At 46.7% G+C, this 144,179-nt stretch overlaps 1 protein-coding gene across 7 annotated transcripts; it reads right to left on the reverse strand.

The window, feature by feature from the left end:
* Window positions 1-6,774: 6,774 nt before the first annotated feature.
* LOC119160886 (cytochrome P450 3A4) lies at window positions 6,775-95,779 on the reverse strand. 7 transcript variants are annotated; one of them, XM_075880549.1, is made up of 6 exons: window positions 95,691-95,779; window positions 95,485-95,623; window positions 78,264-78,478; window positions 61,053-61,242; window positions 39,337-39,548; window positions 6,775-28,369 (listed from the first exon to the last, which is right to left on the reverse strand). In XM_075880549.1, the coding sequence occupies exons 3-6, from the start codon at window positions 78,441-78,443 to the stop codon at window positions 27,410-27,412; spliced, it is 1,542 nt and encodes a 513-aa protein (XP_075736664.1). In that variant the 5' UTR covers window positions 78,444-78,478; window positions 95,485-95,623; window positions 95,691-95,779; the 3' UTR covers window positions 6,775-27,409. The 7 variants fall into 7 exon arrangements, with proteins under 7 accessions (XP_075736664.1, XP_075736666.1, XP_037269053.1 ...); XM_075880551.1 differs by lacking the exon at window positions 61,053-61,242; XM_037413156.2 differs by lacking the exon at window positions 95,691-95,779 and having other exon boundaries at window positions 95,485-95,668.
* Window positions 95,780-144,179: the final 48,400 nt, after the last annotated feature.

Consider the following 144,179-nt stretch of genomic DNA (forward strand, 5'->3'; position numbering starts at 1 on the left):
GTCGAGGGAGTTGAATCCCGACCTTCGCTCTCGCCATGACGGTTGTTGTCGGTGGCAGACCGGCAAGACGACTGCTCCGGCGATTTCCGCACAGCTGCGGCTCCGTGGTACGTCGACGTGCCGTACCCAGCACCTCAACTACTCTGTTACGTCTATAAGAGGGGTATATTAGGAGCCGACGTAACGGTCGACTGGACTGTATACAGCAGTGAACGCGCACCAGCGAGCTCCTGCCACCAACCGAACGTCCCCTTCTTCTGTCACCACCGTGCTCCCCGCTACACAGGCACACATACCTAAATAATATATGCGGTAACATTATATATATATATATATATATATATATATATATATATATATATATATATATATATATATATATATATATATATATATATATATATATATATATATATATATATGTGTGTGTGTGTGTGTGTGATGTGTGTGTGTGTGTATGTGTTGACTGGTTTATTGTGTACATATACAAGTTAAATTTCTCAAAACAAGATGCACCACTGCCTGCCTACTCTTTCGACAGTTAATAATGGAACTACACTTATATTACAACACATCGTCATAAGTTTGCTGGCTTCCAATGGCGTTACGCCAACAGAATATTTAGAAAGCAGCACAATGTGAGCTTTTGAGACGGATTGAGAAGTGGTTACAATGAATTTACGCAGATTACCAGACGGGCTATATATATACAATTGACACTTTTTAATATGTTTCTGTGTTGTTTTCAATATGTTAAATATGTATAAGCCTTTCAGAAAGCCATAACTATTATCTTCCTCAAAACTGGCATCATAAAACTGAGTCGTCTCCGATATAAATGTGTTAAAAACATTTCTTATACTCGGGTTTCTCGTGAATCAAGCGAGTGCATGCAGGCTCATATGAAAAACACTGTGCTCTGGATATTGCAAAGACTACCGAAAAAACGAGCGTATTATTTAATCGCGGTTTTGATACTTTTCCTTTCTTTGTAGTTCACCACTAGGCACTTATAATGTAACGCAGCTCAAAGCTCTGCTTGAGTGAGAAGCTAGGTGGATAGATGCGAATTCCGATTGACACTTTTTATGGGTCGGCAGGCTCTTTAAACGATGAATGTATCGGCACAATTTCGGCATGCCTGCATATTCACTTATGCACCATGCCGCGTAGCAGGTACGTCCGCTGATAAAGGCTCAGGAACGCGTTAAACGCGTTAAAACGGGCAATTACACGCATTCACAGGCTACGGTGCGTAGACTCCCAATGCAGACGCCGCTGAGATCTTCAGTGTCATGGGACAACAGCGCCGCCGCTATTGTCACCCACCGGAGAATCAGCCGAGGTGCGGCGCGGCCACCTCGTTCATTCCACTGCCCCCTTTAGGTAAACTGTAGCCGTGCGCCGGGCAGCGAGTTTACCAAAGTGAGCCAACGGGCACGCCGGCGCCTCCCTCTCCCTGCCGCTCGTTGCGCATGCGCGAGCCGCCGTAGCGTTCCCACAATAGGTGACTGGTAATATGGGCAATCGCAGGGAACTGTGGGATACGATGGCTTCCAGTGCGACGCACCAGGTGGGTTAGCAGTGGCACGCGTGCATTTTTGTACCGCTCCATTGAAAAAAGCATCTATCCGTGCAATGTCAGTGCTTTAGCAGTTGTTTTTTTTGTTTCTGCTAATCGTGACTGCGACAATGACAAGCTACGAAAGCCATGAACACTAAGCAAACTTTTTTACCGCACTAAAATGATCTGCAATGATCTTGTGCTACTCGGGATATGCTGTCAGTTTGGCTAGCAGGTCACTCGTTACAGAAGACAGTTTTCAATGTATGATACGTTACTGCAGACAAAAACCACAATTTTCAAGATATCAGGGGATGTTGATGACTGTAGCAGTGTGCTAAGAGTTTGTTTCGGGATCGCTGCTTCGGCCGACATCGTCGGTCGGTCGGCATGAAGCGCAGCGCTTGTTAAGCGCGTTGAGATATCTTTTTTTTTCTAGCCTTCAGTGCACCATAAGAAGCATTTCTTAGTCGAAGCCAGACGCCTGTTGGAACGGCGATCTTGATCAAGCTGCGAAGCACGGCAGCACATAAACAATACAGTCAGACATAGACAGTGCCAAATAATCAAAATACTGCGCTTGTTTAACGCAGTTCTTCCTTTGTGTGCCATCCTGGCGCACAATTTAACCAAGATAAACGCAAACGGACTTGTCCAGCGCTTCGTGTAAACTTACTTTTGAGTGAAGCTTTGCATTTTTTGTCATATACTATATGGGTGCAATGGCCTGTGCTCATCTCTTATGGCAGATAGATTTCGCTCGTGCGTTCCCATAATATATTGGCTAGGTGCGCCTGCGTGACTATTTGTTTCGCCATATAATATTCGGAGCAAGTTCACGCGTAAGCTTTTTATTAGTGCGGAATACACACGTATATTAGTGATAAAATGGTCTTCGCACACTCTGACGTCAACGTTCGGTACCCAAAATCTACCTGGCGCTGTGGCTCTCTTTACAGCCGCAGCCCACCTCATTTTTCTTTCTTCGTTTCATGGGAATCAATACATGCATTTGCCTTTCACGCTCAAGTTGGAAAAGCCAACGGCTGAACAACCGCCCATGGTTTATCGGCACAAAGATAAACGGGTGATCGCACGCGGGAATGCCGAATATTATGAGGCTTGAGGGGAAGCGGTTGACCGTCGCCTGCTCTTCTCGAACCGGAAGCCGGCAGCAGACGACGCATCCCCCTATTCCTCGCTCTCTTACTGGTCACCAGTTGAGAGAAGGAGTCTTCTACTCTTCCCTACTTCCAGCTTCACAAAATGTGACGTAACGGCATCTTCTCAGTTTATGCCTTCCTCCATGCATTGTTACAACTACAGTAGACCAGAATGTGATCTAGTGGCGTGATCGGCCGGGTTATGGCATCAGCTTTCATGCGGGTGCTGCCAGGTGGCACCGCTACTACTTTAATGCCAGATTCGGCTGCATCGTCAGGCAATCGCAGGCTCCAGCAAAGCTGCAGCTATGGCTACTTGGAACGCGTGTTTGCTATCTGGCCCAAACAGGCGTATAGTGACAAAATTAGTTCGTAGGCAACCTGAACACAGCGTTTACATGGGAGATCGAAACAGTGACGCCTTCAGAGCGCCCCGTAACGGCTTCGGCAACCCGGGGCAAAATAGTGACAATCTGTTCTCCGCTTCAACTTGTCACAAGCTACATGTAGGTTGGTGCAAAATATCTCCCAAAAAAAAAAAAACTCCACCATGGTCCTTGTGCAGCAGAGTGCAATGGCGCACGTGCAGTAGAGTAACTCGTTACAATGGCAAATGCAATAATCCGGCCTGCAAGAGACGCTCATCAGCTTCACTCTCTTACACGGCTCATAAGAGCGCGGTATACGCGTCCCGCAAGAGCACTGGTTGAGAAGCACGCACACAGACTTGGGGAATACAACAAGCGCGTCTCGTGTACACTATAGGATCTTCCTCTGGCCGTTGCTGGCCCTATTGTCTATATCGATTGAGCTAAAAATTATTTCGAACATTTGCGAATGACAACAAAGCAACAGCATTATTTTCCCGTTTATGTTATTGGCCTTAACGTGTACTTCAAAACGCGTGCATAGGATAAAAATGACACCGAATAACACGATAATAGACGTAACACAATACTAGAAGCGAAAAAAGCAGCATATTTACTTTTTCATGTTTTGTTGGGCTAATACAATCTATTAGGATAGCCCGTATCTACCCGTATCTATGCCTTCCACGCGTCTTGGTCAGTCGTAAATTCAAATATATACACTCGCGGCCCACATTCACGGTTTCCACAGAAATGTGAACTCAACACTTCCTTCGCAGCTGCTCGCAATCTGGTCACTAACAAACGCACAGGACCACAACCACAAGAAGCACACATCTCAACTCCGAAGAGCTCGAAGGTACACAGAGAACGACGCAACATTCGTTGTTTCTCGTCGAAGCGCAGTAATGTTGCATGGACTGCAACGCCGATGCGAACAGCCGCCGAATGCCGGCGTCGGTTGCTTCGGATACGACCACAGCGCACAACACAACTATCGTCGTCAGCTCGCTGACATATGCGGTAGAGCTTGAAGGCCTTGACGAAGTTTCTTCAGTTGGCGGTGACTCAACGCGTCAAACTCGCACTGATTGACACACACTAACACGCACTGATTGACTCCCGCGCTGCCCGCGTTATCCAGATTGATTGATTGATATTTGGGGTTTAACGTCCCAAAACCACTATATGATTATGAGAGACGCCGTAGTGGAGGGCTCCGAAAATTTCGGCCGCCTGGGGTTCTTTAACATACACCCACATCTGAGCATACGGGCCTACAACATTTCCGCCTCCATAGGAAATTCAGCCGTCAGAGCCGGGATTCGATCCCGCTACCTGCGGGTCAGCAGCCGAGTACCTTAGCCACTAGACCACCGCGGCGGGGCCCGCGTTATCCAGAGAAGACGCCGCCGGCGCTCGCTCGCCTGCACACATGACAAAAAAAAAAGCGCAGAGGTGCCACGAGAAGTCCTGCCGGCCGTAAGCGTCGTTTTGAGCCACCGAGACAGCACCTGTGGTCTGCCGGTTGCGCCCCTAGAACATATTCTAGTTCACTATAGTTGCAACAAAGGCGGGAGTTTGATTATTAGATTTGCTTTCACGTGCATGGAGATGAGAGCGTCTGAACCACCCCCACCTTCATCCTCACGTCTTCATATGGCTCAAAGTCTGGCTGTCAAGTTATTCTTGAGGAAATGCCCTCTGTAACCGCAGAAGCCACAGAAAACGATTCAGCCTTCGAGACGCTTAAGAAGCATTGTACCGGCAATCGGTTACTTCCTTTGTCTTTTTTTTTAGCTTTAACACTGTATGCCACACAGCTGACAGTTACCGTTTGGCTATTCTGCCCATCCACATCGCCATCTACTGATCATAGCACTTCCAGCTGTGTGCTTTCTGGTTTGACGAGTCTTTCTGCACACTCTTTCTGCTTAGTGAAGGATACTGCATACGCCCTAAGCCGAGAAAAACCTTTATCCACGAGCAAGTCAGCCTGGTTTTCGGCCACGCTTGAGATGCCTGTCATTTCCGACTAGCGCTGGACGCTGCATTCACCAGCTGCCGCCGTGATAGCTCAGTGGTTAGTGCATCGAACGCGTTAATTCACCAGCTAGCTCAGCCGCACCTTCGAAGTTTATTGTGCCTGGTCTATCTTGAATCTCTTCATTTACTGCTGCCTGACCACCGGCACGTTTCGCCAGGACAATCCGAAGCTCAAGCTTCAATCGCTCCATTTCCCTTTCATGGGCCACAGATAGACAGAGTGAGAGATAGAGAGGAAAGGCAGGGAGCTTTAGCAACCTTGGCTCGATTGGCTATACCCTACACTGGGGTGGAGGAAAGAGGAAATAATAAAAAAAGAGAGAGAGAAAAAGAAAAGTAACAAACAGATGAATAAATAGACAACTTTACACTACAAAGCATGGTCTCACGCTGCTCTTTCACAAGTGCTCATGAAGTCTGGTGGTCCTTAAAAAACACGAGAGATTTCGTGGCGTTCCGCATCTGTGAAACAGTCGCCCAATGTCCCAGGATCTTTTTTTTTTCTCCGAGCTTGGCTTCCATAACTCATCGTTCAGACCAGCATGCTGGGCAGTGGCATAGAATGTGACCGCCAGGCGTAAAGATGAAGCTGCATTTCATGTGATTGAGCACATGAGCTGCAGCTTCCTCTTTATGCCTGACAGGCTCTTTCCCTTACACCTGGCCTGTACGAGCTCCCACAAATCGCAAAGCCTCTCCTCGTTGACACAGGAATTCTTAATCGCCTGTATCAAATGTGGCTTCCCATGTATCATCACTGTGACAATGCTCAGTTCTTCTCACATAATTCCTATATTCGGTTTCCTCAACCTGTTCAAATCTACAATCACCCAGTGCAGACTTCCATTGCTGAAGCCGCTGTACAGGTAGCTCTAATAAACACTAGTCTTTATGAAGCAGCATCCAATCTACCACTTTGTATAAACATCACCATCTATCCAAAACACCTGGTAGAATATATACGGAAAGCGAGCACTCACCAGCATAGGTACAAGGAAAGAACACCACAGAATCCAACCAAGTCGCACCGCTGCTAAGCAGTTAATGAAACTTAGGAGCGGGGCACAAGTGGCAACCCAGGTGCCGGGGAAGCAAGACCCTTTGTGAGGCTTCTCTATTGAAAAAGCTACACCGTAGGAATGGTGGATTCTATCATCTACCATTTTGGTGGATTATGGTGCTGGATATATTGGTGGCACATGGATGACGGAGTGCCGACATTGCTGGAGTGCGAAACGGCGTAAGAACCACTGTGACGAGCTGCCACTAAAAATGAAAAGAATAATTGTATTGAAAATAATGCAGAAAGCACCCACAAAAACGTGATCACTTTTCGAACGTGTAACTTTAGGATTTTCAGCTGAACATGCTAACCACCACGCTAAGCCGACTTGTTGGTAGTTTGTTGTTAAGTCGGAAGTGTACTTAGGATTTGACCATTCAGGTTTAGTTTTGTCTGTTGCTTACTTCAGATAGACAGAATCTGCACCTGCTACTAAAACTGGTACATTCGTCAAACACAAAGAACTGCTGCCTAGAACGTTGCCACAGCGACAATGGCGACAGCGTTTTTTTTTCACAATTAACAACCCCAAGAAAAAAAAGCCGTGGACTGAAGACCAGGTACAGTTGCTGTCAAGTTTTCATTTCATTTATTTCATTTTTCATTTATTGCATCCTTAAAGGCCCGAGGGCATTACATAAGGGGGGGCAAAGAATACGCTGTGAGAGTGTATAATTCAAGTTGAACAAATTATTATAAACAGTACAGTTCTAATACGGTAGTTTGGTCAAAAATGACAACAAAAATGAATCAAATAACACACAAAGGAAACGCTTTGGCTGGGAATTAGAGTACAAACAAGTAGGCACAAGCAAATTATACATACAGTACGCTGGTAGAATATATTTACAGCCACGGGTTAATGGGTGGAATCAAAGTGGGATTCCAATTTTGCGCGGAGTGATGTGCGGTCAGGTGTGGCACCAATGGTGTCGGGAAGGCGATTCCAAAGTGTTATTGCTTGGGGGAAAAAGGAGTCGTTCATTGCGGATGTACGGCTGTTGATTCGTGCAATGGGGTTTGAATGGTTAATGCGGGAAGAAGTTCTGTTTGGGGGCCGTAAAAGTTCGTGTCTTGATTGGGGTCGAAAAAGAAACTGTGGAGGAGGCATAGGCGCGAGATGAGGCGGCGCGACGCGAGTGATGGCAGTTCAATTAATTGTTTTAGGGCGGTGACGCTGATTTCTCTGGAGTACTGTGAGGTTATAAAGCGGGCAGCGCGGTTTTGAACTGCTTCTAGTTCGCTAACGAGGTATGCCTGGGATGGATTCCAAATGGACGATGCGTATTCGAGCTTTGACCGTACGTATGTTAAGTATGCTAGTTTTTTAACGTCAGGAGATGCTGATTTGAGGTTACGGCGCAGAAAACCAAGCGTACGCAGAGCGTCTGAGCAGATGGAGTGCACGTGCGGTGCAAATGAAAGAGATGGGTACATGTGCACTCCGAGATACTTGTATGACGAAGCCGAATCGAGAGGAAGCGAATTGATAAAGTAGGTATGATGAACAGTGGTGCGTTTACGGGAAAATGACATCGATTTGCATTTGGTTAGATTTAACGGCATTGATGAGTCTTGGCACCATAGCGCAACTGTGTCGAGGTCTTGCTGTAGTTTAGTACTGTTTTCAAAGTTGTGAATGGGGGAGTATATGACACAGTCATCTGCAATTAGTCGAAGTTTTGTTTGAATGTTTGTTGGCAGGTCGTTTATGAATATTAAAAATAGAAGAGGTGATAAGCCCGCACCCTGAGGGACGCCTGATGATACGTGAGTTTTAGAGGAGTTATGATTATTAGCCGAGGTGAATTGTTTACGGTTGGACAGGAAGTGTTTAACCCAGGAGACAATATTCTGTGCAATGCCAAGGGAATTAATTTTGCTAAGTAATAAGTTGTGTGGTACGCGATCAAAAGCTTTGGAAAAGTCTAGGAATATGGCATCAATCTGCAGGTTATCATCCATGCTTTATTATCCGTTTCCCGCTCGTACTAATGAGCGACATCTTCTCAAGCTTTATGACGCTTCTAGGCTCATTTGATAGACAGGCCCGCACAAGTGATTAAGTATTGCGATGTTTTTCGTGCAACGTACAGCGCAGTCATGCCCGCGCAGTGCGGTAGCTTTATCGTTAGCAACAACTGCATAACAGCTTCGTCAAAACGAATGCACCACGCAGGAAACATTATGCTAACATACTGGTTCAGTAAGCATACGATTGGACAAGTCTGTGTTCTCGCATACAAGTTAGAGAAGTGACCAACGGTTGTCGATGACGGGAGATGTACGCTGCTGGAAGTGCTGGTACCACGTCGCATCGATGTTTTTCGCTTCTTCTGCGGACACTATACCCTACAAAAAATCCTCTATTTAGTTTAAATGATGCCATGGATGTGCTGTATTGTGGTTTTGACTCATTGAAATCGTGTATTCTGCCACCCACGGAAGCACCTATAACACTTGTCCGGGCTCGGTCCAAATTTATCGCATCCTGTTTTCTCGCGTAATCGCTGCCATGCGATCGTTCTATCCTTATCTTTATCCTTATTCTATCATTATCTATCCTTCTCTATTCTTATCCTTATCGGTCAGAAATTCTATCCTTATCGGTCAGAAAACAGAACGTTTTGACGATAGCATACAGAATTAGTTCAGTCTTGCAGCCTGCATCCTGGCTTGACACAGATATGCACGAGTTACGAGCACTTCGTGGGAATAATTTTCTCCGCACAAAAACATCGATAAAGAAGCAGCGTCAGCCATCAGCAAAAGCACGGAGGACCAAGAAAAGAAGGAAGTTTCCGAGGCTGGTTTTCCGGTGAACGCACAATGGTGCCAGAAACCGGCTGGTGCGGGCGAAACCATACGTTTATACAGAAGCAGTGACATAAAAGATTGAAGGATATTGCACCAACAAACTGCAGCATGACGTTTTAGCAGCGCGCACACACTTACTCACATAGGTGTGTGCACGGGAATGCAGGGGGAAGGGGCTGGAGGAGGCGTGCAAATCCAGTCTTATGCATTGGCACCATAGGGAGGAAGTGCAAAGTCAGCTCCATACATTGAAATGATGCAGAGGGGAGCGCTGTGACAAACCTTTGCAGCCTCCCGAAAAGGGGCCCTTGCGCACGCTTATATGTACCTCACCCCCCCTCACACACACACACACACATTCAAAGCTTGTCAGATGGAAGCCTCGTCAATACGCACATAGGCGCAGAGATCAGGGCTAATGCACACTGAACATACAAGTACCAATTCTCTACGTGCGCCATCGCTGCTAAAGAAGGAATAGATGCAGTGCGACAGCAAATCTTGCCTAAAGTGTCTGCCACAAAGCCACTTCTTTCTGTTTGCCCATTTTCAAAACCCAGTGGCACTTTCGCACAGCCATCGGACGTCACACACTGCCGATACCAAGGAGCATTTGAACAACACTGCGGAGCTCAGGATACGCAGCCGACACAGCTACTGACATAGCGACGAAACGGACATGAGCGGCTGTCTGCATAAATATCTGAGGTAAAAACAACGGTTGTCTACTGGCGAATTGCGTACATCACTTCGCCTATTGGCGTACACAACGTGCCGAGTCGCTGGCACCCACTCCGCTTCAGGCCACGCACAGATGCGGCGAGAAGGCTGTTGCGTTAACGTGAAGGTGCGAGCTTTCTGTAAACCGGTCCTCGCAGTGGACGGAGGCGCGTTAGTGTTTCCGCCTTATGAAAACGTTTTATGTGGTTATAACAGCTCTACGCTTGCTGTCTCGGTACCTGCGATCCGCAACGCTCAACTCTGAAACAGTGAGCTGCGTTCGTTTGTGCAAAGAGGCGCTCGCTGAACATGGTCCTATGCAATGATTGAGGCGGCGGCACCCGGCACCTCGGCGCGCTCAGGTGGTCGCCGGCTAAGTAAAAACGTGCAGTAGGCCGAAAGCGGCGCTGCGCCACACACGTAGTCCTTTAAATGTGAAGCATTTCTTAGCGAACTTCGGCGACTTTCAGCTTATCTATCTATCTATCTATCTATCTATCTATCTATCTATCTATCTATCTATCTATCTATCTATCTATCTATCTATCTATCTATCTATCTATCTATCTATCTATCTATCTATCTATCTATCTATCTATCTATCTATCTGTCTGTCTGTCTGTCTGTCTGTCTGTCTATCTATCTATCTATCTATCTATCTATCTATCTATCTATCTATCTATCTATCTATCTATCTATCTATCTGTCTAGTTGCCTACGACTCTTAACTCTCCTGACCGTTTCGTTAATGATATTGATACCAAATTTTGTATGGCATAACGCAAGTGTATGGCGACATAATTGGCTAGTCATAACATGATAAATATATCATGAGTGTCACGAATGTCTTGGTTTACATTTCATGGTTTGCTGCTCTTGCGGTGGTTTCGTTGACATGGCATGTTAAAAAATTGGTATGGGATGACATGACTCAGTAAAACTTGTAGCTGGACAAGTTGGTTCTTTATTCTGAAAAACCTGGTGTGCACAAATGCAAATTAACGACAACAGGAAAGAATAGATAGTGACAAGCGCTTGTCCTGTCTATTCTTTTCTGTTGTCCTTCGTCTGCATTTGCACATACCAGGTTACCCAGAATGATGACAACACTGCATGGTGAACGCAAGAGACAGTCCCTAACGTGGAAATCATGACATGCATGTCACATAAGTCATGAGTCATGACTGCACGACACGCTCATGGTGCGCTCGCAGCTGCTTCGCTAGCTTCACATATACAAAATTTGGTATTACGGGATGTGATTTGATGACAAAGGTGTATGACTGGTGCAAACATGATAATCATGAAATGTGTATCATGTAAGAGCATGTCTCCATTCGATACTGATGATGCGCTTGCGGCCATTTCGCTAGCTTCACACATACGAAATTTGGTGTTAAGTGACGTCAATGAATGATGAAGGTATATGACTGCTGCAAACATAATAATCATGCCATGCGTATGATGTAAGAACATGACAACATACAACGCTCATGATGCGGTCACGGCCGTTTTCCTAGCTCAACATATGCAAAACTTGGTATTCCGAGACCCGAACGCATGACAAAGGTAAATGAGACAGCCAAACATGATAATCAGCACATGCGTGTCATGGGAAACATGACTACTTGCTACGATCATAGCACGCTTACGGGCGTTTCGCTAGCTCCACATATACCAAATTTTGTATCACGTGATACAAATAGATGATCAAGGTAAGTGACACGTCCTAACATCATAATCATGACAAAGAAATCATGTACGGCATATTTTACGTCCGCTTCAAAACGTTGTGCCAATTTTAGAGTGACCTATCAACCTTCCTGATTCGTGCTTCGCATATCACTGATTCCCACTGTCCGTGGGATCTGCCAATTTTTTATCAGCGATGTCGTACTGGTGCGCTTTTTGATAATCACCACATCACCTTCGTTCTTTGTCTATGATTACCTGAGAAGGCACTGCTGAAATTGCTCAGAAGTCAGAATAATTGATCAGCCAATTTCGGGCTGTTGCAGCAACGCAATTGACGATTTTCAGAAATCTGCAAAGCGTCTTTCTTGCAAGGTTGTTATCTAACTAAAAGAAAACAAAAACACTCATGCCCATACTGCTTTTCTTGCTCATTGTAGCACTCCTATTTTAGCGAAGGCACGCGAGCGCGACCAAACGGCTTTTTCCCGATTAATTATTATGGGCTTGTCCCACCTAGAACGAACCCTCAGAACACATGGTGGGCGAAACACCTATCGTTCGTAAACAAGGGAGAGAGGCTACAACACAATGAGTGAGAAAAGCATTCTGGGAACGAGACCCTTTGTTTGGAAAACAACTTTGCCGGAAAGCCAGCTTGGAGATTCGCGCAAATGGTTAATTGCACTCCAATGCAGCAGCGCAAGTGTACAAGATGGCGACCATCAAGTAATATCCGCTCATGATACGTTCTGTTACTTTCGGTTCTAAACCCACTTTGTGGCACAGCAATGACTCTTCCTTTTCCCTTTTCAATGTCACTTTCGCAAACCACATTTATGAAACACGAGCTTTATGGGTTTACCCTAATTTATTTCTTGTCCAGGATAATGAGTGTGCACTTACTGTGCAAATGTGTAGTCATAAACTGGTGTTTTTTTTTTTTTGCATTTCCTCTGAAGAAAAGTTGACTTTTTGTCCCCGTGAGAAACTCGAAAACAAGGTTGCTGTTGGTGACTACTTTGAGCCCTAATAGCAGACCTAAATAGCGACTTTTTACACCGTATGGCAGCGAAAATTTCAGGTAGGTGCCATGGCTAGTTTGTGTGTACTTTCAACCTATATTTTGGCGCGTTCATCAGTCATATTGCCTATTATTTGTTGACAAAAAGTCGAGCAAGCCTGAATAATAGCGTTGTTATTTTCTAGCCTCAAGTGTGACAGCCGATGCATGCGCATGGCCTTCATCTGCCAGTCATCTCGCCAGTAAGGTGTTCATTGAAGCACTTCAATGTAACGCGTGGCGGCCCTGGAAAACCGGAATCACGAAGCTTTTTTTTCGCCTAGTGAGTCTGACAGAAGCGCTTGCGAGGATCAGCCCCACATTTTAAACAATTTATAAATTTAAAACAGAATTTAAAGGAGAGAAGTTATGCATCATAACTTGCGAATTAAACGTGAAATTTAGGTTTGCCCTTGGGCTAAGATATTACTGAGGAAGTTGCACGCGTGGCTAACTTGGTGTTCACGGTACCCGCCATCGAGCTTGCGCTACGAGCGACTCTGTAATGCTGGTGCACAGCAAGCTGTCTTCGTGTTAACTTGACAAAAGCAGATATCCGCCGTAAAACAAAGCCGGACCGCTCATTTTCATGCGCCGGTATGCTTGAAGCTGGACTGGTACTTTTGTTGGACGCAAAAAATGCTCGAGGCTCGTGTACTTATACTTAGGTGCACGTTAAAGAACCTCAAGGAGGCGGTCCTACTCTGGCGAACTGTGCTCCGCATTTTAAGAATTGTTTGCGGACACAATGTGCTCGCTGCGCTTGACAAATAAATTTTAATTGCAATAATTCAGAAAGCTTATGATCCCCGCTTTCCCATGAGACCTAGTGTTATTGCCTGGTCGGAAGCATTACCTGAAAGCAATGAAATTAGTGTGAGCAACAAAAGGTATATTTGTTGTACAAGGCTGCGTTGTACTGCCCGTACGGTGAAACTGTTCGACATAACAAGGCGAGATTCACCGTGCCTTCAAAAAAGCGCTAATGAAGGTTTATATAAAGAGATATTAGCCATAAAATAATTATTAATTGTTTACTTTATAAAGAAAATGGGCGAAATAATAAAAGTTTGCGTGTAGATATCTTTTTTTAAGGCAGAACCATAATAATTAATGGGCCTTCAGACTACATTACACTAAGCTACTATGCGAAGCCTATTTGTGCCGTGACTAAAAGTTGATGAATTATTATTATGTGAATGTGTCAGTTTATGGCTGCACTTTCTCAAGCATTACCGACAAAGCGAGAAAACTATACAAGCTGATACTCTGAACTCCTATATAACGAATTGACAGGCTCCTTTCTAGGATTCTATGAAGAGAAATTTCTTTTATGTTTATAAGGGGACTTATAAGGTAGCAGTGAATTTACATAATTTTTCTGCTGCCCTGTTTTGTAGAAACTGGCATTTCCTTTATTTTAGATGCTAAATACCAACGACTACTGCATATTAGTAGGTGCATATTGTGTCTTGTATCTATTTGTGGTTACTAACTTGACAGCCCAGTTTTTCAAGCAAAATATTTTCAATAAATTATAAATCTTGCAGGCGTTTTTTTGGTTGTAGCGCTATTTATGAAATAAAAAAAATTCAGCAAATCCCACGTACCTAAGAATTGAGGTTATGCGAACCATGTGGAGGGAAGGTTACCATGTTGCATTTTTTTATCAATTGACACGTCATGAAATGAGGCCAAATATATGTAAAATTGCTGCACGCACAGGCATATGTTGAAGATTTCCAGATGTTTATATAACCATTTCTTTGTACTTGCGCAACGATGTCAACTGAAACATGCGTATTAGCAACACCAGAAGCTAATATTGATACATAACAGCCGCTAAACACGGCTGCAAGAAAGAGAAGGACGAAGTGAGTTTCGTTCGATGCTGGACTGGCGCCTTCTTGCTCATCAAGTTCTGTTCGTTCTAAATAGATTATTTAGGAAGTTACTCATAACATTATTGGTGGAGGTGGATGACCCCCTTACCTCGATGGAGACGCGCTGCGGTCGCACCATCGGCGACCTTTCGACTGCTTCGACTGCTGGTACTTCCTCTACGCCACCCTCATCAGTCCAAGCCACCACCTACGTCACAGTCCCACACCTTCGGGATCCCGGCACTTTCTCCGGTGATGACACGATCGATCTTGACACTTGGCTGAACCGGTACGAGCGCGCCAGTGCTACTCATCGCTGGGATCCCACGCTCATGCTCGCCAACGTGCTTTTCTACCTGGATGGCACTTCCCGAACATGGTTTGAAAGCCACGAAGCCTACATAACGAGCGGGGATCTCTTCAAAGAAAAGATACGCGACTTGTTTTGCGATTTATCTGGCCGTCAGCTCGCTGCGAAGGAGACTCTTGCCACACGGGCCCAGTCTTCTACCGAATCCTACGTCTCCTACATTCTTGACGTCTTGGCCCTTTGTTCGAAGGACGACCAGTGCATCTCGGAAAACGAAAAGGTTAACAACGTCTTAAAAGGCATTGCCGATGATGTTTCGACCAGCTGGTTTTTAACAGCGTCTCGAGCATCGACACCATCCTTAAAGAATGCCGACGTCTCGAACAAGCTAAAGCCCGCCGCGTAGCCCAAAGCATCGTGCGCCTTCCGAACACAGCGGCCACTTCTTCGTGTGAAGATGCCTTCCACCAGGCCCCTCGATGTGACAACCTCAACGCATCATTCGTCGAGAGGTCGAGGCAGCACAACCGGTAGCCACGCCATTACCGACGCCTACGCCTTCCTCGACCACGATCTCTTTGATACAAGCCATCGTTCGTCAAGAGCTGCCGAATGTGGCCTACATCCTGTTCCTGCCGTATACTCTGCTGGGCCTTCTTATCGTCCCCCTTCTGCTTCTCGCATACAACGCAATCCGTCCGAATGGCGTACCCTCGATGACAGTCCCATATGTTTTAACTGTCGACGCGTTGGTCACATCACACGTCACTGCCGCAGCCACTGGGCTCCACTGTCCCATTATGCACCTCAGTATCACGCCACTTCTGTCGGCCAGTCGTCCTCATCACTTTCTCCATCAACATTGACCACATTTTCCGCTCCTGCAGCATATCTGAGCAGACCTCGCTACGACCGGTCACCGTCCCCTGCTCTTCGTCAGTCCCGGTCGCCCCAACAACGCCGTGCTGCCTCCCCCGACCTATTCGCAGTACCTTTAACCGGAAAACTAGGCCGTGCAGCTTCTGGAGGTGGCGCTGCGTTGAAGACCTTCGTAAGAAATCCTCGATTAACGTTAACGACAAACCGGAACCTTTTGGACGTTATTGTCGACAATGTTCGTGTGAGTGCATTGATAGATACTGGTGCGCATGTGTCCATTATGAGCGCTAACCTTCGCCGCCGACTTAAAAAAGTTGTCACGCCCGCCCTCAACAGAGCTGTACGAGTCACCGATAGAGAAACTGCCGCAATTCTTGGCATGTGCTTAGGGCGAGTGTCTATTGGGGAGAGAAGCACTGTTGTTCTTTTCGCCGTTATCGAACATTGCCCTCATGAACTCATTCTTCGTATGGATTCTGTAGCCACGCACTCTGCCCTCATATATTGTTCAGCTGGCTCTTTCCATCTCAATTTACCTCTCTTTTCCGGCCCGTCCAGCCCACCACAAACCAGCCTCTGCTGCATTGATTTCACGCGCCTTCCGCCTAACTCTGTCACACATGTCGACTTATCCTCCACGCTGCCAATACCTTATAGTGATTACATGGTGGCCCCGATTCCTGCCGTGATGCTTACGCATGGAGTTGCTGTGCCGTATATGATTCTGACAATTACGAGAAACCACACCTTTCTTCCACTGGTGAACTTCTCACTCAGCGCCAATATTCTACCGCACGGTATCTCCCTGGCCAAAATTAGCGCTCTCCAAGATGACCATGTCGAGCCCTTCAGAGTTGACGATTGCTGCAGCTCAGTCAGTGGTTCCACTCCATCACGTTCTTGGTGCGCCGACATCGAGCGACTGATGTCATCGGACCTCACATCTGAGCACGCTGCAGCGCTTTGCCACGTTCTTGAGAGCTATTTTAGCATTTTTGACTTTGCCAGCGACTCTTTAGGCCAAATGACCATTGTCACTCATCGCATAAATACTGGCCGTGCAACTCCTATTCACCGACGCCCCTACCGTGTCTCTGCATCGGAGCGTGCAATATTACAATATGAAGTCGGCAAAATGCTTGCGAAAAACATTATCGAGCCTTCATGCAGCCCCTGGGCTTCTCTAGTCATTCTTGTTAAAAAGAAGGATGGAACATGGCGCTTTTGCGTCGATTACCGTCACCTCAATAAAATTACAAAAAAGACGTTTATCATTTACCTCGCATCGACGACGCCCTCGACTGCCTGTATGGTGCTACTTATTTTTCAACTATTGACCTTCAGTCAGGATACTGGCAGATAGCCGTCGACGAGATGGACCGCGAGAAGACCGCATTCATCACTCCTGATGGCCTTTATCAGTTCAAGGTGATGCCATTTGGTCTCTGCAATGCGCCAGCCACGTTTTAAAGAATGATGGACTCATTGCTCTAAAGGTTGAAATGTTCCACCTGCTTGTGTTACCTTGATGATGTTATTGTTTTTTCGCTCACATTCGACTCGCATCTTGATCGTTTTCAGCTATTCTGCACGTTTTTCGTCGAGCCGGACTCCATCTTAATGCCTCCAAATGCCACTTCACTCGTCGTCAAATTTCCGTGCTTGGTCACTTTGTTGATGCCCAAGGCGTGCGTCCAGACCGAGAGAAAATTCACGCAGTCACGAACTTTCCCGTTCCAAGGACCACAAAGGATGTCGGCAGTTTTGTGGGGTTGTGCTCATATTTCAGAAGCTTTGTTAAGAACTTTGCGACTATTGCACGCCCCCTCGCAAACCTCTTGAAGAAAAACACCTCGTTTATCTGCGGCCATGACCAAGCGCCATCGTTTTCCCGACTTACGACACTGTTTACAACGCCACCAATTTTGGCTCACTTTGATCCATTAGCCCCAACCGAGGTTCACACGGACGCCAGTGGACACGGCATAGGAGCTGTGCTATTGCAGCAACAAGGGGGACACGACCGTGTTATAGCCTATGCAATCCGACTGCTATCTCCAGCCGAGCACAACTATTCCATCACGGAGCGCGAGTGCCTCAACCTTGTATGGGCAGTCGCCAAGTTTCGTTCATACCTGTACGGGCGCTCATTCCGTGTTGTCACGGATCATCACGCGCTCTGCTGGCTAGCCTCTTTGAAGGACCCCACAGGACGTCTCGCTCGGTGGGCCGTACGCCTTCAAGAATACAGGTTCTGTGTAACGTATAAAACAGGGTGATTACATCAAGATGCGGATTGTTTATCCCGCTACCCTGTTGACGAAGGAATCGATACTGATGCTATCACGGACGTTTTTTCCGTGTCGCAGCTGATGAACATTGGCGAAGAGCAACGTCGGGATGCTTCTTTACGAGCTTCCAGTCATCCCAGCGCACCGGCGTTCCACTGTCCTGCATCAACTTCATGACGCTCCCATGACGGGCCATTTGGGCATTTCTCGCACATACGATCGGGTACGACGTCGGTTTTTTGGCCTGGACTATCCCGCTCTGTTCGACGCTATGTCGCCGCTTGTGAGCCCTGTCAGCGTCGCAAAACGCCTTCTGCCCTCCAGGCCGGCTACCTTCAGCCGATCGACGTTCCCACTGAACCTTTCTTTCGAGTTGGCCTTGACCTGTTGGGCCCTTTTCCACTCTCCACAGTCAGAAATAAATGGATTACTGTTGCTACAGACTACGCGACGCTGTACAAACTGGAGTCAACGCCTGACAACCCGTCCCTACGAATATTTTTGGTGAAAGAAGGGATTCTATATCGCCCTAACCTTGATTCCTTCGGATCAGACTTGCTTCTTGTCATCCCAGCGTACCTGCGTTCCACTGTCGTACATCAACTTCATGACGCTCCTATGACCGGCCATTTGGGCGTTTCTCGAACATACAGTCGGGTACGACGTCGGTTTTTTTGGCCTGGACTTGCCCGCTCTGTTCGACTCTATGTCGCCGCTTGTGAGCCCTGTCAGCGTCGCAAAACGCCGTCTGCCCTCCCGGCCGGCTACCTTCAGCCGATCGACGTTCCCACTGAACCTTTCTTTCGAGTTGGTCTCAATCTGTTGGGCTCTTTTTCACTCTCCACAGCCTGGAATAAATAGATTGCTGTTGCCACAGACTACGCGACGCGGTACGCAATCACACGAGCACTCCCGACCAGTTGCGCTACCGACGTTGCGGACTTTCTGTTGTACGACATAATATTAGTGCACGGTGCTCCCCGCCAACTTCTCACCAACCGTGGCCGCACGTTCTTATGAGCTGTCGTTAGTGAATTCCTGAGGTCTTGCTATACCAAGCATAAATTAACTACTTCGTACCACCCCCAGTCAAATGGGTATGCTTGCCAAATACGTGGCGCCATACCACCAGGATTGGGACATTCATTTGCCGTATGTGACTCTCGCCTACAATTCTTCTCGTCACAACACTGCCGGCTATTCGCCCTTCTATCTCCTATATGACCGGGACCCAACTCCACCCTAAGACACTTTGCTACCTGCGCCCACTGAATATGCCGGGGAAGCCATTGCCCGCTCCGACCACGCGCGCCAAGTCACCCGTAACCGTCTACAGGCTTCGCAGGCGCACCAACAACAGCTCTACATTTCTCACCATAGGGACGTGCGCTTTTCCCTGGGTTCTCTCGTGCTCCTCTGGTCACCTACTCGGCGTGTGGGACTGTCTAAAAAACTGTTGTCTCCCTACACTGTACTATTCCTTATCGTTCGCCAAGTGACAGAAGTCACGTACGAGATTGTTGCAACCGATCCAACAAAGTCATCGTCAGCTCCGAGCGACACCACTCGCGTGGCTCGGCTAAAGCCCTATTACCCCCCTTCGACATCATATGCGTAGACTTAGCACCGGGACGGTGCTTCTACCGCCGGGTGTTATGATACATAACAGCCGCTAAAGACGGCTGCATGAAAGAGAAGGACGAAGTGAGTTTCGTTTGATGCTGGACTGGCGCCATCTTGCTCATCGAGTTCTGTGCGTTGTAAATAGAGTATTTAAGAAGTTACTCGTAACAATATGAAGCGCTGATGCTCGCGTAGATGCTGGCCCTAGACACTGATACATAAATCAACTTCAGCGCATGGCAACTAACCACAATTGACGCTAACCCAACCTGAAGGCTGTATGAAAGGAGTACATATGTAATGTTTATAAAATTGGGTAGGCAGCACTGCAACTACTATTGACGTTTCACGAAGATTATCATCTATCTGAAAAGTAGTTCCGAGACCTGGCGTAGCTCTGTGGTAAAATGCTTCATTTCCACGCAGAATGCTTGCGTTCGATTCCAGCTGGAACCCTCACATTTATTCTTTGCATTCGTCAGCTGGACGCTACCGATGTCGGGTACTTCTTAACGCTTGCGCGTTCAAATTGGCCACATGTGTTCTCGTCATTCATGGGTAGATAATAAGTCTCAATCACGTGTGGCTCATACCCGCATACCAGAGGCACATACCCGTCCATGTATATGTGCCACGGTCTGGTGGGAATTGTTTGACGACGTACGCGATGGGATTTAGACATTATTCATATCGTGACCAGTGCGTCATATTAGTCAAGCCGTTTTACCCCCTTATGCTAATTTTAGTTCACGCAAAGTTAAGGGGGTCACCATGAGAGCACCCAAACGTAAGCGGCTAGACAGACAGACAGACAGACAGACAGACAGATAGATAGATAGATAGATAGATAGATAGATAGATAGATAGATAGATAGATAGATAGATAGATAGATACGGTCAAAGTCGCCGAAGTTCGCTAAGAAATGCTTCCACATTTAAAAGTCAAGTTGTTTTATGCGAGTTCAGACGTTCGCCAAACGTGGCGCAACTAGACATAAGGAGAGTTGCTACAGCAGGCATCGATTATTTCTCCAGGCTTCATTGGTTGCCTCACTAGGTAAATCCAGTGGCCGTGCGTAACGATAACAACCACCAACCGTAAAAGGAGGAGGGCTTAGTTATATATCTTTTCCACTCGAACCACGTCAGCATGCGGGGCGGTCTCGTCAAGCGGGAAATGGTTAGAATATTGCTACATGCATGTTGACATTTTGTGGGACGATGCGCGTGTGTGCCTGACGACGAGGACAAAGAGTGGTCTCCGCTCGGTGTCGGGTAAACCGGTCACGCCGCTGCTGCTGGTTAGAAATATATTTCATCCACAGCCTCGTCGATACGGCGTCTCTTCTCCTCCGTAACAATATGTATATAGGTACGCCGGAGCATTGCGCGTTCATCGTGTGTCCACAGAACCAGCGTTCCCCAGCACGTATTTACAATATAGTAATGTGCATCTCTTCGTAGCTCAGCAGCTCTTGTTTCGCGCGCTTCTTTGAGTGTTTTCGTGCCTGAGAGGTTTGAAATTGTGTAAGGAGGGACGCTGACATGCCGTGAAATTCATATGTATGTAGCGCCGCTTCCAATGGGACGCAATGGTCAACGCTCTCAAAGCCTGCAATAGACCTCTCCCTGTTTGTAAACAGTGTGAAGTCACTGCGGGCACATCGCCCACCATACCCTCTATTAGAGCAAGTGCTGGTTGGCAAGAAAGTTCCGCCGGCCGCATCTTTCTGCATAGCAGAGCTGTGTGTCCACATTCCTTTGACGAGAATTTTGACATTGCTATGTTGTAAAGTCGCAACTTTTGAAAGAATAGGGTCGCGAAATAGTCACTGCTCATAGTCTGAAAATTTGCTTGTCGTAGATGGATGGATGGCGAAATTTTATTTGGAGTACTCAGAGGCGCGACTAGCACGCAGTGGGCTTTACCCACGTAGATAGCAGCAATAAAAAAGTATGATCTTTTTCGAAAACGAAGCTTTCAAATGTACATGGTGACTGGCACTTTGAGAAATATTCGCATGGCATAGATGTAAACTTATTCAATTTCCATCGTTGCATGTGCAACGCAGGTTTAAACAAGGTACAACATTGGCGGCAGCATCGCTTTGAGCTGCTGTGCGGAACTTCACGGATACCATTCTCACTCATTGTGCAAAAGTCTGATCGGTTATGAATGAAAAGAAAAAAAACACTTCTTACCATGCGTTAGGCTGAGGTTAACATATTCTCGTGAAAATTAAAGTGAATTTCTGCCACTGCATTTCTCAATAACCCAGTGAAAATTCATGTGAAGTAGAACTGTACAACTTAATATTATATATTAATATCTGGCACAGATACCTTGCTGCATTTGACACTTATAACGAGTTTTCGTACTTATACTGCTTGTTTAGACCTGATACACAAACGTTTAATGCGCATTGTCACTTGATAAGGATCAAGCCGTAAAAGTACAAAGTATATAAGAAACTAAAATCTCCCCTGTTTCACGTATCAGGTATCCGATAATAGAAGTTATAGACGTGGTGAAGCCTATATGCAGATTCGGAAACAATACAACATGTTTATAGCTCATGCGTAGTCGTATATATCACTCGAATATCATGCACTTCGACTTTCCTCCACGCCGCGCATACGTTGTGATGTACCCACTCGCATTATGATCGCGTGAAATTCATTTTTACCTTGAATAAAATGTCAGATTGTAAAGTTCTATTGACCACCACTTACTGCAACCAGCCCACAACGAATACCAGTGTTTTTGCAAACAGGACGCATCGCGTTATTCACACTGCACACACCACACACAATATTCCCAGTTTCACCGCCCTTAAAGGGGAACCAATTTTGTCAATGCCTTTCAACGCACACTACATGCCACAGCCGACACTGCACATTTTCGAAGACGATGCCTCTGTTCCTCGCACAGGCTGCCACGTGTGTTCACTTCTCCGAGATAAAAAGCCAGCCAGCGCGGTAAATAATTCATCAGGCAATTTACCACACACCTATATGTTCTCTTGCACATACCACAGCTAATGTTGCCACTGTCAGATGAAGATTAAACTTTCAAAAAAAAACAGACTTGTCCTAAGCCCCGAGCAACTGCACCCCACTCAGCTACTGGTGGAACTGTTTTGCCAACCACTGCCTTGCATGGTCACCAGTGACGTCACGCTGTGACGTACCCGGGTGGAGGTCTATTGTCGAGAACTTCAGAGTAAGCCAGTAGAACAGCGTTTCGACAACTTCCACTGACCAGTACTGGTCAGCGGTACACAAGCAGGTAATTACACCCTAGTTGCAACGATGTGACGGAAGCGAGACTTTGTCGAGGATGCAGGACGTTGTGGTCAGAGTGGCAGGATATGCAATGTACGGGACCCTAGAAAAGTTAAATATTCCTAAATTCAGGGACGCCCTGACTACGAATTAGACGATCACTGTCCCTGCCACTCATGAGTGGTATACGGTGTCGGGATGCAGTTCGACCGAGGAGGACACCTCTATCTAACGATAACGCTGTTGCTTACGGCTACTATGTCGTAAAGCAGATTGCTGCGTTGCCAGAACTGCTAGTAATGCCCGATTAACACCTGTCTGTCACTTAGTACAAAGCTTGTGATGTAATAGCTGGTCAATGAAGAATAAGCTGACTTAGACGCCCGTGAGAATAGTCACATGAACAAAAAATAGTGCTCATACATATGCTATAGTACTGACGACCGTCTTGATGAAGTTTCGCCGCAACCTAAATGGCAAACTTGTCGATGGTGCCTGTAAGTCAAAATAAAGGGAAGCCACAACTTTACAGAACAAGTAGGTGTATTCCTGCTATTATAGGACAAGCATAAAGCAACTCTGAATTTTGTAACTGCTTCGCTTCCAGAAACGTTTAGCGTTCACGTTTCTTTCGAATTGCCGGCGTGATCGTGCTTGTTAGAAAAAAATATCGAAAGAAAAGCATTATTTAAGGAACCTCCTCGTCAAGAGAACTTCATATACTTACCAATCCGCCCCCTCCTGAAACGTCACGTCGTTTTTGCAAGCACACTACTCTACAATGAAGCCTTAATTCACATCAAAACCGTTTAGAACTGATGTAAGATGAAAGACAGATATATATTGCAACACCCGATTTTCAGTAGATTGTATTCTTGTTGACACACGTATCTATGTACGTTACAATTACACTTGCATAATTATAACACAACAGCTTGGCCTTTTTGTCGAGTCACAGACAGACAGACTGATGAACTTCATTTGCGTCCTAGGAAAAGGTTCCTGGGAACCACGACCTCCTGTACAACCCACCTAGGGCGGCACCTGCAACGGGGTCTGGGAACACAGGTTCCCCATCATTTCACATGCTTCCTGGACCGCCCAGAGTTGTTTGGCAAGTTGTGGACTTGCGATAAGTTCTAAGACGCCTGTTTTGTTCACGTAACGCTTGCTTGCTGAAACGCGCAAGCGGGGGCAGCGCAACATCAAATGAGGGAAGGTGGCGAGCTGATCGCATGTCGAGCAGCCAAAGAAAATATCCGTATTCAGCACTAGAGTTTTTTGCGAGTGTTCATGGCATATTCGATAACCACCGATACAAGTGTAACTTTATTTTTGCACTGGATGGCAAATGATCTAGGAGAGAAGAAATAAACTTTGGATAGCATGTAAAAGGTAAAATGCGTGCACATTTTACGATTCGCGAACTCGATAACCTATGCAATGAAGAGATTCAGAAAATAACTATACCTTAACAGCCACGGCTTGTTTAGACCATATATCTTACTTTATAAGCAACGTTAGGTGACCACAGGGTGCTACGTAACTGTCATTGACCACCTTGGCATCGCCGGTGTCGTCTGGCGGATACACACGCGCGGAGGGTTCTCCTTCAAGGGGGGTGGGTCAATAGTTAATCGCAATTGTTAATCCCAATCAATCAATTCATTACATGGGTACAGTGCCTAGAATATTTTAGGCACTGTAGTACGGGACAGATTTCACGCACCGACACTAAGAAAACTAGAGGGGCAGGGTCGCCTGCCCTGCCTCCTTCATGTGCACGCCTATGCTGGCACTCCGTTTCGTATATAAAGTCCAACGCCGTGGAAGCTATGCAAGAAGTTCGGTCAGAAATATGTATGACCAAGCGTTTCTCGCGCTTGACTTTCATCGTTGTAAACGCTCGTGCGAGACGAGCACGAACGCTACTGCACAGCGTCGCGAAAGCCTACCAATAAAACACAAAGAAATGAGAACAAAGAGAATGCGTACACCGAGGTGTTTTTATCTACGACGCGCGGAGCACAAAGAGGATAATATATAATGTCTCAGATGCAAAAGTGACCACACTAATTCTTAGTGCAAACGCATTCATTGCAAGAAGTTTGGCTAGCCTTCACAGTGTTGCATTTGATGTATGAAACGAAGTATAGGAAAAGACGTCCGTAAAACACATGGGAATTAGCTCTGAGGTGTCGCTCAATCTGGGTGCCATCATAATCCCCTATTATTTACAAATATACATAACCCCCTTCCCTTCCTCCCACTAAGTGCGATGCTGGGTCAAATTGTGCTCCTACTTGCTGATCTGTGTGCCCGTGCAAATACGTCGCATTTAGAATCAACTGTTGGCGAAAGTAAAGAGTTTCCTAAAGCAAACACTTTATGGGAGTATAGTTTACCATAATTTAGGCAGTAGAAAAAAAGCTGGTGAAAACAATACGGGAAACCGAGTGAACCAACTTATGAATGATCCCACGTGATCACTTATACTAGGTGTCCTATGTAATTCTGATAAAAAGTTTTAGAAAAACCATGTGCTCCAGGTGGTTCCAACTTCTATGTATTTGTGGAAGTCATGTTTTCAGCTAATCATCAGTAAAATTCACTTTATATAGGTAACCCTTTTATTGTAGTTGGAGAGGGTGAAATTCAGCAAGCAGCCCCGGCATCCTCAAGCTATTTTGTGCTCAAATGTGCCTGAGTGTTTTTGTAACGTAATCTCAGCAGTTTCGCATAGAGTACGGTAAGCAGTTTTGTGCAAACACAAGGAGCAGTCTCGTAAGAAAGCGCACAGTTGGTGCGCCGAAGGCCTGGAAGTCTCTGCATTGACTTGTCCCTAGTAGGCTGGCTCTTCTTTCATGTGAGATCGCTCACTCACTAGTACGTCTATCCATCTGTCCATCCGTCCATACCGCATGCTACGTATATCCTAGCACAGCTGAGCTAATCACTGCAAAAATTTTCCCAAGACGAGAAACATGCCAAGGAAAAAAAAAAGGACGCGCTCACGCGACGCTACATCAAGCCCGTACCAAGGTCACCACATCAGAAAGAAGGTTAGCGGCCATGCCAGGGCACTCAAACGCTGTCACGCGTTTGGTTCATATTACGATCAATTGTTGTTCGACAGACTTGAGTAAGTGAGAGAGACAGAGAGAGTGTGCGTTTGTGGATGTGCGTGTACGCGCGTGTTAACAGTTCAGCAAAACGATCCCGGTTTCAGTCTGCCAGCTGTCTGTCACTGGGGCAATTTTGGTCATATCGTTAAAACGGCGGCAACACTTGGCTGATTGAGAGTGAGAGACACCATCCGCGTTTGTGCTCCTTGCTTTTCGTCAGCCGTTTTTTGTGACCTCACGTGAGACGACGCTAACCGTACTTACGAGCGGAATTCTCTCGCTTTTGCAAACGTGGATGAGTGGCGTCATCTGGTGTCTTTTTCAGAACTATTGACAAGAAAGAGGAAGCGGAACCGCCAACTTAAATGGTCGAAGTTTTCGAAACCCTCCACTACGGCGTCTCTGATTGCCTCATTGTGCTTTGGCGATGCCAATTAAATAATATTATTATGGTAACTACTAAAAAAATCTGGTGCGCCAATACAAGCTCAAGGAATCACACTTGCGCCTCTAAAATGATGCTTCCAGTGATCAGTAAGCTAAAATACTTAAATTCTACTCTGTCTCTAGCAACTATTGTATATATGCTATATATTCTAGACGCAGATGCACGGAATTCGTAGTTTGTTCTGTAATTTGGAACATTCTTACGACTTGAAAAGGAAACAAGAAGCAAGAGGCTCATTGTTCAATAAAAAAATCTTGATGATACAGCTTTTCTCCTATTTGGCTACAAGTTGGACCAATAAATAAATGGCTTGGCTGCTTTGGCTACTTTGACCTTGAGTTCTGGCACCCTTTCAAATCTGCTCAGCGGCAATCCTGCTTGAGCCGGTGTCGATAATTCTGTTTCGATTTCATCGCCTTGCTGGCTAGGCACCCTCTACGGTCTAACTAAAAGACTACAGGCAAAAACATGAGGACGAATATTGTCAATCATGCCTGAACTACCTGTAAATTAAACTATTGCAAGAAGTCTGTTAAAGTTATCAGCATGATATGGTACATTCATGTCCAAGATGTCTCAAATTCGTAAGACAATTGTGCATTACAAAGCCAAACGATGAAGTTTTCTGAATGGCATGAAGTGGTGAGTGTGACTTTCAGTATTAGTTACACGTTTTTGTGCCTCTACAAGGTAAGCCTTCTCTATAACATAGCTCTGACATAAACCACAGCCTCACATAAATGAAAATGTATTCGCGCGTTTAGCTCCCTTGCATGCCTGTGCCACGTAGATACGAAAAACTGGTTATGATGCTTTTTTTTGCGTACGCAAAGCTGCATATAGACAAATCACACGCCTGATAACGCATCAAAGGGCTAACAAAAAGTGGGCGAGGCGTCATAATCAAATGCCTAGGATGAGCGGAGGACTCTTGAATATATTGCAACGCACGTAAGCGTTCCCACGTCGCCACCTACATCGAACAAGGCCGTCGCGGCCGAAGTTCAGATATGTTCAGGAGAACACCACACCTCACTACTGTGTACTGCTGGAAAGCATAGTGAACAAGTCAGCCTAAGAGGTCTTGGGTGTTCCTCCACTTGACTTGAAGCATTATGTTACGAGCCGGACTCACTGTAACCGACGGAACAATGAATTGCATGGGGTGGTCAGTTTCGTCGCACACGCTGAACACGTACGTCGACAGCAGCTTGGCAAGCACCGTCTTCAATTCAAGCAGCGCAAAGCGACGCCCTATGCACTCGCGAGGTCCCAAGCCGAATGCCACAAATGCCGCCAGGTTCCTCTTGTCTGCATGCGCCATGTCCGAGAGAAATCGATCCGGAATGAACCGATGTGCGTCGGGCCACACATCCGGATTGTGGTGAACGTGCCAGGTTGGCAGAACAATGTGCACTCCCGCAGGAACGGTGAAGCCCGCGAGCGTGGTGTCCTTGTCGCAAACTCTGGTCGTGAAGAGGACGAGCGGTGGGTAGAGCCGCAGACACTCGCTGATCACCATGTCCATTCGCTTGAGCTTCTGCACGCTGTCGTAATCGACCAGTTCATTGTGGTGCGTTAGCTGGGACTTTATCTCCACGAATAGCTTGTCCTGCTCTTCGGGGTGGCGGGAGAGCTCATAGAGAATGAAGGCGAGCGTCGTGGCCGTCGTCTCGAATCCAGCGGCTAGGAACACGAAACAATTCGCCAGCAGGTGCTTTTCCATAATTTCTATTTCCGCACCGTTTTTCCTACGAACGGCCTCCGCTTTTGCCTCCAGCATCAACTGAACAACGTCGGCTGTCGTCGTCCCGTCCAGCTTTGCGGCACGAGCATTGATAACCTCCCGGAGGTTGTCGTTTATCAGGAGGAACAGCTTACCGTAGCTCAACATTGGGAATATCCAAGCGAAAAACCTTCGGAGAATAGGAATGGCCATGGCGGCTGCCATCACCCCTTCGTCCACTTCCAGGAATATTTTCTTGAGCCGTTTCAGGATGGGGTTTTCCAAATCCCGTTGACAGTCAACCTGAAGTGACATTTGCACAAAAACCACAAGGTTACCTTTCTTTTTACACTCCAGTAAGTTAGAAATTTAGAAAACCCCCGTTTACGAGCAGAAGATGTTGCAGTTAATGTACACTACTTAACACAGTGTTTTGACAGCCTGTCACAATCTTTATCGTTTAAACCAGATATGGAACGTGTTTCTTCAGTAAGACAAAGCAATGTTTTTTATTAGTTGAAACTCCTTTCAGACACAAGCCTAATATTTCTCAATCACTCAAAAAGTCACAGCTTTGCCACAAAGACGAAGCAATAATTGTGATAGCAACAAATTGTAATGCCACGCGAAGAATGGCAAGCAAATCAAAACTTGCCCCGTGCTGATCACGCACAAATGACGCACGAAGCGTGATCACAGGCACAGTTCAACGCGATTAGGTGTCTCACTTTGCTGTGTCTGAAAAGTGCGTCCTTTTCGGAAACACAGAGTGCGCAGCCATTGCAGTTACCTTTGTACGCCGGGTAACTGCAACAGCGTTTCGATGAAAAATCAAGGCGTCCCATTCTCGCCTCGGCAAGGTAAGCACTCGCTCGCGTGAGTGACTACCCCCTCCCCGCTCTGCGGTGCTAAGTACACGTGGGAGATGAACGCATCAGTACGCGTCACCGCGTCATGACAATTTGGCACCGCACGCTCATTGCGCCATCTCGCTGGTTATGCTGAAAACACAGTAGTTCCCCCGAGATCGTCGCCACCAGCGGTAAGGAGTATATATAAATAGCTTGCCGTTTCAACGTAAAAGGCAGGCTGCTCACAGGCTGAGTGGCTAACGCCACGCACTCACAAGCAAGAGGTCAGACTTTCGATTCAGTGCGCCGGAGTCTTTTTCTGCAATATTTATTTCTTTCTTGCGTTTTCACATATGTATATACGAATACATATACGGTAAATGAAGGCGTTCGTAAACGCCGATGCTGACGGTGAAGCCTAGCCGAGAATGTCCATATAATTGCTATTGAATTGATAATAACTTGATACGCCATTGCCCATAAAGAGGGGCCACCTCTGTTGAGCATGGACGCTTCCGTTTGCAAGGAACATCATTCATATTATAAATATAAAACGTTTATATGGCACCCTTGTGAAATACAGATAGGGGGATTGTAGAAAAAGTGTGGTCTCTACACAGCTTCACTAGCCTCACCTTTAATAAGGCATCAAGGTAAAACTGTAGTAGCGCGACCACGATGGTCCACTACCACTAGGGTCATAAGCAGAACGTCCCTGAGACGCAGGTGCATGTTCGGTGTGGAGCCGCGAGCTCTCTTGTATGGCCTACTACGGTAGTTCCTCTCCCCTCTATCCACACGCATCAATAAACTTGTCTGTCCGCTTATTCTCACCCCCTTTTCATTTGATTCTATTTCGCTTCAGGTGCGGTAAATATACTGTCCTACTCTCCGCTTTCCATTCGCCTCTTATTCTCTTGTCACTTTCAATGCTATTATTTCACCAGCTCGGTTTGCTTTCTGGTTAAGACAGAAATAAACACAACGTTGTTACAAAACAACACTCGCTGTCTCGTTCGCCAGGGCTCTACAACATAAACAATGTTAGAAGCACAAGAAATAGGCAGCTGCTATTTATTCAGACTTTAGCGACATCTTCCCAAAGGGAACTCTGACAAGATGCGAAACAGCAGCGTTGCGCACGGGTGGCATTACGGGTTAAACGGAGCTTACGTGGGTGCTGTGGTCAGCTCTGAAAGATTTGTTTAAGCAATGGCTGGCGTAGGTCTTGTCATTTCTTCAGATTTGACATGGGCGCTGGACTAGAGCTGGCGCACGTTTCAACTTGAATACCATGGTTTCGTGATCGGTTAGGTGAACACTGACATGTTTATGCAGACGTTCGTTGCGAAGTTGGCAAGGCGAGATCGATGAACGTTCCCCTTATCGTGGTGAGTAGTTTCCGTTCCGGCAACACGCGCTTCAGCGAGTGCAGGCCACGCATGGGATCGACGAGTCATTATCCTCGTGCTCCGCTGACGTCAACGTTGAAGTCTCCCGCGACTATAAAAGGCACGCGTCGACATGCTTTGCCGCAACCAGCATCTCCTCCAGACCTGTTCCTTTGGCAGGTTGGGAGCGAGGAACAGTGTGGGGATCGCAACGTCGCCGACGTGCGCGGCAACGCACTCGGAGCAGGAGCGTCTTCAAGAGGTCTCGGATGTTTCTTCCAGGTCGCCTTCGGATATGGCAGTGGAGCCCGGTGCTTACGGGTGGCAGAGGGCGCGCGGGGACTTCGAGACGTCAACGACGGCAACGTCGAGGATTCGACAGCATTAGCCTTCCGCTGTCGGCGCTTCCACGGTCGGCGCTTCCGCTCGGCTGCCCTGGATCGCATCTCGTCAGTGTTGCGACGCGTTGAAGACGTTTGCGCTCAGCTTCCTTAGCTCGTGTCTCGTCTGTATTTATCGCGCGCCGTCTCCATTCTCGCACGTGATCAGCGTGCTAAACTGGCACCTCTTCGGTGTGGTTGGTCTTGCACTGCTGACGCTTGCATACGGCTTTTCTGGCTCGCGCCTCGTCGGTGATGAAGGCGCGACGTCCCCATTCGCGAACGCGATCGTCCCTGCTAACCATCGCAATGCCGGTGATGGCAGGGTCAAAGCATATAGCTTCGGCGCATCTTTCGGTGGGCTAAGGAGCTTCACTTTCCGGCGTCCTCTTCATAGCAGATAAACGAGCCGAAAGAGTGTTCACTCGATGTGCGCTCGAACATTGCGAGCGGAAAAGAGGCAGTAGAGAGAAAGAGGTCACACGCCACGAGCGCGTGGCGGGCGAGGGAGAGAGTAACGTCATGGCGCACTGCAAGTGAAGGCGTGACCTAATTGGCACCGCCACATCTGCGGCGAAGGGCAGTGATTTTTCGCCCTGGACTGAAGAACTCCCTTTCTGAGGCCCGGAAATTCACTATTGCTGGCATTTTTTTCGCATACATTGCCAAAAATCCCCACGTATTTTCCTGCACAAAAAGGCCCAGGAATTGATGGATTTGATTTGTGGGGTTCAACATCCCAATACCACCATATGATTATGAGAGACGCCGTAGTGGAGGGCTCCGGAAATTTTGACCACCTGGGGTTCTTTAACGTGCACCGAAATCTAAGCACACGGGCCTACATTATTTCCGCCTCCATCAGAAATGCAGCCACCGCAGCCGGAATTCAATCCCGCGCCATGCGGGTGAGCAGCCGAGTAACTTAGCCACTAGACCACCATGGCGGGGAAAAAATGGCCCAGGAAATATATGGATTTATTGTGGGTGGTGGCACAACAGGAAGAATTTTAGGAACCTTAACGACGCATGGGGAAACCGGCGATACTTGCGCATTTCAAGGAATACACCGAAACAGAAGGGCACACCGACGCAAGCCACGTGGGACTCGGTGCAGTCCTTGTGCAAAAGACTGTCGGCCTGGAAAGGATTATCAGTTCTGCTAGCCGGTCACTATCCAAAGCTGTGGCCAACTATTCCTCAACTGAAAAGAAGTGCCATGCCATCATCATCTACACAGCGTCAAAATTTCCTGCTTACTTCTAAGGCATGCCATTCAAAGTTCCGATTGAGCACCATGCCTTTTCTGTGTTATAACCTGAAGAGCCTTTCATGTCTCCTCGTGCGGTGTAGCTTAATTATTCAAGAATTTTCGAATTTTTTATTACTGTCGTGCACAAGGACGGAGGATATTATACTCCGACGCGAACTGCCTCTCTCACGCTCCCGTTGATCCACCACCGCAGGACAACAAGCATAAGTGTTTCTTTGGAACCATCGATGCCGATGACTTCACCGACGGACAGTGAGCCAACGCGGAACTGAGGGGCCTAGAGGAATACCTTGATGGTGGTACCATCACCATCCCTGAAACATTTAGGCGAAAACGGGCATCATTTTCTTGAAGAACAACCTACTCGTTAAGGAGAACTTCTCTCCGGCCTGAGCCAGCTGCCTTAGCATTGTACCTTCGGCAATGTGAACATAAATTCTGCAGGCCCTGCACGACAACCCAACGGCTAGGCACCTCGGTATTTCCGCATCGCTCGCGAGGATACAAGAGGACTACAGGCCTTCACGCCAACACCGCTGAGCCGTGCTCCCAAATACGGTTGCATAGGTCGTGTCTTTTCCTACCCCCAACCTCTCTGTGTCTCGTTGCGTGAAAAGATTCCGGGACTGACAGTGACGCAATACACCACAGACAAGACAAGACCAGCAGGCTTCCTTCAGTAAATCGAACCACCTCAATGACCAATCCAGCAAGCCAATAGGACTTACTGGGACCGTTTCCTACATCGACTTGGGGGAATAAATTGATCGTTGTCACCACCGACTACCTCACTCACTACGTGAAACTAGGGCCCTACCAAAAGGCAGGGCTGCCAAGGTAGCGATGTTGTTTCGTTGAATACATTGCCCTGGGAGCCCCAGAGGTCCTCATCACTGACACAGGTGTGGTCTTCTCTGCGGAGTCAAGTGAGGTGGTCCCGGCATATAGCCAGACAAGCCAATGCCTCCCCATTGTCTACCACCTAGCGACCAGTGGTCTCACCGAGCGCCTTACTAAGACTATCGCCAACGCGTTGGCCATTTAGTTGACGTTGAAGAGAAGACGTGGGACGCCAGTCATCCATACGTGATCTTTGCATCTAAGACGACTGTCGAACAAACGACGCAGATGCCACGATACAAGTCGGTCTACGGAAGGAACGCAGCGCTGCGCAATGCGTTCCTCTACGCAATGCTGCCTAACGTCGCTGACAAAGGAAACATCACCGTCACAGCATACCTGGAGCGCGCCGAAGAAGCTGGAAAATTTGTTTTTCTGCGCATCCAATGCAGCGAAAAACCGAAATCTGTAGCTACGACCTTCGACGACCCTTCGTCGAATACCATCCTGGCGACTGCCTATGGGTATAGACGCCCATACGCCGACTTGGCCTCAGCAAAATTTGCGATGGTACTTCGGACGCTACAGGGTAGGTCGATGTATCCGTACACTGGACTACGAGGTCGTCCCCGATGGAATCTTAACAGCGGCATGCGACACCCGAAGTTGTTCATGTCGTGCGTCTGAAACTATTTCATGCGCGTGAACTGACGTAAGGACAGTACGCGCAATATTTGTTGTTGTTACTATTTTGTTGTGCTTTATATTTGCATCTATTTATTGTGCTTTATTGCTTTATTGTTGTTGTTTCTTCATATATTTTTTAGTCGTGTTCTGTTTTAGTCACCGGGGCGATGCTTCTTCAGAGGGGGCAATGCCACACGCATTACTTATTTTTAAATATAAATACGAAGCATTTCTTAGTAAACTTTACCGCCTTTGAGCGTATCTATCTATCTATCTATCTATCTATCTATCTATCTATCTATCTATCTATCTATCTATCTATCTATCTATATAGCCGCCTACAACATTTAGCTCTCCTGTCCGTTTAAATAATGGTATAGATATTAAAATTGGTATGGCATAACATGACTGTATGACGAGCGTAAGTGACTAGTCATAACATAAAATCATTAGTATGTCATGAAGGTCATTATTTACATTTCATGGTCTTGCTGCTCTTGGGGTGGTTTCATTCACATGACATGTTGCAAAACTAATATGGTATGACATGACCGCATGGTGAACACAAGCGACAAACTAACAAAAATTGTGACATGCGTGTCATGTAAAAACATGACTACATGCCCCGCTCATGATGCGCTCTCGGCCGTTTCGCCAACTTCACCTATACCAGACTCGGTGTTACGGGACGTGAATGGATGACGAAGGTATGTGACTGGTGCGAACACCATAATTATGACATGCATGTAATGTAACAACATAACTACATGCCACACTCATGATGTGCTCGCCGCCGTTTCGTTAGCTTCACATATGCCAAGCTTGGCATTACGTCGCGTGAACGGATGACGAAGGTATGTGACTGCTGCAAAAATGATAATCATCAGATGCGTGTCATGTAAGAACATGGCCCCGCCGCAGTGGTCTAGTGCCTAAGGTACTTGGCTGCTGACCCGCAAGTCGCGGGATCAAGTCCCGGCAGCGGCGGCTGCATTTCCGATGGAGGCGGAAATGTTGTAGGCCCGTGTGCTCAGATTTTGGTGCATGTTAAAAAACCCAGGTGGTCGAAATTTACGGAGCCCTACACTACGGCGCTTCTCATAATTATATGGTGGTTTTGGGACGTTACATAAATCAATTTTGTAAGAACATGATTACAATTCACACTCAAGGCGCCAATACACGTCCACGTGAACCGGCACGCGTGCACGCTGGCATTCGTTTTGTCGCGTCACGCCGGCGGCGCTTTGACTGGAGCCGATCTGCCTGCCATATGCTCTCAGGTGCTGCGTTTCTTTGACGTATGTGCATTTCGGCGCACCCGGACGTTGCGTCATGCGTGAAATGCAGCATGCCGCATTTCGCGCTGGTGGCCGCCACCCCGCACCGACGGACGCTGGTATACGCGCCTGCCGTCATACTATAGTGTGCTGCATGTTTCGCTAGCTTAGCGTCGCTGCACCTAGCGTGTGCGCGCGTCCACGTTACACCAGAATATGATCGGCCCTTCATGATGAGCTCGCCGTTGTTTCGCTAGCTCTATATATACCAGATTTAGTATCATGTGACGTGAATAGAAGGTAAATGACACGTCCAAACATGATAATCTTGACATGGAGGTCATGTACGGTGTAATTTACCTTTTTCTCGTAACATTCTGCTGATCTCCAAGTGACATATCAACCTTACTCATTCGTGCTTCGTATCATGGATTCCCACTTTACGTGGGATCTGCCAATTTTTTAGTTCATTTGGTTTTCACCCACAAAGCCTGTCAGGATTGTTCAGCGCGAACTGCGCTTTACAGTTCGAGAAGGTTCGCGATTATTGTGATCGGTTTACGAAGATGGCACGCAAGACGCGCAAACTTGAAATTGTTCCAGAGATTGCCCGTCAACCATTGATAAAAGTGGAATATTCGACAGCACATGTAATAATGCCAATGCGCTTCGCCGCTTGTCAGTTTATCGACGGCTGACGCTCTGTTCACCGCTATCATTGCCAGTGTGTATCGCTGTAATCTGACTTTCTGTTCACCGGCCACAAGTTCCGTGACATGAAGTTCCATCTCTGACCTACAGTCTGCTCTCTAGATACGCGTCACCACCCCTTGACTATATCATGACACAGCTGCCATGTCAGTTGCTGATTATGATCTCTATCGATAGCTGCCACTACATTACCGATAGGTCAAAACTACGTTGAATGCGCAAGAAAGTATGGCATCCTGTTCTTTTAATAAGGCGTACCAAAGGGCAAGTCTCTCTTTTTCACACATGAGTCAGCGAAGGCCTGACGAGTGTGCATGGCAGCTTTATGCAGCGGTCTTTTTGCGTTTTCTTTCAGCGAGTCGCATGGATGCTCATCTCTCCTTGTGCGGACACTGTGCGCGATAAACAAAATAACAATGAGTATAACTGATGCCGCATCTCTACTGCAGAGTAATTCTTACTCCTCCAAATCACGTACTTATAAGCCCAGAAGCGCCGATGAATTGTAGATGAACTCGGCCGGTACACCATATGCGTTGGCTCGTAGTCTTACGTGTCTTATTTTGTGGTATTGATCACGGCGCAGGGGCTCGCGAAGGATGAATTGTGCACTTTTTAGGGGCTGAAAGCTCCGCACTGTTGCATTAAAGGGTAGGCGACGTGAGAAAAAACGTAAGAACCGTGAGAGCAGCGTTTTTGTTGTTGTTCTGTACATCGGCCTTGTTTTTGCGATGCCACGTATGGCACCGCTTGTCGGATCGGATCCGGGTCGTAACGTCGTTCCTAGGCCAGCCTTCCCAAAAGATTGTCTCAACTGTATTTGTAAGCGCGTAGTAACAATTATTAGACTTGGGCCTATAGGTCGCTGCACTGTATTGAACCAGGTGCCTGCTGGTAAATGGAATTCTATTGATGTAAACGGCGTTGAATGTTATGTCGGGTTATCGTAAAAAGTCGATATTGGTATACAGTGTTTCTAACGACCACCAATTACTTACATGTGCTTGGCGTACTTGATGTTTAAATGCTCACAATGCAACACATGAAAGGAGGCTATAACCGGTTGTTGTTCGTATGGTTGTTCTTACAGTGCAGGTGGTGCACATGTTCATTATCACTGTGTTGTGTACGATTGCAACGCCTGTTTGTCTGTATATATGTGACGTAAGCTTCAGACATACTCAGTCAGCATGTTCACTCTTAATCTAAAAAGTGTAACCCGATTTTTTTTATAAGGGGAAAGTCTCAGATGTCTCATCTCACGGTTTTGGATGTCACCCAGCTGGTCACTGTTTGTCATTCCTTTTCATAAACACTTCACAAAAATAAACAAACTGACACAGTTTTTCTATACTTCAGAAAAGCCCGGTCTGCTATTTTCGCATAGAACAAATTTTTTTCTGAAACTTCAAATTGCCGGAATTGATTGATTGATTGATTGATTGATTGATTGATTGATGTGTAGGGTTTAACATCCCAAAACTACAATATGATTATGAGAGACGCCGTAGTGAAGGGCTCCAGAAATTTAGACCACCTGGGGTTCTTTAACGTGCACCCAAATCTGAGCACACGGGTCTACAACATTTCCGCCTTCTTCGAGAATGCAGCCGCCACAACCGGGATTCGATCCCGCAACTTGCGGGTCAGTAGCCGAGTACCTTAGCCGCTAGGCCACCGCGGCGGGGCAATTAGCGGAATCGCGGGTGGCTGCATAATTTTTTAACCGCCATAGATTCCTACGGATTATTTAGGCAAAATCAGGCTCCCTTCTAGTCAAATTAGGTGTATCGAAGGGCGGTGTCCTCAGCTCTCTTTTATTTTATATATGAACGTCACTGTTATCATTATTTAGGGTGGTGTGCAGATTCAAAAATTGCTGATAATTTCGTGCTGTTCATTAATAAAATTTCTATCAATGATGAAATTAGCTTTGTAGTATTTGAGGTAATATTCTTGAATGTTGCTTCAACTAGCAAATGACACAAAGCACACATAAAAATTCACCTAGGTTAACGACACCTGAAAAATCACCTTTGCTTTATACGTTGAAATTAGGTGCATCCCTGTTGCATTAAGTAACACAACACATGTATCTAAGAGTCCCCTTCAACAACAACCTAACATAAAATGACCACAAAAGTAACACTTGCACTTCGCCCTTCAGAAAACTTTTTCTCTTCAAGCACAAACCTACAAACATTCATTCCGAGTAAAACTCCTACGCTGTAACGCCCTAATTAGACCTAAACTGAACACGAATGCATTTCGGGGGATACTAAAACTAATATCAATACCCTTGAGAGTATAGTAGCAAATTGGACTCGTTGGAACATACTCATCACAATCAGCGAACGAAAACACAAGAAATTGCACGACACACGCGCTGTGTCATGTATTTTTTGTTTTTTGTGATTTTTTGTGTTCATATTGTGATGAGAACCTTGAGAGAGTGCGGCAAAAAGCTGTTAGGTAAACAGGAGGGATAGGGCTGCTTGTATCACACATGCTTCCGAGCACTTTTTCATGGAAACGCAATAGACGTGTGCCCCTCTCTATCATCTTACGTGTCTCAGATTTCTCCCTTCATGCTTCAACTTCGTGACTGGAAGAAATGCCACCGCCACCTCACGCAGCGGCATCACCGTGACGCGTCCCCAATGATTGCCTGCATAGGACCACGAACGGCGATACGCTATCTGAAATTGATTGATTGATTTGTAGGGTTTAACGTCCCAAAACCACCAAATGATTATGAGAGACGCCGTAGTGAAGGGCTCCGGAAATTTCGACCACCTGGGGTTCTTTAACGTGCGCCCAAATCTGAGCACACGAACGCTATCTGAAAAGGCCGTATTACTTACAGAGCCAGCGTGACCACGAACATTGTGATAACAAGGAATGCAAGACGCCGCCCCACAGATCTGTACACAAATGAAGGAAAAATTACTTTATATTATTCTCGTTGTGAGACACTGCATGAAGGGTTGTCTTCTCTATGACCGCAAAGCACAGGCGTAGGCTAGATGATGGGTGAGAGCAGCAAAGGAATAGAGAAGAAGGTGGTGAACAGCTGCATCAGACGTATCTGGCTGGCATCAATAATAATGAAGAGACACGGTCAAAGCGCTTGTTTTTCGCGCGGTGCCGCGCAGATGGCGCCTCTGCGTTTCGGCTTTTCGCTACGCCGTGCACGGATTGCAGACGGGCGGACATTGTGAGGTCTTAAGGTGCTTCGCCCCTGAAAATCATTGTCACCTGATGACGTCACAGATCATTAAAGTTTATGACGTCATTATGAAGTCGTCACATGACAACGTATAGCTTGGTCTAATTACGGTAGTGTCATCACGCAGGCAATGCAAAACGGTAAATACCGAAAGCTGTCGATGGGTGGAGGAAGGAAGATAAATACATCGGCTCAGAAGAAAATGACGCTGGCTCTCACCTTCGAGTCGTCTTAAGTGAAGGGATAAAGAACCCTGTGAATTTTTTTAACGTTAGTACTAGCATAAAGATTGATTCTACTCTTGGGGGGAGTTCATTTCCTGTGTATTTTTTACAACCCCATATTATCACTGCGTGTGTTAAGGTTCTTTTGTATGGCGCTAAAGATGGGGGTTCGATCTGGGTCATGGCACTTGCCGGGACGCTAAACCGCCTTGCGTTTAGGTTCAGGCACACGTTCAAGGGCAGCTAGTGGCCTAAATTTACACAGCCTTCCATTCCTGCTTACCTGATAATCACATCGACGTTTTGACGTGTAAAATCGCAGAAGCTTGTGTCCTCTTTATTACCTCAAGAAGCAAACTTTTCTGTTGCTTGTTTCGTTTACACAACGTAAAAAAACTCCTCACCTGCCACGCGAGAGCACACTTTGTAACGACGTCCAAAGAAAGCCCCTGGGAGAGTTCGGTAGCGTTGACGACGGCTCGACCAGTTGACAGCTGATGCGATATGACCTCGACCAAAGTATTGGCACAGTCACTCATCACTTGTGACATCAGCTTCATCTTGGCCGTGCTAAATATTGGATTAAGCACGGAACGCATTCTTTTCCACTCGTCACCTGCAAAAGAAAGGTACACGGTGAACAGACCTTGTGTGGTATACATCAGTGACGAAAAAAAAAGAAGGTTATCGCTTGATTCATCTTTTTTCTGGACAATTTATGGGTGTGCTCAACGGGTGCACCCTTGTCACCCACTTCAGCTGAATATTAGAATGTCACAAAAAAATTAGAAAGGTTAGACCATAGCAGGATTGAGAAGATATTGCCGTTAGAAAAAAGAAAGACGAACTGTGTGCCTAGCGGTACGCTGTTTGAGTATCTCTTGCCATGTTTCCGCTATAACACGTTCCCTTCGTGAACTCTGCTGCTGCGTTATCAGTGATGTAAAAGTGCCAGTTCGGCGGAAGCGTAGCGCACCGAACACGTGCCCCCCCCCCCCCCCCCCCCCAAATTTTTTTCGCCATGGCATAGAGAGCGAAAAATGGCCATTTTGAGGGGTGCCCCTCCCGAATTTAATGTGGTGCCCCCCTCCCAGAAAAAATTTTCTGGCTACGCGTCTGCAGTTCGGATATCTACCAGGTCCCCCTCCTTCTGCGACGGCCACATCCAGGAAGCGGACGGGACCCGACTGCGACAGAAAGGACACTGATGCCTACTCACTGACAAGTGAGGGACCATCAGTGAAATACAAGGACCAGTTTGGATATCCACCAGTGTTAACAATCAACGTCTTCAGAGGAGAGACACACACTCACAGGGCTACTTCAGGCAAGATGAAACAGTTTTATTAAATGAAAAGTAAACAAAGAATGTTCAGACTGAAGAGAGACTCACTCGAGTTCGTCGCACAGGAGGACACACAGCGTCCGTCGAACTACCCAATGTGTCTTGCGCTCGCACGCACACACACTCGTATTGTCGCACGAACGCGCACACACTGCTACTGAGGCTATGCTTGAGCCATTTATTACTTGTCGTGGCGCATTACAAAGGTGGCGCTAGCTACTAGCTGAATAGATAACATTCGGCCATCCTCAAAGCTGAACGTCCTCGTCGAGACGTTGCAAAAGGAAATTGATTGCTGTTTTACAACACGCAGTACGTAGTCTGGCAAGTATGACCTGTTGCCTTCGTGGGCGCCTGACTACCAGGGGCGCACTGATCTTGGTCTGCTTGGTGCTCGGTATTTTCGACGTCATCCAGGTAAGACGTCTTGCTTGTAGACGTCGACGCCTTCAACTGCGAAACATGCGCTGTCGTAGCGTACCTAGCAGCCCCAGTAACTTTGTTCAACTCTGACTCTCTGTACGTGTCGGCAGGCAATACTTCTGTTATCACTAAAGGTCCTCGGTATTTCGGTTGTGATTTAGTTGGGTGTCCCTTGTGTTTGGACTCTACCTCGAAGAATACCACTTCGCCGACATCATACAGCCTTGCGGGGTAACGACGGTTGTCATATGCTGCTTTACTTTTGGCTTGTTCTTCCACTGAGTGTTGTGTCGCAGTTTCTTGAAGCTCACTTGGGTTACACTAAGCGTTTTCCTCACCCATTCTGGCCCTTTGCAGAGCATAACCAACTGGCCTATGGCCGTGTAGCACTTCGTCAGACGTCTTACTCATGCTTTCGCTCACAGCATTGTTTAAATTTCACTCAACATACTTGATGTTTCCATCCCAATCTTGGTACGCCGGCACCTTCATTGCCATAATGACGACGGGCCACACAGCTCGGGTCACTCGTTAGACTTGTCTGTTAGCCTGAAGGTTGTGTGTCGAGTTGAAAACGTGTTAGAACTATGTCATAGAGGCTCCAACGTTCACGTCAGAGCTTCGTTTGAGTTTCTTGAAGTTGTCGAGGGCTTCACTTTCACCATTTTATTTCCTTGCTCCATGTCATCAGAACTGAAGTTTCGTCCAGAAACTTGCAGTGCCTCTCCTGGTGTAGCTCGTACAAACTGGTGACGCCTTCGATTGATAGAAAAAGTAATCTATTTGAAAGTGTAACTTTGGCGTACGCATTTCCTCTTTGCGCTCAGCTGCAATCTTTAATCACTTGCATAAGGTTCAACATGAGCAAGCGGACAGTCACTACAATGCCAAAACCGCAGAGAACATCCCGTTCTTGCATACGAGATGTAAGGCAACTCAGCGAATGTCCTTCCGACCAATAAATCCACAAATCGGGATTCTTCGGGGACAGCGAGGTAGGGTACGTGCTTTTCTAAAACACCATCGATGAGTAAATCGCTCTTGCATCTTACAATATTTTTCGTCTCAGGCACAGTGCTACTTTCAAAACCATACAAGCGTGTTGTATCAAGAACAATCTCTCAGACAAACCTCGCTGCCACGGAAGCACACAGGAGACAACGAGAACTTCCTGTATCGATGAGTCCAAGAGTGAGCCTTCTATTCATAGTGACTTCCTTGAATAATTCACTTGTGCTCTTGGTTTTATGTATTGGCTCTGTTACCGCGTTTGCTTCATTGCGCTGCAGTGCCGCGTTGCAGTGACGTTGTTTATGGTCTGTACCGTTGCAGCGAGAACACTTGATCGGCCGTTTTGGTTGGGGACAGTGTCTCGCTATATGGCCGTACTGGCCATAGTTGTAGTTCATTCGTTCTCCCTTCTTATTAGACAAAAGTGGTCCCTTGATCTGGTACTGCCCTCGTCGACTGTCAACTGATAGGAAAGCAAAATATAGAAGAGAGAGAGAGAGAGAGAGAAAACGTTTATTGAATGAAGCTATAGAAAACAGCATTATTATTCTGCTCATCGCAGGATTCGTTCCTGAAGATTAACTTCATCAAACATGTTAGCCGTAAGATCAACAATATAGACCAAACTAAATGTATTCTTTTTTTTTGTCTGGTTAGACTGGGGGTGGAGTCCGCTTTGCCTGCCCCATCTTTCCTCCTCAAAATTTCACTTGGCTCTGCCCTGTTCATTTTTCTTTTCTGATTGGCCTTGCCTGCTATATGTTTAGTGTGCAGACCGAGGATTTGTTTTATTGCGATAGCATTTATATGGACACTCTCCACTGAAGTTTGTGAAGTTTGCCATTGGCGTCAACGTGAACGTTGCTGTCACTCACATTGTATATATATATATATATATATATATATATATATATATATATATATATATATATATATATATATATATATATATATATATATATATATATACATAGATATATATATATTATGAGACCACGTCCGGTATGGCAGTAACCAGGTTATCTCTTTTAATCCAGATGCACGAGCCAAAGAGGCCAGCCTGCGTGACATACGATGATGATCACTACAATGGTTTGGTCCTACAAATGAAGGTGAAGTACATAGTCAGCGCTCAAACGATTTTCCCCCTTTCGCGAAAGAGGGCAGCAAGTTAGAAAGGGTTGAGGCGCCGAATATATATTTTCAGTCGAGAGACGTGGGCGATCTTGGTGTGGCGGGGACGACGATCAGGAGCCGCGTTGACAGGAGCAACGCGATAGTCGACTTCGGATGGTCGTTCCAGGACAGTGTATGGACCGAGATATCGGTGAAGGAATTTCTCGCAGAGCCCAGGTGCACGAACAGGTGTCTACAAAAGGACTTCGTCGCCTGGGCGGAACAGAACAACTCGACGCTTTGCATCAATGTCGATTTTTTTCTTGTCCTCAATGGTAGCAGTGTTGGCGCGGACGATTTCATGGCAGCGGGCGACGCGAGGGTCGAACTCTACCGGGAGAGATGAAGATGGAACGGAAGATGTGAAAAAAAAGGTGGTGTCCAGAACAAAAGTCGGTACAAGGCCATACACGCGAAAAAAAGGGCTGAAACTCATCGTATGCTGTATGGCAGTATTATATGCGAACGTGACAAAAGGAAGTATAGTGTCCCAGTTTTTGTGATCCGGTTGAACGTACATGAAGATCATGTCGTACAAAGTTCAGTGAAAGCGCTCAGTCAGACCATTAGTTTCTGGGTGATGCGCTGAAGTGGTCTTGTGGATGGTGTTAGAGACCTGGAGGACTTCAACAAGGACATGTGAAAGCAATGTCTTGCCATGGTCACTAAGAAGCACACGCGGTGCGCCATGTCGTGAAATAATGGCACGAAGGAAGAATCGGTGACTTCAGAGGTAGCACCAGAGAGAAGAGCTGCCATCTCCGCGTAGCGAGTGAGGTGGTCCACGGAATTAACAATTCAACGGTGTCCAGCCGGCGTAAGCGGAAAAGGTTCGTATAGGTCTATGCCCACAAATTCAAAGGGAGTGGACGGGCATGGCAGTGGTTGCAATGGTCCCGCGGGAAGATACGTGGTATGTTTTCGGTGCTGGCATGACGCGCAGGCAGCGACGTACTTGGCGACCAAAGTGGAGAGACCAGGCCAAAAGCAGCGAGTCTTGAGGCGGTCGTAAGTCTTGTGGAACCCTAAGTTGCCAGCTGTCGCGTTGTCATGAAACGCTTGTAGAACTTCCAGACGAAGTGAGCGAGGAGTGATGGGAACCCATTGGTTACCGAGAGAATGGTAAAATTGCCGACATAATGTTCCATCTTGAAGCTTGAAACGGGCAAGTTGTCGTCATAGGTGGCTGTTTGGAGCACGCGATAAAGCAGTCAGCCGATCGATGATTGTGCGGCAGTAGGTATTGGCATTATGGAGCGAGGTGAGATCTGTGGACGAAAGAAGATCCGCCGAGGCAACGAACTCTTTCGAATCAGCAGCTGTCTGCTTGGTCACTTTAGTGGGTGGTGACGAACAGATGAAAGGTGACTCTTCGACGCTTTGCGATAGCGGGCAACATGACAAAGCAACGGCATCTTTGTGCTGCCGACCCGACCTATATGTGACGTTGTAGTCATACTCTTGCAATCGTAGCACTCAATGGCCAAGGCGTCCGACAAATTTCTGAGATATGATAACCAACACGGAGCATGATGGTGAGTCACTATTGTGAAATGCCGGCCGCATAAATAAGGGCGAAATTTTTATATGGACCACGCGATGGCGAGACATTCTTGCTCAGTGATGCTTTAATTTCGCTCAACAGGTCAAAGAGAACGGCTCGCGTAGGCCACGACTTGTTCTTCGAAAGCGTGGTTCCGCTGAAGAAGGAAAGCATCGATGCCAAGTCCATTTGCGTCAGTGTGTAGCACAGTAGGTGCTGCAGGGTCAAAATGGCGAAGCACTGGCCGTGATGTGAGGCATCGCTTGAGGGTGTGAAAGGCGACTTCGCAGTCATCCGACCAGACAAAGGGTGCGCTCATGGTCAGAAGTTAGCGCAGAGGAGCCGCAATAGTCGCAAAATTACGTAAAAAGCGGCGGAAATACGACGCCAAGCCAAGAAAGCTGCGGACGTCTTTGGGTGTGGTTGGTGTAGGGAAGTGCAGTACGGCAGCAACCTTTTCGGGATCGGGCTGAACGCCATGTTTACTGACGACGTGACCTAACACCTTGATGCTGTGACTGGCAAACCGACACTTCTTACTGTTGAGCTGGAGACCGGCCTTAGCTAAACATCTGAGGACTTCGCCTAGCCGTTCCAATTGCTGTGAGAAGCTGGCCGAAAAGATGACGATGTCGTTCAGGTAGCAAAGGCAGGTCTTCCATTTTAATCCCCGCTGTACCGTATTTATCGTTCGTTCGAATGTGGCTGGGGCGTAGCATAGACAAAAAGGCATCACATTGAATTCCAAGAGCCCATATGGCGTAGCAAACACAGTCTTCTCTTTATCAGACTCGTGCATCGGAATCTGCCATGAACCAGGGCGCAAGTTGAGACTTGCGCCCAGGGCGCAAGTACTAGGCACCTTGTACAGTATCAAGAGCGTCGTCAATGCGAGGCATTGGGTAGACCTCCTTACGAGTAATTTTGTTGAGTGATCTGTAGTCAATGCATAACTGTACCAAGCCATCCTTTTTTACTATTACGACAGGAGAAGACCATGCGCTTCTCGAAGGCCTGATGACGTTGTGTGCGCGCGTGTCGTTGACTCGTTCCTCTATAAGCTTGCGTTCAGAAGCCGACAAACGGTAAGGGCGGAGGCTAATGACACGGGATCCGTCGGCGTTGATACGATGAGCGGCCACTGTTGTTTGACCCAGACCTTCGAAACAAACGTCAAAGGAAGTTTTGTGCTTTATTATTAACGCCGGCAAGGCATCAGTTTGCGTTGGGTTGAGATGTTTAAACGAAGTGGCCTTGCGAGCAGGAGATGAATCTTCCGCTGGAATTCACTTTGAGAATGGCGAAGCAGATAAACCAGTGACGCCACAAACCGGTGCTTCTTTAGTATTGCTGGCAACAGTGGTCCCCTCTGGCAGAAGTAGTGGTTTTGGCGTCCTGTTGCAGGTGATGACGCTTGCATGACCACGTGAGCACCACACTAAACAAGATGCGATGGTGATCTCTCGAAAAATACAGCGCTGGCAAAGAACAACCACAACGTCACCATCTAGAATGCCTCGTGACTTGATTGTAATGACACGTTCTTGTCCGGGAGGCAGGAGGGAATGCGCAGCTGTGACAAGGTTGGGCGACGAAAGGTCAGCAGCAGAAGAAAGCTCAGTGTCCGTAATACAAATGAGGGGCCGACCACACGAAATTACAGCAAGCGCAGGTGACAAGTAGTCCCAGCCTAAGATCATCTGATGAGCGCAGGAAGACAGCACAGCCAATTGTATGTGATGACGGATTCCATCGATGAGAATACGAGCAGTACACAATCCGGTCAGGCAAATCGGACTGTCATTAACACAGCATAACAAGGAACCGGCATTGGAGTGTGCACTTTACGTAGGCGAAAACACAATTCACGATTAATTACAGAAATGGCGACTCCAGTGTCTATAAGGGCGTCAACAAAATCACCTTCCACACAACCAGGCAGTAAATTACCTGGACGAGACGGAGGAGTTGTAACGTTTTGACAATAAGCAGTTTACTCTCTAAAAACTGCATATTCTAGTTTTCCGAGTCCGGAGAGATCGGCGCGGGACGCAGGGGTGATGACGTACGTCGAAATGGTGACAGAGAAAGGTGGCGAGATGAACGAGAAGGATGAGGTCAAGCTCTAGACCATGGAGGGCAGGTTGACCCACGGGATGTGAACGGATAGGGTGCGGGATTGTATTCATCGGGTTTCGGAGCAAAGTCTCTTTCGTAAGCTGTGTAAACACGTCGTTCATCCTGCTGACGGCGGCGGCAGAAACGGGATATATGACCCCTCATGCTACAATAGAAGCAGACGGGGTGCGAAGAACGCTGTGTAGAATAGTGGGGTTGCCTTGGCACTTGCGTTGCCATCGCAGCCAAATGGTCACATCCGACGTCCGCAGGTACGGTTAAAACTGGTGCAGGGGCCCGTGATGCAACTTCTGCGTACGAAGGCGCCGGCAAGCGCACACGATACGGGGTATGCGCAGCGCTTGTCATTGCTACCAGTTCATCCTTGATTATCTCACGCAAGTTGGGAGAAGGTGCGCGGACAGACGCAATTGTTGGGTTGCCTGAAATAAGGCCGTGGAGTTCCTCTTACAATTATGCGGATAAGGACTCGCAATTCATGCTCTCCGGTAAAGCGAGCGTCACAGGAGGCGTGTGGAAGCCGCATGGAATGAAGCGCGTCCAGGCGTTGGCATGTGGTGATGACGTCCTGGACGGTACTTGAGTTCTGGATAACGCGAGCATGGAAGGCCACAGAGTTGATACCTTTTAGTAGGTGTCAGATGCGATCGGCCTCCGTCCTGTCATTTTGAGCTCGGTGATAGAGAGCCAGAACATCTTCAATGTAGGACGTATATGATTCGTCGTCCCCCTGAATGTGGGTGGCGAGCTTCTGTTTCGCAACTGCAGAGCATCCTGCAGACGTTCTAAATACCCGACAGAGATGCCCCGTGAAGGCCAACCGATTGGAGAAATCGCTCTCGTGGTTATAATACGAGGTTTTAGCGACACCGTTGAGGTAAAAAGAAACGTAGCGCAGTTTGGGAGCCTCGTCCCGATAAATACAAACGCTGGTTCGATTTTAACTGGCCAGCCATTCTTCGACGTCTTCGCCGCGAAGGCTGTAAAGTACCGGAGTGTCTCGGTGAGATGTACTGAGGGTGTAGTGAAGCCTAAGTGGCTGAGAAGAAGCAGTTGCAGTAGCGGACGCATTGGGTTCTGCCATTGCTGATGCTTGAGGGCACAGCAGTCTACCAGACCGGAGCTCCAGGGCTGCTCCACCACTTATGAGACCACGTCCGAAATGGCATTAACCAGGTTATCTCATTTATTTCAGATGCACGAGCCAGAGGCCGAGCCTGCGTGACATAAAATGATGATCCCTACAGTGGTTTCGTCCTACGGATGAAGATGAAGTACATAGCGCTCAAACACACACACACACACAAACATATATATATATATATATATATATATATATATATATATATATATATATATATGGGAAAGAAGTGTATGCCTAAAGGCTCGTTTTTCCGTGTTTTGACACAATATTAATGAGATCTAACAGACAGTAATGATAAGGAAAGTACAACGGAAGTTAGTAGAACCAATGGAATGTAAATAAGAACAAAGAAAAGTGGGTGATAAAATAAACAGCCTCGAGCAGGAATCGAACCTACGACCTTCGAATACGCGTTCGATGCTCTAACCACTGAGCTATCACAGCGGCCTTCCCTCCATCCACTTTTTTGGGGTTATATGTGAATTTAGAAGTAGGAGTGTGAGTCAGCGCCATCTATAAGCCAAGCGACGAGTGTGAAACATTTTTTATGCGCTGGTGTGGCGTCACGTAGCACGTGAACTTAATACGAGCGGGCAGCTGAATAATAGTTCCCCGTATACAACCTACAGACACCAAGTCTGCCAGTACGAGACCCTCGTTAGTGAATAAGGGAAAGAAGTGTATACCTAAGGGCTCGTTTTTCCGTGTTTTGACACAATAATAATGAGATATAACAGACAGTAATGCTAAGGAATGTACAGGGGAAGTTATTGGAACCAATGGAATGTAAATAAGAAGAAAGAAAAGTGGGTGAAAAAATAACCAGCCGTGAGCAGGAATCGAACCTACGACCTTCGAATATGCGTTCGATGCTCTACCCACTGATCTATCGCAGCGGCCTTCCCTTTATGCACTTTTTTGGGTTTATATGTGAAGTTAGAAGTCCAATCACAGGATGATTGGCCAAGAGCACACGCGTAATACCAGGCAATACCTCCTAAATGTCGACGTACGGATTCGGATACGCGCCATGCATATACCAGGAGGCATCACCAGATGGCCACCTGCCGTGCGCAACTGGGGTCTTTGCCACGGTGTGGTAACGTTCCTCTGTTCAGATGCCAATGCAGCGCTCAATACGGAATATTCGACGCTGGTGTCGACGAAGACACTGAAAGCATGGTTGTCGACGAAGATGGCCATATCGGCTGAAACGATCTTTCTGCTTTCCGGGAACACTGAAAAACTGGAATGGTAGTCGTCTGGTCATTGTGTCGAAGAAGGGTCTTTAACATTTCGCCTGACCGTGACTTCACCCCCAGAAGTCACCGTTCCTAGTTTCCTTATGGGGACTTAGTGACCGGTTCCTGAAGGGAGTGGAAAACGACGAGGGCAAACTGGGTGACGTAGACTGGCGAGGCGATGGTGACTTAGATTTGTGCGGAACAGCTGAAGGGGTTCGCTGGCCCGTAATATGGGCTTCGATTTCGCGGGGGTGCTCACTGTAGCGTGGGCATCGAGCGTCAGGGTGGAAACCGTGGAGACCTAGTTGGCGGTACTGACAGTTCCGGTACATGTGACCCGCTTCACCGCAGTGATAGCAGAGCGGGTGATTATCCGAGATGCGCCACGTGCTTGCCTTGCTAGCACTTTGTCTTCAGGCCAGCAGACGGGAGGATGCACTTGGAAACCTTGAGCTGAGAGGTGGACTCAAAGCAGTGTCCTGGACGGGGGGCATAGACCGGTGCATTGTCCGCAAAGCGGGACCTGTCGTCGGTGGCGCAGAGGATCGCAATGTCACCGCATATGTCCAGACTGGAGCCTCGGTTATTGGTGATGCGATTGGTGCCGTGGATGTGACTGCCTGCCGGACTTCTTGTCTGATTACATCCACGATATCTGGCACATGTGAATGGCATTCCGCTGCCTGAAGCTGTCGCAATCGATTCCGCAGTATACTTCAAATGAAGTCTGCGAGGGTCTGTTTCTCTCTGTCAGATCTGATAGAGTATGCGATGGCCGGGACGTGGCGTTCGTATTGTGACGACCGCTGCTGCAGAGTACGCTCCATCAATGTTGCCTCACGGATGAACTCGGCGATGGTCGTCCTTGGATTGCACACGAGTCCAGCGAAAAGCTGTTCTTTTATACTCCACAACAAATGCCGTACTTTTTTTCTTCCAACATGGCATGGTCAGCACGCCTGAAGAGTCACAGCATGTCCTCGAAAAACATGGAAACTTGTTCGTTCGGCCACTGGTTCTTGCCGGATGTGGCTTGTTCAGCCCTCTCCATTCTTTCGGCGTTGCGTTAGGCGTTACGTAGCTGTTTGGCTAAACTCTTGCCATGTCGGAAAAGTGCCTCGTGGTTCTCGTACCACGTCTTCACAGAATCTGCGCAGCTTGCGAACACCATCCCATTCGTTGATTCTGGCAACCCTGCGCAGCTTGCGAACATCCTCCAATTCGTTGATACTGGCAACCCGATCAAAGTGGTTGATCCAGTCATCAACATCCTCGAATATATCCTCGAAAAACTGGAGTAACATCCTCGTAACATCTTCGAAAAACTGGAGTTAAATCAGGCAGCCTCACTGAAAAGAACGAGTCAAGCAAATCAGACGCAATGCCTACACCTGCCTTTTGATTATTTACTGAAGCATCTGTGGCTATTATATTTTTAGTTTCTGCATGCTCCAAGTAATCTAATGATATGTTATTTAAAATTTTGAGAGATTGTAACTTGGCTTTTCGGAGGAATATATCATCATACTCAATTATAACATGACAATTCGAGTCATTAGTCTCCATTACACTTTAATGTTCACATATATACATTGTAGATTCTGTTGTAAAAACAATATATGGGGTGTGTGAAACCGTGGCCAATGAGCATGAAAGAAGGCGTCGGGGTTTGCGATAAAAGCATATTGAGATCTTCTTGCCAGTAAGCTATAAATTTTAACAATGCTTGTACTGTCAAAATGCGAAATCAACAAAGTAGTGTAGGCAGGCGCTTCCTTGTACAGTACGTTGATAGCCACAAACCTAGGTAGTCCCAGACACATTCGCAGTGCTTCTCGCTCCAAGTTTTGTTTTATAAACAGGGCCGCCCGAGAATAGTATGCATCCAAATTCCACGATGGGGCGCATGTACATCTTGTACAACATTATCAATGTGTGCCTCCGTAACCCTTATTTTTGGTTAGAAAGCTTGTGCAGTAAGCCTGAGGCCGGCTGTGCCTTGGTATTTATATACTATATGTGTGGACTCCAGTTAAATTTTTTATTATAAATGATTCCCAAATATTTTATAAAGTCTACTTGCTGGATTGGTTCCTGTTTTTGTAGAATTGAAATTCAAATTGGGTCTGCAAGCGGACACACCAAGGGCACACTTTTGTTGACATTTAACGATAATGAAATCGACTGCGATCAAATTTATAACATATTAGAGTAAGAAAACGTTATAATCTTCTTCACACCTAAAAACGAGTATGAGCCGCAGCGCTCGCTATTCAATGGTGACATGCGTCATGTGAAGCACATGTGGCTTTGGGGCGTTAAACCCCGCATATCAAACTTTCTTAAGAAGAAACCAAACGACACCAGATAAGCTCTAAACTTGCGTGTTCAAAAAAGGCGGCTGTTATAAATGCGCTACACACGATACAAACTAAACGTGAATATAACTTGTGAATACCTGTTCCTTCGTGACTATTTACCTGTGGTGTACGCACGAAGTCGTTCCAAAAAGTAAAAAGAACCGCCACAGTGATACGCGTGAAACTACCTTCGAAGGTCCGTTTCGACTTCTAGAATGAATGAAAATTTCTTTCTGTTTTTGACTAGTTATGTCTGTTGCATCACCTTCATAAAAATTCCATTGTTTATTGTCGCAATAGTTTGCTACATTGCACGCTTGACATCGGAAAACGGTTGCGCACAACATCCAGAAAACAAAAAAACATTGTGGGACGCTTAAGATGGGCCTTTAAGAGTTGAATGCTATAGCGATATTTTGTTCGTAGAGCGTACTTCAAACACTTACCATCTCGAATTTTTTCGAACTCGCTATGCACCCACTACGTGGCCTTAACTGTGCAGTAGCGTGTGTGCCTTTTGTAGTGGGTGACTGGCTTCCGTGTTGTGACACCTGATGGCTATGTAGCTTATACCACACATTATCAAGGCCATCTTTCATGTTGTTTTGTGAAGCATGTATATAGTACGCGTCTGTTTGTAAAGCATGAAAAGTTATTTCACTGCATTTCCAAGCAGAGGAAGTTAGTTTCACAGTGTTCACAAGTAGAGGCGTATGTGTGTGGTAGAACACCCTCTTGCCAGGCAAGCGACTACGGTTCAATCCCCACTACCACTTGGAATTTTTTATTACTTATTGTGTTTGCATCTTTCTCGAGTTTTGGTCACGCAAAGGGGATCATTTTTCGCTCACAACCAACAATTCCGACACCGACGCCGGAATTACAGTGAAACGAACTTTTTCAAGCTATCACGCTAACACAGAGACCAAAACAAGCGTAACTTATGGCCGTAAGAGCAAAATAGAAGTCATTTTATCTATGCGGTTAAAAGTATATTCTTCTTAGCACTGTTCATTTACAAATACACGCCACTGCTCAGTGAATATTCTCAATAAATGCACGCTTCTTCAAAAATGTGCTGAAGTATTCTCATTGTGTAAGAAAAAAGTAGCCCCTATTGACATTTACAGCTATTGCAGCTAAGAACGCCGACTCACACGCTCGGTAGAGCAGTGGTACAATTATTCACCATGTACTTTTGAATGCACTGTTGAAGTGGAACGTTACGTATAGGAGAGTTCGAAGCCACCCTTTTTTTCTTGCGCGTCGCACAGAAAAAAGTGTGGCTGTCGGACACATGGCGTGACGTAGCACGCAAGGAAAGGAGGGTGTGAAGACGCCTGAAGAACATTGGTGTTAATATCACTCACATTCTGGCTCCGCTACGTTATCGAAGTTTGTCTCAGGTAGTGCTTCGTCGTTAAGCATCAAGGATGAAAGTGCCATATTGCTTCCTCAAGTGTTCTTATCCCGCCGTCACACTGCAACTAATAGTCAGCGCAAGCTGTGCCTGCAATGTTCGAGAAGCTTCAGGACTGTAGTAGATCATTTTGTTATGGTTGTGCGGACAACTTGAACACTACAGATTATTCTGGAGCCCGCGCAATCGCTGGCGATAATGCCAGAATATTTGACGGCACATGTATAAATGCCGACGAGCTTCACCGCCTGTCAGGTGATCCATGGTCGACGCTCTGTTCACCGCAATCAATGCCAGTGTTTTGCTCCATTTCTCGGTCACAAGCTTGGCCAAATAAACAGTTTAATACTCGTCATACAGTCTGCTGCCTTCGTAAACGCCCCGACCACTGGTGAAAGTGCATTGCGGTCCATATACCGAACATCCCCTTCCACCCGTGAGCCAACTACCAAACGCAAAGAAAACATCGACATCAACCTAGACCAGCGAGCTAGCCACAGGCAATGAGGGCAACCTCCAGAGTACATGCTTCTACCGGAACATACCACATGAGCCAAGACTCCGACTTCAACGCAGACACGATGACCATCCCCATGCCACCTGCACCAACCGTGCTCTGGCAGCCCAAAGATCCACCAACGCATCATCAGTGGAGGACCCGGAAAGCTGGTTAGCAGCATATGACTGGTTCACCTCCTTCAATCAGTGGAACACCGGCGACAAGCTTCAGCATGTTTATTTCGCTTTCGAAGACGCTGTTCTGACCTGGTCTCAGATTGAAGAGCGAAACCTCAGAACGAGGCATGTTTTTCGCACCAGATTCTTGACCAGTTTCACAAGCGTCGTCCGTAAAAAGAGGGCCGAAACTCCGCTTCAAAGCCGCGTACAGCTACCCAACAAAAGCGTCGTGCTCTTCACAGATGACTAGATAGTTTTTCCACGCACACCTATAAATGCCAAAAGACAAGGAAGTCCACCAACTGAGGCGAGGAGTTAAACAGGAGCTTTTCGCGGGACTGCTGCAGAACCCATCGAGTATTGTACAAGTATTCGTCTCAGAAGAATATACGGGAAGGCGTTTGACTCAGTCGAGACAACAGCAGTAATGCAGGCACTGCGTAATCAGGTGATCGACGAACCCTATACATAAAAAGACTGGAAAAATCTACAGCGGATCCACAATTACCTTAGTTCCCCATAAATAAAGCAACTGAATCTCAATAAAGACGAGTGTAAGGCAGGGAAAGATGATCTCTGCAATGCTATTCACCATGTGTTTACAGGGAATTTTCAGGGTCCTAAATTCGCAAGATTTAGCGAGAAGAGTTAATGGAAAATATCTTTGTAACCTGAAATTCACTGACGACATTGCCTTCATGAGTAACTCATTGGATGAATTGCTGCTCATGACTAGTGACCTGACACGGAAATCAGAAGCGTTGGCCGTAACAATATAATGCATAAAACTACAGTAAAGTGCAACAGCTTCGGCACAAAATATCTCTTTCCGACTATTTACTTAGGACAGCTAGTAGGCGAGGAGCCGAAACATGAGGGTGAAATAACTTGAACAATAAAGATGGACTGGATTCTATTCGGCAAGCATTCTCAAATCATGAATGATAATCTGTCGCTAATCCTTAAGAGAAAGGTATATAACAGCTGCATCTTGCCAGTACAGTATTAACTACGGAGCGGAAACCTAGAGACTTACAAAGAGGGTTCAGCTTGAACTGAGGTCAACGCAGCGAGGGGTGCAAAGGATAATGATATGTGTAACTTTAAGAGACAAGAAGAAAGGAGAGTGGGTCAAAGAACAAACTGGGGGTAAAGATATTATAGCGGAAATCAAGAAGAACAAATGGGAATGGTCTGGACATGTAGCAAGTAGGCCGGATAACCGTTCGTCATTAAAGGTAACTAACTGGATTCCCAGAGAAGGCAAACTCACGAAGACGAGACAGAAAGTTAGATGGCCCGATGAGAATAAAAAGTTCGCAGGCATAACGTGGCAACAAAAATCCCAATACAGGGTTGATTAACGGATCATGAGAGAGGCCTTTGCCCTGCAGTGGATGTATTCAGGCTGATGATGACAATACCTGAGCACATGGACCTACAAATTCCGCGTAAGTTAACTAGAGAGACTCGACCATTGCGTGTACCAGCCTACTTCTTTCGACACTTAAGCGTTCACGGAACACAAAGTCTCAGTTATATAAACTTTCATGATCTCGAAGTTTTTCCCAGTTCACTGTCAATATTTTTAAAAGCGAAGCATTTCTTAGCGTTTACTATAGGCACTTTGAGCGCCTACAGCACACGTAAAGGAATCTACAAAGGAAGCCAATCTGTCTAGAGAGAGAGAAAGAGAGAAAGGAAGGAAGGCCGGGAGGTTGACCAGATATTGGCATCTGGTTTGCAACCCAGCACTGGGGGTGGGGAAATATGGGCAAGAAAAAGGGGTAGATAGAAAGAAAGGGAGAAGTAAACGTTTATTTTCGAAACAGTGCCCCCAGCAATGCACAGTGTCACCCTGAGGTGGGAGGTCGCCTCAGTTCAGGAACCCTCTGGCTTCTGCTGCTCTCTTGGCCCTGGCGACGAATAGTTGTTGGTCTTCCAGGTCCTAGAGAGCGAGCTTCTTCTTCCACGTTTTGGTTAGGCCTTCGTTTCTCCATCCTGCTTCATTATCAGTCGTGTGTTATTGCAGATTACGTTTGGCAATACACTGGCATGCAAGAAACAAGTGTGCCAGGGTGTCCGGTACGCTGCAGAGCGGGAACATAGTGCTATATCTTGTTGGGTAGAGACTGCATTAGCGCCCTGTGTGTGTATGTGTTGCTTTTCAGGCGTCTTAGTATCACACTTTCTTCTTTTGTCAGTTTTCAGTTTGGTGGAGGGTATGCCCTCCACCTCACCCAAAACTGATAATAGAGAGAGAAGAAAAAAAAAACGCACGCGCACTCATCAGAGAACGAAAGCACACACAGGAAGGGCGTTCTAGCTACAACCGTTCAGAAAGGCCGGCGGATCGCAAAAATCGCAGTAGTGCTTCTAGGGCCTTCTTCTGTGAAGTTGCGTCTTGTCGATATTGTAGAATTTTTTCCTCCGACAGAGGTTGACTATCTAATTTGTTGAGTTCCTTGCGAAGGCATAGTTGTGGTCTACTATACTCTAGGTCGTCACAAAGGATATGTTGCATGGTTTCTTCTTTGCCACAGTGGCTGCAGAGGCTGCAGTGTTGGCCATCCCAATGTAGAAAGCGTAGGCGTTCTATCTATCTATCTATCTATCTATCTATCTATCTATCTATCTATCTATCTATCTATCTATCTATCTATCTATCTAGCCACCTACCACTCGGTGTTCTCATGATCTCATCCTTGAATTGGGGTAAACCAAAATTAGTATGAGAGGGAGAAATTGTTAGACGAATACGACTCGCTGGACACGAAATAAACAATGTCACGATCCCGTCGCGTACATCGTCAAACACTTTCCAGAAACTAGTGGGCATACCCAAGGGCAGGTATGTGACACTCATATCCGGGTATGTGCCACATGTGTTCGGCAGTTTATATCTACTTAATAACGGCGAAAACACACAGGCGTACTTTTAACGCTTAAGCGTTAACAAAAACTTTACCTCGGCAGCTTTGACCGGACGAATGCAAATAATAAATATCTTCAACATATGTGTGTGCGTGCAACATTTGCAAATATATTTAACGCCATTTCATGACGTGTCGCTCAATAGAAAAACTGCAACACAGTCACCTTCCCTCCGCATTCCTCGCATAATTTCGATTCTCGTACGTGGAATCTGCCGAATTTTTATTATTATTATTTTTATTAAAATATTATTATTATTTTAACTAATCTTTAGTCATAGAAAGACAGAGGTTTCCTGGTTAATGCCAATATCAGGGGAAGTACCACTGCTATTTCCAAATACAGATCCTAAATAGCTCTCACAGGCATCCGAGGCTTTCGAGGAGTCAGCAAAACAAACAAACAAGATGGCTGGCAGGATGTAGTAATGTTGATAACTTTTGCAAGACTTCAGTGGGCTGTTTTTTTATAGAAGAGGCATTATAAAACAAACTGTCTAGTTTTACTCCCTCCGGCTTTTACTTCAGCTTTAAATAAATTACCTAAGGCTGCCCTTCATTGTGTGCGTTCCTTCATTTCCATAGACGCTGTGAGAGGCGGACCATGCGTACTTTACCCCGATGCTTTACATTTTTCTGACACACAAATTGCGCAATGCACTCTTTAAGTATACTATAAACTCTGTACAGTTAACGTATAGGCACTACAGCAATGACTACACATGGATCGTTAAAACGCCATGCAAAAGAAAATTAGAAGGAAAGATTTTTATATTCGAGGGCTCGTTTTCTTCGTTAGACACAATATTAAGGACATCGAAGAGAGGCAAAAATACCATGGAAGGTATAATGGATGGTACTAGAAGTAAATTTGATGTAAATATTGTTACGGGGAAGATTTATTCACCGAGAGCTGGTCTTGCTAACAGCTTAGAGAGCGCACAGTCATTCAGGCCAAGGGGAATCCAACCCACAACAACCACGTTGTCGTCTTCTTCATTTGGGTGCCAATTCAGCTGTGTCGGGGCAACACTTCCATACACGTATTATCACCCCGGCCAGTAAGGCACCGTCTCGGTGCTTGTTAAATGAGCGAGTCGGCGTTGTAGGGCTTGAGACGGGAAACGTGGACTACTTCCATTCTGGGTACAGCAGCTGATGAGTTTGTGGTAGCGGCAATCTCGTAGGTCACAGGTGTGACCTGACGAATGACTCGGTAGGGCCCAGCGTATCGCGACAGTAGTTTCTCGCAGAGGCCAACACGTCCAGATGGGAGCCACAGGAGAACAAGAGATCCCGCAGAAAAAACGGCATCTCTATGTCGACGGTCATAAAGGGACTTCTGTGCTGTCTGCGACGACGATAACCGAGCGCGCGATACCGCGCGTGCCGTCTGGGCCCGGGTGATCGCATCCTGAGCGTACGAAGTGGAGGATGGGTGGTCTGATGAAAGCAGTGTGTCGAAGGGCAGTAAGGGATGACGTCCGAAGAGTAGATAAAAAGGGGAGTAGCCCGCTGTTTCATGACGCGACGAGTTATAGGTGAAGGTTACAAACGGAAGAGCTATGTCTCAATCAGTGTGGTCGGTAGATACGTACATGGCAAGCAAATCTGTCAATGTGCGGTTTAGGCGCTCCGTAAGGCCGTTAGTCTGAGGGTGGTAAGATGTGGTGAAGTTGTGACGGGTAGCACAAGATCGGAGTAGATCATCAACCACACGAGATAGATAGTAGCGACCACGGTCTGTGAGCAGGTGAGACGGAGCGCCATGATGGAGAATAATGTCGTACAGAAGGAAGTCGGCAACATCAGTTGCGCAGCTGGTTGGCAGCGCTCGAGCGATTGCATACCGAGTGGCATAGTCTGTGGCCACTGCAATGCATTTATTTCTAGTTGTAGAAGTAGGAAAGGGACCTAGCAAGTCCAACCCCACTCGATAAAATGGCTCGGCTGGAACTTCAATAGGTTGAAGAAGACCGGCAGGGGGAGTCGTAGGCTTCTTTCGGCGCTGGCAGAGGTCGCATGATGCGACATAACGGTGAACAGAGCGGTAGAGGCCCTTCCAGAATAATCGTCGTCAATGCGGTCGTAAGTTTTGGAGACTCCTAGATGTCCAGAAGTTGGAGCGTCGTGGAATTGTCGCAGAACATCCTTTCGCAGGTGATGCGGTACGACGAGTAAAAGTTCCGCGCCGTCGGGATGTAAGTTGCGGCGGTACAAAACGTTGTCTTGAAGTAGGTATCTGCTAAGAGAAGGGTCAGCATAACGTGATTGAAGGTAGTCAATGATGGTGAGCAGCGATGGATCTCGGCGCTGTTCGTCGGCCACGTTCAGAAAGTCAGTGATGGCTAAAACGCAGGCATCGGATTCCAAATCACTGGAGCTAGGTGGATCAACGGGGTGCCGGGATAAGCAGTCAGCATCGCTGTGCAGCTTTCGAGATTTGTAAACAACCGAGAACGTGTACTCCTGTAATTGACATGCCCATCGGCCGAGTCTTCCTGTAGGGTCCTTAAGCGTCGAAAGCCAGCAAAGCGCATGATGGTGCGTGATGACTGTGAACGGACCTCCGTATAAGTACGGACGGAATTTCGCAATAGCCCAAACGAGGGCTAAGCATTCCCGCTCAGTGATGGAATAATTTCGTTCTGCTTGCGATAAATGGCGGCTAGCGTAGGCTATCACACGGTTGGTGCCATTCTGTATCTGAGTGAGTACAGCACCAATTCCATGGCCGCTTTTATCGGTGCGAAGCTCTGTTCGAGCCGCCGGATCAAAATAAGCCAACACAGGTGGTGATGTGAGGGCGGTAATTAGCGATGCGAAGGAATGTTCTTGGTCCCTTCCCCAAAAAAGGCCACATTCTTTTTGAGGAGATCCGTGAGGGGCCTAGCAATATCCGCGAAGTTGAAGACAAAGCGGCGGAAGTATGAGGAGAGCCCAATAAAACTGCGAACTTCTTGTGTGCAACGCGGAATCGGGAATTCTCGGACTGCACGGACTTTCTCAGGGTCGGGTTGAACACCAGTGGCGTAAACAAGGTGGCTGAGTAGCTTAATGTGCCGGCGTCCAATTGAGCATTTCGATGAAATCAGTTGTTGACCAGCGCAACGAAAAACGTCAAAAATTTCTGAGAGACGAGACAGGTGGCTTTTGAAGGAGGGCGAGAAAACGATTACATTATCCAGATAGCAAAGGCAGGTTGACCATTTGAAACCGCGAAGATGAGAGTCTATCATACGCTCAAAAGATGCCGGGGCGTTGCACAACCCAAAAGGCATGACCATGAATTGGTAAAGGCCATCGGGTGTGATGAATGCTGTCTTCTCGCGGTCACGGTCGTCGACCGAAATTTGCCAGTACCCGCATCGAAGGTCAAGGTACGAGAAGTAGTTGGCGCCGTGGAGGCAGTCGAGCGCATCATCGATTCGGGGTAAAGGATAAACGTACTTCTTGGTGATCCGATTCAGGTGGTGATAGTCGACGCAAAAGCGCCAGGTGTTGTCCTTCTTTTTAACTAAGACAACAGGGAATGCCCAAGGACTCGATGAAGGCTCAATGACGTCTTTACTCGGCATTTTCTCGACCTCCATCTGTATAACTTGGCGCTCAGCATGTGACACGCGATAAGGGCGGTTGTGGAGGGGAGTGGCGTCGCCGGTGTTGATGCGGTCGGTTACGGCACATGCGCGGCCCAGGGGACGGCCGTCGACATCAAATATATCCAGGTAAGAAAATAGAACACCCCGGAGCGCTGCAACTTGGAAAGGTAAGATGTCGCTGGGCATCATTTTGTCGAGGAACGCCTTGTATTGCGACGTGATGACAGGTTTCGCCATGGTCTTAGTGTCAGGGGTAAAAGAACAAATCGAACATTCATCAAGCCATTCTTCGACGTCCGTGCTGTCCGTCCCGGAAAACGTGCCAGGGTCGAGAAGATGGGGGGAATCACAGGTGATGGAACCGGCGCGGATGGCGAGGCCTGAGTGCCGGTTTCAGGCATCGCGGCTGTACAAAGCTGGCGTCCACTGTGGAGTTGCAGAGCCGAGTTGTGTGAAGACCCCGCACCTTCCACCAAAAGATGTTACGGGGAAGATTTATTCACCGAGAGCTGGTCTTGCTAACAGCTTAGAGAGCGCACAGTCAAGGAGGCCAAGGGGAGAATCTCGAGAGTCCAACCCACAACAACCACGTTGTCGTCTTCTTCATTTGGGTGCCAATTCAGCTGTGTCGGGGTGACAGTTCCATACACGTATCAATATTAACGACGTAAAGATTACTGACAGTGGACAAAAACCAAATTCACTATCTTCTAATAAGGCATCCGATGCTCCGAGCTGCCACGGCGGCTATTCCTACGTCAACTTTATGGGGCATAATTGTGGAATAAACGTGGGAGCATCAGTCCGCACCGCCAGTAGCCATGACGGTGAGTGTTACATACTGGCCGTGATGCTCATGACCCCGCCCGTGACAAGCCTCTTTTCATCATTTTTTCTTTGTTCACATTCACGCTACAATTACTTCTAATAAGGTCCTGTATACATTATTGGCATGGTTCTCTGTTATATCTCATCAATACCTGCAATTTAGTTATTTCAGGTCTATCTCTGTGGTGTAAGTGCAACTAGGCAACAACAATTCACAACACATAGGCACACACGAAAAGAGAGCATGCATCTGGCATCAAGTAAGCTTCCCCACCTTTGAGGAAAAGCAGACTGCTTTTAATGGGTTCCACTTCAACGACGAAAGGTCCTCTGTCGCGGAATACATGTGAATCTTTCACGAAGCATTTCTTGATGATCTCTAGATCACTTATGACAACCTTGGGAACTTCACCCTCGTAGAAACCGAAAACTTTGCCGTACTCTTCGATCCACTTTTCCATGACCTGGGGATGGAAAAGTATGTACATTGGTAATCGCAATTTTTGTTGTTTTTTTATTTGCTAACCTAGAGGGAGAATGCAGTTGGTGGAAACAGTTTCGAGCAGTGCTGGTATTGCCCGAAAAATACTTGACAATGTGCAAACGTTTCCACCGACTCCTAATGATTTCAAATGATAAAGACTATAATGTTTAGAGTGATAAAACTATACCTGAATAAGAGTTATCTTGGCTGGTTTTTCACTGTGCACCCGAGTCTAAGCGCGGCAAAGCAGGGAAAACTTGAAATCGTACAGTGAGAAGCCTTGAGTCTTCAGGCTCATAACTATAAAGTGACAAGAATTTGAAACACAGAAAGGCTTTTGCATTTCGCCCCTATTGAAGTTCTGCTCCCATGGTTGGCTTTCGAACACACGACTTGTACATAGAAACGTAACACCATAACACTAATCAAGCTTAAAGCATGAATGCGAATTCGGAATCAGGCATTGAAATTGCAGAGGTCGTCAGCCGAACTAAAGAGACGTTGTTAAGTAGAGTAAAAGCGGAAAGGAAGGAATGTAAATACGTAGCGAAAAAAAGATAACGGAGCACACAAGAGACATATACCCAAGGGACAAGCCCTACTTACAGCTGTTTATCCTGCACATATATATATATATATATATATATATATATATATATATATATATATATATATATATATATATATATATATATATATATATATATATATATATATATATATATATATATATATATATGAAATCTAACAGACAATAATGCCAAAGAAGTATAGGGGAAGATATTAGACCATATTGTATTGCAAATATGAAGAAAGAACAGTGGGTGAAAAGATAACTTGCCATGGGCGCAGCCTGCCCATGCCAAGTCATCTTTTCACCACTTTGAAACCATAATTAAACAATGGTTCCATGCACCTAGGAATCATTGAATTACTAAGGCACTAACGCATTCTATAAGGAAAAGGACAATCTTCGCGAAAAGGTCACGGCAGAACCATTCAATCATTCACTCAAATGTCGTCTAAAAACTTATTCCAATATTCTGGGAGCTGCCCTAAAGCACGCTGAACGGGAGTACTATCAAAGTAATATTATAAATAATACTGGCAACACAAGGCAGCAGTGGCGTGTACTTAAAGAATCTGAACAGCAATGAGCCTAAATCTCACCCAACTGCTATATCTGTTAATAAAAACAGATACACTGATTCTGATTCTATTGCGGAGGTTTTCAGCTCTCATTTCAACACCCCTGTGAATACTAATACTAACACTCAGTCGGAACTCTCACTGTCAAGTCTTCCACGTACTCCTCGATCTTTCTTTTTGTATCTCATGGTAGCAGATGAAGTTAAAATATCATCTCATCATAAAAGAAGACTGCCCCAGGGCTTGATCAAATCTGTTCTTCTAAAAGTAAACTTGTATCAAAGAACTTTCCCCTATCTTAGCCTATTTATTCAATAAGATTTTCGCGGCTGCTTTGTTTCCTAAAGGCCATAAAGCAGAGAAAATTATCCCCAATTTTAGGAAGGTGATCGCGAATGCTGTAACAACTATCGCCCGATTTGCACTTTACCTTTGTTTAGTAAAGTCATTGAAAAACTAATTTGCAACCGTTTATCGAAATACCCATCGAAATTCAACATATTATCTGATCACCAATTTGGCTTTCGTCCAGGTCTTTCGACTGAAGTTGCACTAATAACTTTCACTGGCAGGATTAAATTGACAATTGATGAAGGTGTTCTTCTTGGAGCGGTGTTTATTGATTTTACTAAAGCTTTCGATACAATTAAGCATGCCATCCTATTTCATAGGCTTGACATTTACGGCATATCTGGACCAACTCTTCAGCTCATTAAAAGCTATTTTGGTGATCGGACGCAGGTTTTTCAGATAGACCAGAGTTTTTCATCTCCAAAAACCACTAACATTGGCGTTCAAGGGTAAATTCTGGGACCGCTCCTGTTTTTGTTATTTATAAATGACTTACCACTTCGTCTGAATCACACTAACACTCTTCTCTACGCTGATGACACTACTATTTTTACCGCACACAAGGATCCACTCACGCTACAACTATCACTAAACGTCGACCTAAATGACGTTCATTCATGGTGTGTATCGAATCTGTTACTCATCAATTCATCAAACACTAATTTCATGGTCTTCCGTCCTCGCACTTGTTTCCAAACATCGCTTCATTAGCAGTGACACTTGATTGACAATTCATTCATGCATGTTCATCTACAAAGTTTGTTGGTGTGGTATTAGATAAACATTTGAAATTAAACGAGCATGCGCAGGCCTTAATTCAAAAGGTGTCTTTCGGTATTCACGTGATCATCAAAACACGACCTTACTTTTCCACTGAAATCCTTTTATCTTTATATTACGCATTCATTCATAGTCACCTGTCATACTGCGTATCATCATGGGGAAATACATATTGGTCACATGTAAATCATCTAGAACGATTACAGAAGCAAGCTTTGAGACTCATTACTTTGAAATCATTTTCATCACCATCAGCCCCCCTTTTTAGCAACATGAACCTTTTACCTCTGCATGAACTCTTCAGCTACAAAATTCTGATGATCATGTTTTGTATCCTAATATTGAATTATACATTTCCAGTTTCTCGGGAGTTACTCTTGTAAATACTATCAACACGAGGTTTTCAGCTAACCATAATCTACTTCTACCTAAAGTACGTTCCAACAATGGTCAAACGACGGCAAGATTTATATGCATAACACTGTAGAACGTGCTGCCTGTTGATCTCAAATCATGCTCAATGTACTCCTTTAGTAAGCGCTTGAAGCTCTTATTGGGAATGGCCTCCCGGTGGCGAAGCTGTCTACGTCACTCCCCGAACAGCCAATAAATGGTGCTGAGTGATGAACTGGAGCATTGGCGGAGCATTCACCAAAGCAAAATCGAGCAACCACGAGAGCATAATCAGAGGATGAACCTCGTTTTTCTTCGTTCGAAGCCCACGAGAGGAAAATGGTGGAAAACGCATGTATTGCCTTCGGCACAATTAGGTTTCAGTGAGGCCACCGCAGCAGAGCGGGCGCATCATTCCCCGATTCCTCCCAGTTGGGTATATTTTTATTTAAAGTGTACTTGGACCTCTTCTATACAACGTGTACATTAATGATATCGCGAACCTTGAGGATCAATCCAGATTCATCATTTATGCGGATGACACTGCAATAATTTTGTCAGCTGATACACAAAAAGAGCTATCTTCCCGTGGTAATAATACATTTGGTAAGATAGAACTTTGGACAAAGAAAAATGCACTTCCAGGTAATGTAAATTAAACTAAAGGTGTAATTCCTATTTGAACAAATAGGAAATCTTATACCTAAGTAATTTGTAATAGACATGCCAGTCAGTTTAAAATGGTAGGTCAATAAAATCACTAGGAGTTTATTTCACAACGGCAGCATTTGTAATAAAATGATCATGTTCGCAGCATTTTATTGTTAGCTTCGAGAGCGGTTAGTATACTTTGGCAATATAAATCTGTTTTACTGTTAAAGGCAAAGCTTGCTATATACCATCATTTATTCCTTTCAAACTTGAAATGCTACACTTACGGGGGGGGGGGGGGGCGACAATGACTAAGACTAATTTAAGAGAAATTTTACTTGTCCATAATGAAATCTTACGACTAATTTACAAGTTTTCTCAGAGATATACAAAAAATTACTTGTTTAAGGAACATGAAATCATCAATATACAGGACATATACATTTAAAGGTACTTACGCCACTATAAAATCGAACAAAAAACCGTTTAGCTACAATCACAGATGAAACATTTTCATTCAAAATACCCACACCACCATCAGCCACCATGGATGCTTCCTCCTACTAGAACTAACTATATGGACAACAAAAAATTACATCAGCTACCATCGCAAATAAACAGGTTATATTTATAAGGTGTTAATAGAGCACATATCATCCTTTCTCAACTTCGCCAGTAGCTTATTAGCACTCTTTACACACTCTTCACATTTAAAACCTTATCTTCCATTTTCCTAGCGAACATTAAGGTAAAAGAGTCAACAAAAATGACAGCATATCCACGGGTTGAATGATGGAGGGTGGGGCGAAGCTGGGTCCACACGCCGCTTCAGCCTCCCATTCTCGTACTGCAAGGTCTTGGCTTCGCTTCTGCCTCACGCATCCGCACGTCAGGGTTTCTTCTTCAAGCGCGAGCCACCACCTTCTTCGAGCCGCGAGCCGCGTGAATAGCACAAGCCGCTCAGCAGCCTTACCCAGCCTCCGTCGCCGAGCTTCTGAATGCGCGCGCGCGCCAAAACGGCGCTTTTATTGTACTATAGAGTGCCCCCTGGCGTACGGAGCTGCCGAAGAACACGCCACCGTCTCTCTCTCTTTTTCTGTACGTGTGACGCCAATCCTTATTTTCTACAAGCAACACCCTCTTATGTCACACCATTTGCATTTTCAGTGCATAGTACAAGTACCTCTTCTATGGCCGGTTCAAGAATTAACAAGTGTCGCTTATGTGCCCTCGGTGGTTATGACGAGGGCACATACCCGCCAACGACGCAATAAGGAGCTTCGCCCCTAAAACAAAAAAAGAATGAAAATGAAATCACCGCTGCACGTAAATCTTGTGTTTGTTAGTGTATTTGTTGTTTACACATTTAGAATTTTTATTTCCATTTCTATATATGTTCATAGCACTGTGCGTGTGTGTGTGTGTGTGTGTGTGTGTGTGCGTGCGTGTGTGTGTGTGTGTGTGCGTGTGTGTGTGTTTTTCCGCCCCCTATATGTGAAAATAACTAAAAGGAAAAGGGGGGGTAGCCCGTACCACCAGGAGGTATAACGGGCTAAGCATAGCCTCCTTTATTTTAAAGGAGGCTATGGCTCAAGCCAATCTAACATCAATGAAGAGGGGAAACTTCCCAAATGTTTATTTTTTTTTTTTTTGAAAAAGCCAATTAGTTAAAAAAATAACATGGGTGTGTGTGTGCGTGTGTGTGCGTGTGTGTGCGTGTGTGTGTGTGTGTGTGTGTGTGTGTGTGTGTGTGTGTGTGTGTGTGTGTGTGTGTGTGTGTGTGTGTGTGTGTGTGGTTTTTGTTTGTGAAAGCAGCTGTCTGCAGTTTTTTGAAATTTTATTATTAAAAATTTGGTTAGTGTTGTATATTTTTGTCACCTGTGGTGTTGTGTTGCCGCCACCACCATTGCCTTATGTTCATAAGGGGTGAGAACTCATTCAGGCGGATAGCTGATTTTATTCTCACCCCCTCCATCAACTATGTATTGGTCGACATGAAAACCATTATTACTAAAACACGATACAAGAATGCGCTCTTATTAAGTAGTCGTGGCATACAAGGGGACCCTAACCATGTTCTATTCGGGACTACACGAGGGGGGTGCTTCTTAAACACATACACATGAAGTTCCTGCGCAGAGCACATTGCAGTTTTTAGATATTTAGCTCTTCGGGACTTTTAACTTTTGACTCGTCGCATTCCAAGACATTAAAAAGAGCCATTGCATCACTTTGCCTCACGTCTGCGCTGAAGAAAGTGTGCCACCGCGAGATGCAACAAGGCTGTGATGCAAAAGAGTGCAGAATCGAAGCTGCCGGCCTATCCGCCCACTGCAATCCCAGCATTTGCTGAAAGCCTGTTTCAGATATGCAAACAACACACAAATACAGACGCCAGTGGTTTCGCTCGAAAGATTGTGCGTAGAGTTTTTTAGGAAAAAGAAATGAAGAGGAAAGCACGTCGTAGTAACTGTCTCTCTCGTAGAGGTCACCTCTATGAGAGAAGGAATGCAGGAGAGAGGAATGCAGGGGAGCTGAGAGAAGGATGTCCACGTTCGAACTGCCACCGAGCAAAGCCATCAAGCAGGCCGGCAAGCGGGGAAGACGGGGAGCGTCACGTGATGAGCCCGAGAGAAGTGGGCGGGCTCACGAGTTGTGAACTAACACACACGCATACGTGGCCACGAGCCTCCTTGCGTAAGAATTCGGCGTCACCACAGAATTTGAGCAAGGCGTCGAAGGCCTGCCCGAGTTTTATGAGATGCGCACGAGAAAACCGCAGATAGACTTCATACTCTGCCCTGGCGTCACTGCGAAAAAGAACCCCATCAGTGCCCCCATCGACGCACCGGCCATAGATGGGTAGAGCAAAGAGAGCCGTTTGCAAGGAAATGTGCATATGCCCTCCTGTTTTGCTCGTCTTGAGGCAAGGTTTCTTGAAAGTGAAGGAACTGGCAAGCTTCTTCCGTCAATCGAACCTCGCTTCAAAAAAGTAGGAAGCTCATCAAAGAGAACTGTGCGTACAATGTAAAAGGTGTTTTAAATATTTCGGTGTGCTGCAATTTAAGTGCCAGCGACCATGATTGATATGTGGGGTTTCACGTCCCAAAACCACCATTAGATTCTGAGAGACGCCGCAGTGGAGGGCTCCAGAAATTGCGAGCACCTGGGGTTCTTTAACGGGCAGCCAAATCTGAGCACACGGGCCTACAGCATTTCCGTCTCCATTGAAAATGCAGCCGCCGCAGCCGAGATTCGATCCCGCGACCTGCGGGTCAGGAGCCAAGTGCCTTAGCCACTAGACCACCACGGCGGGGCACACTGCTACTGTCATCCCTAACCACTGAGATCTTTAAAATGGTGATCTTTTTGTCTGATGTAACATATCATACAATAAAAACAGTCTTCTGTATCGACTGATCTGCTATACAAACTGACAGTAGCCCCAAGCAGCATAAAATCATTGGAGATCATTTTTGTGCAATAAAAAAGTTGATTTTCCTTACTGTTCGTGGCTTTCGTAGCTTTTTATCGTCGAAGTCACAGTTAGCAAAAAAACAAACAACTTCTAAAGCACTGACATTGCATGGAGAGCTGCTTTTTTTTAAACGGAGGGGTGCAAAAATGCGCGCATGCCACTGTTAACCCGCGTGGTGTGTCGAACCGGAAGCTGTCGTATCCCACAGTTTTCTGCGATTGGCCATATTACCGGTGATATGTTACACCTAAGTTTTAGCTCAATCATTGGTTCGTACGCTGTAGTTGCGCCTGGTTGCGCAGCAAGCTGTGCAAGGGAGTCGAGCTTTGCACAACTCCAAACTGCGTCGACAAGTGGCGCTGCGTGCCCGCAAAAATCCTGAGCCAGACTTCTATGGTCGAGACCACGGAGAAAGAACGCAGTCGAGACTCATGTGTGGCTGTCCCAGGTGGCCGTATGCACCAAAAAGTCTGTGGCATTGATATTTGTAGACGTGGCACTGCAGCATAACGTGCTCAATTGTCTCCCCCACCGGACATTCCGCACACGAACGGCTCCCGCTGTTGCTGTAACGAAATTGTCTCTCAGTGGTTCGGCAGCAGTCGGTGCGGAGACGGAGAAAGGCCAGGACACGCGTGCCGATGCCGGTCCCCGGTAACGGTCAAGGGGGTTTTCAGCGGCTACACGTGATTCGGACTGTACAGTACGCACATGGCACGCAATATGAAGTTACGCAACATCACCTACGCGTATTAACGCGGTGACAGGTGTGCTGGGGTGGTGAGCCTCCTTGGCTAGGGCGTCCTCTGTGCCATCGCCGTGTAATCCATTGTGATACAGCACCAATTGGAACACATCTCTGATAAGTGAAGTGCGCGCGTTAAGTGAGTGCCTCGAAAAAATGCGCGACACTAAAAATGGTGAATACGACGACGAGAAACATCAGCACGAGGACGCTAAATCAACACCATAAAAAGAAAGTGGCCCAATCAGAAGTTACCACAAAGATTTCAGGGGCCAATGACTTCTGAACCCGGCAACTCAGGAAGCCCTATAGTGGGACGACGAGTCGACCCGTGGAGTGCTACGGCAGTTGGCAAGGGGCTCTTGGTTCGGTCGGGCAGAAGCAGGGTAGAGGTAGTTCACCAGCGTCACGGTCGTGGCTTGCCCCGAGTGCCTCACAGAGGTAAGAGTAGGAAAGGCCTGCTTCGCTTGACCTCAAGCTTAAATGGTCAACGGAGCCAGCGGGAAGCTGCTGCAGCCACCAGGTCCACTGACGGGCGGCAGCCCGATAGCTTTCCTGTGGCCCCTGGTCTGCGCGTCCGAGAGGAAAACTGCATGACTTCCGCAGCCCTGGTTTCGGCACCTACACGTTCCGTCGTACCCTCATCTGAGCGTCGCCCTGCTCTTCGCTGGATTCTTTCAACGACGGTCTCCCCGTGCACACATCTGCTTGCCGTAGACGTCTGCCACACCTCAGTACACAAGGACTCGCCGGTGACACTTTGGGTTACGGTTGGACTAGACTTGTTTTGTGACTTAGAGCTCTGTACATAGACGTTAAATTGTTTTGTTATCATCAGTGGGTAATGCGTGTTTCATGTTCATGTGCGGTTTTCGAAAAGTGAGAGAAAACAGAAAACCGCCTCGCCGTTTTTCTTACAGACGTTGTGGCCTATGACGCAACGAAGTCTGTTTAGGCTGAAATACGTGGCGCAAGGTTGACAAAGAGAAAAAGACGAGACAGAAAGAGCGCCATTTCTGTCTCATCTTTTTCTCTTTGTCAACCTTGCACCACGTATTTCAGCCTATTATGTACCAACTAGCCCAACATAACGTACTGTTAAGTCTGTTTAATTCAAACATATTTTGAAGAACCCCATCGTGACATCACAGCCATTCCGCAAGATCTCCATAAACTCCGAAAAGGGGCCGGGAATCCGCACGATCTCCAAAAGGGGGCCCGGGAATCACACAACACTACCGGTGATGTTAGTAGCAACTCGGCTAGTTGATCGGTGGCGATGTCGATGGCGGCGAGTTCCGCAGTAGTAGACGATGCGCTGAAGGGAAATCGGCACTTCCCCTGGAGGCCAAGCGATGGTATGAAGCTTGTAGATACCGCCGACCCGTCCGCAGTCACCGAGCCGTCGGTGACAACGAGGACTCGACCGGAGAATCGCTTCAAAATCACTGCTGCATTTTCCTGCTGAGGGGAACAGTGGGGGGTGTTCTCCTTAGCCCACATGCTGGGCATCGTAGTTCTAATAACGAGGCCACCATCCTGGTGCAGCGGAAGGGAGCCAGCCAAATTTTGGTGGTTCCGGGTTAAGCTAGGCGTACTCCAGCGCTCACTGGCCCATGCCTGAGTGTTGGTGATTGAGTGTGGGCCAGTCAGCAGTCGGGCGGCCAGACGTCATCCGTCAGACCTCTGGTACATGCGGTGTACGTGTCGAAGGCCACCCCATTTTGCTCGGAGTGAGAGGTGTGTCTGATCGGCTTCCGCCAAAGTGGAGCTGATCAGTGACTTCCGCGGAAATCTAAAAAGACGGCGAACGACGCCGCGGTGATTGAAATCGAGTGTGGCCAATCGCGCCGGTTTAAGCGTGATGAGTGGGACTACGTAGAGAGTTCTGGTCGAGGCTACCGCGTTGAATAACCGGAGGGTGATGTGCGGGAGCAACCTTTGCCATCGCCGATGATGCAGGAGGCCATGTCGTCAATACTTCACGAATCTTTGCGGGTGTTTGCCAGCGCGGGCTTCCAGTTGAGCTGGTAGTCCATGGTGAGTTTGAGGTAGTGAACTCTCCACGTCCACAGAAACTGGTGTCTACGAACGAGCACTTTTAAGGCATCGAAACTAATAATTAAAATAACAAATAACTAGAAAAATAAGTGTGCCGTGGATCACATTCTGCTATCATTCTCAAGTCATAAATGGTAATTAACAACTAACCTTCAAGAGGAAGGTATATGTCAGCTGGTACCTGCTGGTACTTACCTGCGGAGCAAATGCCTCTACGCTTAAAAAGAGGGCTCCGTCTAAATTGAGGATGATGCAGCGAGTGATGGAAAGCAAAATTATATTTTTTGAGAGACAAGAAGAGAGCACAGTTGGTCAGGGAACAAACCGATGTTAAGAATATTACTAGGACTTCGCCCCGTCCACTTATGGTAGGCCTGTTTCCTGAAAGGGTATTGAAGATCCGGAAATTATTACGTTCTGCGAACTCTGATAATTTTCATCTGGCATTTTTTAGCTGAATCCACATTCTTCCACTGCATGGTCTCTGGCATGTTTCTAGCCTACTTTGCCATTAAAATTGCCCATCAGTAGAGTGTACTGTGTCTGAGTTATTAATTGCCGACTCTACATCTCCATAGAAGTGTTCAACCAAATGATCATCAAGGCTCGATGTAGGCGCGTAGGCCTGTACCACCTTCATCTTGTACCTTTTGTTAAACCTAATTACGATACTTGCAGCCCTCTCACAGAGGCTATAGTATTTCACTACGTTGCCAGCAATATTCTTGAAATTGAAATTGAAATTTTATTCCGCAACAAAGATATGTTACGAGGAGGGAAGGTTAAAGCTGTGAGAACAGCTTGACTAGCCCTGAAGCTCTAGTACACAAGGTAGCACAGAAGAAAGGCGGCTAAGGACAACCAAAATAAAAGTGTTTCGCAATGTGCATTAAAAAGAAAAAAAATGAAAGATGACAATACAGGATTTAAAAATGTAGTCACCAGGTCGCATAACTATATAAACACTAATCGCAACCTTATTAGTTATATGCTAGATATGTCAATATTATGTTCCCTAGTTAGGCAGTTTAGAAGTGCACGCAGTTTGATTTCACATTTGGTTTCATTTGAATATTGGTTTCATTTGAATATTGTCCGCGACAGTGGCTTTGCTCTTACTGAATGACAAAAATGTCGCTACTAATTTGCTCTCTGAAAGTGGCTCTAGAAAGATTCTTTGATTGTTTTCATTATTTATTTACTTTAGAGCAGTACTACTGGTCGTAGTGGCACCAACTGACAAGAAAAAGTCGTTAAATGCATCAGCTAATTCAGACCCTTAATTTGTGCACCATGTTTTACCATTTTTCTTGATGGCTGCGGTGGATTACTTACTAGGCGTACTGTTAAGTGCCCTTCAAACATTTTCTGTACACCAAGTATGTTCAAAAAGTATAAATTCTTTTCATCACGAAGGCGTCTGGTAACAAAGTTTCGGTGCTTTTTAAATGATTTGAGGGCTTCAGGCAACTTACTCACTATAAATGCCTTGAACAATTGGTCCCACCTTTTTATAAGCTCAAGACATTGTTTATTTACCCAAGGTTTCCGACTCTTTTAGATGTCTTAGATGACTTTAGAGGAACATATTCAAACTATATTTCGGTGAAATTATTCATAAATAAATTGTATGCTAAATTGTGGCGCTTGCTGCAAAAGCATTGCTTCAACCGGTTCTGCTAAGCGTTCTTTAAAGAGGATCATTGTTTCAAAATATATAAATCTATAGAAAAATTTTGCACGCACTTGTTTGGGTACGTTATTAAATTGGTTTACAAACATAAATATAGGCATGTGGTCACTTCTATTGTGATTCAAAGTACCAGCCGTAACAAAGGAAGTATCAAAGTTTGTTATAAAAATATCTAGTAGTGTTGATGATTGTGGTGGGATTCGCGTAGGAACCGATATAACATTTTGGCAATAATGCGAGCTTACCATTATTATGTACAAAAAACCCCAACCCGAGTTCTTTTTTTTGTCAACTAATTCACTGTATATAGCATATGACGTTCTTCAGCACTGTCTTAGCCTCACGTGTCTTCCTAACTTCGCTGATTTATATTAAGTCCCATTTTACACCCTCTAAATCCGAGGATAGCATAGCTAGACTAGCTTCACTAGATAGCGGCATAGCGTTGAACATAGCCGAGTTTAGATCACAATGGTGGCCTGTCCGGACTCGGAGAGTCTTAGCACCCTCCGCTGCATAGCCGGTCTGACCACCACCTAGCACAGTTGGTTCGCAGCCGCTGGGTACTGAGGGGCAAAGGGTAATTGTTGTATTCATAGGGGGTAGTAGCCAAGTGGTGCACCATGCAGGTGGAAAAACCTGCTCTGGTGAGGGAGTATATTACCAGCAGGTGTTCGCTAGTGAGGCCACATTCCAGACCTTTTTTTTTCTTTGTTATTCACAATTCTTTAACTAAGCATTTAAAAAATATGATTGGGAATAATCCAGCATCGGCATTTGCTCTGGATTTTGTGATTGCATGCTAGGCTGCAGCGGTATCTCTAAGTAGAAAGTTCTGGTGCACTTTCTTAGCATCATAGATTAGCACCTGTCTACCTATCATTTCTCAACTCAACATAACTTGTAGCTTGCCTGGCCTTTTGTTAACTGTTTCAAACTCCATATTTGCATTAAAGAAAGAAAAAGGAGAACGGCTGGCTTCGATTGCCCGGCCTTGCAAGTTTAGCCCGGTTTAGTGCTCTAGACGACCTTTCTTTTGTCGCGTTCATTCTATCCTAACTTCTCCTGTCTCGCTCAATTCTGCCATTGTTTGCTTCAAAGTGTCCGCAATGTCGAAGTTTTGTTGATTTCGAGGACTAGCACTGCTACTCTGTCAATTGACGAGTCGTGCTCGCTACTGTATTGGGAACTAATCGGTTACTTCTATGTGATCGTTATGCTAAGCGTATACGTCGCGCGTGCTTTGATAGCTTAAGAGGTGAACGCGAAACATTTAGCGTTCCTTCTCAACACACAGCCGCTGTCCTTAAGGCTGTATCGTATTTTGTTGGCATTTAGGAGTGATACGTTTACCAGAGTTTTAGTAACAAAAATTCTGGTAGACTTATAGTTTAGTAGTCTGTGGTCCTCAGTTGGGAGTCAGATATACGCACTAGTAACTACATGTAAGGCTAGCCTAATAACGTAGAATAATGAAAGCAAATGTAAGGGGTAAATTATCTCTAGTTCTCGAGAGCAGCAAAAGGCAGGGATCTTAGTACGAAGCTAATGACATGTTGGTGTCACTCACCACACAGCATCAGCTTAAACTGATAGACCCCGACGACTTTCAGCACACATACACCACGATAAGCCCACGCGACACCTTCATTTTCACGTGACCCACCTACAACTATATTTCCTGTAACATGTACTGAACTAATTCTGACACACACACGCACGCACTCACACACGTAAAGGAACTACCGATGGAGGGAAGGCTAGCCCCCTCGTGCACACGAATAAGATGGTACGCCCTTGGTTGACTTAGTATTCATCACCACCACCACCACCACCATCCTCATCATCAGCCTGACTACGTACACTGCAGGACAAAAGCCAATACCATGATCCACCAGTGAACTCTGTCCTGTGCTTGCTGCTGCCACTTTGTACCAGCAAACTTCCTAATCTCATCGACCCACCTATTTTTCCATCTCCCTTTCGTGCGTTTGCATTGTCTGGGAATCTAGTCAGTTACCCTTATTAACCACTGGTTATCCTGCCTCGTGCTCCGCATCCGACGCATGCTCATTTCTTCTTGATTTGAACTTTCATAACCTTAACCACCGTTTATTCCCTGATCCACTCTGCTCTCTTCTTGTTACACCTATCATTTTCTTTTCCATTGATCGCTGCGTCGTCCTCAATTTAAGCAGAACCCTCTTAGTAAGTCTCCAGGTTTCTGCTTCATATAGCTAGAATGCAGCTGTTAAGTACCTTTCTCTTGAGGGATAGTGGGAATCTACCTGTTATAATTTGAGAGTGCTTTCCAAATGTGCTCCACTCCGTTTTTATATTTCTAGTTACTTCAGTCACATGGTTTGGCTCCCCGGTTATTACCTGTCCTAAGTATGCGTAGCCGACCCTTTACAACTTCAAAGGATCTTCACGGGAAACTATTACATATCTCGAAACGCGCTTCCCTTCCGAGGTGGTTGTGCATTACCTTCGTTTTCTGCAGACTAATTTTAAGACCTTACCTTTCTGCTCTCATTCTTTAACTCCGTATACATGAGTTAGAATTTGCCCCCTGAGTTAATCAGCACTGCAATATCATCGGCGAAGTTCACATCAATAAGGTACTTTTTATTACTCCTATCCTTAACTCTTCCCATTATGGGCTTTCGAAAACCTCCTGTAAGCCCGTGGTAAACAACATTGGGGAGATTGTATCTCCCTGGCTTACACCCTTCTTGATAGGTATTTTGTTGCTTTCTTTATGAAGCACTGTGTTGGCAGTTGATCCCCTGTATATTTATTCCATGGTGTTTATACATGCTTCATCAACGTCCTTATTCCGCAGTGTCTGCATGACTGATGGATCTTATACTGAATCAAACGCCTTCTCGTAATCTATGAAGGCTATGTATAGTGGTTGGCTGTATTCTGAGCATTTCTTTGTTACATGATTGATAGTATGAATGTGGTCGATTGTTGATTAGCCTGTCCGAAATCCTGCTTGTTCCTTCGGTGGATCGAATTTCAATATTGCCTTAATCCTGTTAGCAATTGAATTTGTAAATAGCTTCTATACGACGGAGAGCAAGCTGATCAGCCTGTAATTCTTCAAGTCCGTGTCATCTCCTTTCTTATGTTTGAAAATTATGTTAGCATTTTTCTGAGTTTCTGGCCATGCTTCCCGATGAATAATATTATTAATATGTAGGGTTTAACGTCCAAAAATTATAATATAGTTATGAGAAACGCCGTAGTAGAAGGCTTTAGAAATTTCGACCTCCTGAGGTTCGTTAACGCGCACATAAATATAAGAACACGGGCCTCAAACATTTTTGCCTCTGTCGGAAATGCAGCCACCATGGCCAGGATTCAATCTCTCGAACTTCGGGTTAGCAATCGGGTGCCATAACCGCCACACCACCATGGCGGGAAGCCACTCGTTGACTTACAGCTGTATTATATGCGAACTTCACAAAATGATTGGCTGCATTTCAGTGTGGGCGGAGCGTTCAATTTTTTTGCGTTTGGGGCCAAAGAAAAGATGGACGCAGGGGGTGTGGTCATGGCGTGCCTACTCTCCTAATGCGTCTTGTTCATATTCAAGCCAACGAAGATGATCTTACTTAGTGTAGAATTCAAACTAGTTTATGAACTTGGCGACTGTGTTATCAGCTTTTAAAGTAAATTTGCCATAGTAGCTTTGATTGGACAATTGTTGTCGAGAATCCAAGCTCAAGAACCATGTGTTCGGTTTCCATAAAACTTGTAGCTGGGCGAGTTGGTTCATAATACTGGGTAAACTGGTGTGCGCACAAAAAACAGACAAACGACAGCAGAGAAGAGACAGGGACAAGCGCAGACTTTCAACTAAATTTAATTCTTCGTCAACCTTCAATTTACAGTCGCACAGAACATAGTCAAGTGGTCACGAGGACAGAACCTAATAGTTTACAACAGGCCACGCAAAAAATGACGCTCACTATCAAAAAGCGAAATGGATGTATCACTAACACAGGTATTGCCTCTAGCAGAAATATAAAACGCTTCCATCAGTTCCCGGGCTGTGGTATCAGCACTCCGACCCAAAATCCTAATCTCCGAGAAAATCGGTGAGCACGTGCAAGCTTTGCAATGCGCGGGCAAATGCGTGATCCCGTTATTTTTAAGTGACAGCTCATGTTCCCTTGCACGGTCGTTCACGCAACGCCCCGTATGACCCACGTAAAATTTCCCACAAGACAGCGGTATTTCGTAGACAACGCCCGTCGCACATTTCACATACACAAACGCGTGCTTCTTTCCGCAACCACCGGATCTCTTCTCGCCAGGGAAGATTCTGGGACAAAGTCCAGCCAACTTACGTGGGGCGGAGAACACGATCGGCACACCGTGTCTACTCGCTATCTTTTTGAGGTTGTGGGAAATACGATGCATATAAGGCATCACCTCCGGACGCCACCTGCGACGCAGGCCAGGGTTCCCGCTGGAACGGACTGCTTTGGCATCACGCAGAAGCACTTCAGCGACTGCCGAGACTACCGTGCAAGGATACCCAGCGGCAATTAAACGCCGCACCTGATCATTAAAGCTTTCTTGCATTGCATGTGAGCATGACTTCTCAAGAGCGGACCGTAGACACAGTTTGGCAATCCCCCTTTTTACAAGTTTAGAATGCGCAGAATCATAGGACAAAAGGGCCTTCTGCGCACGGGGACAATAACGCCAACATAGGTGGTCATATAAAACGAGACGTAAATCTAAAAACTGCAACGAATTATCAGTAGGAAATTCATAGGTGAAGGTCAAGCCCTTACCGCACAGTTTAAATGCATTAAGAATGCCGATCGTGTTCTCCGCCCCACGTAAGTTGGCTGGACTTTGTCCCAGAATCTTCCCTGGCGAGAAGAGATCCGGTGGTTGCGGAAAGAAGCACGCGTTTGTGTATGTGAAATGTGCGACGGGCGTTGTCTACGAAATACCGCTGTCTTGTGGGAAATTTTACGTGGGTCATACGGGGCGTTGCGTGAACGACCGTGCAAGGGAACATGAGCTGTCACTTAAAAATAACGGGATCACGCATTTGCCCGCGCATTGCAAAGCTTGCACGTGCTCACCGATTTTCTCGGAGATTAGGATTTTGGGTCGGAGTGCTGATACCACAGCCCGGGAACTGATGGAAGCGTTTTATATTTCTGCTAGAGGCAATACCTGTGTTAGTGATACATCCATTTCGCTTTTTGATAGTGAGCGTCATTTTTTGCGTGGCCTGTTGTAAACTATTAGGTTCTGTCCTCGTGACCACTTGACTATGTTCTGTGCGACTGTAAATTGAAGGTTGACGAAGAATTAAATTTAGTTGAAAGTCTGCGCTTGTCCCTGTCTCTTCTCTGCTGTCGTTTGTCTGTTTTTTGTGCGCACACCAGTTTACCCAGTGTTCGGTTTCCGACTACGGTGGCCACATTTTACACCAGTGTACTTACATTACGCTGCCGTTAAAGCACTGCAAGTGTTCAAATTAATCCCATTCTGGCCGACGTCATTATCATATTCTTTCTTGGCGAGTATATTCCCAAAAATAATTAAAACTTCCTGTGACAAACTGTATATAGTTGTCACTGTGATTTTCTTATTTTGAAGTTTTTTTCAGTGATTTTGGGCATACTTTTACAAGCAACTATAGGCAAAAACTCTGCGGCATACCTTGAGGCGATCCTTTTTCAGCTGCATCCAGTTTCCGAAAAAAAAATCGGGCTTTGGACCAGGAATGCCGTATCTTTGGAAAAGCTGCTGCTGGTGCCTCCTTTTGAGTACCCAGGTGACGCACAAAGCCACCGCAGTCAGCAAAAGTGCTGCCGTCACATCCCATGTCGCAATTTTCATGACGTACACACCGAGTGAGCTCGCTCGATCAGTTCCTGAAAGGTAAAGAAATGCAAGGAAATCTACATAACCTAAAGACCATTTTACGAATGGGCTAGAAGGCCATCATACAAGGCTGTCAAACTTTGTGTTTGGCATCTGAACAACAAAAGGAACAGCACTACGGTAAACGCATCCAAAGGTTGAGTTGCTGCTTACGGTGTTTTATGGCCTTAATAATTCATGTCGCAATGTAGGAAAAGAAAAAAAACGGCTTAACAGCCCATGGTGGCATCACCTAGATGTCTTACGGGAAATAGTCTATCAGTCAGTCAAGAACTTTAATATATGGTCCTGAGGAGTTTAAGCCACCAGGGTGCCCACGTGGGACATCCTAGCAGCCGCTACCGTAGGCGACGCCCGAGTCGGGGCGGGAACGTGGTGGCGTTCCGCCAGTTCTTGGGCCCTCTGGACTGCCTTAAGTTGGTTTCGGAGATTGGGGCTCCTGAGTGCCTCCTCCCAGTCGGACTCACTGGTGAGAGGTCCCTGAGGTAACGCGGGACATTGCCAGAGCATGTGCGCGAGTGAACAGTACACTTCTGTGCAATCTGGGCACTGTGAATTTATGTCTGAGTTATAATGGCTGAGTCGGCCCCGTGATGGGTACGATCTCGTTTGTAACATTCTAAAGGCTACTTCTTGCGCGCGTTCTAGTTTTGAATGGGGTAAAGGGTATCGGCTTCTGTTGTGTCGGTAGTGGGAGGTAATTTCATGGAAGGTGAGTAGTGGGTCATTAAACTGCACGTCTGGGCCCAGCTCTTCGGTGGCTGATTGATCGTCACGGCGGGTCAGTTCTCGTGCTCGATCATGAGCCATTTCGTTGAGGTTGGGTTGTTGTGGGTGAACGTCTTTGCCCATGTGGGCAGGGAACCAAGAGAGGTAGTGCGAGCCCGTATATTTCCGTGTTTGTAAAATGCGGGCTGCTTCTGGAGCGATGTTGCCGGTTTCGTAAGCCCGAATCGCGGCGCGAGAGTCTGTGAAGACATTAGTGAGTGAGGGGTCGGTCATCGCTAAAGCTATAGCAACTTGTTCGGCTATGGCGCTTGTTGATAGCCTAACCGAGGCGGCTGAGCGTAGGGCTCCGTCGCCATCTACTACCGCGAGTGCGAAAGAGGAGGAGTTACCGTATTGCGCTGCGTCGACGAATGCGGTAGAGTTGCGATTCGCGGCGGTACGGTTTAGGATCGCGCGAGCGCGGGCCAGCCGTCTGCCTTCGTTGTGTTGTGGGTGGACATTTCGCGGAAATGGGGTTACCATGTAAGTAGCTCGGACAACTCTGGGGAGGGTTACTGCGCGTTCAAGGCAGGGGTGTGGGGACATGCCGGCCTCGCTTAGAAGTCGGCGGCCTGCCTTGGAGGAGGAGAGGCGGATCACTTGGGCCGTGGTCTGGGCCTCGATCACTTCATCGATGCCGTTGTGCATGCCTAGTTGGTCGAGACGGGAAGTGCTCGTGTTTTGAGGCAAACCAAGGACTTGTTTAATGCTTTTGCGCATGAGTGTGTTTAGTTTCGTCTTTTCTACCTTCGTCCAGTTGTGGGCAGAGGCGACGTAATTGATGTGACTCATTAGGAACGCGTGGTATATGCGCAGAAGGTTGGCCTCTCCAAGGCCTCGTCTACGACCCGAGACTCGCTGAATGAGTCGGAGCATGTTCTCTGTTTTTGCTGTGATATGTTTAATTGTTCTTGCATGACAGCCAGTGGCCTCGACGAGGAGGCCGAGAATGCGTATGGAGTCCACTCGGGGTATTCGCTGCCCATCTTTGGCGTGTAGCGCTATGGGTAGATCACCTAAGGGTGTTAAGTTACGAACGCCTTGGCGAGATTGCCGGTACAGTAGCAACTCTGATTTTGTGGGCGACAAACGAAGTCCAGTGTTTTTTAAGTAGGCTTCTGTGGTATCGAGAGCAGTTTGAAGGGCTTGCTCCAACTCCGCCAATGAGCCTCCTGGGCACCAGATGGTGATGTCATCTGCGTATATAGCATGGTTTATGTTTGGGATGTCGCGGAGTTTGTCAGAAAGTCCCTTCATTACTATGTTAAAAAGGAGTGGAGAAATGACTGCCCCTTGTGGTGTCCCGTTGGAACCTAATGTGTAAGTATCGGATGTAAGTTGCGATAAATGCAGCTGAGCTGTTCGATTTTGCAGAAAAGAACGAATGTACGCCTGGAATCTTTTACCGAGACCAAGGCTGGCAATGGATTCCAGTATAAAGCGGTGTGAGACGCTGTCGAATGCTTTAGTGAGGTCTAGGGCGAGAATGCCACGAACATCTCTCGTTTTTGAGTCGAAGATCTGTTTCTTTAGTAATAGCATGACGTCTTGTGTTGAAAGGTGCGGACGGAACCCGACCATGTTGAACGGAAAGAGTTCGTGATCCTCTATGTAGCGCGATACACGATTTAGGATGACATGTTCAGCTGCTTTTCCTATGCATGAGGTTAGGGAAATCGGGCGTAGATTGTCGAAGTTGAGTGGTTTACCTGGCTTTGAGAGAAGGATTACCGTGGCCGTGCGCCATTGTTCAGGTACCTGGCCAGTTTCCCACATGTAATTAATGTCTTTTGTGAGTAGTGTGATGGCTTGGTCGTCTAAATTTCGCAACAGGCGGTTGGTTACCTTGTCAGGACCGGGGGCTGATCTGCTGTTGAGGTTGCGTAATGCCTCCCGAATTTCTGACTCCGTGAAGGGTTCGTCGAGTTCGGGTATCGTTTCGCATTCTATTTCTGGGTAGTCGGTGGGTTGTGCTGTGTTTAAGGGGAGGTGACGTTTGGAGATTTCTTCAAGAAAGGATGAGTTTGTTCCTCCCATCTTTTTGTGCGAGTGTAGGAGCCGGTCTATGGCATGACTCTGGTTGTTTTTTGTTTCGCAGTCGTCCAGCATGTATTTTAGGAGGTTCCATTTACCCCCAGTTCGCATGCGGCCGTCGACTGCCGAGCAGAGTTCTTGCCATTGGAGTCGTGTGAGCTCCGTGCAATATTTGGCAATGTCTTGGTTCAGTATTGATAGACGTTTTCGTAAGCGTCTGTTTAGTCGTTGTGTTTTCCAGCGCGCGAGTATTGACGCTTTTGCCTCGAGCAAATGTGCGAGGTGTGGGTCCATTCTCGGGACCTCGAGTTCTGTTTGTATTGTTTTCGTTGTTTTGGCTATGTCTTCCTGTAGTGAGGTGAGTAGTTCGATGAATGTGTTGTATTCCTTTGTGTTGTTTTTGCGGAGGGTGCGGAAGGCATCCCAGTCCGTCAGCGTGAATGTACGGGGTGGGGCTGATGCGTTGGGTAGTTCGGTTCGTATGATGAAGTGATCGCTGCCCAGATTTTCCTGCGTATTGGTCCAGGTGTGGCCTGTGACGTTACGGGTAAATACCAAGTCCGGCGTAGTGTCGCGTTGTACCGATGTTCCAAGTCTCGTAGGGAATCGGTGATCTGTGATGAGTGTGAGGGACAAGTCGTCAATTGCTCGCGTGAGGTTAGTGCTATACATTTATTTTCTTTGTCGACATTTGCATGCAGCAACATAAAAAAAATCTTGTCATGGGCAATCATATTTTGTTGGATAGACACAATGGCATCTTAGGCCTGCATAGTGACAAGCCCTGTGATACTGCAGCTAGGTAAATTAGTAGTATTCTGCGCTCTGTGTTTATTGGTTCAATAATAATTAGAAGAGCATTTTTGTAGACAACTGTACTTTGTGCAGAGCATGTCTGTACAGTGGTTGGCTGAAAACATTAAATTAATTTACACCTCAGATACGTCGCCTGAGGGCATTGCATGGGGGGAGGACATAAAACAGCCTAGCTCACGTTGCAAAGGGTTGTTCTGCACAAGTAGCGAAAATGACAGGCAACGCTTTGAGTCTAAATTATTCGCCAAGCACAACTCACCAGGGTGGTTTTTTCATTGCTCGTTTAAATTCTGCAAGGGTATACTATTCAGAAAAAAAATAATTTTTAGAGTATGATAAAGTGACAAAAAAAAATACTGGCGAATGGGCTTGTAAGGCAAGTGCTTTCGCTCCATTACCATGAATCCTGGAAAAAGGCGAAGTGTGTAGTGTTCGCGGGTCTAATCGGAGCTACGCAATGCAGTTTGCTTCGATTAGACACAGAGACACGCATAGCGTTTTCTATAAATAATGCGCACCCTTCGGATCTTTATTGTTCAAATACGCCTGAAAGAAATGCCCCACGACGAGTACGAGTGTATTTTTCTTCCTCTAAAGAAATTGAGGTATCCAATATTTTGATTTTGTCGTTTATATATGCAAAGCTTCGTCTCTTCGTGCTTGCGCTAAACAGGTGATTCTTAGCAAAGTTTTTGCGGGTTGCCTTGGATCACATTCATCTGGCATGTTTTTCCGCAAAGCTTGTTAGCGTAGCTGCAGATGTGTCACGGCAATCGTAGTGAGACGCTATGCGGCTGGTAATACCATTGTAGAAAACAGCGTTCATTTGTATTGCTCGCTGAACACTGTAGATTTTGTCCCTCGATAGTTTGGAACTTTTTTTCTGTCCTCCTCATTTACGTTATGCGTACGACAGCCGCCGCACTTCACTCCAACCAAAATGACCATTAGGCTTAGGGCCGTACTTATTGTGCCATGGTTGTTGTGAAGATCGTAGATATTCAGTTGGTAAAAGTTTAATAATTGTTAAAGTGTAGTTTAGATCAAAACTAACTCATGAGTGGTCCTATTTTCGCCTTCGACTACACAAATGAGAAGCTTAAAACAGCGAGAGTGGGCATTGCAACGCATAACTGCTGCCAGGGACGTGCAGCTTCCTACGGTGCGAGCCACAACGATTCACTGCTAGAGCAGGTTGGTCTTGATTATCAGGCTGATTCAACTCTCATACTTTGTTTCTAATTATCAGTTCTATCGATGGCGTTTATGAAATACATTGACGAAGTTCGACCAAACTTCAAGGAAAGCGCACCCACGCCAGGGCGGGGGGGGGGGGCACTCACGGGTAGGCTGGAGCCTTTTTTCCCGAAATTCTCGCAAGCCCCCCTTTGCCCTCCCCTCTCTCAGGATCAAGCATAGTTAAAACACAACGCATCTGTTCTGTGCCGTCCTGCCACCCTGCAAGAAGAAAATTGTCGTAAGTCCCCACAGAAAAATCCTGACGGCGCCCCTGACCGGCGTGCTCGACATATGAATGCTTCAGCATACTCGCATCCATTGCCTAACTAAAACAAAGCTATATATGTCCAGCACATATATAGAAATACCATCATATTCGGTACATCTTATGCTCGACATCTCGCGATTAAATGAAGTCTTACAGAAAGTGTGTTAATCACGCCTAGTTTCTTCCAAAGTGCCGCTAACGTTATCTGTGTGCGGTAGAGAGTGTGCAGCGTGACCAGTGTCTTCCACCGCGCTTTGAGACACTTTAAGACACTGTACGGCGTGTCCCAGTGCGTTTCAGGGCTATGGGCGACGCTGGCCCCACTGTACACCGTGTCCCAGTGCCTCGCAGCACGCTGCAGTACACTGGGACACACTGTACAGCGTTTCCAGTGTCACCTAGTGCGCTGAAAGGCACTGGGGGATACTGTAAACGCTTATTTTTTTTTTCTCGATAGAGTAACGTGTAAATCAAGATTACACGCCACGTTCATGGTGCACTCGCAATCGTTTTGCTAGCTCCGCATATACCAAATTAGGGAATACGGGACGTGAATGGATGACAAAAACATATGACAGGTTAAACATAAAAAAACATGAGATGTGTGTCATGTAAGAAGTTGGCCACATTTCTCACTCATGATTCGCTCGCGCACGCTTCGCTGGCTTCACATATAACAAATTTGGTGTTACGTGACTTGAATGAACGAAAAAGGTAAATGACGCGTCCAAATATGATAATCATGACATGTGTGTCATATAAAACATGACTACAAGCTACGCTCATAGCGTGCTCGCGTCCGTTTCGCTACGAAATTTCGTATTAGGTGACGTGAAGGACGACGAAGGTAAATGACATGTTGAGACATGGTGATCATGATAAGGGTGTCAAATAATACATGAACATATGCTACGCTCATAAGTCGCTATCGGCCGTTTTGCTAGCTCCTCATATATGAAATTGGTATTAGGTGACGTGAATAGACAATGAAAGTAAATGACATGTCGAAATATGATAACCATGGTAGGCGTGTCAAATAATACATGAACACAAGATACGCTCATAAGTAGCTCTGAGCTGTTTCGCTAGCTCCACATATACCAATTTCGGCATCACGTGACATGAATAGACGACGAAGATAAGTGACACATTCAAACATAGTAATGATGACATGGAAGTCAAGTACGGCATAATCTACGTCCACGTCGTTACGTTGTGCTGATTTTAAAGTCACATATCCACCTTCCTCATATGTGCTTCGCATATAATGGATTTCCACTGTACGCGGTATCTGCCTATCTTTCTTAATGCTCTCGCGTTAAAATTACCTGATATCTGTTCTCGTTGTCAGTCAATCATCTGTGGAACATGCCAGCAATATTGGAACATACCTACTCGCAGGTATGTGCCGCATGTGTGGTGAAAAAGGTTTGATGAGGTAAGCAACGGGATTGCGACATCATTCATGCCATGAGTAGCGAGTCATATTTGTCAAACTCTATTACGCCATTTTACTAATTTTGTTCATACCAGAAGTTAAGGAGGGGATCGCGAGAACAACCAGACGTAAGCGGATAGATAGATAGATAGATAGATAGATAGATAGATAGATAGATAGATAGATAGATAGATAGATAAATAGATAGATAGATAGATAGATAGATAGATAGATAGATAGATAGATAGATAGATAGATAGATAGATAGATAGATAGATAGATAGATAGATAGATAGATAGATAGATAGATAGATAGATAGATAGATAGATAGATAGATAGTGTTACGCCTGAGAGTCCAGACCGAACGTCATTGCCTCTGCAAAGGCAATCTGCGTCAAGGTCAGCGAGCAAGCCCGCCTGATACCATCAACTCAACGACGTCGTCAAGCGGTGGCGCCGGTCTATCTTACGCAACGCACGGCGAGCTCCCTCATCCCATGGGCCCGAAAGCATCCCTATGAAGCAATCGACGCCATGCAGCCTGGTGAGTGTTACGCACTGTGTGGCAACATCACTCGTCCTTGGGTGCAACCCAGTGCAGCGGCTCCGGATTTAGGAATCTGCACCTACCAGTGGTGGTTCCGATTGGACGTTGGTGACCTAAGGGATAACCCGGGGCCTATAAAAAAGCCAAGCGGCGCGTCGACAAGCAGCCCACGTATGCGTCAGAGAGAAGACATCTCGGCTAGCCCTTTCGCTGTCGGCCCGGCTGGTGACTTTGGCAGCGGCGAGTTTCGTAGCAGTGGCGCCTCGTAACAGTGGATGGCAGTTTCGGGATCGACCGGCGTCAGCGGCATTGATGCGGTGAGTGCTTGATGTTTTCCTCTCTGTTCACCAGACGGCTCTAGCACAGGTTATAGTAGTTTAGAGAAGGCTGTGTGAAGCAATAGAGGGTGTCGAAAACCAGGAAGCGGAGCCGCATTAAAGAACGTCTTGTTTATTCGACGCTGGGTTAAAACACTAAAAAGAAAATGGAACGCACGCGCGCTATTTGGACACGTTCTAGTCCTCTTCTTCTTCACCACTCTTCCAAATAATTATTTAACAGCTCCCGATCGAACAACTTGCACGGGCATTCTTCTTTTAAGGTGATTTTTCACAAGGTATTGCAGCTTGTCCGGCATATTCGAGGGGTCGACTATCGTCGTTCTGTCTGCGAAACAATGTCCTTTACAAAACGAACATCTCGTCAGATGGGTCCACCTACCTGCTTGTCGTCCCTACCACTCTTCGTTCTGAGGTGTTGCGAGCGTGCCACAATAAGGTAACATCTGGACACTTAGGCTACAGGTGCAAACTGAGCAGAGTTCGAGGATTACTGGCCTAGACTCACTGCTGCCGTGAAGCATCATGTTCGGACCTTCCTCGATTGACAGCGGCGCAAGTCACCTCCAACGAAACGAGCCGGTTTGCTACACCCTGTCCAGATCCCGACAACGTCATTTGACCAGATCGGAATGGACCTTTTAGGCCTACTTCCCACCTGTAGTGTTGGTAACCGCTCGGTTATAGTGACGACCGCCTACTTTACTCGCTACACCGAGACAAAAGCCATCCAGAGAGGCACAGCAGAGGACGTGGCCCGGTTCTTCATAGAGAGCATTGTGCTGAGACACGGTGCGCCATCGATCGTTATAACAGACCGCGGAACCGCATTCACAGCCACGCTTTTAGATCATGTGTTGGTGCTCAGCCGTACTATCCATCGCAAGTCGACAGCTTACCATCCACAAACCAACGGGTCGACCGAGCGACTTAACAAAACTCTGGAAGACATGCTTTCAATGTATGTGGACATCGAACACAAAAATTTGGACGGGATTCTACCTTACATAACGTTCGCATACAATACTGCGAAACAAGAAACCACATGGATGACCCCATTCAGCTTGTTCACGGACGAGAAGTAAGAATGATGTTGGACGCGATGCTGCCACACGAGTGCAATGACAACGAAACGAGTGCTGACGCGTTTACCCAACGCGCAGAGGAAGCCAGGCAGCTCGCACGTCTGCAAATATACAAACAGCAAGAGTACGTCGCAGGCCGCTATAACCTACGTCATACACCTGTAACGTACGAAACCGGGGACAGGGTATGGGTGTGGACTCCTGTATGAAGACGGAGACTATCCAAAAAGTTGCTCAGAAGGTACTTTGGACCTTATCGAGGGCTGCGACGACTAAGTGACGTTACCTATGAAGCCGTCCCGGATAGCCCAAACTGTACAAGGCTTCGCCAGCACCGACCTGAGCTTGTGCACGTAGTGCGCATTAAGCCATACGTCAGCGAGTGACTCTGAGAGGCACCGTCGCTTCTACAGAGTGACTTTATGCGCGAATCACTGGCTCAGCTATAGCATCGGGGTGATGCTCTTTTAAGGGGAGGCAAATGCCGCGCCCGAAACAAAGAACGAAGACGATGTGCGCGCCAACAGCCTCGTGAAAAGGGAGACTGAAGAAGACGACATGCTTTTGTTTTGCTCTCCTGCTCTTGGCTCCTGCATAAAAACACACGCCGTCGGTTCTCGTGCTCAACGTCTCGGTGCACTGCTTTCGTTGAACCGCGACAATATGCATTAGCGATTAGTGCTACAGAAGTCTTGTTTGCAATCCTCGCTCGTGTTTTATCTATAGCTGCGCTGAGATGATGAAACCTAATTCAATTTCCCGTTTTCAAAATAACGCTAGTTCGTTCACAAGTGAAGTCGTGACAGGCATTAGTGGTCTTGAAGAATACTTGATTGCTTCATATGTCGAAAGAGGCTCGCGTTTTGGCCCAGAAGGCAAGAAAACGTGGCACGGCTACGCTGCAGATCGAGTAGTGCCGCACTTTAGGTTTTTTACAATCCACACTGCATATGGTGTTCCCCTATCCAGACGGCCCCGTAGGTGCTTGCGGTAACTCGCGTGCCTCGGAAAAATATGTTTGTGTAACACAACAATGGCGTTGCGAGTACATATTTTACAAGTATTTATTATTCTGACATATTATAAGATAGACAACAACATGTATACACACAAACATCACATATGCACAACACAAGAATCGAATTGGCGAGCACACGCACTTACATCATTACGCTTACACCACAACATTTACGCCAACCACTACACCACTACGCCAGAACTGGCTAGCACGGTGTTTCATGAGGTTATAGATGCATAAAGCAGCTGCTAACCCATCGACGGCAATTCGAACGTGTTTTCATAGCATCGGCCTGTTTTCGCCCTTGTGTAAGGCTAGCACTTTTATTGCGGGGTGTCATGCAGTCTAAAGTAAACACCTTCGACTCTGAATTCTTCTATTGGTGGTGTCCTGCCCCCTGAAAATGAGTAAACGTATATAGGACCCTCTTGAGTGCTTACCACATGAATCACCCGAAATGCGGGGGTAATAGCGCGACAAATCTATCTTGAAATGGCCGAACGTATGATCATTCCATGGGCGTACAATGCTGTGCAATTCCGTTAGTTTTGCGTCGAGCTGCCCGCGTCCCATGACAGCCATGTTCGGAGCTGTTTAAGGATCGCCTCTATTTCCATTGTAGTTGTCTGGGCCTGCTTCTACGCAGAAACGCTCGGAGACAAGGACGATACACTGAGAAAAATATCTTAACTATTCCAAGACTAAGCGCCATAGCTGACTGTCAGTGGCCACTGATCGCGGGCGCGCCTATGTCCATCATTCTTGTCTACATTTGGCGCCCACCACCGCCACTCCCATATCATAAAGAAAGTTACACACGCAGATGCCCGTAAGCGTGCGCGGCGATTTAGTTTTGCGGCATAGAGAGGGGGTTGTGGTTTGTAGCAGCACCCACCCTACCCAACGTACGGGGCTGATTTCGCACCTCCCTTCCACATAGATGATTAGGTGAAGTTGTTGCCCCCCCCCCCTTTCGCACGCCTATGGAGATGCAAACTTAAGGTCATTGTAACAAGCCTACAATAAATACATTTATACATGCGTATTGTCGCGAACAAAACGCAGGGACAGCATCGCTTTTTGAGAACCTGAACGACTATCGATATACCCAATTAACACAAATTCGCAAATTGCTCTTTTGCGTAGAGTACAGTGGTTCCCTAACAGAGCTCAGCATTAAGTTGCTTGCAGACTCAGAGACTAACTACCATGGTAATATTTAACCTTTATTGTTAAATACAACACAAATGCATTAAAGCGAATGTATAAGATCTGCCTCAATATTAAGTCCAACGGCCACAACGTTGCCAGAGACAAGTCTCCCGCTAAATACAAGAGTTAATGGGACTCCAAGAGTTAATGCCTTCATGAACATCCATGTGTATTTAACACTCCTCTTGCACAGATAATGTAGCACAAGTTGAAAAAAAATGCTATGTTACTTTAATCCTCAAGGAAACTGTTGTTCTCTAAAAAATTGTTGTTCTCTTTAAATTGCTATTCGCTCACAAAAAAACTGGGTAGCTTGTTTGCCATCCGAAATTTTGTACCCATAGCACAGAAACATTTTAGCAAATTAGGCACAAAAGTAAAAAACCTTACTCTTTTTAGCATTGTGTCATTCACCTCAGATTATAATAAACTTTACTTGTACCACCCACAGCTTCAATACCATTGATGAAGGATCACCCAACATACGCAAGAATACTGTGAACACTCTCCGCCTATCTGCTTGTTGCCCATTTGTCTTCACCAGTAATTATGAAGAGTAAATAATCTGTTCTGCTTGCTTGCTAATCAAAACACAAGCCACTCCGACCGAGCTGTCACTAACACCTTGACAACTTTTCGGCACGTTTTATTCCCCTACAAGTGACATACGAACATTCGGTCGATTTGACCATGAGGTTTTTAGATCTAAGATCGTTTTTAGTAACTGATCATGCATGTTGCCATTATGAGCTCCGTGCAAGCAAACCACTGCTACCTTTTAGCTCGTTTCATTGTAGTTTTGTCAAGCGTACAACCACCCACATGTGTTTGCTGAATGCTTTGAAGAACTCCTGCACACACAGAGCATCACCTGACAGTTTCCTAAAGCATGTTGGCCGTCTTCAGGAGCCAGGTTAACCACAGCACATTTTGGTGTCTGTTGCGAAAAAGATGTTCAAAAAGTCGCGAAACTGCCACGTAATTGAAGAGCCACTTCAAAATATTGTTAAGCTTGCTGTGATTCTTTGTGCGCACCGCATATTCCGAAATTTGAATAAAAGATTGCCAAACATTTTGATGTAAAGGTAGTCTTCCCCCCAAGGAAAAGATTGTAAGCTGTCAGGCGGGTGTGGTGTAAGATATCCCTTGTCGTGTGGTAGACGTTACGTAGGCCAGACGAAGCGATGCCTGAATGGCAAGCTAAGACAGCGTAATGCCAACGTCAAAAATGGCAGAGAAGGCCACCTCACGATCATAGATGTTATTGTGTTCCAAACTTTAGCGCCTGCGTGGTATTCGCGCGAAGCCCCGATAAATCAGTAGGACTAATTATTGAGGCCAACAAAATATCTCACTGGGGTGATCTATGCGTCAGCGTGGCCTCCGTTTTTTTATCATCAAATGAGTTACGCTATTTGAATGCGACGGCACATTGAGGCACGATGGCGTGCGTAGTGCGTATATATGTTCAGTGTTGTTTCGAAATAAACCTTTGTTGCTTGTGGCGCTCTATGTGTTTGTACTTTGTCTTCGTCCTTGTCGTATTCGCACTTTACACTTCAAATATATTAAACAAACAAGCCCAGACTGTCATTCTTACTCGGTTTAAACGTGGTTTTGTCTGCATAATAACTGTACACTTTGTTTCTTATTTTCTGATGCTGTCTATTCGTGTTATTTACTTGTTCTATGGAATGTTCTCTCCTATCTATTGTTCTAGTGACACTTATCATGTGACATCCTCTCTGTAGTGATCCCAAGTGGGGGGGGGGGTGACAGTATAAATGAACAAAACAAACGAGTAAAATAAATATTATTGTTCTGCATTAGAACTGATAAACTTTCATTTCTTGCATGAACATTTTCTAATTGCTTTACTCATAATATCACTTGACAGAAACCTTGCATAATGTTGTGTTATCGTGTTTGTGCATAGGGGGGCCGACGCAGACGCGTTTCGTTATCAGCGGTGACCCGGACTCGGACTGTTGGGCTTCGTGACGTCAATGTTCGGTGTGATAGTGACTCGATCATGTATATAAGCAACCGCCCCTTTTCCTTCCTGGTTGTAAAACAGGGCAAGCTGATGATGCCGGTAAAGCACAACAACCAGACATCAACGCTGCCTCTGATCGTGGTCCGTACGTTGCAAAAGAGTGAGACTGCGTTGCTAGGGCGAGACTGGTTGGAATCTCTTAAATTGGATTTGTTGAGGGTGAGTGGGGTGGGGATCGATCGAGTAGCTAGCTTGCTTGAAAGGTTCTCGGAAGTGTTTGAACCAGAGCTCGGACAGATAACGGATTGTCAAGTAAGCTTGTTGCTCAAGGATGGCACAACACTGGTCTTTTGTAAACCTCGACCGGTGCCCTTCGCACTCTGAGATCCCGTTTCACAACAATTGAGGGTCTGGCAGAACGCAGGGGTGATTGTTCCCGTCCTAAAAAGCGACTCGGCCACGACACTGGTGGTGGTTCCAAAAGGAGACAAAACGGTCAGGATTTGCGGAGACTACAGAATGACGGTGGATCCCTGCTTGCGCACCGATCATTATCCGCTGCCAGTCATGGAAGATTTGTTTGTAGCCTTGCATGGGTGCAAATATTTCACTGTGCTTGACCTTTCAACCGCGTATCAGCAGCTGCAGTTGCACTCTGAGTTGCAGTCTTTGCTCACGATAAATACGCACATGGGGCTGTTTAAGTTTACGCGCCTACCGTATGAGACAACCAGTGCACCCTATATTCCAGGCAGTCACGGACGATGTTCTAGGAGGCTTAGATTAAGTCGCCTGCTACCTGGATGATGTGTTGATTGCCGGGGAAAGTTTTGAGGAGTGTTGGGAAAAGGTGGAAAGCGTGCTGACAAGGTTCAAGAAACGAGGCATTAAATTGCGCAAAGAAGAGTGCAAGTTTTTCGAAACATCGGTGGCGTATCTGGGTCACGTTCTGGACGAAAATGGCATTCAGCCATCCGAGGATAAGGTGCGCGCTATCAAAGACGCACCGACACCCAAGAACAAACAGGAGCTTCGAGCATATTTGGGCATGCTCAATTTTTATGCCAAATTCGTTCCGAACATGTCAGCAGAGCTGAAACCATTGTACGAGTTGTTGGGCGAAAATGTTAAGTGGGAATGAACGGACAGGGTGGCGGATACTTTTAAAAGATCTAAAGATTGGGTTATGCATCCCAGAGTACTAACATACTACAATTCGGATCAGGAACTGGGTATCGTATGCGACGCCTCGGCATATGGACTAGGGGCGATTTTATTCCATAAAATCTCGGGGGTCGAAAGACCGATAGCGTTCGCATCGAGGACACTAAGTCAGGCAGAGCAGGGCTACGCCCACCTGGAGAAAGAGGCTCTTGCAGTTATTTTTGGTCTAAAGAAGTTCCACAAAGTTTTGTTTGGTTGAAAATTTTCCGTTTATTCATCACCAACCCCTGGTTGGAATTTTCGGGCATGGCAAGCTAATCTCTACAATGGCAGCAGCACGGATACAGCGGTGGGCCTTAATTCTTGCAGCGTATGACTACCGATGGGTCTACCGAAAGGCAAGCAAAATCCAAAATACCAATGCCCTTTCACGGCTACCGCTCCGAGACAAAGCAGAGGAGTCGGAGGGCGTTCATTTCTTTTCGGTGCTAGACGAGGTTCCATTGTCGGCAAAGGAAATCAGATCGGAAACGCGTAAAGATCGATTGCTGTCCAAAGTAATGTTTTTTACGCAGAATGGTGGCCTGCGCATGTGTCGGACGACGATCTTTCACCACACTTCGTTCGCCGTAACGAACTGTCGGTAGACCAAGAGTGCGTAACATGGGGCGATCACGTGGTTATACCAGCTTCGTTGCAACAGATGGTTCTAGAAATGCTGCACGAAGGTCACCCAGGGATGACTCGAATGAAAATGCTGTCAAGGAGTCATGACGGGTGGCCTGGCTTAACGCTAGACATAGAGCAAGCGGTGAAAGAGTGCATCACTTGTCAGTTGTCACAGAATGCGGCAGCTAGAGTGCCACTAATATCATGGGGCTGGCCAACGCGTAGATGGCAGTGAGTTCATCTAGATTTTGCGCAAAGGGACCAGCATTACTATTTGGTCCTAATGGACGCTCATTCTAAGTGGGTTGAGCTGTTTGTCATGACAACAACAACAAGTGAAAAGACGGTAGAGAAATCGCGAGGTGTTTTTGGGCCTACGGACTACCAGAGGAGATCGTGACCGACAACGGGCCCCAATTCACATCGCAGCACTTCGGAACATTCCTGAGCAGGAATGGAATTCGTCATTCCAAATCTCCTCCCTATCACCCAGCTTCGAATGGTTGCGCCGAACGGTGCATTCAGACCGTCAAGAGGGACTTGTTTAAACAGATACTAGACGAAGAAAGAAAAGGAGACAAGAAGTACATACAACATCGCATAGACCAATTTCTCTTCAGTTATCGCAACACCCGGTTCATGCCCACTGGTGAGACCCCGGCCCAGATCTTCTTGTCGTGGCAGCCAAGAACCAGGCTGTGTCTGCTGCACCCTGAAATGGAACAACGCATGCGCGAAAGCGGGGAGCAGGCGAAGCTCCACACAGACCAGAAACGAGGGCCATGGAGAGACTTTAGGGAAGGCGACCAGGTTTTGGTAAAAGGGCTCCACCCGGACGACGACAAACGGCTGTTGGGTACAATTGCTCAGTGGTGCAGCGCATGCACGTACATTGTTCGCGTCGGAGACGAGGACCGATACGTTCACGCTGATAACCTGCGACTGCGTACATTTCAGGAGAACCAGAGCTGGCTTTAGGCTGCGGGAACAGTGCTGGACGGGCCGAGAGTGGAAAACAAGGGTCCGCTCTTTAGGGACACTAGAGAGCCCACCTCGACCAGCACGCCTACTCGGCTCAACGATCAGGCCCCGCCGCGGTGGTCTAGTGGCTAAGGTACTCGGCTGCTGACCCACAGATCGCGGGTTCGATTCCCGGCTGCGGCGGCTGCATTTCCGATGGAGGCGGAAATGTTGTAGGCCCGTGTGCTCAGATTTGGGCGCACGTTAAAGAACCCCAGGTGGTCGAAATTTCCGGAGCCCTCCACTACGGCGTTTCTCATAATCATATGGTGGTTTTGGGACGTTAAACCCCACAAATCAAATCAAATCATCGGCTCAACGATCAGGACCAACCAGCATCGAACTTGACGTCATCAGCAGCTGAATCAGCAGGGCCTTCTACCGAGCCTTCTCCGGGCCTTTTACACGACAGAGGGCTGATGCTCGATAGTGGTCTCCAGAACGGCGACCCCTCGGGAAAATCAACACCGCAGCTTCGACGACCCGGTTTAGGCGACCGCCAGAGCGTTACGTGCCGTGAGACGAAACCTTGTGAGGGGAGAGGAGTGTTGTGTTATCGTGTTTGTGCATAGGGGAACTGACGCAGATGCGCTTCGCTATCAGCGGTGACCCGGACTCGAACTGTTGGGCTTCGTGACGTCAATGCTCGGTGTCATAGTGGCTCGATCATGTATATAACCAACCGCCCCATTTCCTTCCTGATTGTAAAACAGTTTGTTGTGTGACCGAATAAACATGTGTTGAACTTAGCCACCGTGTGCTGCCTGCCGGTCTCGCCCCTGTTTAGACGAAGATATAATACATAACGCTTCGTTAAAGAGGTCAGCGAATTTCGTTTTGTTATGTTGAACAGCTTTCTCGCACTCACAACGGAGGCTTGTTCAGGAAGAACGCTATTTTTTACTCACACTGTTTTCATTTATATTAAATAACGCTTCAGACTAAGTGATGTTACGACTTCTAATTTTAAAGTGGAGAACGTAAGCTTTTTAATGCTACACAATTCACGTCGAAACAGCACAGTAAGCACAGTGCGTCAGCAAATAATGTCTAAAGTGCGTAGTGGATGCCACCAGAGTAGGAATACCGCCTTAATTGCGGAGTCACAGACCATTCACAAAGGTAAATTAAAGCTTTTGTTGGACTTTGTTTTTCCCATTCTATAGGCAAGCATCACGTAAGAAGGATAGAAAAAATGAACAATGTAAGTGCGGCAATTTTCTACCTCCATGCGTATTTTTGCACTAATTCAATTAAAGTACTCACGCTTGCTGACACGCAAATGGTAGCGTTTTTCTAATATAGACATGGTGCCCAAGAAGAAGGCTGCCGTGTACGTGCTGTTATGAAAGACGACGCCACAAAAACATAGCTTCAGCTTACCGGGACAATGAACTCCGTTAGCGCAGAGCTGCAGCGCCCGACGCTCAGGAACGATAAACGCGAAGTTATCCGAAGTAACGCCAGTGAACTGCACGCCTGCACAAAAGTCGTTTTAGCTGCGTCGATGTCCTCGCGCACCCTGGATGAAAGAGGAAAAAAAGAGGGGGCCTTGGTCGAGTGCCCGCGCCAGACTTTGAAAATGTTACCTTGGTTTCCACAACGGCAGAAGGCAGCCATCGTATATCTCTGGACAGCTTTCACCTTCTCCTTCTCCACGTCCTTAAAGCGTGTGTTTTGTATCGCAAGTTTTGAAACGTGAGCTGTTTCCCGACACCGGAGATAGTGGCGGGCGTCGCCCTCCTCGCCCCTCCCATAACGGCCGCGGTTGAATAGGCCGATTCTTGAGGTCATTGGTCAAGAGTGGGGACACGAATATGACAAGGTCCATGCTCCTAAAAATAATGATTACATAGCATACGTGCGAGTGCTGCTCTGTTCGAAAGTCCGCTTCTCGTGTACATGTGGAGTCTTGTCCCTTGGGTCTGGTCATTTTGCCATTATTATTGATCCTGCGCATTCAGGAGGCAGGGTTCGGTGCACACAAAAAAAAAGTAAGGCTACCCTTTGAACAAGAATGTAAACAAGAGACAGAGTTGACAGGTTTATGATTATCTTAGCTAATGAACTACGGCTCAAATTCATAAAATTCGCGCATTAACACTTTATAAAAACATTTTGGCAATAAAGAACTTTTTTCAATGTTGCGATACCGAAAAATAGTCAGTTTTTTTCTGCGCTTTCATATGCACTAAAGTCCTTATCACATTCTTTGAGTAAACTGCTCACGTTAGGTACCGCATAACGTCTAGACCACTGTTGTTTGGTTAAAGGCATTTTCTAAGATGCTGGTAGTACACGTTACATAAACTTCGCTTTCTGTTTCTGAACTGAAACACCTGCAAGTGGAAACATTCATGTAGCGGGGGACACCGTTGCTGCAGCAAGACACACCACAATATTGTGAAGTTTCAAAATTTTTTATTGTTCCGATGGTATAACATATGCGTGAAGACGACGCCAGTTATAAGCAAAAATACTTGGAACAATTCAGGTGGCTTCATTTTATATATACAGCTTTGAGAAAAAAGCAGTTGTACAATTAAAGTGCATGGCTATAGACCCTTCGAAAAAACGACGGCAACACTGGGCGGCACCATCCAAGGTAAAGGAAGAAATGACAACAAAAAAGCATGCATCCGCCGCACTCCGTTCTTCTTTATTCTGTTTTCGTTATGGGAGCCGCGTCCCACACGATTCTACGCTGAAGTTGTTGCTGCGGTCGTAAGAGCGTCCTGTCGTTGACTTGCTTCGGTAAAGCTGCCCTGTCTGTCTTTGTTTAGAGGCGGAAGACAAGAAACATCACTTTCCCACCTGGTCGTGAGGAAAACAATCGCGTATGACGCTGCTGCTATAACGAAAACGAAATAAACAAGAACGGAGCCTGGCAAACGCACGATTTTTGTTGTCGTTTCTTCCTTTACCATGAACGCTGCGACCCAGCGTTCCCGTCCTTTTTGCTATAGGGGTCTATACACTAAGGGTGTTTGCTTGAGCGGCTGCACAGTGCGAAGCGAAGTCTTTTGCCAGAGTTCTGTTATAGCCTTGAGGAAGACGAGTCCGCTTGTCGAAACGCCGGCTCGACACAAACCCAGTTTACAGATTTTTTCTTCGACAGTATAAACAACGCATGTTCAGTCTTCTTGTGTTCAACGGCCCCAAGGCGCATATATCTAGTCTTTGTTGGGAATCGTCACCATTGCTGCCTCTAAAAACAGAGCGAACAGTCTTAACGTTCCAGTTCAAAAACGTTCCAGTAGAGGTGCATCTTCATGAGCACATCTGGCTGTGTCGGCTTGAAGCATGAGATGTTATTGTAAGCTTTTGTTTGGTGAAGTCATGTGTGTTGGCTGGCGAAAAGTTTTGAACAAAGGCAAACGGTCCTGCTTACGCGAGCACACAGTGAGACACGATCACCTGTGTTGCGCAAAGCGGCTACGGCGCCCTGAGCGCCCAACAATTCACTGGTTTTAGCGGGAAAATTAGCTCGTGTAACATCGCGTTTTCCCTGCCTTGTTGAACCGCGGCTTTATTTTTGCATCAATCAAATAGCCCAATCTCTCTCTTTCCAATTTGTTCAAAAGCACCTGAATTGAAAAAATAAAAAGATACTTTTGGGGAGGGTATATTTAAAGGATAGCAGCAACCTTTGAAGGTAGCACAGCGGAGAAATTCGATACAAAAGACAGTCTGTCATTTATCGTAATGGTTGCACGTCGATTATGTTTACGTAACGTTGACTAACCATTGTTACTTTCAAAAATGTTGCCAAGAAACTCCTTGATAAAGGCTACAGCCATTTATGATATATCTGTAGTGGTCACATGCAGATAGCTCTGTGCAACTCCTCAGCATGCCAAGTGAACGTATCCGGAAATGCTGACCTTTGGCGCGTACAAACGAGCGAGCGCGCTGAAATAATGCGGCACCAGCTGGCTTCCAATAAGCGTCATTTTCCATTTGAGGTCAGAAGACCGCCGCCGGGCTTCGACGTCCACTTGCTTGCTGGAACCCGGCACATTTGGGGTACGTCCGTACGTCAATTGGCTTCACAAACTCACGATATATGCCGGCCTTCGGTAGAGTAAATGAGGCGCGCCTTGTGCATTCGGTACTTTTTCTTCTCCAGGGTCGTTCAGGAAGTGGCTTCATCTTATAAAAAATGCGATTGTAAATGTCAGCTACGCGTTTCTCATAAAATCTCTTCCTGCCTTCCTTTGGTACCGCACAAAACAAGTCTCACTGTGTAACTTAGCAAGGTGGCTGTTCGGGGTAGTTTGTAGGTAATTGAAATATTAAATACCTCAAGCTTAAGGGTCGAGAGAATGACGGCTACTTGAACTGTGCTGCGAAATGTACGACAAAACCACCAAAGGTTGCGAAAAAAAAAACAATGAAGGAAGCTGGTATAAAAGTGCTTATCTAGTGCAGGTTATCGAGCGTGGGAACTACTCGCTCATGAGGCGGTTTGATTCTGTGACTTAATCGATACCCAACCGCTTATTCACACATTGCCGCGTTTTCTGGCAATCGGCCTTCTCCAAGCGCTTGGCGACGCAGATCGCGATAAGATCAATGTCAACCAAGCCCATATTTAGAGGAAAGGCGGCGATGCGAAGTTTTCTAAAAGTGCAATTTTATAAAAATTTTATCCAGTCGGAAAAACTGTCATGCACATAGAAGTATACACTGAACGCCTGCACATGCCTCTTCCCCTGGAAACAAGGTGGCTGGAGATCTTACTCATTAAGCAAGCCGGCATCCTCAGCCAGAGATGTGATAAGAGTGCGTGGTTAATTACAATAGAATCAGGTATTATAAATTGGCGAGGGCACGGTATCCCCGCGTCCATGCGATATTCAAGAAGCCGAAGAGGATGGTCTGGACACTTCATCAAACCAACATGTACCCAAATCCGGAGGCCTACAGCCATTATTATGTGTAAAAGAAGGAGAGACCTGCACAGCTGGTACGCTGTGATATCGCGATATAAAAAAATGGCAATGGCCCTTGGGAGAAAGTGCATTGTAGCTAAGAAGCCAGCACCTTGTCGCAAAACGACCGTAACTTTGAAGCAAATTCGCCTCGTCTTAGCTTGCGTGCGGAACGTACCGCAGCGTGAATTCCACAAGTAAAACAACTACTTCCCTTGACCTCTTTGATGCCTGAAGTTTTGCTTCAATGAACAACATTCAGAAAAGTGTGGTTTGCATAAAGAAATGATCAAATATGCCAATAATGTTTTCAAAAAACCTATCTATATCTATAGGTGAGTAACGACTACAAGCCACGCTCATGATGCGCTCGTGGTCGTTTCGCCAGCTACTCATATACCCAATTTGGTTTTGCGGGACGTGAATGGATGACGAAGGTGTGTGACTGCGGCGAACATCAAGATCATCACATGCGTGTCTTGCAAGAACATGACTACATGCCACGCTCATGATGCACTTGCGGCCATTTTGCTACCTTCACATATACCAAACTTAGTACAACGTGACGCGAACGGACGACGAAAGTGAATGACACTTTCAAAATGATAATCATGACATGTGTACGAAGTAAAACGTCACTATACACACTACGCTCATAGTGCGCTCGTGGTCGTTTCGCTAGCTTCATATATGGCAATTTGGGTGTCACGTGACATCAATGAATGACGTAGGTATTTGTTTGGTTCAAACATAATAATAATGACACGCGTCTGTTGTAAGAAAATGACAACATATTTATTTACAGTACCTCAAAGGCCCCAATGAAGGGGTTTCACATGAGGGGTGGGCTATTACAATTGGTTAAAGGAGTAGATGCTCGATCGCTGCTTTGAAGTTGATGATACTGGAGTGGTGCGCAACATGAGGAGGAAGGCCATTCCAATCTTGTGCGGTCTTGACAAAGAAGGATGAAAGGTGCGCAGTGGTGTGAGCTCTTGGCGGGTAAACAGCTTTCATGTGATTGATGCGGTCTGAATGACGATGGGCTGGCTTGATGGTGGGAGTACGAGGCGATCCATGATAAAACTTGAAAAACAGGCACAGACGAGCTAAACAGCGGCGTGACGAAAAGGTAGCGAGGTTAGCACAGATTTAAGTTCGGTTACGCTTGACTGATATGAATAATCTGAAAAGATGAATCTTGCTGCCCGGCTTTGCACTATTTCAAGTGTTTTAGTATTGTTACTCTGATGAGGGTCCCAAACAGCGCATGCGTATTCGAGTTTTGGTCTGATTAGTGTCTGATAAGCGAATAGTTTGACAGGGGTAGGAGCTAGATAAAGGTTTCGGCGCAGGCAGCCAAGAGCACGGTTTGCTTCGTTAGTAGTGGGCGTTATGTGAAGGGACCATGTTAAATCTGAAGAAAAATGGACACCTAGATACTTGTATCTAGTTACGCATGAAATTTGAGTGTTGTTAATGAAGTATGCTGGAGATGAGTAGCACTGTCGGCGATGGAAACAGACTAGTGACGTTTTGTTTGCGTTAAGGGACATTAACCACGTTGTACACCAGATTTCAATTTTATGAAGGTCAGATTGAAGTTTATGAACATCTGATGTGTTGTTATATATTTCTTTAATATCACAGTCATGATGCGCTCGCGGCCGTTTCGCTATCTTCACATTTACAAATTTGGTATTAAGTCACGTCAATGGACGACTAGGATAATGTCACGTCCAAGTATGATAATCATGACATGCGTGTAAAAAAACATGACTACATGCTGCGCTCATGGGGCGCTGGCGGCCATTTAGCAAGCTCCACATATATCAAATTTTGCATAACGTGACATGAGTTGAGAACGAAGGTAAATGACACGTTCAAACATAACTATGATATGCTTGTCATGCAAAATATGGCTACATCCTGTGATCATAGCGTTCTCACAACCGTTTCACTAGCTCCAGGTATAGCAAATCTGGTATCACGTGACGTGAAGAAAACGAAGATAAATGACACACCCAATCATGACAATCATGATATGCGTATCAGGTAAACCATGACTACATGCTACGCTCATAGCGTTGCCTTGGCCGGCTTGCTAGCTCTACATGTACCAAATTTGGTATTACGTGACGCGAATGGACGGCGAAGGTAAATGACACATTCAAACATTATAATCATATTAGCATCATAATATGCGTGCCATGTAAAAGATGACTGATTATGCTATGCTCATAGCGCACTTGTGGCCGTTTCCCTTGCTCCACGTATACCAAATATGATAGCATGTGACGTGTATACTCGACTAAGATCATTACCCGTCCAAAATAGATAATCATGATATGGAAGTCATGTACGGAATAATTTGCGCCCGACTATTAACGTTGTGCTGACTTCAAGGTGACCTACCAACATTATTATTCGTTCTCCGCATATAATCCATTCCCACTGTACGTGGGTTGTTACAGTTTTTTTGCAAATGGTTCACAGTCTTTCAAGACGCTGCTCAAATGATAGACGATGGCAGAAGTTGAATTCTAATTTTTTAGTCTTCACTACTGCCTCAACAGTCTGCCTCACCCTTAACAATGGTGTCATACAAAATGCGCCCTTTTGGCTACATAGCTAACTCCCATATCAAGGAACTATTTGTTAGAACTTAATTAAATCGCCAATGTGCACCAACACTGGCCAACTGTTATTGTATTCATTGAGTGTACTCAAATATTGTTCTGTTGAAAATATCCATACTTTTAAAAAACTCTATATCTTGCCTCACGTCTGTTATATAAAACAAATATTGTTCCAGTAAAAGCACGTTTACTTGAACTCTGTTCATCGAAAGCTACAGCGCATTCGAAAAGACGTCGAGGTCCTGGCACAGCCCTTTTTGCTCTTACGGGAGAAATTTCACGATAATTTTAACTCGTTGGTGTCGACAAGAGTTAGGTCTGGGAGCCCCTTGTTTTCATCGTCGCTTGCAGAACCCGGTCCAGAGTGATCACAATATGTTGCGAAAGCAAACAAAACTAAATTTTCAAGAGGCGTGAAACAACGGCACAGCAGCGTTTCTTAGCTATGAAAATTTCGAATGCTGAACTGGAGCTCTTTGCCAAGCGCAAACGATGCTCACGGAGTCACGATGGAAGAAGTGCAAGTAAATGGAAATTACAAACGACATTCATTTTGATTGTCTTAACACTGCCATGTAAATAAACATGTTTTGAAGCGTAAATATTCACATATATTTCTTTAATAAGGCTCACTGCTCGCATGCTTGTAGGTGCTGGATTTGACATTTCAGAGACCAGCCAGTTTGGTTCACTGTTAGAGCTCCATGAACGCAATTAACAAAATCACCTGCTACAAATGTGCGGTAGCACTTAGTTCATAATGATGCGTCTAGACGTGGCTACTTTAGATTCTGCCAGCGCGTTATTTGCCACAAGGTTTGTTCACTTTAGGGCCCCTCCCCTCAAATGTAGAAGAATTAAACCGTCCCCATCGAGTAGGGATTAATGAGCTTTTACTTTGTTTGCTGTTTGTCTGTGGCTTCACTTTTCATACCAAACAAATTGCTTCCAGAAAAGTAACAGTAAAGTGCCCTCTTTTCTGAACAGTGTGTGCTAAAATATCCTATTAATAAGTTTGCAAACTTCATTGAACAGAGCTATGAGCAAGTATTTCGAATGCTATAAATTTCGTCAGCCTGTTTTATGGAACATTACCCCAATTTTCCTGATGCACATGCTTTCATTCTCCTACTCATAACATTCCACCGTAGTGAGCCGGACCATGCCATGCGGTGCCATCTGCAAGACCTGTCTCGCTTATAATAAAGCGACGAGTACTCGCAAAAATTCTTTTTGTAGAACCTTGACACTGTAAGTGCAAAGAAGCAAGTGGTATCAGTAACTTTTTTTCTTTCAGCACTACTGTATATGCCCCTGCCCATTGCCTTGAAAGAGTCTTCCCAATCACAACAATATATACTCAGTGTGAAAAAGTGCTGATAATTATGCGCTACTACAGGTCCATTTGCTACCTATATGTGCACTCCATCACATTAACTACCTAAGAAATTGGAAGCCGGCACATTTCACTTAAACTAAGTATTTCATAAAGCAACAAACAAGAACTTGCGCACCCAATTCCGCACAACTTGAACCTACTGTACACTATCACTGCTTTTCAGTATAGGGCCCCAATTTGTCTGCCTGATGTATATCGGTGGCGTACAATATGTTCACTGCGACAACTGTGAAGTTTCTGGTGACTTGATGTGGGTGGCCTGGACACCAATGACCTCGCCCCTCCACGGTGGTATAGTGGCTAAGGTACTCGGCTGCTGTCCCGCTGGTCGCGGGCTCAAATCCCGACAGCCACGGCTGCATTTCCGATGGAGGCGTAAATGTTGTTGGCCCGTGCTATCAGATTTGGGTGCACGTTAAAGAACCCCAGGGGATCGAAATTTCCGGAGCCCTTCACTACGGCGTCTCTCATAACCATGGAGGGGTTTTGGGACGTTAAACCCTAAATATTAATCAAAACTAATGGCCTCTTTTTTGTCCAGTATTCAGAAAAGAGAAAGTGAGTCATGAGAAGGGTGAGACAAATACTAATAAAAGAAAATTAGTTAAATAATTAAAGGCTTTTCAACCATAACTTACGAGAATTTAGGCCAATGAGTTAGCTTTGAGTGATGACCTATTCCCGTCTGACTTGATGTAGGCTGAGAGGTAAAGCAACCAAGCGTACGCTGAACATTTTTCGGAGGCTGCAGTTGGGCTGTAAGAAGAAATAAACAGTCCTCGTTATTCTGGTATAAGCGTGAATGAATTTGTAATGCATGTCAAAAAAGAACTTATATGAGAAGACTGCATAAGCAAGTAGCATCCAAATGACATTGATATTCTTAAGGAATTGTTTTAGTGGCATAATTCGGAGGACTATATGGTTTATGCAAATGTAATATGCTTTATTGTAAACTTACAAAGTGTCTAGAATAGCGTAAACATACTGCAAGTTTTCATGACTCTACCGTGCATTGAAATAATAAGAATAAATTGCATTACACTCGTTTGGTGCAGAAAATAGTAAAACTTATGATGTGATGGTGTAATTTGTGTTAAAACGTTTAGCAGGAATATATTTTCGGTGAATGTGACAGCGGAGTAGACAATACGAGAATATGGCATTAAAATCCGCAAGCTGGTGCAACTGGCTAGCCGGACAAGTCAAAAAACGTGATGAAAAGAGAGAAGCTACAGCACATGCAAAAATAAAAACGCGAGGTTTAAAGAAAACGTAGTGTATTTTGACTGATTGGAATACACTTCCTCATTGTACACCTTTATTGCGTTTTCGTATATGGGTAATTTTTTAAAATTTTGCAGGCGTTGAATTTTCTCGCTGGATCCTGCTCAGCCCGTAGCCATTATAATGTTGGCGAAGTGCCGCAGCTAACCCGATTCACAGGCTTTAAACACGTTCACTTTGTGGTAGCCGCATGTAAAGTGTGGCACACAAGCTCACAATCATATATCCAAGGTGATTTACAACGGAGCTGTCTAACGCCGGTCAAAGAAAGAAAACTACCGTTGTACACTTTAAAAGAATTACCCGACTGAAATACTGTCAATGCCAATGGGCTACTGTTTTTCGAACTTCATAATATTCGCAATAAAACAATTAAGTTGTAATAATTTTAGAAGTGACGAAAAAACCAATCTTCATAAATTTTATAAAAACGTTGGGGTGACTGGGCCCATAACGACAATTTAATACACCCTGAAATGAAATTCGGCCCCATATCTGCATGTGTCACTGCAAATGTCGTCGAAAGACGACAGTCTTGCGTGTGGAGAGAGTTAACAAAACGCTTGTTTGATGTTCTGCGAGAGAAAATTGGTGAATTGTATTCTGGAAGTGCTGCGTTAGAGCCTCAATCGATGCAGTGAAGGTGAACGAGCACATCGAGGCACGTTAGACGCGAGCGCCATCTCGCAGTTATCTTCGAAAACGAAGGAAGGAATGTGTTTCAACAGAGAAAAATGCACGCCTGTCTTGGAGACGATAAGGTGTAGATTGCAAAGCGACGGGCAGATGCCAGTATCTCGTCTTAGCAGAACGTTGAAAACACTTGCCTTTTTGAGCATTGCGTTTCACTCTCAGCGCAGCGCGATAAACGCTACGGTCTTTAAAATTACTTATGTGTGCCTTCTCTACTATGAAGCCACACATAAAAAATATTGACGTGTTGTTATGGTGCCTCAGATATGCAGAGTTTCAAAGACGATAGTCTTTCTTGGGGACCTTCGATGCGAAATTGGTCTGCCTGCCTGTCTGTCTGTCTGTCTGTCTGTCTGTCTGTCTGTGTGTCTGTCTGTCTGTACATTTGTCTGTTTGTCTATTCTTAACAGCATCGAGTATTTGAAACGGCCGACCCCATCCGCAGCACTCACCAATGTTGCTCAAAATTCAGCGTTCATACTTGTGTGGTTGTCAATTAAAAAGCAAATACTGCGCATATCTGAGGCACCATAACAAGACATGTATATTCGGTATGTGCGTCGTTTACTAGAAAAGACATACATAAGTAATTCTAAGAACCGTAGCGTTTATCGCACTGCGCTGACGATGCGACGCTTGCACGAAAAGGCGAGTGTTTCCAACGCTTTGCCAAGACGACACGGTGGTGGCACCTACCCGTTGACTTGCATTCTACACCTTATCACCTCTGAGGCGGGCGCGCACACCCGTCTCAGAGCCATGCGCTTTGTTTTTGAAAAAACTGCCAGATGGCGGTCATGTCTTACGTATGACGTGACTTGATGCGCTCGTTCACCTCCGATGCACACTCGAGGCACTCTGACGCAGCACCACCAGAATACTATCAACCAATTTTCTTGAGCAGAACATCAAATAAATATTTTGTTCTCTCTCTCTGCACGCAAGACTATCGTCTTTCGATGACATTTGCAGATTAAATGCAGATACGGGGCTATTTTTTTTTTTGCTTTTGAATAAAGAATTGCACAAATATGAACGCTGAAACTCGAACAATATTGGTGGGCGCTGTGGATGAGGTTGGTCGTTTCACGTATCATTGGGTGCCGTTTAGGATATTGTTAGCGCGGACAAACAGACAGATCAACATTTTGGTGTCCAAGGTCCCCAAGAACGACTATCGTCTTTAAAGTTTTGCTGCGTGGAGCTGACACCTCCCCAAAACTGTTCAGGCTTGCGTCCAGCAGCAATGTTATGTCACTTACGGCCAGCCTACACTTCGGAAGAAGTATCGGCAGCGAGCGCATCTGGCGCAGTGTGGGTTCGTTCACTGTAGTCAGTGGCACGTACGTTTGTCGCTTAATTCCTAATGTTCAAGTGGTATGACGATTCCGAATAAATGTAGCGTTCCGGGGCTCAACGGCAACTACAAGTCGGAAAAGAAGATGGGAGATATGAGTATAGTTTCCCCAAATACACTTAAGCTATGAACAAGTGGCTACGCACTATTCCTAGGATTGATTTCGGGCCTACTTTGCGTAACAGGGTGAGGATTTCTGATGCTTTTTGTTCTTAGCTCCTCGTTGCTTATAAAAGTTGTACGACGAGAAGTATGGAATTGTCTAGCCACCGTGCCTTGCAAAGCGCTGACGCTACAATCGGCCACTAAGATCCGTTCACAACAGAGAAGACCAGCTGCCCTTTAATGACGCAAAACCGCCTGCTGCCACCCGTACTTGCAAGCTGTCTATTGCAGAACTTCATAACGTGCGCTTGCTACTCGATCACGTATTTTTCTTTTATATTTCTTCTACCTGTACTCGTGCAGGCGCTCTCATTTAATTGCTTCCGAAGCTTATGTAGATTTCGTTTGGCTAACACGCTAATGCAAATCAGAGTGCATCTAGTTCTCTTTTGGTTCTCATGCATTCATGAAACGTTTGCTGGCTTGTACAGGTGTGCGCATAACGTTTTGACGATTCCTGCATCGAGATAATAGCATTGTACACAGATACAAGGACAAGAAGGGTTATCGATGTCGCACTGCTGTTACGGCGGTTGTGCCCTGGATCTGTGCCAACGTTATTTTCCGGTGGCCCATCCTACCTTTTAGTGCCACCACAGCACGAGAGAAACACCTGATGCTAAAAGGAGCCGACAAGAAGCCTCGCAACTCGCCCTTGCTGTGCAGTAATCACTGGCGTCGTAAGAATCGTAGCAGCAAAGAGACCGATTTTTCTCCTTTGAATAACTAAGGGCTCTTCTGCAAGAGACATCAGTGTCGCTAAAGTGGGTGTTGATCCATAAAGAAGAGGGCTCGCGGTTTGTGGACATTATCGACTTACGTAAACCTCGGTTGAATGCGTCATTGAGAGGGTTTGAAAACATTGAAGTCTCTGCCTGCTATCAAGTATAATCAATCAAAAGGTTAGTAGCGCCGTTGTAAAAGACTCAGTTCAAAAGTAAGCTCCTTGATGGTAATTTGTAACAACCTGTGCTTGTTCTCTGAAGAGCGCTTCAGTTGTCGCCACTTGCGATACATTTACTTCTCTACAAATTAAAAGGTAGCATAGGTGAAAACGAAAAAGAGGCAGTAAACTTTATGAAGCTGTCACTGCTTTCTGCAGAACATATTCAGTATACAGCTCACAGGTGATGAGGTGTTTTCATGCATCTTGTCTACAATATCACCGCATGCATCCAAATTTCTATGAAGAACAAGTGTACTAACTTTTCCACGCCCAATCACTACTAGAAATTTGTACGTATCTATTCAAATGTGCCCACAAATTGATTCCTGTGATGCCATTTTTTTAACATGTCCCCAGAAATTCAAACGTATGCGTCGAGGGATTCACTCACAGCCTTCCTATCGGGGTTCCCTGACACCCACCGTATACGGGTGAACTTCACGAGCAACGTAGTTGTGGTTGACACGCATCCCACCACCAATCGGACAACCCTGCTTTAGGTTAGGACGATAAGCGAGATTGAGGTTCGCGCCAAGCAACTGCACCTGAACACCCGTGTTAGCATAGTCTTTGGAGTTGACCAGACGATCCCCTTCGAGGACCTCGCTGACAACATTGCCTCATCAGTGCCACTCGAGAACGGAGTTCGCAGGGGCAAATGCCTCACACTGAGATTTCGAGGACCATGGTCACCCTGAGATCCTTCTTTACAAGCAAGGGTGCCCAGTCCAGCCCCGCTAGCCCCGGCCTCTGCAGCGTTCCTGTTGCGGTCGCTTCGGGTACACAACCACAACCAGCTCACGCTACGGCGCAAACCACGCCCCTGGACCGTGTGCAGTACAACAACCACGCTGCATAAACTATCGCGGGAAACATTCTGCAACCGAGCCGCGCCGCCCTTCCTGGAAGCTCCAGCGCAAAGCCGCGGTCATCATGGCATCATCTGACAGCACTGTAAGTCGCCGCCAAGCCTTGGAGCACGCCGGGACCCCTGGGAGTAGTGCGAAGATCATCAAGGGCCACTCTTTCCGGGATGCGCTCGCTGGTACCGTTGGCCCGACATCGGAAGCCGCCCTTCAACCAACCACGAGTGCACCCGTCGTCCCCACGAACACGACGACGACTTCATCCTCATCCTCCCCTCAGCCGGCCTCTGCTGTCGTCGCCACGCGCTCGTCCGTGACCCAGACACCTCGCGCTCCCTCGCATCCGACGGCTGCTGCTGCCATCTCTGAGAGTTCGACGACAACAACGCCCGCTTCCTCGACGACGCCGGCCTCTGCCAACGTCTCTACAGACGCAACGATTGGCACACTCCTTGTGGCAATACGTGTTGCGATCCCGGTGCTGATCATGTGAAGCAAATCTAGATACGAAGAAGCTTCATTTCATATACAGAAGCATCCAGTATTTCACGTAGGGCATATCAGTGAACAGCATTACAAGCCGAGAATCTGTCCCGGGCACGGCCTCTTCCAAAGACTTACGACCTGCTCATGCCACCGCTCATGTCACCAGGTTTTCTTTGCTTGTTTGATTTTTTTTTAGTTCTCAAAAGTGCCACAGCACGCCCTGGCGCCACAACTAACCCTCTTCGCTGCAGCCGCCAAAGCGCTTTCCTGCGTGGTGCGTCAAGCGTTGACTCGTTTTTGTGCCATTTCAAGGTAAGCGTTTGTCAGGATATTTGTTCCGGACTCGGGAGCGTTAGGGTACCACAGGTACAGCACTATTCTAGTTCACTATATGCAGCGTCATTCACATAATCATGTACTGCTGCATTCTATTCTGAAAGTCGAGTGGCTGGTGGTCAACTGGGATATCGTTTCACTAGTTTCTTGTTATTTAGATTCGACAGCGTCCATGCTAAAAGCTCATGAAATAGAACATGAACTGTTAAAAGTGATTTGGGCAGTTAGAACGCATAGTTTACACTGATAATCGCGTTTCTGAAAAAACATCATTATAATTACGGAAATGAAGCACGACAAAAGCTGTTATCACCTAATGCGCTGTACTTTGCTGCTCCAGTGATAAAATCTTGGTGACATCACTGGTGAGAAACTCACGAAAATGCTAGCAGCGCTGGATTAGTGGCGATAACTGCAACGAACTGCTGCAGGTGCGAGAAATCACTGTAACGACAAAGCGGTAACCCGCCGGTTTTATCGCACGCTTCCATCGATAGTTGGACGTTGGCCAGATGATAGCTCAATTACTCACTTCTATTGTTATTCGAAAACAGTATCATTGAAGGACAATATGCAGAGTATGTAAACTTACACGGGTCATCACATGCGTTGTTAGTACCGTATGAGTCTTCCCGCCGATCGCGGGTTTGAATCCCGGCTGAGGCGGCTGCATTTCCAATGGAGGCGGAAATGTTGTAGGCCCGTGTGCTCAGATTTGGGTGCACGTTAAAGAACCCCAGGTGGTCGAAATTTCCGGAGCCCTCTACTAGGGCGTCTCTCATAATCATATAGTGGTTTTGAAACGTTAAACACACATATCTATCTCTACCGCGTGAGTCTTTATTTGCGTCGCAGAAACACACTGATTTCAGGGTACAACTCGTTGCAAGATCGCCGTTTTGTCCTAGGACGTATTATTTCAACACCTTCTAGACAGCGGTGAGGTGGGGCGTACTGCGCAAAACAAACAGGTGGTGTGTCACATATTGCGTTCGCCTGCGCTCAGACGGGGACACAAAAGCGCTCACGCAGATTGAGTTCCTGTAATGTACATCCCGAAGCCATCCACCATGATGCTCTTCACAGCTAGAATGTTGCTTCGATTCGTTAAATCTGTAGGTCGCTTGATCGGTGCGTTATAAATAAGATAAAAAATGGCCTTGTATCGACATGTCAGTGTGCAAATGCCGTCGAAAGACGATAGTCTTGCGTGTGTAGAGAGTGCACAAAACGTTTATTCGATGTCCTGCGCAAGCAATCGGTAAAAGGTATTCTTGAGGCGCTGCGTTAAATTGCCTCGAGCGTGCAGCGGAGGTGAACGAGCGCATCAAGTCACGTCACACGTAAGAGATGACCGCCATCTGGCAGTTTTTTTCAAAAACAAAGCGCATGGCTCTGAGACGGGTGTGCGCGCCCACCTGAAAGGTGATAAGGTGTAGAACGCGAGGCGACGGGTAGGTGCCACCACCTTGTCGTCTTGGCAAAGCGTTGGAAACACTCGCCTTTTCGTGCAAGCGTTGCATCGTCAGCGCAGTGCGATAAACGCTACGGTCCTTAGAACTACTTATCTATGTCTTTTCTAGTAAAAGACGCACATACCGAATATACATGTGTTGTTATGGTGCCTCAGATATGCGGAATAATTGTTTTTATTTGACAATCACACAAGTGTGAACACTGAATTTTGAGCAACATTGGTGGGTGCTGCAGATGGGGTCGGCCGTTTGGGGTATCGTCTGGTCACTCTGGTGCTTGTTAAGGTATCGTTGAGGGCGGACAAACAGACCATAATTTTTGCGTCGAAGGTCCCCAAGAAAGACTATTCTTTAAAATTGCAGAAACGCTCACACACGAGTGCACCAATACGGCAGCACGTCGTCTGCTATGAGGGTAAGTCGCGGTGGCATCTCGCGGTATCTCCGGTCCCTACGCGCTAATATTTGGTCCCACACGCCTTCTTAAGGGTGCCGCCGGTGAGCAGGTCGTAAGTTTACAGAGGAGGTGTGGTCCAGTGCAACCATAAAGAACACATGAGCCGGGAACGCCCCAACACCGACACTGAACGCGACGAGCCACCGACCGAAGTCCTTTCAAGTGTGGTGAGAAGGGACATTTGAGCCGCCATTTTATATGCGTACACACGGGTGTGAGACACGCAATTGTCCCACGACGCACCCACGCTTTCCTAGAAAGCATTTTTTGTTTTCTTTATTAACCTAGTTCATCTCAGATATTGTCAATTTTCAGTAGCAAAATAAAGTATTACGGCGCGTACTAAGCTTTTGTTTCGTTACCGAGTTCGCAAAGGGAGTTGCTCCAAATGCAGGGAGAATCGTCATGCGAGCCGAGGCTTACTGGCACCCAAAGGGGTGCGTCCGGGAATTTTAATACCGCTACATAAGTTACATTACAACAGAGCTCTTGTATACAGTCGAGGTTGACCATGGGTCGTAGAAAGGAAAATTATCGTCTTGAATTATCGTCTTGTTCGAGTTCTGTACGCGTAGCTCTACTGGCGATGGTAAAGGCTGCGTTCAGATGGGTCGCCATTGTATATGCTCGGGAAAATGGCATCCTGACCGCCGGAGGTAACTTAAGGTCTTACGCAACCCTAAAGACAATGGAGCTCATTTCCATCTAAAAGTGCATATAATATTATAAGCGTGGCAGATTATAGCTATTCTATATGCTACCTTTAGGTAGCATAGTGGCGAATTTGTTTTCCAAATGCTGGTAGCAATCATGCACTGCAGAGAAGCTGATGCACAGGCCGCACTCAAAAAGCATGGCCGCGCCACCAAAAGTGGTTGCCGCCTTCCTAGAGTATATTAAGTCGTGTATTCTGTTGGTCATTAGCTACACACTGGTGCTTTTACTATTATTATTATTATTATTATTATTATTATTATTATTATTATTATTACATCTTAGTCCCTAAGCATCAACAGTAAAGTATTTACTATGTAGATTAGGCAGCCTTTTCGAAAAACTAATTGAATCACCGACGCTGTAGGCTCATCGTGTGGCGACCGGCGCTCTCTTAATGTCGGAGTACATATCTAACGCGTGTGTGACTCTAGTTTTCATCGTTCACAACTGGTGCCACTCGGCGTGACGGCGGCAGCACCTGCGCATAGTACTTAGCACTAAGCTACGTTTTTGGTTTACCGGATGGACTCAGAAATGCTCTTGTATTCCCGTGGCCCAGTCTCGAATGTAGGTGTTTCTTCTTCCATCGCTGGTCGTTGACACGCCAGTGATGCCGACTGGCGTCTGGTGACAGGCTTAAAGGAGAATCCTACAGAAACAGTGCTGCTATGCCGCATAGCTATACTTCACAACCACGATAGATGGCGAACCTATGCGGCGCTATTCTGTATCCTAAAAGGGTGGTGCCACCAAATTTCGAGGCTATCCCAAGTCTGTTGTAGGTTTGCTCTGTACGCAAGGACTCTCTACATGAAGGGTCGGGCCCAACAAACGCATAGAATATGTTTTATTTCACTTCTAAAAGTGCAGCTGAATGCTCATTCTCGCGATCTAGACCAATCGCTTGCGCAACAACGCTGACATTTAAGAATAGGAGAAGCAACGGCAGTTGTCGTGTCGTCACACCAGATTTGTAGTGACGTGAGTCACGTCCACCATCTCCGAAACGAGCCTGCTGTTATGAGTGTGCTGGCGTCCCTTGCAGGTACACCGTGATTTCATGGAGGACACTGAGTGCTTTCGAGGAGACATTCAATGCGTCTTTCACGGACAATCGAGGCGTCTGTCCCAGACGCTGCGCGCGTCCAACAGCGGGGCTGCCCCCTCCTCCTTCAGCATCTATAAAAGGCTGGCGCATCTGGCGTTGGGCGTCTTTTTCATCCACGTTCTGTACATAAGTTGTAAATATAAACGCTTTCTTTGCTTCTGTCTGCCTTTCGCGTTGCCACCGCGTGGATGCTACTTCAGCTGGCTGTCAGCGCATTTGTTTTGCTGGCGCATGTGTGGCACGTGTGCGTGGGAGCAGACGAAACTCAGCACAATGTACGTCACATCATTGTATGGTCCTATGACGAAGCCACCTATGCATCGAAGTCGCTGCCCAACTTGGCGCCGCGAAACCGAAATTGGTCCACATACGTAGAGCAATATTAAATTATTTAGTGAAAATGAACATACTTTGTTGCGTGTATCACGATTCCTGGAGCTGGAGGAAACGCTTACAGCAAAGAACACACACGCCACGAATTTGAGGCACCACCCCTTCAACTTTATGACATAAGAGCGAGCTGCACCACAGGCCAAGCGTATACATAACTGGCAAACAGATACGTTGCCTCACTTTTTTTCTGTTTTCTTTTTTCTCCTTATGTCCACATTCTTGGATGTATACAAATCATTCCCCCTTTCGATATTGCTCCAATAAAGTTGAGCCACAGGAAGTTGTGCAAGGTTTTGTGCGAGTTCCTGTGTGGTTGAAGAAACTTCGATAATAATTAATCTCCATATAATATATTTTGGCATTTGTAAATTAAGCAACTGACAATCATGAATTTGCCGGGTTTCAAGATCGATATATTCTCCATTCGACTGCCTGAAATTACTATGTAGCGAAGCCTCCGAACCCTGAAATGGATCGAACTCTTGAGTACCTTCTAGTGGGGCTACCCAACAAGGACGCCGCTCGCGCTGAGAGCCCGTGCTTGGCTGTGACTGTCGCCATTGTATATTCTCGCTCGTTGCCGGCTAATAAACGCCTTAACAATTTGGTGGAGGTGCTGCGATCCCTGTCTATGTCTTTGGAGCTACGATCACGTACCCTGCCATCTACTATGTACCACGACGCTTCTCAGCAAACGCCTCCTCCAATGCCACCCCCTTGTCCCGGTGTTCCCAGAATCCGTGATCCACCCATCTTCACTGGCGCTGATGGCACTGACGTGGAGGACTGGCTCGCCATTTACGAGCGCGTGAGCGTCCCCAAGAAATGGGACGAGGACGGCAAGCTGACCAACTTGGTGTTTTACCTTGCCGGTGTCGCCAGTTTGTGGTACAACAACCACGCATCCGATTTTGCCACCTGGTCCGATTTCAAGACCGCAATCGTCAACATCTTCGGCCGCCCTGCTGTTCGCAAGCTGCAAGCCGAGCAGCGCTTGCGTGAACGTGCTCAGGAGGCTGGTGAGTCATTCACCAGCTATATTGAAGATATCCTGGACCTATGTAACAAATCCAATCACACCATGTCCGAGTCTGACAAGATCCGAAACATCATGAAAGGCATTGACGATGATGCCTTCACGATGCTGCGCGCCAAAAACCCCGGCACGGTGGCTGAGGTCATCACACTGTGCCAGAGCTACGAGGAGCTCCGCCGGCAGCGTTCGATGACCCGACGCTCCCCACCACGAGCTGCAACGTTTGCTGGCTTGGAGGCCAGTTGTGACCAAGTGGCGTTGATGGCAGACCTGAAGTCCTTTATCCGTGAGGAAATCGCGCGTCAGTTCTCGCTCCTGCCCTTTGCCCACCAACCTGCTGTTCAGCAATCGGCTACTACCCTTCTCCCTCCCATCCGCCGAGCGATTGAACAGGAAATAGCGGAGGTAATGCCTGCTTACCACCCCCAACAGCCTCCGGCTCCTGCGTCCCTGAGTTACGCGCAAGTGGTCGCCAGGCCGCCCCAAGTCGTTCAAGCACCCGCCCCTCTGACCTATGCTGAAGCTGCTGCACGACCTCCGTCCTTTGCAGCGGGTATGCCCGCTACGTATGTTGACGTAACCCCTCAGCCTCAGCTTCAGTCCACCATGCGGCCACCGTTCCGTCCATCGGCCCTTACGACATGGGTGAGACCTACCCCGGTGAACAGATGGCGCACACCCGACAACCGGCCCATCTGCTTTGCCTGTGGTTACGCCGGTCACGTAGCCCGTTATTGCCATCGCGTACAGCCGGCTCCGATTTCTTCACCGGTTGCTGGCCAACTCAGCCGTCCTTATCGCGAAGAACCGCCGTCTATGCCACCTCGATCTCGCCCAGGTCCATCTCGAAGATCGCCGTCTCCACGACGCCGTTCCCTGTCTCCCATGCGGCCAAGTGCGGCAGCTCATGAGCGGGAAAACTAGTCGTCGCAGTCCTCGAGGCAAGGACTGCGACGCTATCGCAATGTGAAGGCCCTCAGAGCAGCCCCTCGAATGTCATTGACGTGCTTGTGGACGGTGTTTGTGCATCGGCTCTTATTGACACTGGAGCTGCCGTATGAGTTATGGACGAAAAACTCTGCCACTTACTTCGAAAAGTGACGACGCCACTTTCTGGGTTATCCCTCCGTACTGCAAGTTTGCACCGCATTCGTCCTACAGCAGGGTGCACAGCTCGCGTTGTCATCCAGGACGTTCTGTATGTCGCCCAGTTCATTATCATTCAGGCATGCTCTCATGACGTCATCCTGGGATGGGACTTTCTCTCCCGCCATGACGCCGTCATCCATTGTGCCGCCGCCGAAATTGAGCTCTCACCCTTCTCGCATTTGACGCCAGAAGACAGTCCCCCGACACTGAGCAAGATTCTAACGAAAGACGATACAACAGCGCCTCCAAACTCGACGACGGCTGTGTCTGTCTACTGCGCTGGTCTCTCCGACACCATTGGACTTGTTTCGCCATCTGACCGCGCTTGCAGCAGGAAAGGGTTGCTAGTACCTTTCGCGACCGTGCAGGTCAACCAGGGCAACACTGCTATTTTTGTAACCAACCCGTCCCCGTACGCTGTTACCTTGCTTCGAGGGGAATGTCTCGGCAGAGTGGAACCAGTCGACGACGCACAAGTCCTGGACGTACCCGATGACACGCGCGGTCCCAGGTCGTGTACCATCAATGCTGTTTTCACTTCTGATTCGTCATCTGCTGATGTATTTGGCCCCTCCATCGTTGACAACCTTACGGCCGTACAGCATTCCCAACTTCTGGACCTGTTGCAAGAATATCGTTCTTCTTTCGATGTCAGCCGAAGTTCTCTCGGTCGCACGTCCGTTGTTACGCATCGCATCGACACTGGTGCCCATCCACCTTTACGGCAACGTCCATATCGCGTGTCGCCTGCTGAACGTCGAGTAATTAATGATCAGGTTGACGATATGCTCCGACGCGACGTTATTCGGCCCTCGGACAGTCCATGGGCGTCTCCTGTTGTTCTTGTTGCGAAGAAAGACGGTTCTGCGCGGTTCTGTGTGGACTACAGATGGCTCAATAAGATCACTCGCAAGGATGTTTATCCACTGCCACGCATCGATGACGCGATTGACAGCCTTCATGGAGCCGATTTTTTTTCTTCTCTCGATCTGCGCTCGGGGTACTGGCAAGTACCCATGGCTGACGACGCTCGACCAAAGACCGCCTTCGTCACGCCAGACGGCTTGTACGAGTTCGACGTCATGCCATTTGGTCTATGTAATGCACCTGTGACCTTTGAGCGCAAGATGGACACCGTTCTGCGCAACTTGAAATGGTACACGTGCTTGTGTTACCTCGACGATGTCATTGTCTTCGCACCGATGGACACCGGTGATTCAATCGGTGACCTTGACAAACAGTCAGCATCTAAGTGTTGCCTTCCGGACTTGTAAATTAAGGCCATGTCGTACTCTTGTAGCCGTATGCTCCATCGTGCTAAACGTCCAGATGGGTCTTTCATGTTGGTCAACCGACAAAGAGAGTGATGGTCACTTACGACTTGGAACGCACCGCCATATAAGTACGGGCGGAACTTCGCAACTGCCCAAACGACAGCCAGACACTCCTTCTCCGTTGTTGAGTAGTTGGACTTTTGGCGTGTGAACGTTCTGCTAGCGTAGGCAACCACTCTCTTCACACCATCTTGGCATTGGACAAGAACAACACCTAGGCCCACATTGCTGGCGTCTGTATGGATGGCTGTTGGTGCATTCTCGTCGAAGTGAGCGAGGACAGGTGGAGTTTGTGGACGCTGTCGCCGCTTGTTGAACGAAGCTTCTTGCTCTTCAGCCCATACAAACATAGCGTCTTCCCTTGTAAGGTAGGTGAGCGGAGAGGCGATGTGTGCAAATCCTGCTATAAATCGCCGGTAGTAGATGCAGAGACCCTGAAAACGCCTGACCGTTTTCTTATCAACAGGTCTTGCGAACTTTGCAACGGCTGCCATCTTATCTGGGTTAGGCTTCACACCTTCGCGACTGATCACGTGTCCTAGGAACTGGAGTTCTTCGAAGCCGAAGTGACATTTTTTCGGTTTGAGTGCGAATACAGCAGACCGTATGGGTTTAAGGACTCACAGTAGCCGCTTTAGATGCTCTTCAAACGTGGCGGAAAAAAACGATCACGTCGTCGAGGTACACAAGGCTTGTTTCCCATTTTAGGCCGGACAGAATGGTATCCATTAGTGTCTGAAACGTGGCTGGGGCTGAGCATAGACCGAAAGGGAGGACTTTGAATTCATAAAGCTTGTCGGGCGTCACGAAGGTGGTCTTTTCTCGGTCGCGCTCATCTACATTTAATTGCCAGTATCCACTTTTAAGGTTCATTGACGAGAAGTAGCGCGCATGCCGTAGCCTGTCCAAAGAGTCATTGATCCGTGGTAATAGATAAACGTCTTTTTTGTTACGTTTTTCAGCTTACGATAATCGATGCAAAAACGCAAGCTGCTATCTTTCTTTTTCACGAGTACCACTGGTGATGCCCAAGGACTCTTTGAAGGTTGGATTACATCATCCTCTAGCATCTTCTTGACCTGCTGCTGGATTACCTCACGTTCTTTCTGAGCGACGCGATATGGGTTCTGTCGGATTGGTCTTGCTGTGTCTTCCGTTATGATGCAATGCTTAGTCTGAGGCGTTCAACCCACTCATGATGTACGTGAGAGCAGTACTGGTCGAGCAGCTCCATAAGATGGCATCTTTCAGTTGGTGTTAGACTCGGACCGATATCGACTGGTGGTGTATGTGGAGGTGATTGAGCTGTGGCTTTCCCTTGCATAAGACGACAGTCGTGAGAGTAGTCGAGCTCTTCGAGGTACGCCACAGCCGTGCCTTTACCGATGTGCCGGTGCTCATTCGTTAAGTTGGTCAGAAGCACCTCTGCGCGCCCATCTACTAAGCTGACGATGCCGCGAGCGATGGTGATGCTTTGGCGAAAAATAAGGGTAGTGATGCGTTCGGCTATGGCGTCTTCATTACAGTGCACGCCGCAACACACGGGAACAAGACTACATGAGAGTGGTGGCACGCAGACGTCGTCGACCACACGAAACACCCTGGGTTCTTGGTCTGGATCATAGGTCACAGACTTGTCAGCGGTGAATGTGATCACACCAGTGCGCATGTTGACCACAGCACCGTACTCTTTTAAGAAGTCCATTCCTAGTATCATAGGTTTGCAGCACTCCGGTAGGATCAGAAATGTGGCTACAAAAGCCATATTTTCAATCGTGAGTCTTGCTGTAAATTTTCCCGTGGGAGTCATTATCTGGCCTCCAGCATTACGGATATAAGGGCCCGTTCATTCCATCCTGACCTTCTTGAGTTCGTCTGCCAATCGTTCACTCATTATGGAGAAGTGTGCACGCGTATCGACTAAGGCCGTCACTTCAACGCCGTCAATCGTCACAGCGAGGTAGGCAGTCACAGTTTTCTCGGCGGAGTGTTCATCGTCATCTCTCACGTGTTTCGGCAGCAGTGGGGGATTTTCGGCCATTCGCGGCTTTCCACCTTCCCCCCAGATGTCACTGCTTTTAGTTTCCCCGCCGTGGGCTGGGAGACCGACCTCTGACGGCGTCAGCAAAACTACGGCGGCTTGGTGAACCAAAGCGAGCCGGGAATGGTGAGCTCTTCCGGCAGGTAGAAGAGCCTTCCCGCCTGCCAGCCTGGTCGTCGTCGATAGGGGCACGGCTTTCGTCGAACTGTTGGCGCGTAGCTGTAGGTGCACTACCGCGGTATTCAGCTCGGCGATGTGGGCAAAAACGATAAATGTGCCCTAGCTCTCCACAGTTGTAGCAGAGTGGTCGGTGATCCGCAGTGCGCTATGTGTTGGTCTTCTGCATATAGGGTCGCCTGACACAATCCTGCTGAGCCCAGGCTGCCACAAGATACGGTTCGAGATACTGCGGCGCTGGCATGGGCGTGGGTCGACGAACAGCGTATGCATAGCTGTATACGTTCGGCTGGTAGGATACTTCTTGAGCCAATGAACGACGCAAAGCGTCTGCGTAGGTACACAAATTCGGACGGTGCGGTGGAGCGGAATATTGGTGAGAAGAGGCAAATGCTTGTCGAAGTTCATGGCGAACGACTTCAGCGACGGAGGCTACCGTGGACTCCTGCTGCGGGGGGCCTGTGACTGCAATGTGTATTTTGTGTTCTCTTTCGCGATCTGCTCACGCGTGATCTGTCTAATCAGGTGGCGTAGAGAAAACTCGTCGCTTGCGGTAAGTGCGGCGGCGCCTGCAGCTGCGCCGGTGGCCAGGGGATCAGACTGTCGGTACCGTTGCTGCGGCGCACGCTCTATTGCGGCGGACTCCCTGATGAACTCGTCCACGGTCGTTGGCGGATTGCGCACAAGAACAACAAATAGCTGCTCTTTGACGCCCCTCATTAGATGGCTTAGCTTTTGAGCCTCGCGCATGTTGCGGTCCGTGCGGTGGCACAGACGCACCATATTTTCAGCAAACATGGCTTTCATGCAGCTGTTGGGTGCGTCCTTCAAGAAGGCGTTGTGCGTTTTCACGTCGGTCCACGTTACCAAAAGTGCCAAGAAAGCGACAAAAAAACTCCTCCCATGTCGTCAAGGTTGCCTCCCGGTTTATAAATCACGTCTTCGCGCCGTCTTCAAGGGCGAAGTATACGTGGAAGAGCTTTCGATCAAGACTCCAGTAGTTCGATTTAGCTACACGTTCAAACTGCTCGAGCCAGTCTTGCGCATCTTCGTTTGGCCGGCCATAAAATGGTTCAGGAATGCGCATATTCTGGACCGTCACCTGCGCAGGACTCGTTGCCATTTCTTGAGTAGGGGTGGCTGTCGGAAGTGTTGCTCCCTCTAAAAGGCCAAATTCTGGTTCAAGACCTTGAAGGCGACGGCTTGAGCCGTGCACAGGCGTCTCAACGCATGGCTGTCTCGTAGGGCTAGACTCGGGGCTTCTCACAGGGGCGCTGATCATGAGGTGGTAGTACCCAGCTCCTCCACCAGTGTCGCGGGTTATAAAATACAGGGGGTTTATTTGAAAACACGGACAGTGGAACTTGTAGACAGGCTCTCAGAGAAGGCCGCTAAGATTGTCGTCTACTTCACTCGCCTGCGCTGCGCCTATCGAGAAAATCCGCGTTCTTCGTTGTCGTCGCTCTCTCGCCGCTAAATGCAGCTATGCAAGTGGCAATATGTGACGGATAGCCAGCACTGGATAGCCAAAACAGGATAGTCAGCACTGGAACCACAATTGACTTTGTTACGAACTATAGCTTCTATTTGAAAAGCCGTTCCGGGACCAAGCCTGGCAGTAAGCTAAAATACTTCATCGCCACGCTGAATTCTGGGATTTGATTGCTGCTGGGACTCTGAAAATTTATTTTTGTTTGTTTTTCAGGTCAACGCTGCCATTCCCAGCTTTTTCATAACGCTCTCTCGTTATGAATACCAATGTCTTTTTTTCAGCGTTCCTGGTTAGATATTTAGTCTCCTCACTTGTGGCACATACCCGCATACCTTTGTAACATAATCGCTCGCTATATATAAGTACGTGTCATACGTAACGGTCAAAAAGGGTTTGACGATGTACGTGGCAGTATTGTGTCGTTTTTGTCATGTCAAGACCAGCAAGTCAAAATTGCCATATCATCTTACCTTCTGATACAAATTTTGGTCCACCCAAATACATTTGATGAACAGGAGGGCACCCAGACATAGATAGATAGATAGATAGATAGATAGATAGATAGATAGATAGATAGATAGATAGATAGATAGATAGATAGATAGATAGATAGATAGATAGATAGATAGATAGATAGATAGATAGATAGATAGATAGATAGATAGATAGATAGATAGATAGATAGATAGATAGATAGATAGATAGATCAGGATTCGTTGCTAAGTCATCAGGATCCGTTGCACGCTCTTTCTCATCGCCCTGGCTCCTTCAGGAAAAATGACATCTTACAATGTCCCGTGCTTGTGACAACCTTTCTGGAAGCTGCATAGCATCAATGTTCTTTTTCTGTCAAACGGCGGGCACAGCCACATGAAATGTTCGATGTCACCGATGTCACCACAAACGGTACAAAAAAGGAAAGCGCCTCGCCCACTCTTTAATGACAAAGCCATCGTGTATGCGGAGTCAGTTCTTATCAGATAAAGCGGCCTCTCTTGTTCTCTGGAAAGTCCGTGCATTACGTAAGACTGATGCGGGAACTTGTGGATTGCCCTGAAGTGATTCTTCTGGTAAGGTTTAGGAGCTCTTGTTTTAGAACGCAAGTTCGCACGTTGCATGCAAGGGCATCACCTTTTTTATTGCCTTCAACTCCAACGTGGGAAGTCTTACGTTGAAGCTCTTGCCGATCAGGTGATTATTGAGCGCCAGAGATTGTCGTGTGAATTTATCTCGAGGTAGTCCTCGATGCAGTCGCTGTAATGGCGACTGGCAATCAGTAAGCACTACCACATCTTGTGCAGAAAGCGTCTGCGATTTTCGTAAAGCCATGGTGATTGCTGTGTTTTCTACTGTCGTGGACGACACAACACGATTCAGGCGGCCCGACCACGTATTTGGAATTGCTGGCCCCATAACGCACGAAACAGGAAAAAGAAAGAGTGTGAGGAGGACGCTAGCGCCAGCGTCAGGATTGCTCGCGTGCTATTGGTTCCTCTCTGTAGGTGACGTGCAGGGGACGCACGCACGAGCCCACGATGGAAGGCGCGGAGTGTTCTTGGCTGTTCCATCGTACGGAAGCACCCACAACCTGCCGCCACACTCTTTTTCTACCTTTCCCTACTGCCTTTCTGCGTCCCCTTTTCCCTCTCCCTGTAAGCTGAACACTGCTACCCGAAAGACTTGCAGAAGAGTGACGCGCATCTCATGAAGAGTTTTTTAATAATATTCAATCAACCACTACATCATACGCGCCACTTCTAGCGTGGTCGACGCTCATGTGCGAATTAACGTTCGAAATTTCAATCTAACGTTCAGTCACGTGCGCCGCGCTTCTCTCAGACACCATACCACTTCCACTGCCTTTGCAGAAACGCGATCCCGACTGTCATGGCAGACGCCTAGACGCTCACGTCTGAATTAGACGCCAGCACATCAAACGTAAAGCATGTTTCGGTCAACGACGGGGTTTCAAATGACGTGGCAGCCACGCGCACATTTACGTGTGAAAAAGATGCCACTTCGGCCTGCCCATCTGACGTGAAGTCCTCCTCGTCCACCTCTGCACAGATGGATGCACACGAATAACTCGCCAGCTAAAGCAAGGCAACTAATACGACGATCCCCGTCGTATTAGATGCCTTGCTGCTGTCTGGGCTGAAGGCGTCACAGAGTCACTTCATGTTGACAGTCGGAACCTCTTAGGTCATTAAAACCATTAGTTGAGAATTCAGCGCGGTGTCGTCTCTTCCTTTGTCTTTGTCTTTTGTGCTATTTTCACATCCCAAGCATAAACCACCAACTAGCCCAACATTCGCTATTATTGAAACCGTCACCATGCTATCGCCATCTTATCGAAACCCACTCGCTCGCACCCTCGCCACCTGGTAGTGATCCATCGAATGCACCGAAGGGTCGAGAGTGCTTCCGCATGATGGAACAGACGCGTAAACACTTCTCTGTGTTTCCGTGACTCTGTTACGACGACAGTGACTGTCAGCGTGTCTTCGAGAGATCGGCGGCTGAACGAAAATTCGCCCCATGTCTTTGCTTCAAAAGACCATGAAGCAGGCAATATTAGGGGAGTTAACAATGCCCTCTCCGTGGCTTCCCCGGTGTCTGAATAGGCAGCTCGAGCACATAACAGAAGTATTTTCGTCGCTCCCCTATTGTGTATCCCCAACCCCGTCCCTCGTTACCACGGATTGTGGCGGGGGCTGCGCCGCTTAGTCGAAGAGGAGCAGGGAGCATGGCTGAAAATAAGGTGCAGGTTTCGTCGGTGTCACTGCTGCACCAGCGTGCTCTTCACCAGCACGTGACCTCCAGGGGCGAACCAATAGCACGCGAGCAATCCTGACGCTAGCGCTGGCGTCCTCCTCGCACTCTTTCTTTTCTCTCTTTCGTGCGATGCGGGACCAGCAATTCCTATTACGCGGCTCGACCATGACAGATATACTGAAATTGTCTGCAGTGTGCAAAAGAATGCTTTGCATTAAAAAAAACCTAACTTTTCCCTGCTCCCTCCCCTCTGAAAATACATCAACAAACAACCAGTTGAGTGAAATATAAGGGGGAATCACGTGCTTTAAGGAACTGCTGACTGTGTTAGAACGAAAGTCCTAAGCTATGCAGAAATGGCTTAGCAGGGTATCCACAGTCATAATTACACAGTCAATATGTACATTACATGATTTGAAAGCTGCTTCGAAGACACGTGCAGTGAAAACCTTATGCTCCTACCTATATATTTTCCTAAATTGATGTGCTCATCACTAGAAACTTTATTTCACGCAAATGTCTATTGTGAAATTGTACGGCACTTCCGTGTAGTGCGTGATAACAATGCACTATAATAAACATCATATGGCCACAAATTCCGGAGCCCCTCATCAAGGCGTCTCTAATATTCATACTGTGGTCCTGGAACGTAAAACCCCAAATATTTTTATTAAGATTGCGGCACTGCACTGATCAAAATATGTGAGCATATGACTGATGGAAACATGATAATCCTGAGATGCATGTCATGTAAGAAATTGACCACATGCCACGCTCATGATGCGCTCGTGGCCGTTTTGCTAGCTTTAAATTTATCAAATTGGGTATTATGTGACGTGAACGGGCGACGAAGGTAAGTGACACTTGCAGACATCATAATAATGACTTGGAAGTGATGTACGACACATTTTTCGTCCGTCTCACAGAGTTACGCTGATATTAAAGTGGCATATCAACGTTCGTCGTTGGTGTTTCGGATGTCATAGATTCTTGATGTATGCGGGATCTGCCATTTTTGTTGTTGTTTTCACGGTGCTTTCATCTCTCTTCAGCCACTCTTTGAAACCACGTACGTGGATTCATACAGCGTAGTACAATATAGTTCTGATTGGTTCAATACGGGTATAGAGAAGAAAGGAGGAAAGAAGGAAAAAAGAAACTAAGGAAGGAAGAAAAAATTCTACTAAAAAAACATTCTTCACAAGGCGGGAATCGCACCCGTGAGGCCACAATTTGCAGATGGGCATCATAAACTTTCTGCTTTGCAGGATCTATCACAGCATAGCATACCCTTGCAAAGCTTATATACCAAGAAGGTGGAAAAGGAAGTGAGGGTAAGGCGAAAGTCAGCAGTAGGGAAAGCAAGAGGAAAAAGGCTAAAGAATAAAGTTCAAAGAAAATATGAATAGAGAGAAAGAAAGAGAGAAAGAAGTAAAGGAAAACGAAACAAATGATGGACGAAAACAGAAGGAATGAAAGATAGGAGCGATCAATAAAAACAAATGTTCATCCAGAAAATGCAAAAAAAATACACAGACAGAAAGGAGACGCAGAGGACATGGAGAGAATATAAAAATTCTGTTGTTCCGAAAAATACCTGCTGTGTCTGCCTGCATGAACGCGAGATTACGACGCTGGCGTTGGGACCATAGGTACGCAACTTCAAGTCACGCCATGCCAAAAACCTTTATCCGTTTAAACGAGGAGCACCTATGGGGGCAAGGATGCCGTATACTCTGGTTGTCACTTAAGTAAGGCTTGAAGTGTAGCATATTGGGCGTGTGCTCTTGTCAAGGCGATGCCTTTTTAGCTCTTGTTCTTTGAGCTCCTTGAAGATACTATAATAAAAAATAAACGAAACGCTTGATGCCTCGCAGGAACACCAAAATATTAAAACAAAAAAAGAGGAATCAGGCACGAAATGAGTTAGAAAAGGAATAAAAACGTAACTGATCCCACTTGTGAGAAAATGGTATGACACGAAATAGAAACTGTCTTCAAAGAGGTACTTCAGCGTTTATTGTGTTTTGTTTTACCACAAGGGTGAAGGAAAGAATGCTACAGTAACTAATTGCAATATCACGTAAAGGAGGGCAACAGCTCAAAACTTACCACGCGCACCTCAAGCAGAAAGCGCGCATGAAATGAGTACATCATGGTGCAAAAATACTTCAGGTGAGCAAACACCGCGAAGCGAGCACTTGGCGGGGAGGGACCAATTATGTTCTCGTTTGGGGCGTGCCGATAAATGGCTTACCGGACTGAGGGCCGTGGCGGGCTACTGGCAAATTCCGCAAAGCACATCCGGCACGAGGGCGATGGTTTCCAAATTTGAGAAAACTGGGTACTCGCGTGATATCAACCACGCGACACGCATATAGCGGCGCCACGAGAAATAGGGTGATAAGAGAGGAAGTAGACGGGGCGGCGAGGGTGCTATGGTGAAGATAAATGCACACCGCAACTTTCCTACATATCGCGGCTTTCTTACACCGAGAAGGGGGAGGGGAAGAAGGGGCAAAGTTTGTAGTGCTATCTGCCAGGCTTCTAGCGAAGCAGCACATTATTGGGCACTGGATAGTCCCGGCGTTCGCTCACCTAAGTATTCTTGCACCGTGGAATATACACAGGTCGAGCACGCAAAATCAACTGCCACAGCTCGACACATGAAGCAGGCTGCTCAAAGATAAGATGCACGAAACGAACGCACAAGTATCCACATGCCATGCGCAAACATATTTACCAATCCTTGCTTCTTCCGTTCTCCTTAATGAGCTCCTTTCGTAAACGTAGCCGTGACCACGAGTGTGGTGACCTTCGCGTTCTTTTAACCATTGTTTCTTCAAAGCAAACTTGCGACGCAAGCACAAGGATACAAAGCGCCCAAATCCTGAGATAAAGGCACGCGTTAGTGAGCGTCCACGCCGGATAGAATCTGTACTCACTTTGACCCCCCTATATGGAGGCGTGCGGGCGCATGGAAACACGTGGGCTGGGCCGGGTGACGACCATTTGAGCGAGTGCGCCCAACGTGCGCTCCTCCCGCCATTTCGCTACCGTTACTGAAAACGCTCTTAAGTTGCTGACCACTGAGGACCCCCAACCGTACATGGTGGCTTGCCACTAACAGTCAGCGAGCTCCTTTCGTACACGTGGCCGTGACCACAAGTGTGGTGACCTTCGCGTTCTTTTAACCAATGTTTCTTCAAAGCAAACTTGCGACCAACGCACAAGGGTACAAATCACCCAAATCCTGAGATAAAGGCACGCGTTAGTGAGCGTCCACGCCGGATAGCATCTGTACTCACTTTGACCCCGCTATATGGAGGCGTGCGGGCGCATGGAAACACGTGGGCTGGGCCGGGTGACAACGATTTGAGCGAGTGCGCCCAACGTGCACTCCTCCCGCCATTTCGCTACTGTTATTGAAAACGCGCTCAAGTTGCTGACCTCTGCGGACCCCCAACGGTACATGGTGGCTTGCAATTAACAGTCATAACAGTCAGCGAGCTCCTTTCGTAAACGTGGCCGTGACCACAAGTGTGGCGACCTTCGCGTTCTTTTAATCATTGTTTCTTCAAAGCAAACTTGCGACGCAAGCACAAGGGTACAAAGCGCCCAAATCCTGAGATAAAGGCACGCGTTAGTGAGCGTCCACGCCGGATAGCATCTGTACTCACTTTGACCCCGCTATATGGAGGGGTGCGGGCGCATGAAAATACGTGGGCTGGGCTGGGTGACGACCATTTGAGCGAGTGCTCCCAACGTGCGCTCCTCCCGCCATTTCGCTGCCGTTACTGAAAACGCTCTCAAGTTGCTGACCTCTGAGGACCCCAACCGTACATGCTAGCTTTCCACTAACAGTCAGCGAGCTCCTTTCGTAAACGTGGCCGTGACCACGAGTGTGGCAACCTTCGCGTTCTTTTAACCAATGTTTCTTCAAAGCAAACTTGCGACGCACGTACAAGGGTACGAAGCACCCAAATCCTGAGATAAAGGCACGCGTTAGTGAGCGTCCACGCCGGATAGCATCTGTATTCACTTTGACCCCGCTATATGGAGGCGTGCGGGCGCATGGAAACACGTGGGCTGGTCCGGGTGACGACCATTTGAGCGAGTGCGCCCAACGTGCGCTCCTCCCACCATTTCACTATCGTTGGTGAAAACGCGCTCAAGTTGCTGACCTCTGAGGACCCCCAACTGTGCATGGTGGCTTGCCATTAACAGTCATAACAGTGAGCGAGCTCCTTTCGTAAACGTGGCCGTGACCACGAGTGTGGCGACCTTCGCGTTCTTTTAACCATTGTTTCTTCAAAGCAAACTTGCGACGCAAGCACAAGGGTACAAATCACCCGAATCCTGAGATAAAGGCACGCGTTAGTGAGCGTCGACGCCGGATAGCATCTGTACTCACTTTGACTCCGCTATATGGAGGCGTGACGACCATTTCAGCGAGTGCGCACTACTTGCGCTCCTCCCGCCATTTCGCTACCGTTAGTGAAACCGCGGTCAAGTTGCTGAACTCTGAGGACCCCCAACCGTACATGGTGGCTTGCCATTAACAGTCATGACTTCGCACGCTTAATTCGCACGCTTAATTCGCACGCTTAATTCCATACGCAGCGCCACGTGCTGCGGATGGAAAGGTCGCTGGTGCGATGTCCCATAACAGCAGTTTTATTTCTTGTTTTTTTTTGTGAAGGGGGAATCCTTGAGAATTTATTTTGCAGCGTCATATGCGTGACGCAAGTACGTCAGTGGAGCGATGGTGGACTCCGGCATGAAACACACTTGCGTTAAAACAGAAAGCGCAACAGAAAGGAATAAACAAATAAACAGCGACAAGTATGGAACACTAACAGAAAAAAAGACCGAAAAAATAGAAAAGCAGGAAGAGTGAACGAAAGAAAGAGCTATAAAAAGGCTGCCCAGATGCGCACTTCTCTGAGGCCAGGCACTTCTGGTACGAAACTACTTGAGTTTGCAATAAAATATGTCTTCGCCTTCTACTTTTTCTCTTCTTTCAATCATTGAGTGAGTTTCTAGGTGTGGGAAGCTGTTGTGGCTCTGGGGATTTTTCTGCCAAAATAAATGGGGTTTCCGGGAGCTTGAACGGACCCGTTGTTATATGGTTAGAATGGAATGAAATAACTTTAAGAATATCCTGCAAGGAGCTCAAGAGCTTACTTAGGGCTCCCACTCTCGGACATCAGTTTTTTGCAAGGTTCCACATAAGTCACGTTTACGCAGGGGCGTCTGCATAAAGAGGCGTTTGGTGTGTAGCGACATCATAGATCCGAGCTAACGGGGGGGGGGGGGGGGGTCTTACCAGAGAAGGATTGGCCACCCTGGTGTAGTATCTGGCCACTACTTCCCACATGCAAACGTCAATTAACTCATGGCCCTCAGTCCCCAGCAGCTGCGAAGCAACTGACCACAACGGTGGTCAGATGTGCAATGCCGCAGAGGGTCCTAAGTATCTCTGGATCCGGACAGTCCGCCATTGGAACCTGAATTTGGCAACGTTCAATGCTCGAAGCTTATCGAGTGAGGCAAGTCTAGCTGTACTATTCTAGGAGCAAGATGGTGTAAATGGGATATAATAGGGCTTAGTGAGATTAGGATGACAGATGAGGCCTATACGGTGCTACAGAATGGGCATGTCTTTTGCCATCAGGGCTTAGCTGACAGCAGAAAACTGGGAATGGGGTTCTGAATTCACAGAAACCTAGCTGGCAACATAGATAAATACTATAGCAGTAATGAAAGGATGGTAGGTATCGTAGTTACACTGAATAAGAGATACAAGATGAAGGTGGTACAGGCCTACGCGCCAACAACAAGCCATGATAAGCGTCAGTTTAAAGCTTCAAGGAAACGTGGAACCGGCAATAAGTAAAGTAAAAACACAGTATACATTACTGATGGGAGACTTTATTGCAAAGGTAGAGAAAAAGCAGGCTGGAGACGAGGCAGTAGGAGATCATGGCATCGGTACTAGAAATGCCAGAGAGGAGCTACTAGTAGAATTTGCGGAAGACAATTATTTTTGGATTTTGAATACCTTCTACCCAAAACGAGAAAACCGTAAGTGGATATAAAGGAGCTGTGATGGCGAAAAGAGGAACGAAACAGACTTAGTACTGAGTGCACACCGAGGCATCGTGCAGCATGTGGAAGTAGTTGGCAAGGTACGATGCAGTGACCATAGAATGGTACTGTCTCGAGTTCGCCTATACTTGAAGAAGTAACGACAGAAACTGATGCGCAAAAAACCAATCAATGAGCTAGCACTGAGAGGGAAAGTACAGAAATTCATAGTCTCGCTTCAGAACAGGTACTCGGCTGTTATTGAGGAAACCAACCTTAGCGTAGACAAAACTAATGATAATCTGAGGAGTACCATTACGGAGTGTGCAGTGCAAGTTGGAGGCAGGGTAGTTAGACAAGGCACTGGCAAGCTTTCCCACAAAACGAAGAATCTAATATAATAAGCGTCAAAGCATGTGAGTCTCAAGTACAACAGACAAAATAGAACTGTCAGAGCTTTCGAAGTTGATTAATATGCGTAAAGTATCCAATGTAAGAAGGTATAACTTGGAGAGAATTGAACATGCTCTGCTCTGAAAAACGGAGGAAGCGTCAAAACATCAAAGAGGAAACTTGGGAAAAGAAAAAATCTTATGTATGCACTAAGGGACAAAGAAGGCAAAATAACTACCAATATAGATAGGATAGTTAAAATAGCGGAGAAGTTTTACAGAAACCTGTACAGTAGCTGGTACAACCACGACCTTACTACTATAAGAACTAGCAGTAACCCAAATGACACCCCACCAGTAATGATAGAAGAAGTCGGAAAAGCCTTGGAGAGCATGCAAAGAGGCAAAGCTGCTGGTGAGGATCAGGTAACATCAGATCTGCAGAAAGATGGAGGACAGATTGTGTTAGATGAACTAGCCACCCTGTTTACGAGGTGTCTCCTGACGGGAAGAGTACCAGAGCCTTGGAAGAACGCTAACATCATCTTAATACATAAGAAAGGAGATGACGAGGACTTGAAGAATTACAGGCCGATTAGCTTGTTCTCTGTAGTATCCAAGCTATTTACAAAAGTAATTGCTAACAGAGTAAAGAAAACATTAGAATTCAATCAACCAAAGGAACAAACAGGATCTCGAACAGGCTACTCAACAATCGACCACATTCATACTATCAATCAGGTAATAGAGAAATGCTCAGAATATAACCAACCACTATACTTAGCCTTCATAGATTACGAGAAGGCGTTTGATTCAGTAGAAATATCAGCAGTCATGCAGACACTGCGGAATCATGGCATCGATGAAGCATATATAAACATCCTGGAAGAGATCTACAGGGTATCAACTGCTACCATCGTGCTTCTTGAAGAAAACAACAAAATGCCAATCAAGAAAAGTGTAAGGCAGGGTGATATAATCTTCCCAATTATATTTACGGCGTGCTTGCAGGAAGTTTTCAGAGGCCTAGAATGGGAACAGTTAGTGATGAGAGTTAATGGAGAGTACTTTAGTAACCTGCGCTTCGCCGATGACATTGCATTGCTGAGTATCTCAGGGGACGAATTGCAACTCATGATTACGGAGTTAGACAAAGACAGCAGCAAGGTGGGTCTTAAAATTAATCTGCAGAAAACGAAAGTAATGTACGACAACCTCGGAAGAGAGCAGCGCTTTGAGATAGGTAATAGTTTAGTTGAAGTTATAAAAGACTATGTCTACTCAGGGCAGGTAACAACCGTGGAGCCAAACCACGAGATTGAAGTAACTAGAAGAATAAGAATGCGATGGAGCACATTTGGCAAGTACTTTCAAATTATGACAGGTAGATTGCCACTATCGCTCATGGGAAGGTATATAACAGCTGTATTCTGCCGGTACTTAGCTACGGAGCAGAAACATGGGGACTTACAAAAGGGGTTAAGCTTAAATTGAGAATTACGCTGCGAGCAATGGAAAAAATGGTAGGTGTAACCTTAAGAGACAAAAAGAGAGCAGAGTGTATTAGGGAACAAACGGGGGTTAAGGATATAATTATTTAACTCAAGAAGAGGAAATGGACATGGGCGGGGTATGAGCGCGTATACAGGACAATCGCTGGTCATTAAGGGTAACGAACTGGATTCCCTGAGAAAGCAAGAGGGTTAAGGGGAGACAGAAGGTTAGGTGAGCAGATGAGATTAAGAAGCTTGTGGGTATAAATTGGCGGCAGCAAGCACATGATTGAGTTGACTAGCAGAAATGGGAGAGGCCTTTGTCCTGCAGTGGTCGTAGTCAGGCTGATGATGATGATGATGGTGATGATGATGATGAGATAAGTCACGTACGCAAACTATTTCCCCTTTTTAATTATGCTTCATTAAACTTGAGCTACACGAAGGTATGCAAGGTCTTGAGCGAGTTCCTGTGTGGCTGGTGGAAGAAACCCTCACAATTACCGTCCTTGAAATATTCCGTAATTTGCTAAAGGAAGCAATTGGCAATCACGTTTTTGACGGTCAACAATATAACATCATTTTTTATCGTGTCGTCGGTATGAGTACTAAGAAGAAGCCTTCTTATCTCAATCTCCAAGCAGGGGCTGAATGTCACATTTGCGAACATACTTTCCTTCACTGCTTCGGCTTTGGGCTTCAGCGACAAGAACTCTTTGATGCAGTATGCGCGTACCTTCACATCTTCGGGTTTCAACTGGACATTTGTGTATTATTATTGCAGTGATATTTTTATAAGAAAACATTATTATTAATTATGACTATTTTAGGTTTTCATTCACAATATTTTAGTTAAAAACGGCTATAGTGCCGGGTCTGAACGAGAGAAAAAACAATTCATGCCATGTTTTTGTTTTATATGCGTTAGTTTTCTTATAAAATGCGTTATAACTCGTGTAATTAATTGTTTGCTGATCCCCCTCAGTTGATGTGAACCGCAATTTAAAGCATTATCATGATCGCCATCAGAAGAACGTGAGCGAGATACATAGATGTTCATCATCATCTACATCAGAAGAAGAAGAAGAAGAAGGACCTTCGATAAACTCGGTCACCGCCACCACAACAAACTGGCTTTAGATGTGATTGTTCAATCTAGATCGCCCAGACTTACAGAGCCGTATACAGTTTGCTGAAAAAAGAGAACACGTGGTGCTTGTGACTCTTCACATTGCAAAAGCCTATGAATGTGTTGAACATTCCACTTTACTAATCCGAATTATCACTTTAGTTTTCACACAGTACGTAACGGCGTGGTTAAAAGAGTTTTAGGAATGAAGTTCCTCTTAGTCTAACCTTGTCATGCGTCACGCGTAACGGAGAGAAGAAGAGACGAGAAACAAAAACAGCAGTATCTCTTGAACAGTATAATAGGCGGCGCTGTCTCATAGAAGCACATACAAACTGCAGTCAAGCAAGGATATTCTAGATGGTGCTGTACCACTTCTCTCCGATATGCTGCTGCGTGGGATCTGCCTTGGTACGCGTATATTGAGTTTCTTTTTCAGTTTCCTTGATAGTCGCCGTGGTGGATCCTTGGCAGAGCATGGACTTGGCAGAGCAGCAGACGCAGTGAAAACAATTTCGCTCAGCTACCTTGGCTAGCGTCTTGTCGGTGTTACCCGCATGCCGTCTATATTCTCAAATGCGATCGGACGCAGTCCCGTCGTGGTGGTCTAGTGGCTAATGTACTCGGCTGCTGACCAGAAGATCGCGTGATTGAATCCCGGCTGCAGCCGCTGCCTTTTTGAGGCAGGCAAAAATGTTGTAGGTTCTCAAAATTGTGCTCAGATTCAGGTGCACGTTGAAGAACCCCAGGTAGTCAAAATTTCTGGAGCCTTCTACTGCAGCGTCTCTCATAATCGTATGGTGGTTTAGGATGTTAAACTTCAGATATCCATCAATATGATCGCATGCATGAACGCATGCCCAGATGGACGGACATATGGAAGGATGCCCAGACGAACGGTTCACTTCACTCATCATCATTCAATCCGTGGATATGCTGTGATTTTTTCAAAACTCTAGGAAACTTTATTGCGTCAAGGAGGGATGTTTGTAATATAGATACAGAGTCACAAGTTCCCAAAGGAATAGTTCTATCACCACATTTAGTATCAACATTCATAAAATTTCACAAAATAGCTGAATATGTTTCCATAAGTTACCTATATTCGTTATTTCCCGGTCATTGGCCACGTTTTTATAGACCAGAGCTAATATATTGTCACGCGCTAAGAGCTCGAAGGAACGTACAAAGGGACGCGACTGTCAAAATCTCATAGACAAAAAAGGACGTCTCCACTAGCACGGGTTGCTCATCTTCGTCTTCCTCGTTCACCGGCACAGAACTGACCCACTGTTCACTGGCACAAAACACCAGGTGGCATTACTCCTCCTCCCAAGAGAGCATCGACCCGATGCTCAATCAAAAGTGTGCACAGCAGTGGGTCGAAGTAGGCAACATAAAGAGACAATAAACAAATTAGTGCACAAGAGAAAGTGCGTCCTGGGCCCGGCCATCGGAAATAAACGGCATTCACTGTTCACATGAAGAGTTCACTGGGAAAAGCAGAAAATTCGCATCACCGCGTAAAGTATGGTTTTAGGTGGACTACGTGTACAGTCTCTGGGTGTGGTAACCTGCGCTGGGATGATGGTGAGCCTCCGTCTGGAACCACTTCGTAGTTCACGTCGCTCACACGTCCGAGTACTTTGTAAGGTCCGAAGTAGTTCCTCAAGAGTTTGTCACTGAGACCTCGCCACCTAATGGGTGTCCAAACCCAAACTTGGTCACCAGGTTTATAATTAACTTCTCAATGCTGGATGTTGTACCGCCGTGCTTCTGCGCACTGTTGAGTTCGCATGTGCACACGGGCAAGTTGACGTGCTTCCTCAGCGCGCTGAATGTACTCATTGATGTCGGGGGCTAAGTGGTCGAGGTTGTCGACGTCCTCATACGGAATCATGGCGTCTAGCATAGTTCTAACATCTCGACCATAAAAAAGCCGGAGTGGCGTGAAGCGTGTAGTTTCCTGCGTTGCAGTGTTATACGTAAATGTTACGTACGGCAGGATGTCGTCCCACGTTTCGTGCTGCACATTTACGTACATAGCGATCATGTCGGCTAGCGTTTTGTTTAGCCTTTCTGTTAAACCATTACTCTGAGTGTGATGCGCAGTGGTCTTTCAATGGGTTGTGTAACTCAACCTGAAAATATCATCCAAGAGTTTCGCTGTGAATGATGTCCCTCGATCAGTGATGACATATGACGGGGCGCCATGCCGTAGCACAATTTTATGAAGAGAAAAAAATTGGCAACTTGAGATGCGGTCCCTCGTTGCAACGCCTTCGTCTCAGCGTAACGGGTCAAACAGTCGGTTGCGACAATAATCCATTTGTTGCCAGAAGAAGACAAAGGAAATGGGCCTAGGAGGTCCATCCCCACTTGTTCAAACGGTGTACGTGGTAGATCGATCGGTTGTAGATGCCCGGAAGGCTTTAAATGTGGTGTCTTGCGACGCTGGCATTCACGGCATCCCTTCACGTAGCGTTTGACAGAGGCAGACATTTTAGGCCAGTAGTGGAGTTGTCGCACCCGATCCATAGTTCTCGAGTAGCTCAGATGGCCAGATGTGGGCTCGTCGTGGCTAGCTAATAAGACGTCATCGCGGAGGGCTTCAGGCACGACAAGAAGATGAGATCTGTCACGTGAACTGACGTTTCTTTTTTATAAAACATCATTTCATAGGCAAAATGATGGCAACGTTTGCGACATCGGATGAGAAATGGGTGCGGTGCCACCTTTTAAGTGATCTATAATCATTTTTAGATCAACGTCATTTCGCTGATGAGACATCAGATCCGTTCCGATGAGAGTTGCCACGCAGGCGCCATCCTCTTCTGCGCTAGTACTGGCGGATTGAAGAGGTGCTCGTGATAGCATGTCGGCATCTTCGTGCTTTTTGCCTGACTTGTACACGATGGTGACATCAAATTCCTGTAGGTGCAGACTCCATCGTGCTAATCGTCCTGAAGGGTCTCGTAGATTGGTTAACCACCACAAAGCATGATGGTCAGTCACCACTCTAAATGGTCTTCCATAGAGATACGGCCTAAACTTTGTAATTGCCCAAATGAGAGCGAGACATGCTTTCTCTGGTGTGGAATAGTTAGATTCTGCGCGAGACAGTGTGCGACTTGCGTAGGCTATTACCCGTTTAATGCCATCTTGTCTTTGTACCAAAATGGCTTCAAGACCATTATTGCTGGCATCAGTGCGCACTTCAGTGTAAGCATCTTCATCGAAGCGGCCGAGCACGGGAGGGGAAAAGAGCCGGTGCGGTAGTTCCGCAAAGGCAGTCTGCTGTTCGTCAGCCCAGACAAATGGTGTGTCATCACGCGTGAGGTGTAATAGTGGCTCCGCAATGATAAATTTTCAATAAAGCGCCGGTAATACGCGCACAGTCCCAGAAATCGTCGAAGACTTTTTTTGTCAGTTGGAGGTGGGAAAGTGGTGACAGCAGCAGTTTTGTCAGGATGAGGCCAAACACCAACGGCGCTCACGACTTGACCAAGAAATTTTAATTCTTCTAAGCCGAAATGACATTTCTCCGGCTTGAGTGTGAGATCGGCCGATCTAATGGCTTCGAGCACATTCCGAAGGTGACGAAGATGCTCGTCAAAGGTTTCTGAAAACACAATGACATCATCGAGGTAGACAAGACACTTTTTCACTTGAGGTCTGCCAGGACGGTGTCCATCATTCGCTGGAATGTAGCTGGAGCGGAACAGAGGCCGAAAGGGAGCACTTTGAATTCATAAAGGCCATCCGGCGTTTTAAAAGCGGTCTTTTGCCGGTCACGTTCATCGACCTCTATTTGCCAATAACCGCTCTTCGAGTCGACGAACAAAAAATACTTCGCGCGTCGCAGCTTTTCCAGAGAATCATCAACTCTGCGCAACGGGTACACGTCTTTCTTTGTGGCATTGTTTAACTTCCTGTAGTCGACACAAAAGCGAAGCGTGCCACCTTTCATTTTCACAAGAACGACTGGTGATGACCAAGGGCGGCTTGAAGGCTGTATCACGCCATCCTGAAGCATTTCCTTAATCTGCGTTTGAATCGCGTGTCGTTTGGTTGGCGAAACACGATAAGGCTGCTGCCGTATGGGATGCGCGTCGTCGTAGGTGATAATATGGTGTTTCGTTATCGGTGTTTGACGTATCTTCGAAGAACGCGCAAAGCATGTGTGGAACTCCAGCAACAGCTTGCTCAAACGCTGCTTGCTTGCTTAAGAAAGCGTTGGATTGATGTCGACGCTGCGGAAAGGCGCTTCAGCAGTGCCGTTGGCCTCGGAAGCAAAACACTCGGTGACATTGGCGACTGGGTCAATATAGGTGATGAGAGTTCCAGGAAAAAGGTGCTGGTACTCGTAGCTGAAGTTTGTGACAAAAACGTCGCAGTTATCATCACGGAGTTCAACCAGGCTTTTCGCTACGTAGACACCCTGAGACAGCAGAAGCGAGTGATTGCTTTCCACGGCTGCTTCACCGTGCATCACTCCGTCCCACGCCACCTGAACCACAAAAGTTGCACGGGGTGGTAACGTGACAGCGTCGTCAATGACGCGAAGAGACACTCGGGAGTGGCTGCGGTAGGCGTAAGCTGTTGTGGCCTTTGTGGTCGCGAAAGTGACTAGACGTCGTCGAATGTCAATTATAGCACCATGCTCCCTGAGAAAATCTATGCCAATGATCAGGTCTTGAGAACATTGCCAGAGAACGCTCAAACTGGCAACTAATGTACAACCGCGGACTTGCAGTCATGCCGTGCACATAATGAGTGGCGTGACGATATGGCCGCCAGCTGTACGAATTCACGTTCGGTTCCAAGGCGTCGTTACTTTTTTGAAAAGGACACTTTTCGCTAAATATGGAATAGGCAGCACCAGTGTCCACTAAAGCGCTGACTTCGCGACCTTCTAGCAGAACAGGAATATCTAAGGCAATTATTCCGCAATCAGCCGGTGGTGTCGTTGTCGATGTATCGTCGGTATCTTCAGTTCACGTCGATAGGGGGCCTTGAGCATGAGCAGTCTGAGCGGCCTTGCCCCTGAAGGTCGCTGAGGCTAGCTTTCCCGACGCGGGCTAGGTGACCGGCTCTGCGCCATGCCCGCATAGGTGCGATGATTCGGCGAGAACCGCCGCGGCGATGGACAGCGTGAGTGATGCCGAGATGTCAGTCCGCGCTGCTGAGCAACGTAGTCAGGGATTTCCGGAGGCCGCTGGCCGAACCTAGGAGGTGGGGAGTTCACCGAAAAACCATGAAGTCCCAGCTCTCCATAAGTGCACTGTCGGTAGATGTGCCCAGGTTCACCACAGTGACAGCAAAGGGGACGTCAGTCGGGGGCCCACCACACGTATGATTTTCGCGGAATCGGTCGCCGTTCACTGAGGTACGCGCCCGCTTGGACTGCCTGAAGCATGGCTGGGGCTCTGGTATAAGGCGGAGTAAAATGTGGTGCAGGTTGGCGCAGAGTTTGGTCTGCCGGAAGCATGGCTGGGGCCGCGGTGGGAAGCGGAGCCAAAGGTAGTGCTGGCTGAAGCAGAGTCTGCGCACACGACATGCGAGGGAAGTCATTTACGGGCCGCGGCTCTGTCTGACAGGACGGTTCTCGTAGTGCCTGCTGAACTTCATCTCGGACGATGCCGGACAAAGAACTGACAGTGGGTGCCGAGGGTACAGATAACTTCTGCAGTTCTTCGCGAATCACAGAGCGTATGAGCTCTCGGAAGAAGTCGACGTGGCCCCCAAAACCATCCATGTAGTCCGTAGCAGAGTCAAAGTTCACTTGTCGCTCGTACGTTCGGGTTCGTTGCCGAAGCGTGCTTTCAATCAGGACGGCTTCAGCAACAAACTCTGACGTAGTCTTGGGGAGCCGGCTGCGTACAAAACCACCGAACAACTGCTCCTTCACTCCACGCATCAGGTATCGCATCTTCTTCTCTTCCGGCATGTGAGGGTCGGCTCGTCGAAAAAGACGTGTCATGTCCTCAACATACATTTCTACGCCTTCATTAGGCATTCGCATACGGCACTGGAGTTCACGTTCAGCTCGCTCTCGGCGATCGGGACTTGCATACGTTTCGAGAAGCCAGCGTTTGAAGTCCACCCATGATGTGAACACACCTGCCTGGTTTTCGTACCAAACACGTGCCCCGTCATTCAAGCTGAAGTAGACATGCCGAGCTTGTCTGCGTCATTCCTCATGTTATGAGCGGCAACGAAATCACAGTGGACTAGCCAATCTTCAACATCCTCATGGACAGCACCATGAAAGGGATTTGGCGTTCGTGGTTTGAACAGCGTATATTGCAATGGCGTTGCGCCTTCCATACCGGCTGGGTTGGAGCCGCTTGGGACGGCGCTGCCTGTAATAGTTGGGGCCGTCATCTCCTCTGAGAAAAGTCCGAACTCAGGATCCAGTCCACGGATCCTGTGGCTAGCACGGTGAACAAGCGTAATGACCGGTATGGGGCTTGAGCTTCTTGTACTGGGAGGGGTTCGGTGCATAGGGTACCCAGCACCTTCACCAGTTGTCACAAACTAAGAGCTCGAAGGAACGTACAAAGGGACACGACTGTCAAAATGTAACGTCTTCGTCTTCCTCGTTCACCGGCACAGAACTGATCCACTGTTCACTGGCACAGAACACCAGGTGGCAATATGTCCAAAAAACTGGCAAGTATGACTATCAAAATTAAAGAAATAATTGCATCTGACAACTCGAACCAGATATTCAGGATAGATAATGATGAGGTCTTTCCTCTGCAACCTATAGTTCAATCCTACAAATTCTTAGAGAACAAGATACTAGATTTCCTGGTGCATACACAGACACGTGCCATATTAGCTACAGATGCGTCGGTAAATGAGGAAAGGGCAGGCGCCGAAACAGCCTTCCGGTCACTTGGCTGGTCAATTGCCGTGAGGGTACCAATTTTAACTTTGTTTTTTGAAGCGGAACTCATGGCTGTGATCATAGCACTGCGAAAACTTTAACGGATGAGAACAGGACAGTAATAATTACTGATTCAATGTCAATGTGCACAGCTCCTAAATATTTTCATAGCTCTTGTACCAGCATGATGTTACGATTTCTAGTTCGCTCTCAGCTGAAGTTACTGAAATCAGTACGGGTCCCAGGTCATAGCGGGTTGACAATTAATGAAATGGCCGACGCCTTAGCCGCTCATCAGTACATTTCCCCATAGTTCAAGTTCTCCCAGTGTTAGAACACTTCACCGCAATCAGGAATAGAAGCTTAGCAATTCACACAGATAAGGCGGAAACAATAACCACGTAGACAGAATATAATGATCTAAAATATCAATGAGAATTGCAGTGGAACCACTCTCGTCAATCACAAATGACGACCACCAGATTTCGATGTCATGTCCCCCCATTAAATTTTTACTTGTACAAAGCTTGTTGGATGATATCACCTCTATACCGATTCTGCGGAGAAATGAAAAATATTGCAAATTACGTTTTGTCATATTCACAATATTCTCTTAGTTGAATTGGACTTCTCACTAATCCTCTTTCTAAACTAGGGATTAACTTTATCGGAGGGAAATGTTTGGAGCTTCGTTGCTTCAGGCTTGGCACACTGTTACAGGGATGGCTTTGATGCGAAGTGTTGTTCTATTATAACTATTCAAAATGTACCAATTATTCTGGTATGTAAAACTCTTCGCCATTTTAAGACGGAAAAACAGAACTATTCTTCAATATTGTTCCCATTTGGTTAATACGGCATATAGAATTACAAGCTCAAAAGCATAATTCTTGTAGTGTAAGCAGAATTTATTACGTACAAGTAGTAGTTTATTTCTTAGTTTAATGATCTACCTTACCCCAAATATCATTTAAAAGTCTCAACATAGCATTCTTGGCATATCCACTGAAGAGGGTGCGTGCCATTTATCGAAGGAATCCAACAAACAAACAAAGTAGTCACCAGTGGCCTTGTGGACTTTCCCATCAAACGAGCGCATCAGATGTAGCCATTATGTGGAAGGTGGCCGTTAACCTGGCTATCAACGGCTGCTGGGTACATACGGGGACGGGCAGTTTCAGCTGGAATAAGCCGTCGTTTGAGATCATCGCCTCTTGCTCTTGTTGTCGCCGGGTTCCACTCTAGGGTTGTTGGCTTAGTATTGAGTTGTCTTAGTTCTGAGTTTTTTTTACAGTCTCTAGTTGATTTTCTTTGATTTTGAATCTACCCCAATCTGTTGTGCTGATGTCAACCGATTCTCCTGGCCAGGCATGATCCGCCTGGTCAGCGTCTCTGTCACCTAATGAATGGCCGTTAGAGTTATTCTTCCGCAGTGGGGTCAGCAACACTCCGTTGCACAGGTGCCTACAAGTGAAAGTTTCATGAGGCTCATGAACCTCCAGGCTGTCCATAAATAACTTAAAGCCACGTCGAACCCCTTTCAGACTATCACCGACGTACGCTAATTTGAACGAGGTGGCATAGTGTGTAAGCCACTGGACCAGACCTGTGTACAGGATCTGCTTAAGTGTACTTCGTTCGAATCAACCCTGGTGAGGGCTTTCCTTCCGTCTCGCCTTGCGTGTACTAAAGAGCTCGTAAGGGGCATCGATTCCAAACTGAGTCCAGAAGAGACCCTAGGCAGGCTTTCGAGAGCAGGCATAATTTCTGTTTACCGTTGCAGTCGCCTGAATATTAGAGGACACTAACCAAATCCGTCATTGCTACATTTGTGGGCACAACTTGCCCGTTCGAAATAAAGCTATGGCCTCTTATCTTTCGCGTGGAGCCCCTCACTTCCCGTTCCGTATAATGTAAAAACTGCTGGAGCTTTGGCCATAGTGCGGGAGGATGCAAGTCGAATCTTCATTGCCGTGTCTGCGGCGAAAGCCACTCAAGCGAATGCTCAACAACATCATAATAGTGCTGCCTTTGTGGAGGGAGTCACTCCGCAGACCATTCCGAATGCTCTGCTCGCTCTGAGGAAATACAAATCCTAGAGAATATAGACCACCGCCGCTGTTCGCACAAGAAAGCTATAGATATAGTTAAACACAGGGCCTTCGGCTATTCTGGTGCGGCAGTGTGACACATGTCTAGTTTAGACTCAAACCTTCCACAAGCCATTAAATCTGCCATCGAAAAGGCAATGGCTAAGGCAATGGATAAGTTAATATCTCACCTCAGTGACTGTTTAACGCAAACCCTTTCAACTCAGATGATTTAAGGAATGCAAGCTCCGGCCCCAACAGTTCCTGAACAATCAGACACCATTTACGACACTTAACTACATAGCATGGTGCTGGATAAATTGTCTGAATGTGCTCATAATGCTGAGAAACCTGTTCCACAGGTGCAGCTGGACTGTTGTACGCCTAAGCCAAGCACAAGTATTGCTACAGATATGGCAATTAAGATGCGAGCTAACAAACGCATATGATGGCCTATCTCTGCAGACTTAATGTCAAAAACTAAAACGAATGAGTTGTTGATTGTGAAAAAAATACCAAGAAGGACAAGAAATGCGCCCCTGTGGTGCGCCAGCACCAAGGGCGAGGCACGGCCATGCCACTGAATACTTCTAGTACACTCTAGCGCTAACAGTTGGCGAGCGCTCTCGACTGATCGCTGTGGTAGGGTGGCCAGCCTAAAGGTGGCGACTTGCGCGCCGCCCCCTGTGGCGAAATGAAATACCAGCATGCCTCCTTTCAAGGCGTAGCCAGGACGACGCTGACACCGATGCTAACACGGAGGTTAGCCGGGCATGCGGCCGTACCATGGTTTGGCCATTAAGAAGCTTCGCCCCTAAAAAGAAACAGATAGAACTTCAGGTACGCGTGAAAGTGGGTACAGTAGGCGAGCGGTAGAACACGATTTATAGTATCGTGAAAAAAAAAAGTTGCCGAATTCTTGGCGTCATGCATCGATTTCGCGATTTTGTGAGATTATCAAATCCGGAAATCAAGGAGCAGGTACAACTGGCTACGTAATAGATTAACCGAAGTATTCGCAAACGTGAGGAAAGCAGCGTACATTTAAGGGCACATTAGTTTGTTAGATGCCATATGTATCGCATACCGTTTTCTTGTTGTATGAGGAAGAAGAAAAGGACAGGGATTTTAGCCATTCCTTGTTTTGTGGTAGAGTGTGCATAGGCCAGGTGGAACACCCAAAGAACCTGAATTGTCCGTCACATCATCGGTTTGAGACTCGCCTGCTTGACTGCAGAAAGTGCGGTTGCTCGCCAGTTTTAACGATACCTAGCAGTGAAATAAATGCGAGAAGGAACTTGTTATACTCGCACTCAGCATTTTAATCTCAGCGTTAGCGCCACCGCGTTCAAGTGTCACTTGCACCGTGCTCAAAGTCACCGTGGTCGCAGAATTCTAAAGCCGGTGAGTTTCACGCGGAATACGGGCACTGTGGCCTTGCGCCACGTCAGCCGAGTGGTTGAATGCAATCGTAGAAGGCGCATGACCGATCATGCTGTCTGTACAGTTGCTGAATTATTGACGCGAAAACACTCGCCGTTGTATGCGCATCTAGCGTGCGTTCTCTTGTACTGGCTTTGTTGTCGGCGAGCTGTTACTCGCTGTTAATACTCGGACGAAATGATTTCGCGAAGGTGTCGCACTGGCCCAGAGGGTTGAGCCCCGTTACGTTGGTTTCAGATCATCATGACACGCGCACTGCGCAGCCCACGTACTTTCCGAGCTGGAGAGAGAGTCGCCTTCAAATGTAAACAAGAGAGGAGAATTTGCCCATCAATATGGCCGACATCCGGTTTCACCACGGCTTCACAACAAAGTGGCTCTATACACAAAGTTCCCTTTAGGAAACTCTATTGTTCTATAATATGGCTTCTGGAGTGGAGCCGCGCCCCGATGTGTGACGCCGATCGCCGCCATATTTGAAAAGGAAAGACTCAGAAGCAGACGACGAAGTGCGCTTCGTAACTCCGCCCTCACAGTGGCCTTCGGAGACTGTGACATGCTTTTGTAAAGCAGGTAAAGATTTTACAAGCCGTGGTTACTTCGTGCGTCGCTTATGGCTGCACACATCACATCAAACAGACGCCTGGGATTACATTTCCTGTGTAATTATTCTCGCTTCGTTTGCTGACGATCGCCTGATTTTTTTTTTGCGTATGCTGTTAAATTTGGAACAATTTGAAAGGTGCGCATGCGTGTAATACATGCGTAGAGCTGTATGGAAGGTATCTTGAAGCTTTAATTTCTCGCTGACATGACGTTGCCCATGAGTTTCAAGTTTACAGAGGAAGCACTTGCTGTCTATGACTGCACGTATCAAACATTGGAACGAGTAGGACGTCTGAATGCCCGTTGAATTCAGTTTTCTGGTGTTGTCTTACAAGGCAAAACGACGGCGTGCACGCATATTTTTTTGCGAGTGAATATCGAATTCGGTGAATGTTTATCCAGGAATTCGCAAACGTAGTTAATAATCCCATGCCGTGCACGTAATTATTCGTGTTACAGGTTTCCGAAAGACAGTGCGCTGCATTCTGTCTGAGAACGTGCTGTTCGCAGAAATAGTTGGAGGGCTACAGACGGTGACCTCCTCTGTTCTATTCACTTCGATGAATGCTGCTTCGACAGAACGGGACAGACAGCCAGATTGCAGCCTGACAGTGCATCTTCTATTTTTCTGCTTTCCAATCGCATCTGCAAAAACATGTTAGTTTCTCCCGCCTTGAC

Source organism: Rhipicephalus microplus, chromosome X (genome assembly GCF_043290135.1).
Source record: "Rhipicephalus microplus isolate Deutch F79 chromosome X, USDA_Rmic, whole genome shotgun sequence".
Classification (NCBI taxonomy): domain Eukaryota; kingdom Metazoa; phylum Arthropoda; class Arachnida; order Ixodida; family Ixodidae; genus Rhipicephalus; species Rhipicephalus microplus.

Coding starts and splice junctions, on each gene's coding strand:
- LOC119160886 (XM_075880548.1), bottom strand. CDS start 95,410: ATGTCTATATTAGAAAAACGCTACCATTTGCGTGTCAGCAAGC. Junction 61,243..78,263: donor TGAAAAAGGATCGCCTCAAG/GTATGCCGCAGA, acceptor TTCCATCCCCAG/GTCATGGAAAAGTGGATCGA. Junction 39,549..61,052: donor CAGTCTGCTTTTCCTCAAAG/GTGGGGAAGCTT, acceptor TTTCTTTTGCAG/GTGACGAGTGGAAAAGAATG.